Source organism: Diplotaxodon limnothrissa, linkage group LG3 (genome assembly GCF_057381915.1).
Source record: "Diplotaxodon limnothrissa isolate DT_005_m linkage group LG3, D_limnothrissa_male_GT1.1, whole genome shotgun sequence".
Taxonomy (NCBI): domain Eukaryota; kingdom Metazoa; phylum Chordata; class Actinopteri; order Cichliformes; family Cichlidae; genus Diplotaxodon; species Diplotaxodon limnothrissa.
In genome coordinates, this window is record NC_140598.1 from 28600496 (window position 1) to 28744674 (window position 144179).

The 144179-nt window shown below is 39.3% G+C and overlaps 6 protein-coding genes, 2 long non-coding RNA genes and 1 pseudogene across 10 annotated transcripts; 4 read left to right on the plus strand and 5 right to left on the minus strand.

Moving 5' to 3' along the window:
• Positions 1 to 6956: 6956 nt before the first annotated feature.
• Positions 6957 to 7182, minus strand: LOC146635229 (costars family protein ABRACL pseudogene; annotated as a pseudogene).
• Positions 7183 to 12966: 5784 nt separating this feature from the next.
• LOC146635230 (programmed cell death 1 ligand 1-like) lies at positions 12967 to 14465 on the plus strand. Its single transcript, XM_085346183.1, has 3 exons — positions 12967 to 13096; positions 13574 to 13939; positions 14178 to 14465. The coding sequence occupies exons 1-3, from the start codon at positions 13015 to 13017 to the stop codon at positions 14333 to 14335; spliced, it is 606 nt and encodes a 201-aa protein (XP_085202309.1). The 5' UTR covers positions 12967 to 13014; the 3' UTR covers positions 14336 to 14465.
• An 8337-nt stretch (positions 14466 to 22802) lies between these two features.
• Positions 22803 to 38597, minus strand: LOC146635231 (uncharacterized). Its single transcript, XM_085345278.1, has 14 exons — positions 38509 to 38597; positions 38323 to 38424; positions 37831 to 37968; positions 37622 to 37735; positions 35641 to 35719; positions 35274 to 35478; positions 33323 to 35126; positions 31304 to 31477; positions 30857 to 31030; positions 30404 to 30577; positions 29953 to 30126; positions 29130 to 29303; positions 23505 to 23551; positions 22803 to 23332 (listed from the first exon to the last, which is right to left on the minus strand). The coding sequence occupies exons 1-14, from the start codon at positions 38595 to 38597 to the stop codon at positions 22803 to 22805; spliced, it is 3978 nt and encodes a 1325-aa protein (XP_085201404.1).
• Positions 38598 to 46032: 7435 nt separating this feature from the next.
• Positions 46033 to 52786, minus strand: LOC146635232 (uncharacterized). 2 transcript variants are annotated; one of them, XR_014905077.1, is made up of 4 exons: positions 52684 to 52786; positions 51167 to 51304; positions 47115 to 47261; positions 46033 to 46399 (listed from the first exon to the last, which is right to left on the minus strand). It is a non-coding gene; the product is annotated as an uncharacterized LOC146635232 (long non-coding RNA). The 2 variants fall into 2 exon arrangements; XR_014905076.1 differs by lacking the exon at positions 52684 to 52786 and adding an exon at positions 51908 to 52138.
• Positions 52787 to 55154: 2368 nt separating this feature from the next.
• Positions 55155 to 57222, plus strand: LOC146635233 (lysozyme C-like). Its single transcript, XM_085346572.1, has 4 exons — positions 55155 to 55401; positions 56395 to 56553; positions 56786 to 56861; positions 56940 to 57222. The coding sequence occupies exons 1-4, from the start codon at positions 55272 to 55274 to the stop codon at positions 57004 to 57006; spliced, it is 432 nt and encodes a 143-aa protein (XP_085202698.1). The 5' UTR covers positions 55155 to 55271; the 3' UTR covers positions 57007 to 57222.
• Positions 57223 to 65597: 8375 nt separating this feature from the next.
• Positions 65598 to 66619, plus strand: LOC146635234 (myelin-oligodendrocyte glycoprotein-like). The gene is made up of 2 exons (XM_085350059.1): positions 65598 to 65628; positions 66273 to 66619. Exons 1-2 carry the CDS (start codon positions 65598 to 65600, stop codon positions 66617 to 66619), a joined length of 378 nt encoding a protein of 125 aa, XP_085206185.1.
• Positions 66620 to 96931: 30312 nt separating this feature from the next.
• LOC146635235 (outer mitochondrial transmembrane helix translocase-like) lies at positions 96932 to 109996 on the minus strand. Its single transcript, XM_085350060.1, has 11 exons — positions 109895 to 109996; positions 105827 to 105925; positions 105548 to 105668; positions 101792 to 101992; positions 100592 to 100698; positions 99699 to 99788; positions 99269 to 99319; positions 97687 to 97811; positions 97277 to 97375; positions 97084 to 97164; positions 96932 to 96941 (listed from the first exon to the last, which is right to left on the minus strand). Exons 1-11 carry the CDS (start codon positions 109994 to 109996, stop codon positions 96932 to 96934), a joined length of 1086 nt encoding a protein of 361 aa, XP_085206186.1.
• Positions 109997 to 124906: 14910 nt separating this feature from the next.
• LOC146635236 (uncharacterized) lies at positions 124907 to 137388 on the minus strand. Of its 2 annotated transcripts, none has more exons than XR_014905071.1 (6): positions 137326 to 137388; positions 133126 to 133240; positions 129977 to 130065; positions 126520 to 126632; positions 125424 to 125549; positions 124907 to 125315 (listed from the first exon to the last, which is right to left on the minus strand). It is a non-coding gene; the product is annotated as an uncharacterized LOC146635236 (long non-coding RNA). The 2 variants fall into 2 exon arrangements; XR_014905070.1 differs by having other exon boundaries at positions 137320 to 137384.
• Positions 137389 to 139841: 2453 nt separating this feature from the next.
• Positions 139842 to 141305, plus strand: LOC146635237 (uncharacterized). Its single transcript, XM_085350061.1, has 4 exons — positions 139842 to 140010; positions 140481 to 140822; positions 141061 to 141177; positions 141277 to 141305. Exons 1-4 carry the CDS (start codon positions 139842 to 139844, stop codon positions 141303 to 141305), a joined length of 657 nt encoding a protein of 218 aa, XP_085206187.1.
• The last annotated feature ends 2874 nt before the right edge of the window (positions 141306 to 144179 follow it).

Below are 144179 nucleotides of genomic sequence, written 5' to 3' on the forward strand. Positions count from 1 at the left end.
CAATGCAAAAAGTCAAAAATATCTAAAGCTCGCTCAGAATTGGGGATGGGATACTTGATACTGATATTGTGACACTGTGTTTAGCTGACAAAGTGCAAATTTTTCAAAACACTGGCTGCGTTCCAAACCTCCCTCTTATCTCCTCTTCCTAACCTCTTTTCCTTGATCTTGATGGGAATGTCATTGAGGTCATGTAAAGGCTGATGGGAAGATTGATACTAAGAAAAGAGAAGAGCAATGCTCTGAAATTTGGAACATCACTAACAATGTGATGCTGAATGTTGGATATGTTGAACTTACAATATGCAAAACTTGGACTACAAAATCCATATCATACAAATCCATATCTGTACTCCAGTGACTTCTAAAATGAGAATATCCTGTGAAAAATATATTTTATTAGAAAGGTTTGAATTTTAAAGTAATGTTTAGGTCCAGATTTAAATTATTTTGATATTAAAAAGCTTTTAGATTTACTATAGAGACACAGTGCCAGTTTTGTGACAGCAAGTTAGGAACAGGAGAATTTTTGAGGCTGGTCTTATTGCATATCATTTTGTAGGAGTTTCCCTTTCAGGAGGAGAATATTTAAATGAGTAGCACAAATGTGAAAGTCTATTGCACACAATTTACTGGAAATGTCATTAATTGAAAAATCATATCTTGTGCTTGTTGTGGTTGTGATAGATGCTACAAGGAGTTTTAATTTTTAGGAGGAGAGATGCAATCAGAAGAAGTGTGTAATCGATAGTTTACGTGGATGGCTCAAAACTGTGGGGACATTACCAAAAACTCTTCTCTCCTCATACTGAGTGTTTAAAGTGAGCCCCACCAATCGTTCCTAAAAAATAATGAGAATTTACTCACAAGAATCTCATATTAACTGAATATTAACTTAAGTTAATTCTCTAATTAACATATTAACTCCTTGGAGGGCATTTCTATTCGATTCAATTATTAAAGAGAGACAATCTCCTGATTTCAATCTGAAAATTTTGAACACGACAATAGCGCCAAGTCACAGTTGCCTCAAGTCGCCTGCTATTTTTGTGCAAAGCTAACTGAACAGTCTGACTTTTGGTTCTAATCAAGGTACTGAGCTTGAATCCGTTAAGTTGAAGATGAGCAGACGATAATAAAAATGAAATATCTCTTCTTCCTCCTACATTCGAAAGAAAGTGAAACATAATTAACCAGGATGACAACTGAGATCAAAATTGGGTTAAGAGATGAAAATCATCCCAGAAGTCCTTGTAAATTCTCCTTAAATACAGTAACTAAGTACTTAAACCTCTGGCATTACAGAATGCTAACATCTGAGTAGCTCATGGTTGCGAGTAATTTTAATAATTAGTATATAATAATATATATAATATTAATATAATAATTAAATAGTCTTTGTCACTTTGTTGCTGCTATTTTTCCTTCAGCATCGTTTGAAGAAAAAAAAACACAACAGCCCTTCAATATCGTACTATGTGAATGGACAACAAAGATTGAAGAAACACTTCATTTGTAGCTGGAAAAATGCAACATTTGGACAGACTTATGGGAAAATCTTCATGAGATTCAGTCCTTACGATCCTCACATAATTAACGATTATTTTCAAACAACAAATTCACAAAGTATTTTTATAACATTTCATCCCCTGTTAGAGACAGATTGCTATTCTGAAAGTGAAACTTTTACAAATACATATTCCATAAGATCTAGTTCAAACTAACTGTCAGTCAAACTCCTCTTTTCCTAAGTCCATATCTATCCTCATCCACAAACAAAGTGAGTAGGAATATGAGACAGCAGGGACTTTGAAAAAAAATAATCCTGGAGCTGGAGTCAAACGCACAAAAACTTTAAATCAGCCAACGTGACATGTGTGTTTTGAATCACACCTCGGAGTACCTGCGCTTCATAAACCCGCCACACAAGCATCCATTATCCACATACTCATACATACTGAATCAATATAAAAAAAATATAATGTATAGGCTACCACTTCTTTAAACAAAATTTAAATATATATTCTGTTTTATAAAATAATAAAATAAATCTCACCCACAGAAGGACAACACGAAGAGGGCAACAAACAAGTCAGGTAGAGTAAAGCAGCAGATATCGTTTTAGGAGAAATCACGTGGTGACACAGCTGAGTTGCGGTGGTGCCAAACTGCATGGGAAGCGCCAACTTTCGTCTTATTTGCATTTCGTGGTGAGAGGAGGAGACTGTCTTTCGTGCTGTTCGCTGGTTTACTTTTTTTGCTCGTTTATCAGCGGGAAAACACAGCAAGGGAACTAAACCGAATCAAAGGAACGAGACGAGGAAAGTGAAACTAAATACAAAGCACAACAGACAACCAACATAAAACAGGGAAACAAAACGCAAGAACACTTTTCAAAGTGACACGAACTCAACAACAACATAACACACGGGAGGAATAAAGCGAATCAAGGAATATAAACCAAGTATAACAATAGACAGAAATAGTAAAACTAAGTAAATAAAAAAACTAAGAAAGCACGTGAATATAAACATAAACCAACCACAAAATATCTGCTGAAGGAAAAGAACCTAAAACTGAAAAAAAAAAACAAAAAAGAAAAACCAACCAAATCACGAGTCCGTGAAAGCTATATAATGGTTAAAAAAAACCTCAAGCAAACAAACAAAAAAAAAATTAATGTCCAAATTTATTCTTCCTCTATAATAACTTGTTTGCGCTGATTTTCAGTTCAGATTTCAGTCCATCATGACTCAGCTCTTTCTCCATCGGTAATAATCAATAATCATATGACCCAAAACACCATGAACATATTGCAATGCAATATAATGTGTGTGATAGAAATGAAAACTATTAAATGAATTTATTATTTTGCGCCCTTTTTAATTTTAGACAAAAAGTGCAGTTTTGGACTGACAAAAATGCCCCATTTTTAGACATGGAAAAGGTTATTCTTAAAAACAGCTGCTTCTTAACAACAGAGAGCAGGATGGGGGAGATGGAGGCTGCACGCCCCGTTAAGCATTATTTCGTTTTATTTGCTTTTGCTTAATCCGAAACAAGGAACATAGGAAGCACAGGTACACGCCACACCTCTGCATGAGTCGGTCGCACAGGAGCAAGAGTCCACGCGATGGTGTGTTTCGTCTCGCACATCAGCCAGTGTGGGTACAATGACAATCTCTCGAACTCCTCCCAGACCCGTCAATAAAATCATTAAGATATTTTTTGATAAACTGCCAAAGAGCCATTTTTACCCCCCAGTTCAGACGCCTCTGCATTAGGATCTGATCCAGCAAACCCGAGGAGAGCAGCGGACACGAACCACTGTTGAACCATGTGTGAAATAAAATTAAATGAAAAAATGATTGTGAAGAAGTGACGGACATTTGATGGCAGGTCTTAGATAATCGTGAGTTATTGTGTCTGATTGTAAGATTGTAAAATTGCAAAATTGTAAAAAACACAAAACTCTGGAAGAGGCGTACACGCACTTTGGAAAAGTAAAGGCGTGTTGCATTCTCTAAAACTGTTTTGTGAACAGTTGTCCAAGTATATATTCCTTTTAAAATGTGACACATGTAATATGATCATCAAAGAACGTGATTTTTATAAAACATGTATTCTTCTGTTTTGAAAGTGTCAGATTTTCATAAAACATTTATTAGTGTAGCGGCAATCTTCGGTCCTTCGTCGCTTCTGCTGGACGTAAAGTTTCTGACTCGTGCTTGGCTGTAGGCCTTTCGGTAGCAAAAACGAGGTGAATGTAAAAAAGAAAAAAAGGAAAACGTTTATTTACTCCACACAAACCGAAAACTCCAAAACAAATGCCTCCAGTGGAGCTCCGTTTACATCTATTTTATGTCATAAACGATAAACAACTGTTGCTCCACCACATTGCGGCCTAACACACCCGCTTTGTCAGTGAGAACGTGTTGATGACACCTACCACCACTTTACAACAACCCAATAGATTAAGAAAGCAGGACAAATTTAGAGCATATGGACCATAGTATATTGTATTACAACATAAAATAATCCAGATTGTAACTAGAAACTCAGATTACAGATCATAACAAAATACTCAAATACTGTCCGATGTATTTGAGTAAAATATTGGCCTGGACTGTCTAAGCTCCAATAATTAGTATGTTGTAATTTGTTTAGACTGTGTGTAATTTTTATAGAAACCTTGTCCATTGTATGTGTAATCATGAAAACATGTAAAACTCCACAGCAGTGATACTTGTTCTTACATAGGTGCATTTATTCTTTGTTGTGGTACTTTACTGTTCAAATGAAACACGATCTGATTTCTTTTTTTTTTCTTTTTTGGTAAAGTAAAGTCACTCTCACAGCACTGATTTTAGAGGAATGTTCAACAATTGTTCCAGACTGCCTTTTCTCCAGTGAGGGTTACGGTGAAATTGAGGTTGTTATTTTCTGTGATTGCACACTGCCCATGAGAGGACCTCTCAGTAAGCTGTACACCAGACGTTTTAATTCAGTTTTATCTATATATCACCAAATTGCAACAACAGTCACCTGGACGTGAAACTGTTAGTCACACAAATGGTGAACAGAAAGTAATTTTCCAATTGTGAAATCCACATTTTTCCAAACAGTTAACACAAAGGCCTAAACAGAGGCACTCATGCTCAAAGTGACACATTGTCTTTGCAAAAGGCTCTAATAATGCCAAAACATTTAAAATATGAAACAGAATCAGAAATAGTTTGATGCTAATTTTATTGAGTCAATGACTTTTTTCCAAACTGTGACTGAATATTGAAACACTGGAAATATTACAAAAAAATACATATAAACCAAAATAAAATCTATTACAGTATAAGAAATTGCCACTTTTGATACTCAATCGCTCACCTTAGACCTCCTCAACTGATGCTGGTAAAGAACTACACAGATGTGGCATCTTTGAAGGCCTGCAGACTGATTGCGAAATGAAAGTTTGTGGTAAGGACTTCAAAAACAGGTGATTTATTGATTTCATACTGATCTTGGTAGTTTCTAATAGTTAGAAATAGGTGATTTCTGTTTGGTTACCACAGCTTAAACAATGGGGTTTGGACTGCTTGAATGAGATTAATTGTTTTGCAAAAAGGTGGGGAAAAGTTGTCAAGCCAATGAGAAAGGGTTAACACATTTCCAAGAAGTGTCTCCTGCTCTGCTCAGATAGTGATGATGAAAACTGAGGGGATCCAGTCTCTGTAGGCAGGTCAAAGCAATTAAGAAAAACTGTAACGTCTTGATGCATGCTCAATCATCCAGGTAAGTAAATCTCCAAAAGTTGATTCTGTTCATCTGGACGTAGCGTTTTCAGTGGGAGAAACATTTCGTCGCTCATCCAAGTGACTTCTTCAGTCTCAGCTGACTGCAGGTTTCCCCAATCTTATAAACAGTACATTTGCATAATGACTGAAACCAGCCCACTGAAGGAACAAAGGGCTGGGAGGTCAGACTGAAGAAGTCACTTGGATGAGTGACGAAACGTTTTTCTCACAGAAAACGTTACGTCCAGATGAACAGAATCAACTTATGTGCCACTGACATGAGTGTCATGTTACTCCATACAGAACCCCATTAAAACAAAATAATAGAAAAATAAATAACAAAATTATCTTTAAATGTCTGACTTGTGCCATTGAAACCTTCTTTTCAGTTAGTTAACCAGTTTCAGTTTCTAAAAATATCATTTGTGCAGGAATAGAAAGGTGAACCATGAGTCCTGCTTTCTTATCTAAAAATGTCCTGAAATAACATGTTGACCTTTTTTTTACTGTCTTAAAAAGAAGGTGAACATGATGAATGTAACATGATTGGCTTCCATGCTAAAGACTGAATTTACTGGAGAAAAGACTGTTTTTATGCTGACCCTATGCTCGATTAGGGCTGTCACAATGGCAGGTTTTCATGACATTACTGTAACCAAATGAGATCACTTTAAGCATATTAGCCCCACATGTTACAAGTAATGGATCACTATGGATTATTGTAGGGTCTACCTGACAATATAAAATGCATTGAGGCAACTGTTTATTGTGATTTGGTGCTGTATAAATAAAATTATATTGACTACATTGAATTAAACATTTTACAAAAAAAGAAGAAGAAGAAAACAAACAAAAACAAAAAAAAACCTCAGCAGTTTCACATTTAGGTGCTGATCCCATGATTTCAGCATGGCCCTATTGTCTTTGTGGCTGTGGATCATGTGACACTGACTCACATGGAAAGTGCAGTGTGCCGTGTAACCCAATGAAAGTAAAATGGAAAAATAAAGAAATGGATCTTTGATAATGATTTAAAGAGCAAAAGTGAGGAAGCTCAACTGCGTTCGGATCCTGGGGTTTGTTCCCAGTGTTTTGTGGACTTCTGAATCTATGTAGTATTGTGTTTTGAAAAGTGGGGTATGTTTCTAATTTTAAGTGTTTTGTTAATTTATTAAGTTCTTTCTGTGTTCAGGCTGTCCTGAAAGTGAAGTTGAGCATTGCTCATATACATATATCCTTCATGTAAGTAGGCGACATGCTCTACAGTAACCCCAAGCTTACAGCACCTGGTATTCCCAGGCAAATTCCCATCCAAGTGCTAACCAGGCTCAACCCTGCTTAGCTTTTAGGATCACATAAGTTTAGGTGTGCTCAGGGTGGTAAAGCTGTAAGCTATGTCCTGTGGGGGTCTGGGGTCATGATAATAAACTGTAGAGGCAAGTGAATGCATTAGCAAAAAGTATTATATTCCTGATCTGTGGTCCAAATCATTGAAGCATAAAATACTTAATTTGTCACACTGAAAGCAAAAAGCAAAAAAATCCTATGCAGAAATGCCAGCTGAGTCTGGCGGTGTACTGTTAAGTCAAATCCGATTGGTGATTGGAGTTCAGTTCTAAAACTGAGTGTTGTGAAGGAAAGCTGTCCTATCCCAGCACCGGCTTCTCATTCTTGGAGCCGGATGATGTCAACGTTGTTGTGGACACTTTGCAGAACCAGCTCTCCCTGGAAGGCAATCACCTTCTTCCTAGTGGCCGTCAGAGTGGCCACCAGCGCTTCATAAGATGTTGGCACAGCGCTCGTGATTAAACAAGACACAGAACTTTGTGATAAATTTAGCATTTTCACTGCCCAGTTGCTGGATCCCCAGAACCAGCAAATCAAGAGACATTTAATTTTATATTTTAATCATATATTTTTTATATTTTAATTGTTGCTGATTACTTTGACTTGTTTTTGCTTGTAATGACGTGAAGGACGACTTTCTGATGAATCGTCACCGGTGGAAAATGATGCTGCGCTCAGAGAACTCCCTTTAGAAATGCAGACACCTGCACTGTGTTACCTCTGAAAACAAAAATGCAAATAACAACAAACTATCCAAGAAAATCTTTCTGATGCATAAGGAACAAACTGTTTGAGATTATCACATTTTTTCTTCTTATTTCTTCTTAGATTCCAAATTTCTTAACATGAATCACAATTTATAACTACAGATATGCGAGGTCAGAAATTCAAAACTATTTCACAGCACACTTTTATTTTCAGAACAACTCACATGTACTTTACACACAAACTAAAATGTCATTTGCTTGAAATATAGGAAGCTTTTACTATTCATTTTTGTTTATGTAATATTCATAACTTATGGTTAGACGTCCAGTAGTAGAAGTACCTGTGCTGTGATGTTTAAATTAGATTAAAGCATTTAACTATGGTGGCCCTGAGAGGCCAAATCCACTGCAAGCTGAGAAAAGCAAAAGGTCAACAAACATATGAATCTCAGATTTAGAAAACACATTATCTGCATCTTTTTCTCCCTCGCAACACAAACAAATCCCCGGCTTCTTTTCAGTGAGCCTCTCTGCTCCTTCACATGTTTCAGTTTTTTGTCACTTGCACAGCTGTTCCACTACGTTATTGTCTCCCCTAAATAACTTCACTTGTGTCTTTATGCAGCATTTTTTTTGTTTTTCTATTTGCTTATGTTTTCTTGCGTTGCAGTGCATTTCATCTCTCAGGGCCACCATGTCAAACAGGTGTAGGTCCCAAACAGATGCTGCAGAAATGAGGGAACTAAAAGCAGCTACAACAACAATTAAGATGAGGTTTGCATTCATAAAATTGTTTTAAAAAAAAAAAGGAGCTTTTGAAGAAGTTGTGGTTTCTTATTAAAATAATAATAAACACAAAAATCGAGATTGAGCTTCTGTTTCTCTTTTTCCTTAACTAGCCTACATTTCATATAAAACCTAATCTCAGCTTTAACAAACTGGGCTTTCGGTTTTCACACGCACTCTGGATAAATAATATGACTGGTTCAGTAACATCATCGTTACAGTGCACGGGATTGGTCTGTTTCCTTTGGGCTTTTGTGTCATGAGTCGTAAAACCAAAGAAAAAATTCTGCGCAGATTAGAATCACTCTACCGTAAATACAAGAAAAGCTGCGCCGAGTGAAAAAGAAACGATCTGCATCCTCATCCAGATCTCGGTTCGGCTGTTCATGACCTGGGTTGTGGAAGGAAGGAAGTGGAAGATGCACTTTTCCCACATGAGTAGAACAAATTGGGTTCCCAGTACACACTGAGCCAATACCAATAATAACTGCCAGATGGGTCAGACGTGCACATACTCACAAGGGTCAGAAATGCAACATGACACCCACTGGAGGCTTCACCAGTAAGACCTACAGCAGATCAGAAGATGACTGAAAAGAAGAAACTCTTCAAAGCTCTGATGAAACTCTTAAAAAATATAAAATTACACATTTCTGGAGTCGTACGGTCAACAAAACGCACCACCGACGCCGGCTGCTCTGGGCGTTAGCACCACCGGAGTCCAATACGACATCATCATGGACTACAAAAGACATTTCATATGATAAAAAGGATTTTATTTCATCCGCACAATGAATCATAAATCAATTTTAATGTGGATTTTCCTGACGTGTGCTTATCCACTCTTCTCATCTGCAGCAGGGGAAAAAGCTTTTAAAGGTACAACGGAATAAGGAAGACGAGACTACAGAACAAAGCACAGCCCAAAAATGAAAATGGAGACATCCAGTACCCAGAGGTTGCCACTCCTTCCCTCTAAACTATGGACCAAGTGTCCAAACACTGCAGTGAGGTACACAATTCACATAAGAAAGTTCATAAATGGAAAAAATAAGACAGGATAAACCTTTAATTCAAATACATGAGAATCAAATGTTTTTGGATTAAAATGCAAAGACACGTGCATGAATTATTTTGTAGTCAAAGAGGCTGTCCACTTACAAAGTAGTTAATCAGTAAAACCAGGAATTAAAAACTTTTGAAGTCTAAAACCTGAGTGCACACGTAAAGTATCAGCCACTCTGTCTATCACTTTAAAGACTTTACATTATTTTAATGCAGATTAACCTCTAATAATAATAGCAGCTCTCTTCTGTCCTGAATCAGGCCTTCTAGCACTGAGAAGGATTTAAGAAGTGTACTACAACATAGGTGTACTATGTCGTCATTGACAGAGATGTAACCTCTGCAGGGTTGTGAGATGGAGGGAGGAGGACAATTAATGAATCAGGAAGTGCAGAGGATTAGTCAGGAGGAAGTAAGGGTAGCAATGAAGTGGATGAGGACTGGAAAGGTTCAGATGACATAAGTGTGGAGGTTTGAACATGTCTGGGAGAGAGGGCAGTGGACCTTTAGCAGATTATTTAAACATGATCCTGCAGAGTGAGTGAAGGCCTGAGAAATGGAGAATAGGTCTGAAGGGCAGACAGATGAAGGATGGAGACGTGTCTTTGATTCTGAAGGATTTGATGATTAAGGAAACTATATAAAAATATACGAGTGCCGTGTTGTCCAGGGAGTGGAAGGACCTATGATTCTAATCAGCATCATCACCGTGAGTTGTTTAGTACTTTTCTGTTTAATAATTTCTTATATTTTCAGACTATCTTTCTACTATATTTCGAAGTTGGATTGATCATTGGTCGGCAGTTCTGAAGGCAAAAGGGAGTGCAACTCAGTACTAGCAAAGTGTACCTAATAAAGTGGCCAATAATGTATATTACTATGGATAGATCAAAAAAATTGAACCTATAGTTGTGCTTTTATTTGTTGTTGCATTCAGTGTCTATAAAATTCATGTGTAGCAGGCTTTTATTTTAAAGAGCTGAGCACTCCTGATCCGTGTGATGTCACTGAGGAGGTTGGACTTTATGTGAAACCAGCTGTGAACAGCAGGTGTGAACAAACCTATAAAAAGTATTTACAGAAGACATTTTATAAAACTTGTATTAGTATGAAGTTTCCTCCATATCAGATGCAAAACAGCTGATGCACATTCATAAAGTGGAGTTTTTACATTTTCAGTGGTGAAGACTCAGAGTTGAAGAGTGTTGTAGCACTCCAGTGCCAGTAGAGGGCAGCAACCGAACAGTTTATTCTATTAACAATTCGTCAGAAGGTTAAGAGGGGGTCAGCTTCAGTGCACTAACTTGAAACTAAATCCAGAACTAACTTTTTTGCTAAATCAGCTTCTGATTGAAGAACAGGCTTTAAAAAACAGAAAAAAAGACTATTTGAACTATCAGCTGCTATCAGGTGCCTTCACACCTGTTACCACATCTTCTAATATAAACACACCAAATCAATAGACTTATTACAGTGTTATGAATTTAAATCCATGGAGGTTTGTGAAAGTGTGATGTGTTTTTATGTGACATCGTGATTTAAAGTTCAGTGAAGACAAACACTAATGAGCATGTGGAGTGAGCTACATACTGCAGAAACAGTTCTGGTTTAGTCTATTGTTCATGTGTCACAATACAGCATTATAGTTCAAGGCCAGTGTCATAGTAATGAATGTTAAAACAGAAGTGTTTTTGAGGTGTTTAATGTCAGCTTAATGTCAGGAAAATGCATCACCAGAGTTCATGTGAGAAAACCAAACACATTGTACATAAAGGAAGTTTATTAGTGCTGCAAATAATTTTGTTTACATAAAAAATGATTTGCATTCATTAAAATAAGTTTGACCTTGAAATGTGAATTTGTATGATACTAAGCTGTGTAACAAATCCACACGACCACATGATTACAAATGACCTGTACTGCTGCTTCACATGAAAAAAATCATGTTAATTTCTTTGTTTATTACATTGCACAGTGAAACAGACAGTGTTAAGAGCATACAGGCAAACATCACATTCATTAAAAGTACTAATTCGTTTCTAAACTTTAAATGAGCACATTAAAGATTTTCTTAAACATGGTGTCTGTTCTGACTCGCTTTACAAATTGAAGTCACTTTTTACTTTATTCTTTATGGAAACTTGCTGCTGAACACTTTAGTCATGAAGCAGATGTTTTAAATAATATTTTACTGTAATTTGTGATCCATCCTGTAGATGCAGGAAAATCTGTTCCTGAACTTCAGATTTACAGGTTTTAGATTTCTGTCCATAAAACCTGTTCCTATAAAATGTGTAGCTGTTTGATAAGCAGACGACTCTGAGCTCTGCTTGTACTTAACTTCACGAGGAGAACAAACAGAATATAAACCAGTGTGTTTACAGTGAATGTGTCAGGTCTGAGCTGCTGTGTGGACCAGTTAGAGAGCAGCAGCTGGATCCCAGTGGTTGGACTGGTGGACGACTTCAGTGAGGAGTAGATGACATTTGGCTCTGGTAGAAACTCTGCACACACAAACACACAGGAGGAGAATATAAGCACAAAGCAGAGCCTCTCTGTTCTCTTTATAAACAGCAAAGTGAAAGAAGGAGAACATGTCAGTGAACGCGTCACAGTGTTTTTTTTACACCAGTCTTATAACAAAGTAAAAATCTCTAAAATCTGTTTGTGAGACACAAACTCAGCTCTTCCATGTTTTGCTGTTGCTAATTAAACGCCCATTCTCACTCCCGAGGAGTAACATGCTGGCGTTGCCATAGTTTTGTCACGTCCCGCGGCAAAGGAGACCATCGGCGTTTTTATGGTACGCGGCGGGTTATGGCTGAAATGCAGTGCAATGACGCCCCCGCGGTGATAAACGTTCCAGCCCTGCTGACTAAAATCGCCCCTGGTTTTAGATGAGATGTTAATTTTAATTAATACCAACATTTTGCTGCATTTTTGTTATAAGAATATGAACATTCAGTGCATATTTGTACTGCGCATTGTTCTCCTGGCACGCCAGAGTGTCACGTATTTTAAAACGTTGTCAAATCTACTTAAACTGTGTCTGGTCCAGTGCAGGCCCTTCACTGTCACTGATGACACCTGGTCTAAGTCATGCTTAGAAGCTGATTGTTTATGACAGCTGATACAACGACTCAGAGATAGCATTAGCAACGGGTGGTATTGACCATACTACTACCAGAGCCTTGGGATCCATGTTTGGCTACGATCCCGCGGCTGTTACACTCCTCGCTGTGTCGAGGGTAGACAGTAGCATAACCAACTCCTCTAAACTACTGTCCTGTCGGTAGCTAGCTCTGTCCGTTAGCTCTACGGTGGTGTCTGGGATTAGCAGGTTTCTACTAAACCACTGCAGCTGAGGATAAAGTTGTTCGATCAGCAGCTCCAGTCCTTCGAGTTTACGTTTTGTGTGCGTGTGTGTGTTTTCTACAGTCATTGGTGTGGAGTGGTTGTACTCTTTAGCCTAGCCTCACTCTTCATCAGTTTCCCACTTCCGCTATTTCCGCGCGTGCACCGCCGGTGTTTACTCGACGTCCAGACAAGCGATAAAACGTGAACTGTGTGTGACGTAATCCAGGACCCAAGTGCATCACACACAAACACACCACACGTAAAAAAAAATTAAAGCCACGCCCACTAACATCAGCAGCTTCAGGCAAACGGGGCTTGACCAATCAGCACCTCATCTGATGATCAGCATGTGTGAACTTTAATAACACTACAAAATACTACCAAAGAGTCACACTCTGACTTCTACATCTTTGCCTCAGCATTACAAAGACTCCTCAAGAGGCTTTTAATCCATTCACACAATGACTCGAAGATCATTTCAAGTGTGGATTTTCCTGCTGTGTGCTTATCAACTCTTTTCACACGCAACTGCTGAAAACAAAGGTAATATCTTTAAAAAATAATTATATATATATATATATATATATATATATATATATATATATATATATATATATATATGACACTTTCACAAAGGCGTTTAAAGACAGGAAACTTCGTAACACTTTCCTGTCTGTATTGTTTTTACACATTCTTATATCTAGAGTGCATACTAAAAAACAAGTCCTCATTAAGGTTCATGAAGCTACTTCGTTTGGCCTGAAATATGTATTTTTTACATTAGTTTTACTGCAGACTTCAGGAGCTATTTTGGAGCTCAATGTCATTCATCTGTGTTCTGTACTTAGTATACAAGATTGTGGTCAGCATCAGGTCTGATGGTCAAGTTTAAAGGATTCAACCACTATAAACCAGAGACTAGTGCTCTCTTTCTCTGTGATCCTCACTGTGACTTTCTGCTGTAGAAGTGAACACTTGATCCCTTTAACCTCTCTGCTTGTATGGTGTTCCTGCTTTCAGACCAGAAAGTCATCCCAGCTGAGTCTGGAGGGAATGTCACTCTGCCATGTCAAGCTCCAGACAAGGGCATCTCCGTTATAGTTGTAGAGTGGAGCAGAGCTGATATAGAAGATGAATATGTCCTTTCCTATCGGGATGGGCAGTTTGATCCTGAGGACCAGCATCCATCTTTTAAAAACCGGGTGGATCTGCAGGACAGACAGATGAAGGATGGAGATGTGTCTTTGATTCTGAACAATGTGACGATTAATGACACTGGAACATACGAGTGTCGTGTTGTCCAGAGAAGAACAAGCCGCAGGAAGAGAGCTCATCTGAAGACTGACCCCATCAGCATCATCACCCTGAGTGTTGTTGATCCTCCAGGTGAGTGAGTAGAGTTGAGTGTGTGTGTGATCAGAGGTGAAGCTGCTTCCTGCTTGTTGATGTTTGTTTCTAAAGATGTTGTTGATGAGACTTTGTAGAAAGCAGCTGGTCTGAGTGATGTGATCAGAGTGCAGTAGATAATGTCTGACAGCAGTTTGAAGAGGAAATGGATTCTGTTCTGTTCTTCACTCATCACCTACCTGACAGCTGACACCTCACACCTGTTTCTCACCTGCAGGTCAGACAGGAGGACACACAGAGGATGGAGGGAAGGAGGATGAATTTGTTGGACTGAAAGTTGGTCTGTTAGTTTCTGCTTTGCTTCTTGTTACTGCTCTTGTTGGTTTTTTGGTGTACAGAAAACGGCAACAGAGAAATTATCCTAATGAATTGTAGCATGTTTGAAATGCCCCAGAGGTTTTTACACCTTAATGGCGGTTCAACCTCTCAGTGTTGACTGAAATTATCCATCACATTGTGTATTTGGTGTTCAGCATCTTTGTGAAAGACTTCAACCTGTTCTTTAAGGCACGCTAAAGAACTTAAACTAAGGATTTATTCATCCGAAAAGAAAATTTAAATAATTGCTTAACGTTTCTTTTTTCTTTGGTGCAAAACATCAACGATCTGTCCAGCAAACATTTTCAGATTAAAAATTTGAACATTCAATAACAGCATTATTTGTAAAATATCTGAAAAACAGTCCAAAAAAACTGTCTGCTCGATGAGCTTCATGAACACCAGCTGGAAATCCTCATATTTGAAAAAGAATGCTGTGAGGTGGAGCTGTACTTACAGTTTAAATAGTTTAAATTCAGAGTATTGAAAGTTTATTGTATGTAGCTATTATTTATAGATGTTTTCTAAGCACTACTTGTACTGTTAAAGAGCACATCAGCATCTCCTTCTTTAAGCTGCTCCTGTTCACCACAGCGGATCATCTACCTCCATCTCCTGCTGCATGCCCCCATAAACTACATCAGAGAATCTTCTCTGAGGTCTTTTCCTCCTCTCTGACAGCTCCATATTCAACATCTTTGGCGCCAGTATATTCCCATTCCCTCCTCTGCACATGTCCACTTTGAATGTAATGTTAGCAATGATGAAGATGACTCAGAATTTTGTCTGTACTCATGAGCCTTCTTTTATCAGAATCTTTCTGATCTGTTGATGCTGTTTCTACTGGAGCTCTCCCCCTTCATATCCCTGTTTTTATTCCACAAGTGTTTTTATACCACAAAAATCACATGCCTTGATATGACTGTTATTGTTGTTATATAAACCCTATATAATGAAACCTATAAATTAAAGAAAATCAATCTCCAACTTTTCTTTTCTGTTTTTGTGCTCATAAAGTGTTTACATTTAATTTGATTTAATATCTGTGTGCATAAAACACTGAATGAAAAATGAGCCAGAGAACCTGACTGAGGAAGTGGATGCTGGGTTTCCGATTCACACTCTGATTGGCTGAGAGGTATAGCCTCACCTCAAAAGAGGGTTACTCCAGGTCATTGACACTGGGATTTGAATGATGGCATCAATGAGAACCTACAAACCCTACAAAGACATGCCATTCTCATAAGCAACAGTCCTTCTGTGCAAATGTTTACTCAGTATAACTGTCTTGCCTTTTCATCATGAATCATCAAAAAGTGGATCATGAAGTGGAAACGGTGACTTATTTCCATCAAAACACATTAAGGATTAAAAAATTAAAAAAAGATACTGTAACATTTTTATATATTTCAAAAGAACGATCAAAGAAAGTGTGATGTACCATGCTCTTATGTTTTACAGATAACTTCCCTCTCAGTTCCTATTCAGGCGCTCAAAGGAAAGTAATCACTTGGAAAACCTCACTAAGGGACATTAACATCAGCGTTTAAGCTGAATTCATTTGCAGGTTTATACATGTCCCTTCTCTGTCTAGCTGAAGTAGTTTCCATGGCACTTTTAAACTTATTTCTCCATCAAAATAATTTTTAATCTCAAATATACAGAAAGAAATGGAGCCTGACTTTAGTGTTTGAGAAAGAAGTTCAACAATGACTCACTGATGGCTGAGCTTCAGACTAAATCTGTTGTCCTCTCTGATCTTTACGGGGTTTTTTAGCTGTCATTGTGCACAGAGTATAAAATAACAGTTGGTTTCAAAAATTAAAAACACTCAGCTGCTTTTGAACCACTCACTGATGCTACTTCTTCATCCAGGACTTTCAGGACTGCTCTCGAGTAAATTGTTTGTTTGACAATGGATATCTTATAGTTTTATTGGTTTTTCACTTTTTTAAAATCAAGATTTAGGCTGAGCTCATAATTTATATTTTTCAAAGATTTGTGTTGCTCAGAGGACCAGCAAGTATATTATATGATTTATAAAACATATATATATTTAAAAAAAAATATATATATATATATTTATGTTTCTGTAGACTGTCTGTAGACTGATCACAATATTATCAGCAGTCGACTTGGGGATGAGGGAGTTCTTATAATCTTTACTTTGTGAATGAACGACTAGCTTACACCATACAATAATTAAAAAAAACACTCAAAAGACACAAAGACAAAAGCTTTAGGAGAAATATGTCCGTGTAGGTTGTCAGTCATCCAAGTCATGGTAATCTAAAAAACATGGAAACTCCTCAGGACAGCTTTAGGAGAAAAAATAATTTCATGAATGGCAAAACCCAAAACATGGCAACTAGTGCTGCCAGTGATAAAAACACTGACACTGACACACTACAAAAGTGCTGATTGGCTGAGGGCAGAGAGCCTGATTCTAGAACAACTGTGATTGGCCCAGAGGTATGGCCTCAGTTCAAAAGAGGGTTACTCCAGGTCACTGACACAAAGAATTTTCATGTGCATGTTGGTGTGGATGACTACAAAACGATGCCATTCTGGGCATAATTGAACATTACATAACTGTATTAAAAATAAAATAACATAAAATAAAATTAAAAATATTACTTGCGACCTTCGAGACTTTAGACTTTACTACTGAAGAGAACCGGCTAGCAAGCTAGTATTTGAACATAATGCAGTGTATGTTTTTGAATAACATACATTTTCATAACTACAGATCAAATGGTTTTGTTTTTTTTAAAACACATTTTAAACAAAAAAGAGTTTAGAAAAAGGTGTTATTAAGACATGTTAGACACTGACATCCTACTTGTCTAAACAACCGTATACACTTTTCACTGTTTGGTGAACTTTGTAAGAAGTTCATCAGTCTCTAAACCCACTCAAAGTTGGCCTCTTCATGGTATGTGGACTATCCCAAAACTATTTTGCTAGTATACTGAGATAAATATAATACAATGTGAAACACCCTGTTTAAATTAGTAGCTGTGATGCATCTCCTTATTGGGCAATGCAGCACTCTGCTTTGTCTGACTTGATCGCCTCTAAATGTGATCATTACAAGAAAATACAGCAGCAAAGGTGGAGCCTGATGAGGGGAGAATTGCCTGAGGATGGAGCAGCAGCAGTTTAAAGTGAGATGTGCATACAACAGTATGAGACACATCTATATACTAATATGTATTTGTGCATTTTCATTTATAATAAAGAGCCCGGCACCTCTAAATGAGGCCAGATGCTCAAGTCTATTACTAACATTTTTCACTTTATAGGTGCTTCCAGTAGGTTATCCTACCAACCTCCTGTCTGTGTAAACAGGAAGTCCAATTCAATGGTCTGTGAAGCCCAACAAGATGACTGTGAGCCTACAAGAGACCTTGCTAACAGTATATTTGTTCCTTCCACAGTCAACTCTCAAGTAATTCACTGCACACACAATGCCAGGATTATATTTCACCCAAGTCTCAGTCATGTAATGTCTGCTCGTTCAGTTGGTGCCTGAAACAAAACCTCCACCTCTCCATGTGCTGGACTCCTAAGACCTTTAACTATGCACCCTGCCCACTGTCCTACATCACCTTGGAGTTTGTTCGGACTGCCATCCTATAACAGAACTGATTTGTAACACAGCATCTCCAACTTCTGAAAATCTTTCTTTGGGCTATGAGTTACATGAAACCTAACTTTAACACAAATCAATTCAATGACGAACTAGTAAAAATGTTTATATTTACATTTATAATGCAGATTCTCTGATGTAACACCCAGCATTATTAGAAGATTGAAACAGACACTGGTTCATTCAAGACAATTTCAAGCTTCACTCGGATATTTAATATGCAGGTAAAACAATACTAGCTACTTGGGATGTTTTTTTTTTTAATTTTTACTTTGAAAATTAAAAAAAATTATCAATAAAAAATTCATTTATTTACCATGTCAGCTGCTGCTCACTGGTTGTGCAGTGCAGAAATAAAGAGATTAAACTCTTCAGTTTCAAACACACGCATATCCTGTACTGAAACTTTTCTGTGCATCGTACAGCCACCGAATGATGCCCCTGCTGTTTTTAGTCTGCACCTGTGTTTCAATGTTCATCGTTTTCTGCACTGAAGAGTGTCATGTGTTGGTTAGCCACACCCAAACTGCAACATATCAAGTTTTTCATTTGAGAGCTTTTTGAAACCCACAAAACCATGTGAGAAAAGCAAGGGAGATCCTGCAGAAATCAAGAAAACAAAAACAAAATAAAAGGTTCTCACAACATGAAGACTGTTATTAGCCAAACCAGAGCACAGTGCGGTGACAACGTTCAGCTGTTTCACATGAAACTGAATAACAGGGAGTCGATGCTGTGGATTTACATGCAGAACTTAAATAAAACAGTCAAGATTATTAATTATATTAAAAAACAATGTTCAGTCTGTTTCTTTAAATGTTTCATAGAGAGAATAAAATAATGTGTACCAAGAAAAAAAGACGTTAGACACGTGCTGGCCTAATCAGGGCTGCTATTGCTCAGTTATGACTTTGCAAGTTCCATGGTAAGACAGTGTATACATGACTTTATAGTCATTGATAACTATGGCCTGTGGTGAGTGATGTTTTTGATGTGTTTTGATCCACTTAATTAATATAAATAAAGCGCGGTTTGTGTCTGTGTTTTGCTTTTTTATTTTGTTGGACAAGCAAACATGTTGGTGCTTGTATCTACTTTTGATCTGCTTCACTGTGAGCTGATGGTGACCGTTAAAAAAAAAAAAAAAAAAAAACTGAATCAAATATGATTAGACCATAGGAAAAGTCTGAGTTTAAACACATGAATATATTTTATTGATTATTTAATTGTCTGTTGCTGTCCAACATCAACCTTTGAGATTTGAAGTAAGCTTTAACTGAGGTTCATCATTATTCCACAGAGTGGCGTTGCAACACAGAGATAACTATAAAATGCAGGTTGAGGAAATAATAAACACATATTTAATATGTTTGCTGTACATGTACTTTTCTTTTTAGTCACACAATACTTAAATATTTGTTGGTCACAGACTGAATTTTGCTGACAAATATCTGTCAAATCTTGTACAGTCTTATACTTTAACCAAACACATATATAAAACACAATTTTAAACGTTTTAAAAGTGATAAAAAAATAATAAACAAAAAAAACACAGAGCATCCAGAAAGTATTCAAAGCACTTCGCTTGTTCCACATATTGTCATGTTACAGCCTTATTACAAAATGGATTCATTTAATTGTTCACAGGCGAGTATGTAAAGCCTTTGCTGTGGCACTAAAAACTGAGCTCACATGCATCCTGTTTTGGTGCATCTATTGATCATTTCTCAGATCTTTCCCAACTTGATAAGAGTCCACCTGTGGAAAATTCATTTGATTGGTGATGATTTTTTATAACTTAGGATTTGATAAGATCATATGGTTGACGGTGCATGCCAGAGCACAAACCATGCCATGAAGTCCAAGGAATTACAGTATTAATTATGTAGACTGCTGAGACAGAACTGTATCTAGGAAAAAAATCTGGGGATGAGTAAAGAAATTTCTGCAGCACTGAAAGACCCAGAGAGTACAGCAGTTGCCATCATCTGTGAATAGAAGAAGTCTGGAAGGATTCTTCCTAGAGCTGGCTGCCAAACCAATGTGAGCAATGGTAGAAGATGAGCTGAGTGTAGGTGACCAAGAATCCAATGGTCACTCTGACAGAGCTCCTGCCTTGCTCTATGGAGAGAAAAGAGATTTCCAGAAGGACAACTATTTCTGAAGCTCTCCACCAACAAGGCCTGTATGGTAGAGTGGTCAGATGGAAGCCACACCTCAGGAAAAGACACATGATAGCCTGTCTACAGTTTGTCAAAAGGGAACTGAATGACTTGCAAAAGATATCAAGGGAGTGGTTTTGGGACCAATCTGTGAATGTCCTTTTTAAAAAAAAAAAATCTATATATATCATTAATCATTTATTTATCCAGGTAAAATCTCACTGAGATTCAGTGGCTGTGCACTAATGCTCTCAATTAACCTGGTGGAACTTAAGAGGTCCGGCAAGGAATGATAGGAGAAAGGGCCTAAAAACATAGCTGTATCAAGTTTAAAGCATCACACTCAAAAATACTAGAGGCTGTAAGTGCTGCCATTTAACTGCAGGTAACAAACTGCACTCCAGGTAAAATTTAATACATCTGTCATAGATTATCACCAAACACATTTCCTTATTCATCATCCCTTATTATTACAGTACATCGCATTGCAAATATAAAACATAAGTAGTAACATCACTGACAGTTTTGTTGGGAGTGATTATGTCAAAATGTTCCTGTAGAGATGGAAATCTACCTTTTATGCCAGACTGCATGGATGAAGAAGCAGTTCATTAAATTTCCAATCTCTGTCACTATCAAATACACAAAACACCAACGATACACCACGAGCAGTGAGAGGATTCACTCTGGTTTATATCTGGTAATAAATATCTTCTCAAAAAAGCAAAGTAGTATTGCAACATGGCATTTGGGTCTTCTAACTAAAATAGGAAATTAGGAACATAACTAGTGCCATCATAGCCAGACCTGGCCCACATCTGGTTGACATACACTTTGCCATGACACCAGACAGTGAGAAGTGCCAGCTTGATGCCGGATTTGGGCCAGACCTGTTTTCTATGAAGCTGGGCAACATAAACCAAACCACAATCGGGCCAGATGTGACATGCCATCACATAAACGGTTTATCTACACCAGGCCTGGCCCATATATGGATGACATATCACTTATCATGCCAGAAGTCAGCCAGCAGTGCTGGCTTGACACCAGATCCAGGCCAGACCTGTCTGCTATGTGGGTTAATGTTAGATTTGTATTGTTGATTGTCATTTATGCTTAGAAATATTTACTTATATATGCTTAGAGTTTTGTAATTAGTTGTAGATTGGTAGAGGTTTTGATCCTTGATAGTCTGCAAACTTTGTGTGTATTAGACAGCACTTTGGGAGCATGAGAGGTCATACCGTGTCTTATTGTTTTATGGTAGGATTAATGTAGCTACGTCTGTTCTAGTCTAAGTGCTCTTTGTTTAGATGAACTGCAGGACTTCCTCACCGTGTTATCTAGGATGAACCATCTAGGGTGAGGGGGAGGCTACCCTCTTCCTGACCAAGGATGTTTAACCCTTTGATCAGCAACACACACACACACACACACACACACACACACACACACACACACACAGGCAAGGTACTCTTTGTTTGTATGTAGACGTCGTATGTTAATGAACCTATGCATATTCATGTAACCTCAATAAAAGGGCAGTGTTACAGGAGGACGGACGAGACCAACTGGAGTCAAGCGGTTGTCCGGTTCTCTCCCGTGCACGAGTAACATGAAGAACTTTGCCTATTTGTGTCTTGCTTAGCAGTGTAATTATATTGTCTTAACGTTCCAGCGAATAGGTTTATGCTACAAACCTAACAGTTAATATCCAAACATGCATATGGTAGTGTCTGGGTTATAGTAAGGGTTCATGGGCAGGTCGGCCAATGAGGATGCAGCCTTTTGTTAGCCCTGAGCCAAATATTTGAAACATGTTGCTAGCATCAAAAATCAAAAAATAACTTTTCAACAATCAGAGAAATTTCCGGTTTGAACATTTGATCTGCTGACTTTGAACTGTTTTCATTAAACATCAGATTGAAGTGATTTCAGGTCATTTCATTCTGTTTGTTGTTGTTGTTTTTTCTTTGTTTTTTTACAGTGGGAACACATTGAGGCCACCTACAGGGCAGGTGGGGGACAGCAGGGATCTGAAATCATATGAGAAGTTAGTGAGTGAGAAGTGGAAAAAATTGACTTAAGATGGCTCTAAGTGCTAAAAGTTGTTCTCAAACAGAAGATAAATCCACTGATTCTTTGTAAAGTTCATCTGATGCTCACATGAATCCTATGAAGGAAACTTTACTTCACTGAATGTTTCTTCAACGCTCATTTCAACATGTTGAAGCCATGAATGATCCACTCTCAGTCTGCACTGAGAGTGGATCATTCATGACATCTAAGGTGTGTCGTGTGACATGTTCAGTATTGTCACACATGTCTAGATTGTCCCTGATATCATAACTGCTCAAACGCTTATCTTGTTTTATCTGTTGTGGCCAGTACTATCCTCTATGCTGTTACATGCTGGGGCAGCAGATTGAGGCCAATAATGTTGTGGGGATCGCGCTGGACTCCCTTATAGTGGTGTCTGAGAGGCAGATGTTGTCCAAGATAAAGACAATGTTGGATAATACCTCCCACCCACTCCAGCACCACTGAACGACACAGGAAATCATTCTTGCCCACGGCCATCACCCTGTACAACTCCTCCATCTAACACACTTTAAACACTGCAATAGTTACATGCTGTTTGCACACGCTCTTTTCTACTCAACAGTCAGAGTGTTTCTCCAACAGGAGGACTTTCTTTACACTCACCTCATCACAGACACACTGACGAACCAGGAGATCTGAACCAAAACCCAGGATAGAGAGTTTGAGTGAATGTGGTGTTGAAGGTGTGGAGGTGGATCAGAGTGTCAGAGGAGACTCTGTAGAAGGACAGAGTGCCAGCAGGACAGTCCACATACACCGCTACTCTGTTAGAGACAGAGTAGGACGAGGAGGTGATGGGTTTTTCTGTCTTATTTTGCCTGACAGAACGAGGACGATCATCAGAGCAGATGAGACTCCAGGACTGATCATTCCATCCAAACAAACAGTCAGTACTGTCTCCTTTCCTTCTGATTTTTCTGGAACTCACTGATATCTCAACGTCTCCTGTCCACTCGACCTCCCAGTAAGAGCGACCAGTCAGACCATCTCTACACAGCAGCTGTTCATAAACATCAAATCTGTCTGGATGATCAGGATATGACTGAACCTCCTCAGCATGTGTCACCTTCCTGTTGTTGTCAGACAGTTTGAGGTTTGTGTGTACTGTGTTTGTGTCGATTGTGAGTTGACAGAAATCTGATGGAGAGAACAAACACAATCCAGCTGCAGTTATTGATCCATCATCTGTTCATTGATTGACACTTTGATGACTCCTGACACCAGAGATGTGAATGAGTGATGTGACAGTTTGAAGATGGTTGAATGTGTGCTGCTTTGTTTTCATGAATCACATTAAAAACACACTTACACTTCCTCAGACCAGGTCTCAACCATCGGACTCCAGCAGGCTCCACCCTGAAAGGAGGAGGGGGATCAGACCAGCACAGTCTCTTTCAGCATGAACACATGGACATTACATGGCTGTCATACACACACTGTTAGACACTGATAAAGGAGCAGTTCAACACTGTGGTCTTTTCCTGTTTCATATGTTAGGCTATGCCCTCTCTAATTTTGGTAATTCCACGCCAGTGGAAACTAGGGCAGGGCCATATCATACCATTCACGGTAATAGCGGTATAACGTTGGGCAACGATAAGAAAATGAAATATCGCGACAGAATATGGGTAAAACGCGCATGTGCAGTGCCTTTGTTTTCATACGCACATTTCGGAAAAAGCATGGCGGCGACAGAGAATTAGGAGAGCGAAAGCGGATCATTGAATGAAACAGATGAACCAGAATTGGTTTGTAAAAATGCTGCAACTTCAGTGGTGTGGAACTGGTTTGGCTTTCGTCCGTCAGATACACAACAAAGCACTATTTTTGGTGGAGCATGCTAGTGTAACCCGTTCAAGTGTTACACCTGTTGTTGCTGCGTTGTGTTCTGGCGTGAAAGTAAGAGGCAGGAGACAGTACTGGGTCTTTGGCTCTTTACTGCACATCTGCAACACAGAAATATGTGTCTGATCTGTGTGTGTCACGCGCCTGCCAGTACACCTCTCCCCCGGCCATGCTGAAAGGAGCTGTGACCGGGGCACAAATGCACGCGCCTACGTCACCATGCAGCGCGCACACACTCGAACGCACACAGACTCAGATCACACAGGTAGGAGACCGAGATGCAAAAATGACATATTTAATCCAAAAAAAATGTGTTTTGGGTGAAATTCACAAGTATTTAACACATATGTTACACTAGCGGGCCGTTGTTATTACCGTGTTTTTAGGAAAATATGGCACACTTAAAATCAATCCCTTGATTTTTCTGAAAATCGACAGAGCCCCTTATAATCCTGTGTGCCTTATGTATGAATTCTGGTTGTGTTTACTGACCTCGAAACGATTTTATGTCATACATGGCGCTCGAAAATCTGTCAAATATTTTAGTGCGACTTTGCTAAGCTACGAACTCGCACCGCTTGATGGATTGTCAGAGCATTACAGCAATCGTAGGCAGGAGCCTTGCGGAGTGATACGTACTGTGCTTCAACATAATATTACTGTATTGTGTGTGTGTAACCTCTTTTTAAGTTTTGTGGATATTATACATGGTTATGCTGAGGATATGTCGGCCAATTTCAACTGGAAATGCCTTGTAGTTAAACTGTCAGCAAGGAATTTGCATTTGCACTGTTATTTTTTTATATAACTTTAATGCACATAAAAAACAGCTGCTTGTTTAAGTGAAAATACATTGATGGGGTTTTGTTGCACTAATAAAGTTGTGGAGTTGTAAAGTATTTTGTCTAGCATCAATTATATCGTCAGTTATATCATTATTGCAAATTTTCAAATGTATATCGTGATAAATATTTTTGGTCATATCGCCCTGCTCTAGTGGAAACCCAAACAATGTCCATGTCACCTCTACTTGCAGCCCACATAATGATGTGATGAAATATTTTTTTTAATTATTATTCAAAAATTATAATTAACACTACATAGCATAGCATAGAATGTATGAAGCATGTAAAAATAATAATAACCACTGCAGCCAAAAAGAGTGCCTGACGAGCCCAGTCGTAAGTAAGCTATTAAGACTCGACTGTACACTGTGTTCGTGTTTTCCTCCGAAACAACAAGTTCCACTGGAGCAGCCTTTCAACGCCTCTCTCTAGACAACACAGTAAAGCTAGTTTTTATGGCTACGACCCTGACACGGAACCCTATATATTACCCAGAGGTCCCTGTACTATGGTTCGGAGCCGGGGACATGTTTTATATACGCGCAATCTCTAATAATCGGCTGTAGTTAAACCTTTACTTAAAAAGCCATCCCTAGTCTCAGCTGTCTTAGCTAATTATAGGCCAATCTCCAACTTTCCTTTCATATCAAAAATCCTTGAAAGAGTAGTTGTCAAACAGCTAACAGATCATCTGCAGAGGAATGGTTTATTTGAAGAGTTTCAGTCAGGTTTCAGAGCTCATCACAGCACAGAAACAGCTTTAGTGAAGGTTACAAATGATTTTCTTATGGCCTCTGACAGTGGACTCATCTCTGTGCTTGTCCTGCTAAACCTCAGTGCAGCATTCGATACTGTTGACCATAATATCCTATTAGAGCGATTAGAACATGCTGTAGGCATTACAGGTACTGTAATGTATCAGATCTATCTAATAGACTCCAGTTTGTGCATGTAAATGGAGAGTCCTCTTCACACACTGAGGTTATTTATGGAGTTCCACAGGGTTCAGTGCTAGGACCAATTCTGTTTACATTATACATGCTTCCCTTAGGCAGCATCATTAGAAGACATTGCATAAATTTTCACTGCTATGCAGATGACACCCAGCTTTATCTATCTATGAAGCCAGATAACACACACCAATTGACTATGTGCACGTTAGCATATGCTACTTCCGGTGCGGAAACTCCTGTGGGGAGCTTTGTTTCCGGTGTCCTATTCGCGACTGGTTTACGGTCCAAAACAAGTTAAGCAAGTGAATGAATCAAGCGGCGATTTACATTTCTATAGATGTTTTGGGCATTTACCCAATATATCTGTAAATGATGTTCATCGACTTGTGATATTTTTCCCTGCGCCTCAGGGCAAAAGAGAAAATGGATTCAAATGTTATATTTCTCAGCTGTCCCTCGTTTATCGCGGGTGTTATGTTCTAACAATAACCAGCGATAGGTGAAATCAAGTAGCCAATTTTATTTTTTGACGGTGCAAAACATTTCGTGGACATCGTGGATATACAGTACTGCACTTCAGAGTCACACTACTAGCGATCGATGCAGCGATTCTGTACTGTACAGGAGAGACGTCACGGAGGAGATTGTCTGCAGCGATCAGGATGCAGGACACAATGTGACGTAAAAAAAAGCATGCAAACTTGCACTAAAAAATCTGTGAAACAGCGAGGTGAAAGGTGAACCGCGTTATAGCGAAGGACCGCTGTAATTTTTAAGGTAAGTCACAACATACCCTTCATACATACTAATGTATAGAAACCATTACCAGCAATCATTCATTTTTTGTGTGGCTTTTTTCACGGTTTGTTAACATGCTGTGTAGGTGTGTACTTGACTAGCTGATCTCGACATAACGGGGGAAACATCTGGTTTGACTATTCTTCACCTGTAGTTTGAATGCTGAACATTTGCCTGTTTAAATCATAAGACCAGTCACTATACAGAGATGTGCTTCTGAATGTGGATGATGTGTCTTCTGCTGCAGTAATGCAGTTCTGCTTGTGTTGAGTGATGTAAACAACTGATCGATCTAAACTCTTTAAACTCAAAATTGATCATTAGATTTTTTTTTATGACACAACAGTGGTGAGTGTTCCCACCTTCTGCTCTTTGTAACTTAACGCGATCTTTCCGTTTTCAAGTTTTGGACATGATTTTGGAGTATATCTTCGGAGTAGCGATTGACCGCAAAGTAAAGCTACCGGAAATGTACAACCCCACATCCGGTCTCAAAGCAGGAAGTTAGCATTTTCTCGTGCACATGGTTAATTAGTTAAACTGCAGGAATGTCTTAAAGACATAAAGACCTGGATGGCCGCTAACTTTCTGCTTCTTAATTCAGATAAAACTGAGGTTATTGTACTCGGCCCTGAAAATCTTAGAAATATGGTATCTAACCAGATTCTTACCCTGGATGGCATTACCTTGGCCTCCAGTAACGCGGTGAGGAACCTTGGAGTTATTTTTGACCAGGACATGTCCTTCAACGCACATATTAAACAAATATGTAAGACTGCTTTCTTCCATTTGCGCAACATCTCTAAAGTTAGAATTATCCTGTCTCAGAGTGACGCTGAAAAACTAGTTCATGCATTTATTACTTCCAGGCTGGACGACTGTAATTCATTATTATCAGGACATCCAAAAAACTCCCTGAAAATCCTTCAGCTAATCCAAAATGCTGCAGCAAGAGTCCTGACAGGGACTAGAAAGAGAGAGCATATTTCTCCTGTTTTGGCTTCCCTTCATTGGCTTCTGTTAAATCCAGAATTGAATTCAAAATCCTGCTCCTCACATACAAGGTCTTAAATAATCAGGCCCCATCTTATCTTAATGTCCTTGTAGTACCATATCACCCTATTAGAGCACTTCGCTCTCGCTCTGCAGGCCTACTTGTTGTTCCTAGAGTATTTAAAAGTAGAATGGGAGGGAGGGCCTTCATTTTTCAGGCCCCTCTTCTGTGGAACCAGCTTCCAGTTTGGATTTGGGAGACAGACACTATCTCTACTTTTAAGATTATGCTTAAAACTTTCCTTTTTGCTAAAGCATATAGTTAGGGCTGGACCAGGTGACCCTGAATTCTCCCTTAGTTATGCTGCAATAGATGTAGGCTGCCGGGGATTCCCATGATGCATTGAGTTTTTTCTTTCCAGTCACCTTTCTCACTCACTATGTATTAATAGACCTCTCTGCATTGAATCATATCTGTTATTAACCTCCGTCTCTCTTCCACAGCATGTCTTTATCCTGTTTTCCTTCTCTCACCCCAACCGGTCGCAGCAGATGCCCCCGCCCCTCCCTGAGCCTGACTCTGCCAGAGGTTTCTTCCTGTTAAAAGGGAGTTTTTCTTTCCCACTGTCGCCAAAGTGCTGCTCATAGCACTTTGTCATATGATTGTTGGGGTTTTGTATTTTGTATTATTGTAGTGTCTACCTTACAATACAAAGCACCTTGAGGTGACTGTTGTTGTGATTTGGCGCTATATAAATAAAATTGAATTGAATTGTTCCCACCTTGTGTTTCCCGATTTTGTAGTTTTTCCTTTTGGCTATTTAAGGCTTATTTTCATCACTTCCTCACCTGGAATTAATTTTTAAATCCTCAGCATTTAATTCAGAGCATTTTACAATCAGGCTCCTGTGTATGTAGTCCATCTCCACCATCACTCTTTATCTCACTCACTCTGTGTTTCATAAACCTGCATAAGGTCATCAAACAAGTTAATTATCTTAATTAAATTTACAATAACACTTATCATTATCCTGTTCTTTTTAGGTTCAACTAGAGTTAGCTTTATTAACACTTTACAAATGATTCATTTTTCAACTTTTGGTCAAGCTAGGTAAACAACTTCCCCTGCTTCCAGTCATTTTACGAAGCTAGGCAGACCTCATCAGAGAAATGCTTCTGTAGGGAGATTAATCTAATTTGAATCAGGTCGAACAGAAGACGATTTTTCTTAAAAATGACTGAACTAGTATAAACATGCAGATATCTCTGCAAATTGTGAATATGTGAAGAGCAAAAGACAGTTATTGTTGGTGAAAAATGTCTCCTTGTAAACTCCCCTACATTAATATCTTAATCATTCAGATAGATTAGTGTTTCTGTTCCTGAAAATTTTTCTTCAGTGTTATTATTCATGTCACATCCATATGAAAACAAACAAAGAGTGAAGGACACAGGAAATGTTTCCAGCTCTTCCACCTCTATCAGACATTCTCTCAATACCTCAGAGTGTCCAGTCTCCAGCGTGGAGCCTTCCGTCCAGCCGACAGTAGCTTAATTCCTGACTCGCCTGGATGATTGAAGCTCAGGTCCAGCTCTCTCAGATAGGAGGGGTTGGAGCTCAGAGCTGTGGCCAGAGAAGTACAGCCTTCCTCTGTGATCAGGCAGCCTGACAGACTGCAGACACACAAAACAATCTATCTTTGAACACTTCATAGGAGGGAAGGATGTGAAAGATGAAGACTAAAACTAAATGGTGGTGGCTGTAGCTCAGGTGGCAGAGCAGGTCAGCCACTAATCAGAAGGTCGGTGGTTTGATCCCAGGCTGCCTCCTGGCTGCATGCCAAGTATCCATGGGCAAGATACTAACCCCATGTTTGCCTACTGGTGGTGGTCAGAGGGCCCGGTGGTGCCAGTGTCCGGCAGCCTCGCCTCTGCCAGTGCGCCCCAGGGTGGCTGTGGCTACAACGTAGCTTGCCATCACCAGTGTGTGAATGTGTGTGTGAATGGGTGAATGACTGAATGTAGTGTAAAGCGCTTTGGGGTCCTTAGGGACTAGAAAAGTGCTATACAAATGCAGGCCATTTACCATTTTAAAGGATCCATAATGCTCATAGAATGTCTTGACACGTGGCAGCTTGCAACAAAAAAAAAAGTCACATCTGCTGGAGCACACTGCTGTTTTTGTTTGGCTTGGTGAAGCTTTACAGACAGTTCAGAGTCTTATTAGACTCTAACAAAGGGAAACTAAAATATCTGACAATTCTATAAGAGTTAGTAATTCATTTGGTAATGCAATACTGAGTGGAAGTGATTTAATCCTGACCTGAGAGTTTCTAGTTTACAGTATGGACTTTTCACTCCAGCAGACAGAACATTCACTCCTGAGTCATGTAGGTTGTTATCACTCAGATCCAGCACTCTTAGACTGCAGGGCTGGGAGCTAAGAATTGAAGACAGACTTTCACAGCTTTTCTTTGTGAGGTTACAGCCAATCAGTCTAGAAATAAAGAGCAAAAGACCAAAAATGGGTTAAAGTGAATTGATAGAGTACTAAGGAGTTGGGAGTTTTATAATAATAATAATCTTTCATATCTAGCTGGAATTGTTATTCCTTTATTTCAAACACATCAGAACTGTGGCAATTTAATGTAATTAATAAATAAAGACAAATAATAAAATACAAATGATGAAACCGATCATTAGTAACTATGATTTAAAAAAATAATAATAATAATAATTTCATTTGATAAAAAATAAACAGTCCTTGATTTGACCTCAAAGTTTCCAGTGCACAATGTGGACTCTGTAGTCCAACAGAAAGAAGCATCACTCCTGAATCCTGCAGGTTGTTGTTGTTTGCATCCAGCTCTCTCAAACTAGACGACTGGGAGCTGAGGACTGAGGACAGAGCTTCACAGCTTCTCTCTGAGAGGTTACAGGCACTCAGTCTAAAAAATGAACACAAAAACAAAAACAATGAAATTAAAGTGTATTGGTGGTGCAATGATGACTTATTAGATTTGATAATAGTTACTATTATTTCAGGACAGGCTTGAATTATTACTTCTTTATTTTAAACACAGAAATGTGTTAATTTAGTATTTAGAACTTGTGAAAAATACAAAACTACACCAACGGATTGCTGATGGTGACCATTATTTGCTGTGCTTTTTATAAAACAGCAAATTATATAATTTGATGAAAAATAAAACATTATTTGATCTGACCTCAGAGTTTGCAGCATACAACTTGGATTTAGCAATGCAGCTAACAGAAGCTTCACTCCTGAATCCTGGAGGTTGTTGTTATTCAGGTCCAGCACTCTCATGCTAGAGAACGGAGAGCTAAGAACCGAGGACAGATATTCACAGCTTTTCTCTGAGAGGGAACAGCCACCCAGTCTTGAAAAATAAAGAAAACAAAAAGACTGGATGCAAAATGTACCAATAGTTCAGTGAAAAAATTAGTACATTTAGCCATATTCATTGTCATTTCAGAGGCAGCAAGAATTGCGATCATCTAATTTTACACATTAGAAATTTGGCAATTTACTTGAAAGAGAAATAATACAAATTACTGAATTACAAAACCAAGTAGATTAATTTGACCTTTATTAGCTGAGTTTTAATTGTTTCATTATAATTTGATGAAAAATAACTATCCTTTTATCTGACCTCAAAGTTTCCAGTGTACAGTGTGGACTCTGTAGTCCAACAGACAGAAGCTTCACCCCCGAATCCTGCAGGTTGTTGTTGCTTGCATCCAGCTCTCTCAAACTAGACGACTGGGAGCTGAGGACTGAGGACAGAGCTTCACAGCTTCTCTCTGAGAGGAAACATTCACTAAACCTGGAAAACAAACAGTTAAAAAAAACAACTTCAAACAATTTTAATGTTTAACTTAAATAACAAAAACAAAATCTATTATGCAGTACAATTCATAGTTAAGTCGGGAACAAATAGAAAAATTGCTCAGATGAAACCAATGTAACGCTCTCAAATTACAACCACAAACTTATATGTTTTTTATCAAGATTTTCTGTTATAGACCAACACAAAGTTGCACATAATTGTGAAGCGGTACGAAAATGATACATGGTTTTCAAAATTTTAAGCAAATGAAAATCTGAAACCGTTAGCATACATTTGTATACATTTGTCTTGTTCTGGCCTCCTTAGACTGGCTTCCAACTGAATTTAGAATCTATTTTAAAATCCTTTTACTGTTTTTTAAATCCTTAATTGGTCTGGAGTCTGTATATTTGTCCGATCTGCTGAAGCACTATGTCCCCCCTCGTTTACTCTTGTCAGCTGAGCAGCTGTTGCTCTCAGTTCCTAAATCATGGCTGAATCTTAGAAGAGACCAAACAGTCTCGATTATGGCCTCAAAGCTTTGGAATGATATTTGTCTTCCTATTAGGCAATCTACATCAGTGGTAGTTTTTTAAGCTGGTTAACCTCCTAAGACCCAAACTCTTTGATGCCATGCATTTTTAATTTCTATTTGCTATTTGGGCTGATTGGGACCTGATGAATGTAAGAACAAAGAATTATCTTTTTACCTGATTTTGCTCTACAAGGGCATATATATCATATCGTATATCATATATCCACATGTGAGAACATTCATTTAAAATTTCGATAGAACAGTGGCTTGTGTGTGTTTGTCTGTGAATGACTTGGCCCTCAAACAATGATCAGGTGACTCTTTCGTTTCAGTTTATTTAACTTCCACACAATATTTCCAGCTGACGTTTTCCATGACTGATCAGTTTTCCACTGAACCCACTCTCCATATTCCACAGCCCAATTGCCGGCATCACTAAAAGCGGAAATTTCATTAGTCTGATTACCTCCACCTGGACCTAAGCTTCCCTGGTACTGGCCCTTGAGCCCGCTGCACCACCTCATGCTGAAATCTGTTCCTTCTGCTCCCTGTGACTCTTCACCTGTTCCTGTTTGAAATTACAGTATTTTGCTGCAATAGGACATGGTCTCCAGCCACCAGTTTGGATATCTATGACAGTCTCTTTTATTTGTTTTTCATTTTCTCCATTCTCAGTTAGAGACTTGACGGAATTCTTCATCATTCACCCTTCTTCATAACTATCTGTGAAGCATCAGTTGATGTAATCTTTGAGTGTTTAATTCTGAGCTAAAATTCTGTTTTGTTTCCCGCGAACTCTCTGGTATCTGATGTAACCTACAGCATTTTCTTTTCTATCACTTAACTTTCCATCACTTCTGTCACTTACCTCACTTTCTCTTTGGATGTGTCCTTAAACAATTAATGGCTAAATAAAATAAAAAAACTCTCCAAAGAAGATTAATTCAAAATTCCTCCACAGTAATGTGAAAGCACCATTGCCAGTTTTCAAGAGTGCATGTTGGATTACTTTTTGCATACAGGGCCAACAAAGTTTTGATATATTTTATTAGGAAATAGAAGCCATCATAATTTAAAAAATGAATTTTGGATTTACTTGAGTAATTTTTGTCTAATATTGCAATGCGTTTAATGACGCAAAACATTTAAGTGTGAAAAATATACAAAAGAACAAACCAAAAATTTGTCTGCAACTGTTGACAATCATTCACTTCATTTTTTTAAGGTTAAGGTTGCACATGATTTTTTTTTTCTTTTCAAGTTGAATTTAAGGGATGAAGGGAAAAAAAGCTAACCACATGACTCACAGAGCTTTGTTGGAGGCTTTGACCACTGGCAGCAGCCTCAGAAGAGCCTCCTCTGAAGCAGAGTATTTCTTCAGGTCAAACACATCCAGATCTTTTTCTGATGACAGTAAGATGAAGACCAGAGCTGACCACTGAGCAGGAGACAGTTCATCTGTGGAGAGACGTCCTGAACTAAGGGACTGTTGGATCTCCTCCACTAGAGAACGATCATTCAGTTCATTCAGATAGTGGAGCAGATTGATACTCTTATCTGCACTCAGGTTCTCGCTGAGCTTCTTCTTGATGTACTGGTGTGTTTTCTGATTGGTCCGTGAGTTACTTCCTGTCTTTGGCAACAGGCCCCGTAGGAGAGTCTGATTGGTCTTAAGACAAAGACCCAGGAGGAAGCGGAGGAACAAGTCCAGCTGTCCATGTTGGCTCTGTAAGGCCTTGTCCACAGCACTCCGGTAGAAAGATTTAAAATTTCTTTTCTTCCCAAATAAATTAGACTTCTTGGAGGTTGTTTGTTGTTCTTCCAGCAGATTGATGCCAGAGTTGATGAAGGTCAGATGGACATGAAGAGCAGCCAGAAACTCCTGAACACTCAGATGGATGAAGCAGTACACCTTGTCCTGGTACAGTCCTCTCTCCTCTTTAAAGATCTGTGTGAACATTCCTGAGTACACTGAGGCTGCTCTGATATCGATGCCACAGTCTGTCAGGTCTGATTCATAGAAGATCAGGTTTCCTTTATGCAGCTGATCAAAAGCAAGTTTCCCCAGAGACTCAATCATCTTCCTGCTCTCTGGACTCCAGTGTGAATCTCTCTCAGCCCCTCCATCATACTTGACCTTCTTCACTTTGGCCTGAACCACCAGGAAGTGGATGTACATATCAGTCAGGGTCTTGGGCAGCTGTCCTCCCTCTCTGGTTTCCAGCACATCCTCCAGAACTGTAGCAGTGATCCAGCAGAAGACTGGGATGTGACACATGATGTGGAGGCTTCGTGATGTCTTGATGTGGGAGATGATCCTGCTGGCCTGCTCCTCATCTCTGAATCTCTTCCTGAAGTACTCCTCCTTCTGTGGGTCAGTGAACCCTCTGACCTCAGTCACAACGTCAACACACTGTGGAGGGATCTGATTGGCTGCTGCAGGTCGTGTGGTTATCCAGAGGTGAGCAGACGGAAGCAGTTTCCCCCTGATGAGATTTATCAGCAGCACATCCACTGAGCTGGACTTTCTAGGGTCGGTCAAGATTGTAGTTTTGTGGAAGTCCAGAGGAAGTCGACACTCATCCAGACCATCAAAGATGAACAGAACCTGGAAGTCTTCAAATCTGCAGATTTCTGCTTCTTTGGTTTCAGTAAAGAAGTGATGAACAAGTTCCACCAAGCTGAACGTTTCCTCTTTCACCACATTCAGCTCTCTGAAAGTTAATGGAAATATAAACTGGATGTCCTTGTTGGCTTTGTCTTCAGCCCAATCGAGGGTGTATTTCTGTGTTAAGACTGTTTTCCCAATGCCAGCCACTCCCTTTGTCAGCACTGTTCTGATTGGTTCATCTTTTTCAAGTGAGGCTTTAAAGATGTCTTCTTGTCTGATTGTTCTTTCTGGTCTGTCTGGTTTCCTGGATGCTTTTTCAATCTGTCTGACCTCATGTTCATCATTGACCTCTGCAGTCCCTCCCTCTGTGATGTAGAGCTCTGTGTAGATCTGATTCAGAAGGGTTGGGTTTCCTGCTTTAGCGATCCCCTCAAACACACACTGGAACTTCTTCTTCAGCTCAGATTTAAGTTTACGATGACAAACTTCAGCAAGGCTTTCTGAATAAAGAAAGAATATCAGTTCATCTTTTACATAGTCCATATCAGAATGTGGTCTTTTTAAATACATGTTGGTTCATCTCTTGAAATTTTAGTTAATGTTAATGCTATAACCAGCAGCTTAAATCTTTAGAGAAATCATTTTACTTCTCTGCAGACGGTCAGCCAGGTCCTCCTGCTTCATTCTCCTCAGGAAGTCCACTGTGATCTTCACAAATGCCTCTCTGCTGCTCCTCCTCTGCTCACCATCCTCCCTCTTACTCTCTAAGCATTCTGGGTAATCTGGACTCAGAACCTTCTGGATCTTCTGCAGCTCGTTCTTCACAAAAGTGATGATGTTGTCCTCCAACAGCTGGAACAGAATACTTTATGAATGACCTAATCAAACTGAAATCATGGAGCCACACATCAAATCTGTGTTGGACACACTGGCAATCCACTGGTCTACAAAGAACAGCATGGAGATGACTGTGAACAGAGTAGATGTAAAGGTAGTTGTTGTACATGTACAGACCATAAATATGGAGTCCAGGTGTGCTTGATGCTGCTGTGCAGGCTGACCACTGGGAACCTCTGAGCTCTCCTGGTCCACTCTGTGGAGGAGCCATGAAGATTTAATCCACAAAAAAAGCCTTCACCATAAAACAAACAAACAAAAAACACACACATCTTGACATGAATTAGATCATCTGTTGGTTGTTGGAATTTGTGGGTGAAAGATGTGGGCATAGTCATTTCTGCACAGGGCCTTATTTGCATTTGTACTTGTATGAGTTTCCCTTTCAGATAATAAAATGATGAACAAAAAAATCAAATATACAAATCATATTCAAGTGTCCTACCATTCATATCGTGATTAATGACAGTATGTTCTGTTTAGTATTGAAAAAAACTCCAAAATCTTTATTCCTTAACACTAATAACACTGATCACATTTTAAGCTGTATCATCTTACATGTTGGAGAACTCCCAACCAGTAGTCTGATAGAAATCTGAACATTATGTAGCATCTGAAATTCAACCAACTCTAGTTCAGTCTTTCTTCATAAAGATTAGAAAAACTTCCCTGTGCTTGTAAATGCCTTATCCACACCCTCATTTCCTCCTGATCAGACATTTGCAGCTGATTGTAAATGAGCCTAAAGGATGCAGCAGTGTTGCATCTAAGGTCAGTATGAAACTGTGTCACACTGAATAATGGGGAGCTGCAGTTGTAGCAGGAAGGCCTCAAAATGACTACAGCTAACAACTCCAACTAGAAATCAAAACTGGCACAAAAATCAAACACAATCAGTACAACTGAACCCTTCAAGTACCACAAACCCCACAGGCTGCAAAAGCAGAGCTGCACAGTTACAGACTCAAACAACAACACTGAGCATGAGCTACATTAGCTGCTGGCTAGCCTCATTTAGAGCTACAAGGGTCAAAAACTGAACATGACTCTGATCTGAATGCACAACATTAAAACCCCCAAATGCTTTTATCCAAAGCTCACATACACAAAGCAGCTTTACACAGGTCGTCATTACTACCACACGCTGCCCTTGACAGCAGTTTGACACGTTGGCCATCTTACTCTAGAGCTTTCTCAGTTTCCTGCCCACCTTAAAAGTTTGTCTAACTTTAAGCTGTTTATCTGCAGTGGACTCTGCAGCAGCCACCAGCTACCGTAACTCAGCAAGTCAAACAGCACAGCCTGTGTGGACAGATGGATGCTGGAAGTCTCCAAACATTTAGAACAAAAAGCTTCAAATTTCTCTTTCTGTCAACAGTTCAGTGAGCAGAAGATGAACTGATATTCAAAAGGCACAAACAAAGAGAGAAAACTTTACCTTTTTTTTTTAGCAGATTTTGCACATGTCTCAACCAACTCTGTATATTTTTATATATTTTATTTTATTGTTTACTCTATTTAATTTGTAAAATATGTATACACACACACACACACACACAGATTTAGCGATTCTTATATTTTGCTTGTTTTACGTTATTGTATTTTTGCACAACTCTGTTGCTTGTGAAGCTCGCACACAAGAATTTCACTCACATGTGCTGTACCAGTGTACCTGCACATGTGATGTGACAATAAAAGTGATTTGATTTGATTAGTTTGATTTTTATTTGATGGATTTTCCGAAACGTGGCAAAAAGTGGAGAATGACTTTACTTTTTAGAAGTTAAAATAATAGCCAGTGTTTGAGTCATTATGATGCTCTGAGTTTTATGAGTAAAAGTGAAATCTGTGCAGCAAAGTTAGTGTTACCTCCTCTAACGTCCTACAACATACAGCACAATATGACTGATGGAAGAAAACATAAGCACGAGCATTATTTCCTGTTTGCTGAAGTTCAATAGCTTAGAAACCAAAGGCTTGTTTATAAGAGACAGTTTAATTGGGATTGAGGGAATGACCTGTTTGCACTGCAGTTTATATCCAACAACATCAAGCAGTTTAATCTGTTCTCAAAGAGTTCATGTTACTAACAGCTCACCTCTCTGCAGCAGATGCCTGCTGGAGTTTAAAATTAATGGGTAGACTTTTAGACCGGTCACTTGCTAAAGACACACAGCTGGGTTCAGGTTCAGTTTTGAGTTTCTGAAGGATCCTGACAATTGAAGCACAAATCTTTAATCAAGGACTCATCACATAACATAAAATGCTGACAGAATTTTAGACATTATAATAGTGACTTTAAGTTACATCTTTCTTGATGACTGTTTTTGTTGAAATCTATTAATGACATGATTCAACACAGTGTGTGCCGGTCCAGATTCAGGTTCAGGTCCAGGTCCAGATTCAGGTTCAGGTCCAGGTCCAGATTCAGGTCTACCATTGATCCTGTGAGTGAAGAAAAAGTGTTTTTCATTTGCAGCCACAGAAGCTGATGAAGACTTAGAATACCCTCATCATGCCAAAGAGAAACTGATTTACAGGCTGACCATGAGCAGAAGGAAACTCTAAACTAGTGACGGTAAGGTAAAAACAGAGCGCCACCCAGAGGTAAACACAGTCATTTACACTGTGCAGGACTATTGATGGTCCAATGAGCAGCAGTACATGTTGGACATTTTTTATAGAATAAAGGAATTCCTCACTCAGTGACCTTCTCTGAGATGCAGTTTAGAGGCCAGGAAACAACATCAAATCAGACACCAAATTGACATCAAGGAGTTCATGTCACTAATAGCTCACCTCTCTGCAGCAGACACCTGCTGGTCTTTAAAATCAATGAAACGTTCATGAGACCAGTCACTCTCTAAGGACACACGAATGGGTGGAGGTCTAGTTTGGTTCCTGTGGATAATGATGGAGCAGTGATGTGAGTGCTGAGCTGTGACATGGAGAAAAGTCATGGACAGTTAGAGATGGTCATCTCACCTCTGAGCTTTGGTTTGGCTCTCATGTTCCCCACACAGAGTAGTTTCAGAGGGAGGGACTCCCTCCTCTCTGTCCTCACACTGATCCATGCTGCTGAATTCACATCCACATCAGCTCACACACACTTTCTACCTTCACCTGCAGAGAAAATACAAATCATTCATGTGTACATCGACTGTCAGGATCAGGTGTCTCCACTGTGTAGTACTCATTTGATATGTTTGGAAACTCACCTTAGGATTTAGTTTAAGGAAAGGCATCAGGTGTAAAACTCACAGTTAAATTAAAATTTGGTGGGTGCACTTATTTTGGCAGAAGTCAATTGATTTCAATAATAACTTAATTGCAGTGTTTAGGCTGTCATTTCTAGCATCTACATGGATGTTAACATCACCTAGTATGATTATTCTGAACTCACCACTAAATCAGATTAAAAACTGAGCATGAGCCGGGTGGATGATACATAACAAATAGTTGTTTTTACTTTCACAGTTAGGGTGCAAAAGGCAAAGATTCAAGCTTTTCGTATGCTGTATCCAAGTTTTTGTAAGGCACAGTGAATGTAAAGTGAATATGTTGATCAGTGTAGTGTAGTGAGGGTGTGCTGGGAATGCCTAGCAGCAATGTTCCCTCTAAGCTGTGCGCGTGCACAATCGCACACTGCTGACACGTGCACAGAAAATCTGCGTTGCACACAACAACAACAAAAGATCCAACCTGAATTGAAATGAAAATAAATACATAACAATTCATTTTGTGCTGTTTTGTAGTGTGAGTCAGTAAGTGACCGGTGACTGCAATTCACATTTGTATATCCGCAGCTAATCAACACCGTTGACAAGCTATTACAGCGTCCTCATGTGCCGACACTGGTATAGCTAGCAAAGCTAGCAAAGACACGCTAATGACAACCATTGGAGATGTGAGCAGGACAGACGGAAAATTTGACAGAAAAAGTGTGGACTGTAAACTATATACCAGTTTTTAAGTTGTGTAAAATGTGGCCATGTAAAACCAGAGTTATAATGAAAAAATATATGTAATATTTTTTCTTCCTGAATACTATCGTTGTTTATATTTACTGCCGGAAGAAACGTTAAATGTAACTGTTGTGTAAACTGTGTCATGGAAATAAAAGGCTGTGAGGAAGGCTACTTAGATGAAGTTTATTAGGAGACAAGTGAGGAGCGTTCAGCTCCAAGAGCTTGGGTTCTGACCAGCTTTGCCTTGCTAGCAAGTAAAAGATGTTCATCTTGTTTCTGTCGTTAACGAGAATACGTTTCTAAACTAGCGGGGCCTGTGGAAACGCAGACCCAACAGCAGCGTTTTATAAGGAAAGCTCTTGCTCCTGTGAGCAACCAAACTGAACTGAAAATTTAAATGCAATTAGTCCATTTGGAGCACAGAATGACTTAAAATCCCTGAAATGTCACCACGTTTCTGCAGTTTGTCCATTTTGTGCTCCAGATGGGTTAATTGCATTTTAAATTTTAATTGCATTAATCATGATGAAGTATTAATCTGTGTTAATGCATGAACTTTGACAGCCCTAAAAATAATGTAACTAAACACTTGAAATAAATATAGTCAAGAACACCCCATGCCCCCTTTAGGCTCAGTCCTGCTTACTGCAGATATCACCGCTACATAAAGTACCACAAGGTAGAACTTACACATTGTGCTTGGTTGATGACCAAATTTGCTGTATGTTGTATTTAAAAAGAAATGAGCTGCTATCTTGAACAAATCAGCGCTTCACTTCTGAAGGAAAAAGGGGCGGGAAGGAGAGGAGGGAGATTTCCACAAACAGAGGATGTAAATAAGAGACAAGGGAGGATAGAAGCATTCCTGATCATATTTACTCCAGCTGATGTTTCAGAAACAGCAAATACTCCAAACACTTTCAAAACAAAAGTGTCTCCAGCTGAAGCACAAAAAATGTCAGTTTAATGAAAACAAATCTTCTTTATTTTAACTGCAGCTTCTCAAAACTCTGCCCTAATGAACAAACGCATCATTTTCTCTCTCACACTGACTCACTCCTGAACAATGAGGCTTTGCAGCATAGTTGTGTCACACCTGCCCTGCAGCTAAACTGATCACATCAGTTTTACTGTAAATAGTAGTGGTCATGTGATTTAGAAGACAAGCATCTTCCTCGTCAGTGCCGTCAGTGTGGGACCAAATTCTCCATGTTATCAGATTTGTAAGCAGCAGCTGAAACTGTCACATGAATGAATGTTCATCAAACTGTTTGATTCTGGCCAATCAATAATCTATAATCATGTGGATTTGTCTTCAAACACAAGAGTGATCTAAAGTTTGTCTTGATATAATAGCTGAACATCAGGTCCAAACATCACAGAGCAGAAAAAAACAGTCAAAGTATTAAAGAAGGAACCAAAGCAAACTTACAGTTTCTTCAAACACACGCGGACAACAAGCTCCACTCCACACCTGGACACGGACACACAGGTGAGTTGCTGCCTGGAAGGAGGCGTAACATAACACCTGAACACTGTGAGAGTGCCACACCTTCATGTACTGATTTACAAATATGCCGTCTGACTGCTCAGGCGGAGTTTAAAACATGTTAAGCACCAAGGGGCTTTCTGAGCTTCCTGCTCGAAAGTCACATGTCCAAAATGAGCATTTCTCTGCAATTACGAACTCTGTGTAAACAATCTTGGTATCAAAATAAAGTTAACACTTGTGAGAGTTCATCAGAGGTGTAAATATTACAGCAGATATTATTGTGTCAAAGTTACTGAGGCTGGGATATTTGAGTATCTTGATTTTTTCCTCATCTAATTTATTTTTGGTTTTGTTTGTTTTTTTTAAAACCACTTTCAAAATATGATTCGCTTCACATTTAAGTCCAGAAATCCAGGAATCAACATATGAACATTCTCTGTGCAAATATGGATGCTGCTGAAGTGAAACAGTGGAAATTGACATCACTTTTAATGAATAACAATAATTTAATGAAATAGCCAGGCATTTTGCCATTTGGGACATTTTAGCACCATCTGTTGAAATGTCTTAGGTATTGAACAGCAGAAATGATTTTACTTTATTTACATGCTTAATATGTTTGTTTCAGCTTCTATTGGCCGATTTGCATGACTGATACCTCTTTTTAATCATTTGAGCCGAGAGAATAAACCTGGTTTGGTCTCAGCTTTTAGAAAATGTATTGCTTCGTTGGTTGGCCATGAATCTGTGTTAACGAAGCTCTTTGTGTTTGTTTATGGGCATTTAATGGAACAACAACAGCACTTTTAACTGTTTGTTGTTTTCGCTGTGTTTGCTGATCGTACAAATGGTTTAAATGCGCTTTTAGCTGAGATTCAGAGGTTTGTGTGGATACTTTCCGACACTTACATTACTGAGCTCGTGTTGCAGCTGATTAAACTGAATCTTCTCCTTTTTGAATCCGTTACTCATCTTATGAGAAATGAGAAATAAAATCAAACAAATGCCGAAGGATTAAAATGGCACAATACCATATTTTTCATTTCCCAAACTGCACACGAACAATTTGTCCCATCAACAGCAGGATTCAGCAAAACAAGACGTCCTTCAGACTTTAAAGTGTTGTCAGTTAAACGAGGAGGTGGCTGGAGAGAGAGTCCTGAGCTTCTCTGCTTAGGCTGCTGCCCCCACGACCCGGACCCAGATAACCTGAAGAAGATGTATGGATGGATAATAATGATAAAAAATAATACTAATAATGCACTGCACATGTCATTTATATGATCTTGCATTTAAACACTGATTTCAGCCACCAAGGTGTGAGTGAATAAATCCAACACAATTCCCACCCTGAGATCAAGATGTTTGGATCATTGCTTACTATGTCCACCCCCAGAAAAACGCACCCCAAGTCTTGCGATTTACCAGAGTCTGTGCAGGCTTGTCCATACCTCTTCTCTTCTTGTTTGTCTGTTTTAGGCCTTAGGTACAACAGGTTGAGCAGCAGGAGAGTGGAACATCATCGTTAATAATAACTGAGTTCAATTTATGAAGAAATCTTAGAGGGTTTTAACTTTGTTTTAAAGCTTGTGAGTGTTTGCTGTTTCCTGTGTGAGAAACCTCTGAGTCAGCTCCCCAGTCTGTGGACTTAATGGTGCTGAAACTCAGGGTGCTGCTCTATGTCCTTGGTGCTGAAAACTGAGCTTAAAAAAGACCTCCAGATGGACACGACTAATTGATTTTGTGAATTATTTTGATAAATAACCAAAAGGTGTGCCTGCAATAAGCTGGTGTTTTCCTGCTTGTCTTTTATCCTTGAAAATGTTATTTTATTTTATTTGGGACTGAGAACATGAAGATGTTTTACCTGCACTGAAATGTGTGTTTTACACTTGAAGAAAAAGGAGAGTTCAACGTTTTTAACAGGTGTTCCCAATAAAGTGGCCAGCAACATAACATAACATAACATAACATAACATAACATAATATAACATAACATAACATAACATAACATAACAACACGGTTTTTAAATGCCAGGTGACGCCACAGCTGTTACCTGTCATGCTGTGGTCTTCTGGTGAAAACGATCCCGTTGCACCTCTGACTGCTGACAGAACACCTCCAGACATAAACAATATCAATCAATACACTGATTATAGTCTCATGAATTTAAGTCCGAAAATGTTTTGGGTCTTTTGCATGTGGGCAATACTGACCATGTGCAATGGGCCACATATTTTAGAAACAATCGTTGTTGAGTCTTTTATTGAGGTCTCATAGTGACTGTTTATGGTCCAGCTCCAGGGTTTAATAGCCACCATAGTGAGTTTTCTTTTGGAGACAATTTAGCAGGGTTGAAAAAACACCTGTTTCCCTCGTTTTCAGTGACTCACACCTTTTCCCTCCATCCCACTCCCCAGGGGTCACTGGCTGGTTGCGTTTCCAGCCCTACCAGCCAGTGACAACCAATCACTTTGTCTGACTGGCTGTCGATGAAAGTTTGATATATTGATATGTTGATGACAGTGATCATCAGAACTTCTCCAGCATCTTGATCTAATAAAATTACCCAAATAAAATAATAAAATAAATAAAATAGCTTTTTAAATAATAAAATATTTTTATTTTCACACTGAACCACAACTCTGTCTTAAGATTCAAACTAGATATTCTCTTGGTGAAATTCCCAGGGTGGGGTTTTCGGGTTTTCCATTTAATGTTAAAACCTTTTGAGCTCCCAGTTTCCATGGTGCCATTTTAGTGTTTGATTTTAAAATCGTTGGTTCATTCCAATTTTCCTCATTATTCCCACGCCCCTCAAACAGGGGAAGGGAGAGGGAGAAACTAGTATTATAATATTTTAAATCTTGTCAAAGATACATTATGTGAGGATTTACAGATATCCTCACATTATAAAAAAAAATATGAAAACACTGATTGGCTGTAGCTGACAGTTTGATATGTTGATGACACTGCACATGATGTCAGTGATGACATCATCTTCTCCAACATCTTGATCTGATTAAAATGAACAAAATTAAACAGTAATATGAATTAAATATCTAAAACAGAGATTAATTCTAGGAAAGTTGTTACTGTGATCACGATACATGTGAACTTTATTCATTATATAGACACAAGTCATCAAATAACTTAAAAAAACAATACCTATACTCACACAGCACTTTTTTTCTTAATTCTTCATTTTTCAGAATTAAAACATTTGTTAGTTCACATATATGAAAAGAAGCATGGAAAAATTATCCTCTGTTCTCTGTGATCTGTAGCTTGGTTGATGAACAAATCCATGTCCATGTAGTGGACGTCCCCCTCAGTGAGAGAGGCAGATATGAGCTGAAACACAGGAATCAAACCAGGGACGCTGCTGTTATGGAGCTGAACTGGAACCATTCAGACACTGAGGCCCTCTGAACACATTTTAATTACAGCTGTGCAGAGACACACTGATGACTGACTGGAACACTATGATTCACATTTGATTAAATTACATTCACACCATCCTCACACGTGTTTATATATGGCCACTAGAGGGAGATGTTTCCGTTTAAATACGATGTTTAACTTTTAGCAATGTTTTATAAGTGAGCATACTGTGTATGAAAAACATGATGTGTTGTTCCTAATAAAATGGCAGTGTTACATTTAATATTGGATACATTTTAATTAACTTAAAAGAGATTAAAAGTCACGTGAACAGGAATATAACTATGATTGTTGAAGTGTGTCTCTGCCTCCTGATCAGGCTGTAATACGTCTAATATAAACTCTAAGGAAGAACTTATTTATTCCACTGTATAGTGAAACGTAAGATATTACATATATATATATATATATATATTTTTTTTTTTTTTTTTTTTTTACTTCACTTTATTCATGATATTTCTTTTCACAATGTCTTGATTACGAATTAAAAGCCCTCTAACTCTGGTGCAAAAATGCTTCATTTCTTAACAAGTCTTTTATTGTGAAACACTTGCAGGAACATGTTTTTTAAAAAAATAAACTGATCTTGAATTAATGAACTGTGAGAGCAGATTAATATTATCATGTGGTATGAAATTCAACTGAAATTCAACTGAAGCGCTTTCAGAAACTGAAAGAGCATCTTATAGTGACAGGTTAGAAATATGAAGAAATGTGATTGCGGTATGTTGATGACACCTCGTGTTTGCACCAAGCTCTTTCCATAGAAAACTAAATTTAACTTGAATCATGTACATAACAACAAAAACTGCAGAGAACTATGGGATTCTAGCTGTTCTGCTGAAGGTTATGAGAGGAGAGCTCTGTCAGCTATGTTCAAAAACAAACAAAAAATTAATCTGATGTTGTTTGGTTTAACGATAAAATTGTGTTTTTTATTCTTCAAACATACCAGCATCTTTGAACACATCTAACTGGATGCAGTAGAATGAGAGAAAGTGAAGACATCTGCTGGAAAATCAGCATCACCATCACTCTATTGGATTTTTCTTTTCTTTGATTGAATTTAGAATACTGACTATTTTGATTACTGAATTTTAATAATTTCTTGATTTGTAAAGCTTTCAGTTTTATGCCAAATGATGTTGGTTAAAAGTAAACAAACAACACAGTATTTACTTTGACAGGAATTTTCTTTTCTTTTTTTTTCTACATTTTCCGAGAATATCTCCTGCTGATATCAGTCCCGTTTTTTGTTGTTTATGTTTCCTGTAGCTATAGAAACCTAGAACCAGAGCAGCAAGACAGATACAAGCAGACAGGCTAACTATGAGTCCAACAGATCCATCCTCTGTGTCTCCTCCTGTCTGACCTGCAGGTGAGAAACAGGTGTGAGGTGTCAGCTGTCAGGTAGGTGATGAGTGAAGAACAGAACAGAATCCATTTGCTCTTCAAACTGCTGTCAGACATTATCTACTGCACTCTGATCACATCACTCAGACCAGCTGCTTTCTACAAAGTCTCATCAACAACATCTTTACAAACAAACATCAACAACCAGGAAGCAGCTTCACCTCTGATCACACACACACTCAACTCTACTCACTCACCTGGAGGATCAACAACACTCAGTGTAAAGGATGCAAATGGGTTCGTTCTTCAATAGGGCAACCCGTCCGCGGTTTGGTCTTCCATTGATGACACGACATTCGTATGTTCCAGTGTCATTAATCGTCACATTGTTCAGAATCAAAGACACGTCTCCACCCTTCATCTGTCTGTCCTGCAGATCCACCCGGTTCTTAAATGATAGATGCTGCTCTTCTGGATCAAACTGTTCATCTCGGTACAAGAGGACATGTTCCATCTCCAGATCGGCTCTGCTCCACTCTGTAACTATGATGTTGTCATTCGGAGCTCGACATGTCAGAGTGACGTCCTGTCCAGACTCAGCTGTGATAGTTTTCTGCTCTGAAAGAGGAAACAATTCAGAGCAGAGAGGTTATTGAATTATTTGTATTATTTTAATGTATTGCATTATTGATCTTTTGTGGTTACCTTATTGCTATGCTGAGTGACTGTGCATTTTCACTAATCAAGAATCCTAATTATTAATGACTTTACTAGGAGGCTTTGTCTTTTACACATGGGATCAGTTAATGAGTGTGCCTATGATACTGAGTTATCCAGAGGCAATAAGGTGGAGTTGCCGGGCCTCCAGAGGTGGAGGTAGGTGAAAATAAAAGAGGGAGAAAATATGAAGTGTTCATTGTGATTGTCACCATGAGGGCAAATGCTGCCAATGCATTACACTGCAACTGCAACCCCACCTCCACCCGTCAGCACATCTGAATATTATGACAATATCTACAAAAAATAGGATTGTTATTATGCAGGCAGCTGCTGTATCATAGCTTAAATTTATACTGTAACCAAAAAGATTTGTAGCTGTATACTGACAATTGGAACTACAACACATCACACTGACACACACATTACAGTTCTTTTTCTCTGTGGTTCAAATTGCAGACCAAGCACTTATGTTCACACAAACAACAACTCGTGATGCCCTCAAAGACATAAACAAATTGAATATGAAATATGAAAATAAACATTTGAGAAGTAACATTTAAACAACGCGGACACTGTTTATTTCTCTTAATAAAAACATCCTTATAAAGCTCACCTGCAGAGACAAACATGAAGACACCGACAAACAGCAAAGCCGATGCAGTTACAGCAGACATTTCCATGTTGTCCAGGTCTGCTGATCCGACACGTTGATTTTCATCCGACACGTTGATTTTCATAAAATCTGAACCTTTGGTATCTCCTGTGACAGAATAATAGAACCTGACTTTAAAATCTGACTACATGAAATTAAATTTAAGGATTAAATAAAACTTTGTCTTTCAGACACTCATCCAAACTCAACACTTCTCAAAGTCTCTGAAGGAAGTCACATCAGAGTGACGAGGCTGGACAGCAGGAAGATCAGAAAGTGCGTCATCATTAAAGAGCAGAACAGGTTCAGTTCTTGAATGATCTCCACAGAACAAAACAAACATATTTACAGTGAGAGACAAAGAATAGCAGAAACAGACATGACTGTAATCAGAGTAGAGGCGAGTAACTGAGTACAATTCCACTTGGTTGAGGTGATTTTTTTTTTTTATGTTTGTGTTAATCGACTGAAGCTCACAGACTTCAGTCAACCTGTCAGTTTACCTAAAAGACTGAAAGGCGTTAATTTTAAACACTTACTGTTGTTCTGAAGAATCTCTGACACCTTCAAACACTCTTCTGATCATCAGGATGGAAAAAAATCCACACAAAGATTTCTTCAAAAAGTGTCTGAGGTCACCTTGTTAAAGTGTTCTATATACCAAACAGCCTAATGTGAATGTTTGACAGTTATATTTCAATAACAGACAAAAACAAAAAGATATTTAAAGATAGTACAACATGTGATGGAACAGCCAAAGAGAGAGGAGGTGGAACCAAGAGGAACCACTAAATTTTCACTTCCTTTCTCTGTGCTGGCAGTGAGTCAACATAAATTTAAAAAAGAAACTGTGGTCATCAAACAAACACTTTAGATGGAATAAGTTGGATGTGTTGGACAGATTGTGGTGGAGGAATCTGAAGTACCCACAGGAACATGCAGGCACTGAAAGGTGGTGGATTCAAACACAGGATCTTCTTGGTTTGAAAAGTGTTCTGCCAACAATGATAATAATAAAAACATAAATAATAATTATTTCCTTCCTTTGCCTTTGAATATAACTGTTGTGGAGGCTCTTATTATTAACAGTCTGTCATCTATATTTTATTTATTGATTTTTATTTATGTATATATTTTATTTATACATTTATTTAGATTCTTACATTATTTTTTGTCATTATTCTCATGATTGGTTATATTTTTAAGGATCATGACATATGAAAACAGAGATAACTACTTCTGGTTTGAAGACTGTAATCTCTAAATTTACTTCAATGCTCACTATTAGATTCGTCTGTGTTCCAGTCGTAACCTTACCAGTGTGACAACACTGCCACCATGAGGTCAAATTGAAACATTGTACTGAATCATTAACTTAAATATTCTCATAAATACATTAGAAAAGAAAAGCAAATTATATGTTATATTAGAAACAATGGAAACCTGAAAAAGAAATTAAAAGCTTAAAGTGATTTCCTTTAAGAACACACCGGGGATGTAAGAGAACGGTAAGTGTGGTTTTTCACCTGATACACATGCTGTCATTTGTGACCTGTATCATTACATTTCTATCAAACACAGCTTATACAGAGTAATACTGATAAAAGAACAAAGCTGGTTGTGGATCAACTCAGAAGAATTTTATTCTGATGTTTGAAACCCATCTGCTGCGACCGGTTGGGGTGAGAGAAGGAAAACAGGATAAAGACATGCTGTGGAAGAGAGACAGAGGTTAATAACAGATATGATTCAATGCAGAGAGGTCTGTTAACACATAGTGAGTGAGAAAGGTGACTGGAAAGGAAAAACTCAATGCATCAAGGCAATCCCCTGGCAGCCTACGTCTATTGCAGCATAACTAAGGGAGGATTCAGGGTCACCTGGTCCAACCCTAACTGTATGCTTTAGCAAAAAGGAAAGTTTTAAGCCTAATCTTAAAAGTAGAGATCGTGTCTGTCTCCCGAATCCAAACTGGAAGCTGGTTCCACAGAAGAGGGCCTGAAAACTGAAGGCTCTCCCTCCCATTCTACTTTTAAATACTCTAGGAACAACAAGTAGGCCTGCAGAGCGAGAGCGAAGTGCTCTAATAGGGTGATATGGTACTACAAGGTCATTAAGATAAGATGGGACCTGATTATTTAAGACCTTGTATGTGAGGAGCAGGATTTTGAATTCAATTCTGGATTTAACAGGAAGCCAATGAAGGGAAGCCAAAACAGGAGAAATATGCTCTCTCTTTCTAGTCCCTGTCAGGACTCTTGCTGCAGCATTTTGGATTAGCTGAAGGCTTTTCAGGGAGTTTTTAGGACATCCTGATAATAATGAATTACAGTAGTCCAGCCTGGAAGTAATAAATACATGAACTAGTTTTTCAGCGTCACTCTGAGACAGGATATTTCTAACTTTAGAGATGTTGCGCAAATGGAAGAAAGCAGTCTTACATATTTGTTTAATATGTGCGTTGAAGGACATATCCTGGTCAAAAATGACTCCAAGGTTCCTCACAGCGTTACTGGAGGCCAAGGTAATGCCATCCAGAGTAAGAATCTGGTTAGATACCATATTTCTAAGATTTTCAGGGCCGAGTACAATAACCTCAGTTTTATCTGAATTAAGAAGCAGAAAGTTAGCGGCCATCCAGGTCTTTATGTCTTTAAGACATTCCTGCAGTTTAACTAATGGTGTGTGTTATCTGGCTTCATGGACAGATAGAGTTGTGTGTCATCTTCATAGCAGTGAAAATTTATGCTATGTCTTCTAATGATACGGTCTAAGGCAGGGGTGGGCAATTCCAGGCCCCTAGGGCCCGTGTCCTGCAGGTTTTAGATATGTCCTTGATCAAACACAGCTGATTTAAATGGTTAATTAGCTCCTCAACATGTCCTGAAGTTCTCCAGAGGCCTGGTAACTAACTAATCATGTGATTCAGGTGTGTTGACCCAAGGTGAGATCTAAAACTTACAGGACACTGGCCCTCGGGGCCTGGAATTGCCCACACCTGGCTTAAGGGAATGTATGTTCCATAGAATGTAAATAGAATGGGTCCTAGCACTGAACCCTGTGGAACTCCATAATTGACCTTAGTGTGTGAAGAGGTCTCTCCATTTACATGTACAAATTGGAGTCTATTAGATAGATGTGATACAAACCACTGCAGCGCAGTATGTGAAACTGGAGCAAGTAATTATTGAAGTTAACTCAGAAAGATCGATTGGAGAAAAAGAGTCTAAATGAATATCAGTGGTACTAAAAGTAGCTGTAGAAAATGTTACATCTGTGAGATGTAGCAGAGAAAACAGAAAACCACCAGACTGTGGAGAACACAGATGTCATGGATTTGGTTGAGTTACGCACTGATGAGCAGAGAGAGGAGGAAACTTTTTTTTTCTCATGTCCTACACAGAGACATGTGTGCTGGGCTAGAGTGCTGGTAATCTTGTAATATCACCAGTGATACTGACAGTACATTTACAGCACTTAACTGAAATTGTCCTCACTTTATAATACAATCAGATATTTCTTTGTTTTTCAGTTTTCTTCTTCGGCTCCATTGTAGTTTAGATTAGACAATGTGTGCCCCTTGCAATTTATTGTAAAGCTTACTTACTACTTACTTTATGATCTTATTTTATTGTAAATAAAGTTACTCAGCAGCATATAGGTTATTCCAAACATCAAGCAACATTATAATGATACACACATAAATAAATAATTATAATTCAATAATATTGTTGATATGAGTGAGAAGAATGCATGACATTTACATTATAGATGATAAAACATTTTTATTAATACTTAAGTAAGATTCTAACTTTTAATGTAGCAGCTTTTCATATCATAGATGTCTATGAGCTCATTTACCTATAATCTGCACCGATTTTCTACACTTACTCCTGTTGACCCTCTTTGTTCTTTGTGGTCTCCTTGAAAAAAACCGTGATTCCACACCAACCAGGAAGTTTTGTGATAAAGAAACAACAGGTTTTCATAGATAATCATTACAGTGTACTTACAGAGGAGCCACAGAAGAGAGATGTTCTTCATTCTCCTCTCGATGTCAGATCGACAATTTGACCAGTTCAGTCACTTAGGTCAAAACCTCCTCCTCTTCCCCTGTGACAGGATGGTTTTTGGGGAAAGCAATGGGTTCTCTATTTAAATGCAACAAAGAAGAGAGAAAAAGCTTTCAAATGGTCAAAGTGAACAACACTTACTATAAAGCATCAAAATTAGCTGACATAAAGGGGAACATGGGTACCTCTGTGAGGCCTTCACTGAATGTTAAAACAAACATTGTGAGTGGCTGAAGTCAGTCAGGAAGCCACAGGCAATAATAAAAAGTGTTGGGAAGGTTACTTTTAAAATGTATTCCAATACAGAATACAGAATACATGCCCCAAAATGTATTCTGTAACATATTCCGTTACGTTACTCAATGACAGTAACGGATTCTGAATACTTTGGATTACTTAATATATTATCGTGCTTTTTACAACAACGTGAATGTACTATTGCTGTGTGATTTATTACTATTACTGAAGGTCCGCGACTCCGAACTGTAGTAAAGGGACCTCTGACTAATACGGCGGGGTCCCTGTCGGCTCGTAGCCGAAAAATAGCTTTACTTTGTTGTGTGGGTCAACTTTTCTTGCGAGAGACAGAGAGAGGCTTTGAAAGACTGCTCCAACGGAACTTATTGTTTTCGGAGGAAAACACGAACACAGCGTACAGTCGAGTCTTAATAGCTTACTTACAACTGGGCTCGTCAGGCACTCTTCTTGGCTGCAGTGGTTATTATTATATTTACATGCTTCCAGCTCCCGTTTTTCCTCGATGACAACTCGTACCTTTCCACTCCCCTTTTTCTCCCTCCTCGCGCTCACAGACACATAACGTGTATGGCAGTCCATTCTCCCTGCAACACGGACTACACTGCCCATGATGCTACATTCTTTAGAGCTATGCTTGTAGCATTCTGCCTGTTAGCTTAGCACAACAACAACGAAAAGGCGCTTTCTCACCCAGGAAACACACAGTCGCAGAGAGAGAGAGAGCGTCGCCCTGTAACCATGGCAACCGTAACGCTGCCGCCTGGAACAACAGAACGTAGCTGTCAAACAAAACCCAAACAGTCCTGACCCGCGACAATATGAAACAGGAAAGTACCGCAGTGTAATCCATTTATTTCAACAAAGTAACTGTATTCTGAATACCACCTTTTTAAAAGGTAACTGTAACGGAATACAGTTACTCATATTTTGTATTTTAAATACGTAACGGCGGTACATGTATTCCGTTACTCCCCAACAAATACACTTAAATGACAACATGTCAATACTGTGTGATGCCTTCAGTGACAGCACGTCGTTGAGATTTTTCCTCAAACTTTTCGTATTGAACCTAAATCACAGTTACTGATTTTGTTTAACGGAACTTGTTATCTTCCGATCGTTGATCGTGTTACATATTCGTAGAAACAGTTCGCATCATCCTGTAGCCGATAGGGCAGAAAAACTTCCTGTGGGTTTACCTGTCACTGACTTCCTGACATCGCAGGTGCTTCTTCTTCTCATGCCCCCCTCTCCCCACCCCCTGCTAATTAAATCATGAAACTGATCAGTGATCAGCTGATCGGATTTTCTCTCATTTGTTTATCGCCCACTTTGCTCCACAAAGAGGAAACCAGCGGGAACTGTGCAGGGGAGGGTCTAGCAAAGTAGAGTAGAGTAGAGTATGTGGCACTCATAGGAATCTTTGTATGCAGGAAGAGGAATGTCATATAAGGCATGAAACATCCTCTTTTTACCCATCAGCCTTCAAAGGCCTGTTGAGATTTTATGACCAGCCGTTGCTTTAACATAAACCATACTTATCACAGATAGAATGGATTCACATTAAGCAGAAAGTGCAGCAGATTTGAGTGCAGCCACTTTGTGTTTATCATATTCAGTGTGCTGTTTATTTTAAGTGCGGGTCAATTTGAGCAAATATGTTGAAACATGTTTTGTCCCAGTCTCTGCGTGTGTTAGGTAACTGAACTTTGATCAACAGTTTTGTTTGTTTTTTTAGATAAATTTGAACTTGCTATAACTGGGAAAACAATATTAATGTTTCAATGATCCTGCAGCACATTTCACCCTTAAAACATCCCAAAATGATTCGTATATCATCTGTCCTAGATCTCAACTAACCCAAACTGGATGCTGTAAAATGAGTGACATAAAGCTCAACAATGTAGCAAACATGGTAAATCTCTCAAAAGAGAGGTGATACAGAGGCTGAGGCATTGACCTGGATCTGTTTCCTAATATGGTTTAGGTAAAGATTGCAGTCATCCTCTGCCTTTACCAAAGTTTGGGGACACTCTGATAGGGCTTCAATCTGGGACTTTCTCGGATGAGAGGTGAAATGTCTCCAAGAAACTTAAAGAAGTTCAGACGCTTTTCTTTCCAAGTTCCTTAAATTAGCTGGGCATGAAGTTGTGCTGAAACATAAGTAAAAAAACTAAAATACATTAATGTATGCCAATCTAATTACATATTAGAAATTATAGAAACAATATAAAACAGTTGATACATGGTCATACCATGTAAGACCAAAACATAAGTGATATAGCTCATTTTGTGGCATAACACACATTAACAAAAATAGGAACAAAGCTAACGCAATCTAAAACTGATTACTAATCAAACACTGATTTTCATTTTTAATGAGAATACCAACTGTGAGTGGTCATCTTTACCATGCTTATACTTTACTACTACAAATTTACACTAAACCCCAAAACCAAATACATAAAGTATAAACTATGCACCTATCTATCCTCAATAGTCCTAGATTCATCTTTTTTTTCCCCCAAGGATGTAGTTTTGTTGCAGTTGGAGTCTAACAACTTTTTTTGATTTTGCTTGCAAAGTGTGCCAGCATTACAAGTTGACCATCACCTCAAGGAGCAAAGTGGGCTGGCACATGCACAGACAGACCCCAGGTGGTGCTCAAGCACAAACCCTGTTGGCCTCTTATTCCATGAGTCACCTTTTCTGTGAGCCTGTTTTTATCATTTTTTTTATTTTTGTCACGGGGTGCCGAGGCAGGCCGTGTGGATTAATAACGGACCCAAGATGCAGACTGCTTAATTGGAGGGTGAGCTTTATTAACAACAGGTGAAGTACAACAAAAAAGGGTGGTGAGAAACAGAACAGTAAAAACTCTAAACTGGGAAAACTAAAACTAAACACAAAGCCAGAACACGAACGAGGGTACCTTGCAGTGAGAATGACCAGGAAGCCGGAGGAATAAACACAGAATGACGGCGGGGAATAACGCAGACGAACCAGCAACTAACAGAGGCTGACACGAGGTTAAAATACACAGAAGGATAATGAGGGGATGAAAGGAGGGCACAGCTAGGAGTAATCTGACCTGACGAGACAGGGGAAAAGTAAATTGAACACACTGAGAACAGACACGGACCTTCAAAGTAAAAGAGGAAACACATACACGTAATGACATAACACACCAACTTAACACAGACTGGGGGACTCAGAACATGGGAACATGAACCATGAACAGAAGAGTACAAACACCCAAGGTAACCAAAACCACAGAATACTAATAAACTAAACATAAACACGGAGTCACAGACTGACAATTTTATAACATCACATGTTGATTTTAAAGTGGCCCATGGCATCATTTTTCTAATGAAAAGCATGTAATACCTGGCCATTATTGTTAGAATTCTGCTACACCTTACAAACCCCTTTCCTATTCTTGCTGTCACAATGAGCTGCCAGTAGTGCGCCCCGTGGAGCAGCATCTCAAATATGAGTAATTTGGACTTTTCCATTTAGTGTTTCTTTGGGCTCAGTGCCATCATTGGGTTTTATTTATTGTTTGTTAACTTTCCTGAACTTTGGAATACATTTCATCTCGTTCAGTGTGTTTTATTTGTCTCTCTGGATTGTGTAATCATGAACCCAGCTTTTTCATGTAACCCATCATTTATTGCACATTTGGATCCTCTGATCTGAACCCAGACAGTCACAGCTTTTTCAGCTGAGCTATTTCAGCAATAAGGAGATTCAGCAGCAACTGTGAAACAGCACAGACATCATCATGAGGAGTGTGTTTGTTTTCTTGCTTTTGATAACTGTGGCCAGTGCTAAAGTCTTTGAGCGCTGTGACTGGGCCCGTAAGCTGAAGGCAAACGGGATGGATGGCTATGGTGGTGTCAGCCTGGCTAACTGTGAGTACAGCCTTTTACTTAAACAATCTAAGGTGATCAACCCTGGATGGTCACCAAAATAAGCAGTTCACCATTGAAGTGACTGGGATAAGAGTCAGGAGTAGGTTCATCTCTACCCATTTATTTGGATATTTGGCACAAGTAACTGGAGATTATATATCAGAACAAAGCTACCGTAGCTTTTTCCCTGAGTGGTTCTCTGGCATCAGTAAGAGTTCAATGAACTATCAATTAATGTCATGTATGGTGCTGATTGTCATGAAGTCAGGTTGAAAGAAAATATAACAGTAACAATTTCTGAGTTTTTGGTAAGACCCTGAAGAGAAATGTCTCTGTTTTGCAATCCAAGTTTGTTTATTTATTAAATGATCAGAGCAAAAAGTTGTACATGGTTTCATGAGCAAAAGTGATTGAATGTGAGATAGAAACAGAGACCATAAGTCATCTTTCTGATCAGCTTCATCAATTCTTACATACTTCTTACAAATCTTTCCTCCACTAACCATCATGATGCAACTTTTTATCCCACTGCTTTTTAGAGTTAACGTCGGCGTTATAGACGTATCTCACAGCTCAGGTAGAGCCAAGACAGAGGAAGGTTTCTTTATTACAAAATATTCCACTCTGTAAACTTGCAGTCTGTGTTACAGCTCACTTGCATGGTGTGCAAAAGATTCCAGAGTAAGCGAGTCAGTGAGTTGGGGTGAAGGTGTTTTGTTCTTGCTTTTGACATCTATGTGATCTGAACCAATGAATCATTTTTGATGCATGTCAATTAGGAATATGATTAAAATAAAAAATTACATACTCTGATTATCTGTGATTAGGGTTAATCACAGATGACCCTAAGAAATCAGAGGGTTAAAATATGACGAGAAGGGACTCTAACAAAGTGTCAGCATGTGAGAAGTAGTTAGTTCAGGACGTGCAAAGGACTCTTGTCCTTTATCTTTCAGGCAATCTGCATTTCCATCTCTTCTGTTCTGTCTGCAGGGGTTTGCCTGACCAAACATGAGTCAAACTATAACACAAAGGCAACAAATCGTAACACTGATGGATCCACTGACTTCGGCATCTTTCAGATAAATAGCCGCTGGTGGTGCAATGACCGCCGCATTCGTTCAGCAAATGGATGCAACATTGACTGCAACGGTCAGTGATGATCTGAGGTTAAGTCTTCAGCAGTAAATCATCTTCAGTGGCTTAATACATTTCTTGATTTATTCTAAAACTGATTTATTTACTTTCTTTTCTCAATCTGTAATATTGATTTTGTGTATATATATATAAGTGTTTTTGATAAAAGCACTTTCACTCACTTTTCCCAGATGTTGTCCTTATTATTCCACAGTGTTAACTTTTTTCTTTCCCCCTTCGGCCACAGTGCTTTTGACAGATGATGTCACCCCTGCGATCAATTGTGCCAAACGTATCGTTAGGGAACAAGGCATCACAGCCTGGTAAGAACAGATCATTATGTGATTGGGATGCACTGATAGTTCTGTGTTCATTGGACTGACCTTTGAATCTGGTTTTAGGGTTGCCTGGCGCACTCGCTGTCAGGGCCAGGATCTCAGGCCCTATTTGTCCGGATGTGGTCTTTAATCAACACATAAACAGAAGGGTGTCATCGACATAGTAAATTGTCTCCATCCTCCTCTGTTTCTACTTTTAAAGGAAAACATATTGGGTGATCCAAATGATTAAAATCAGTTAAAATCTCTACTCTTTCAATGTTTTTCATTCCTCATTTAAAAAATTAAGAAAATGTGGTCTCATGTGTTCTAAATAAATCAGTAAATATGGAATGCTTTGTGTCTTTGATTAGACCTTTTCTTAAGTAAAAACAGACAAGAAATTCTATTTCAGCCCAAACAACGTGTTTTGTTTGTTCAACTGTATTTTTTTTTTACTGTAAATTCACCATTGCTTGCATTTCTATTCTTACCTAACCCTTCCCTTGTGTGTATTTGGGTCCTCTTATCTAGTTAGAACTTCTCCAAACTTTGGGGATCTTTCTCAGCTGGATCGATATGCTTTGTTTGTACAGCTCTATTTTTTAACCATAAGCTCAATACTGCTTGCTTTTCCACTTTGATGCAAAAGCAAGCCTGGGCAGCAGCTGAGCATTTTTGCCAATAAAAAGGGAAAGCAGCAGCAGCTTTAGACACATTTGGACAAGCAAAAATACCATCATGAGGAGCCTGTTGGTTTTTGCTCTTCCTGGCTGCAGCCAACGGCAAAATCTTCGAGTGCTGTGAATGGGCCTGCACGCTCAGGGCTAATGGGATAGATGGCTACTATGGAGTCAGCCTTGCCGAATGTGAGTACTATACTGTCAGCTTAAGAAAATACAAGATAAGATTCAACTTCTACTACGCTACCAGTGAAATGTTTTATTTAATAGTAAGGTTACTGTTATCCATGTAACGACAACGCATATCTTCAGACATATTGATCTGTGTTTTAACTAGGGAAACCCTGTTAAATCTGGGATTCTGACTAAGCATTAATATGTGACTGGATTTGTTTCAGTGCCTGAGCTTTTTGGTTGGATATAAATCCATCTCTTCTGCTCTGTCTGGTTTGACTCATCCAATGGGAGTCAAACTATAACACCATGGCCAAAAACACCAACAGTGACAGATCAACTGACTTTGGGAGCTTTCAAATTAACAGCTACTTGTGGTGCAATGACTAAATCATCAACTCGCAAAATGGTTGCAACATTAACTTTAGTGGTCAGTAATGCGCCTCAATAGGTTTTTCTCCCAGGGCATCTTGTGGCCTGAGTCCCTGTGAGGTTTAAATCATCATAGGTTCTAATGCTTGCCTTTTACTTTGGGGAAAAGCAAAATTTAATATAGGGGTGAAAACAATAGTTTGGAATGTGTGCCATAACCGTCTTTGGATTAGGAGAACTTCAGAAATTTAATGAAACAAATATTACATTTTCTGCTTGCCTAGAGTAAAAAGTGCGAGTTTGCTTTTACCATTTTAAGGTAATTTTCAGCTGCATATTATTCACTAATTATCGAACGACTACTCTTAAAACATGATGTGCTACATTGGGGATAGAAATGTGACCGTATTCTGTTGGCCCTCTAGTCTTACAACCACTTCTGGTTTGTGCTCAGTTTTATTTGTTTTGAAATTTACAGCTTTGCCCAGATTACTTTAAATTGCAGTCACAAGAACAGTAACAACAATTAAATTAAAATGAGAAGAATGCATGTTCGGCATTAGTGGCAAGTTGCAGATTCATTTGTTGGTTAGGTAGAGAATATAAATTAAGCAATAAAAGGACATTTATAAGTCTGGTTTCCATTTCTCATAGCATCATCATCAGTGCAGCATTCACTTTACTGCAAGAAAATGAATCTTGTCTTATTATGACACATGTTGACTAAAATGTTAACTGTAATCATCGTGGTCTAACCACACATTAGGTCTCAACACACACACAGAGCAGCAAGCACATAAACAGAGAGAGGTGTGTGTGTGGGGGGGGGGCATGGTGGAGATACACCGTGGAGACGCAGACTGAAGGACCATGACATCATCAGTTACGACCCCAACCTTAACCTGTGGAATTAAAATATGTGATTTTGTTGTATTCGATTGTTCTCCCAAGTCCAACAATCAGAGAAAAAGAAAATGATCACAACAATTATTATGACTGGAACAGTTAAAAAAGGGTTCTCAAATGGGTAGGATGGCCAGTGATGACTTCACAGTTTGTGTCATGCAGAAAATTTTATCAGTAGGCTCTTAAAAGGATATCATTGTACAGTAAAAATATAGATGGACAGCCTACGGGTCTAAAAAATAAATTCATGCTAAACACCTCAAACCTGCATGCTTTCTAAGGTTAACAGGTCACGGGTTGTCTGAGTGCAAAAAATAAAATAAAATAAATAAATACCAATTTGAGAAAACCATAGTACTGCTAAACTGATCTATAACCTCAATAAATATTTTCTCAATTGGCTTATTGGCCTGTGCTGGTTTCGTAATTTGGTAAACTATGGTCTTCTGGTGTAAAGTATATAATATAGCTTTCAATGCTTTGCAAAAAACTAAACTTTGCACTTTAGAGTCCATCCAATCAATCTGCTTTGTTTACCTGTCTGGGTTTGGTAACCATGAACCCATCATTGCGTGTTAGTTCTTTTTTTTTTTTACGTAACTCTGTTCAGGTCCTCTTATCTGAACATAGGCAGTTAAAAAGTAGGAAATTCAGCAACAGCTCTGGAAAAATTCAAACCAGCAGAGACATCATCATGAAGAGTCTATTGTTATTGCTCCTGGTTAGCTGTAGCCAAGTTGAAGGATAGTGGAATGGACGGCTACTATGGTGTCAGCCTGTCAGACTGCCTGGTCTTAGAGCTTAATGACTTCATACCCACTAAGATGATGTGTTTGGGGTTAGGAGAATCTCTAGGTTCACTTTACATAAAATTTACCTGTATATCTTTGTGTTGGAATTAAAAATGTTCTAATAATAACACATATTAGACATGCAAGAATGTTGCTTTCTGGGTTAAATTTAGTTCAATGCCTCTTGAATCCGCTTCTTCAGCTGCAATTTGGGTTAAAATTATGATTAGATTATTATTATGATGTAAGAAACTTCATTTGAAAGCAAAAAAGTTCTAGTTGATGAACTTCGTACACGTGATGTATGCTGCTTGCAAAAAATGAAATTATGTCTTTTTTTCTAAATTAGCATTAAGTCAGCACTTTCATTGCATTATAATATTATATCCTTTGGTGCTAGTTGGAAGTCAGCTTGGAAAAATCATGGAAAACAGGAACGTTTTCAGTATTTTTTTAAGAACTAAATACAAATGTCTGACTTTATAATCCTGAAATGTTGACTAGTGGTTTGCAATACTATAGATGAAAATAAAGGGCCAGTATTGCCAATATTGATACTTATAATTTATATAGATAAGTATTGAGATATGTATGATTTAATGAGATAAATCATCATCAATCTGGCACACTGAGAACATTCTACTAATGTTACTAACTGTTAATTCCATAATATACTTACAACAACAAAACATGCATTTCATCTTTTTTGTGAATTTTGAAACTGTAGGTTTAGAAGACCTGGGATATAAATGTGTCTGTAAAGCACGTTGGGTCAACTTCTGTTGTTTACATGTGATATATATTCACCTGAAATTTAACACATAACAGTATATTCAGACAGTTTACAGTTTGTTTGAGGCATATTTTTTCAATTTCTAATAAAATTATTTATTTAACACAATACAATTCGACACAATTCAGTACAGTCAATATGTTACCTAACTATCTTAATCTAATCTATAGGAAACTGGCCTGTTAAAGTAACAAATGTGATGGTTAATAACACTTTAACCGTAGCTAATGCTGCAGATCAAACATTAGTCATGGCACAAATATTACTTTCACTTTACTTTCACACTATATGAGCTACCTGAGTATTTTTTGCCATTCTATGTCTTTCATGTCTTTATCTTGGTGTTGCCAGAGTAGAGAATTTCCTTCCAATACACAAAATTTTTGCAGTGTTTTAAATTGCACGTGTAAAGTAGCTGAACTTGTGAAAGAGAAACAAACTAAAGTATTGACCCTATCACTCTAGTATTGATTCAATAATAAACCTAGTGTTGTGTCAATACTATTGATATTTGGATAGATCCGAATATCAATAGTTTGAGTTTTGGTAGCTACCTGGGTTATTTGCCACTTCAGTATCTAAGAACAGCAACAACACACAGAAAACAATCAAGAATTTGCAGGATGTCATTGATGATGATTCTGTAATCTGTAGTGAAGTACATTTTAAAAGTAACCCTAACCTCACCAGACTGTTATGAACTTCCTTCATACACCCCTCTGGTACCTAACTCCCATTTACTTTTTATCCCTCAGCCACAATAGGCTGATTTTCAAATATATACGATAGGTGCATCTACTAAAACTATCAGACGACTTTGAATCTCAGTGACCTCAACCTCAACAGATCAACCTCAACACAAATGCTCAGGATCTGGGAATTTGTAATCTCCTTGATTGATTGTAATAGGATTATCAACATGAAACAATATTCCATGCATTTCTTGTTCCTTTAAGCTTTCGTCTCATTGTGACTTTTTTTCATCCTTGTATGTTTACGGAGTGACTTAGCAGCAGATCTGTTGAAAATATAAGATTATATTAAACTGTATTGCTGTATTCTTCACTAGTGTTTAAAGACCGATGAATGGCAGTGACTGCAAATATAGTTCTTGCATATTCAAATGATTCAGAACTGATAGACACTAAGAGAAAAGTTACTGTTACACTGCTGTTATGTATTAGTTATATGCATGCCAAAAAAATAAATAAAAAATAAATCACATGACTAAGTAATAAGTAAAGAGGTTGAGAGAAAAAAAAATAATATTGTTGAATAACTTTTGTACAGCCTTCATGGAACAACACAGTAAGAACGCATTGATCCGGTGGTAGTCTTTCTGGAATTTGTAGTTTCATTACAGCAGACCCATTTCTGCAGCATCCGTCATCACAATGTTAAATAGTCATTATGGTACAATATTCTTTTCTTCCCATTTCCTTATGAGTTCTCCTTCACATCCTTCCTTCACCTCATAATTGTTTTTTTTTTCATTGACACTGTGGGAGACTTAAAAGCCTGTGAGCAGAAGAGACTCAGCTTGATGAGTATTGAGTTAAATCGGGCTCTCTGAAATTTGTTTAATAATCCCAGGAGTGTCAGAATGGTGATCGATGATTCATTTAAGGTGACACATTCAAACATTTATCATCTCACACACATGAGCACACATGTAAAGAGCCTTTGTTTGGCTTGCATGCAGCTGAAGTCACAAGTTTTATATTTCATCAGCCAACACCACCTACCAGTCTATCACAGTCTCTGCTTCTTTGTCATGAGTAGAACCTGGAAGGGGTGGGGACAGCAGGCGTTACACCTGAATTTAAAACATCTTATATTATATTTAGATTTTATTCCAACTATAGTAACAATACTTATAAATAACCACACTTAAAAAAATTCAAAAGTCAATAAGGTTGGGGTTCATCCACTGAATCTAAACTGGTAAGTTACGGGGATATTTTGCATCTTATTCTTCTTACTTCTACGTGACTTGGTAAAATGGAGAGCAGTGATATTGAGGGAGAGGAATCAAAGAGAGTGTCTGATAGAGCAGAGGAGTGAGAAGCCAAGATGTACAATTTTGTTCTTTCCAGAGTCCAGAGGATTGTTGAGGACAGGAGGGCAGACACATGATTGTCCAATATGAACTGTGGAGCAGGCCAACATCGAGAGACCAGGTGTGTAAAACGTGAATTGCGAAAACTGAGTCTAAGGTGTGGATAACTGAAGATGCAGAAAATTTACATTAACCACACAACTTCCTTGTCATTGGGATTTATGTCTGGTTTCTTTTCTGTTCTGATCATTATCTGTAATCACATGAGACTGTTCTGACTCAAATCATGCTAATCAAGTTCAAGAGAGACGAGCAAACCACCTGAGCTCACCTGCAGGTAAAATTGTGTTTGAAAATCCCAAAGAAACCCTAAGGGCTGATCTCTTCAGAATTCAAATACTAAGACACACATTTCTGACAATTTTCTTTATATTTGCTATAAACATTACCATAAATCAGGCGCTGTGTCAGTGATCAGTTTAACAAAGTCCTGCCTGCAGAGCACAAGTTTGTCAAAAAACAGTTTAAGTAGTAGTAGTGCCATTTTGGGGAGCATTTCAAGATGCTATACATCAATACAACTGTTATATCCCAAATTGTATTAATATGTGTGCAATAAGACCATATTATCTACATAAATTGCAAAAAGCTGCAATAAACTACAAAGAAATTAAAAATCATTTCTTTTTTTAACACATATTTCCAGTGATGGTAATAATGGAATTACTAACAGCATTACTTTTTTCAGTAACCAGTAATCTAACGAATAACTATTTCTATCATTACAATGCAGTTAATGTTACTAACAAGAAAATGCGGTGCGGTCACGTTACTATTTTTCAACAAACAGACGGTTGAAGCTGTCTTCAGCTTACCGCATCTTATATCAGTTGCATGGAAGTAGCTGTAAGTAATCTGGGCACTACAGCTTTAAGCAGCTGCGCGCTCCCACGGGCGGCAATCGCATTCTCTAATGTGGAGCCATTACCTCTGAAATAAACAGCATCACTGAGAGTGTGCTCAGTAATAAAATAATTAGTCAGAATCAGTTCCGAATGTGAATTTTAATGTGAATTTAAATGTTTAGCCACTCCGCTAAATCATCAGATTACTGAATTTCTGCAGCATTCATCTATTTTCTTATTTTAGTTTTACACCTAATATTTATATAAGTTATATTTTTTATTACCTTAACAAATTTTTAAGCATTTCCTCTTTTATCATCATCACCATCTGATTAGGTCTCTGATTGCAATAGACTGCATTCATAGGGATCATTTTTCACAGAAAGACTCAGATGATTCATGACATGTCAGAAGAATTATTTGAACAATTTATGTAAAGAGCCTCATATAGTTTGCATCCAGCCATGTTCTGCATTACTTCAAATATTGGCTGATAGTTTGACACTGTTTTTATTTTTGTATCAACATTTGTGTGTCAAATCTGTAAGCACTATTCTGATGTTTTTGTGATTGGCATCTTAAAAATACAGTGCATTCTGGATCTACCTTCTTTGTTGTCATTTATTTTTGTTACAATGTATTTTAGAAACTTTCACATCTATAAATAGGTTGTAAGGTATATATAGTCCCCACGTTAGATGGGCTCACTCAAAATACTTTACTAACAAGTAGCAAATGGTTTGTAACTTCCTAAACAAGTTTATTAAGATATTTAAGAGTATATAGATAATCTATTGAAAAAGAAGTTGATCGATAGTGAGTTACAGCTTTGGCAGCCTTTAAGTGACAGTTATAAATGTATTGTAAGACATCTGTTAAGCTATAGCAGCTGACTGATGTAACCCTGACATTCAGTGTTTATAAAACATCTAGTATGAAACTAGTATGTGCAGTACATGTAGAGTTTATAGTATTACATAGATTATGTTAAGCATCTACTTACCTGTTACCAATGATTTTGTAAACCATTGAACATCCTGAAACGACTGGTTTGCAACTGATGCAGAGTAGCATCTATAAATGATTAATGAGTTTTAGAAAAGGAAAACAGAATTAATAAAAAGTGTTATACATTAGCTTATTCATCTTGAATAAAGTGTTTAAAACAGTGCTTGTAAACTATTAACTGATTATGAGAAATACTTTGTAGATGTTGTAGAGATAATTAAGTAACCATTAACTAATGCTTAATAGTGTGCACTTATTATAAAGTGTTACTCAAAAACTTGAAACAAGCCTAAATAATAATGAATCCATTAATTATAAGAGATCTATACCAATTATGGTTTTGTAATCCTCAGGACATTTCTTTTTCAACTGAGACTTCTCCTATAGATCTCAAAAATGAAAAGAGAAGGTTCAAGCTTAGTCAAAGAGCATGAGCTTGATATAAGACCTGGTTTCTACAGACGGATACAATGAAAAGGTCAAAGTTTCTTATTGCTCCATACAATAATCTTTGAACTGTGACGTGCTGCTCAGATGTAACAGGCACTGTTTGATTGTGAAATAGCCTCTATACGATTGGTCAAAATGCTCTGTTTCATTTAGTTATATTTTGATACTTATAATTTTACACACACACAAAAAAAAAAAAAACTCTCTTGATTCATGCTCAATCATCCAGATAAGGAAATCACAGAATGTTGATGATGTTCCTCTGGAAGAAGCCCACTGGGAAAACCTAGGAAAATACTTCCCACAGGCAGTTAGGTTTACGACCCAGCTGTGGAACGGGGTGGGGCCTGTCCCCTCAGGTCCACCCACTTCACATATATTGAGAGGTTTTCAGGAATGCATTTTATTATATCGTATGTTATGTCAGATTGTTTTTGTAAGACCATAAATGGGTTTAGATATTATTATTATTATTATTATTATTATTAATAATAATAATAATAATAATATATACCACTGAATTGTGATTCGAAGACTAAAAGGGCGATTTTCTGTCTACACGCAAAACATGTTTAAAAACAGCCACACAGTCTTTTCAGCAATGCTGTGGACTCTTGCCTCAGCTTCTGAAGGTAAGGTGAAATCAAACTAGTGAACTATGTGAACTGAGTTATTTCATAATGAAAGAGTAATCTGTTTTTGGTTTTAACAGACTGTCGAGCAGCTGGGTGCAGATAGATGTTGTTTGTCCTAGCTTAGAATAGAGCTCTGCCTCATGGCAGTTTGCTTAAAACTTGTTTCCAGTTTTGTCTTATCTTTCCAACTTTACTATCAGACATGTGACTGCTCACATTTTTTTTTTTTTCTGAGTTTGAAATTCTCATGTTGTGCCTGTTTCCAATCAAACTGTGTGGTTTTTATCGGTACCTAGATCTCTCTAAAACAGATCTCAGTGAGAAGACCTGTTTAAAAAAGGATTTGATAATAACTTGAGTGGCTGTGGCTACAATGTAGCTGCTATCGCCTGTGGGTGAATGACTGAATGTAGTGTAAAGCACTTTGGGGTCCTTAGGGACTGAGTAAAGCGCTATACAAATGCAGGCCATTTACCATTTAAGAACTGCTTGAAGATGTATCTGGTGCTTTCCAACACTAACCCACATCTTTGCTATCATAACAAGTAGTTCCACTGTGCATCAGTGCAATGGCACTAGAAATGAGATGATGTACTTTGAACATTCATTTTCTCCATTCTGTGTCTTTTTCCTTCTTTCAGACCAGAATAATATCACAGCTGAGTTTGGACAGAACGTTACTCTAACATGTCAAGCTCCAAACAACGACATGATAGGTGTAATGTGGAGGAGAGCTGACCTGGGGGAAAAATATGTCTATTTGAACCGCGAAGGGCAACCTCAGCCACAAGAGCAGCATCCATCTTTTATGAACCGGGTGGATCTTAAGGACACACAGATGAAGGATGGAGACGTGTCTTTGATTCTGAAGAATGTGACACTTAATGATGCTGGAACATACGAGTGTCGTGTCTTCATCGATGAAACACACCCGTGGAAATCCATCAGCATCATCTACCTGATTGTTATTGATCCTCCAGGTGAGTGAGTAGAGTTGAGTGTGTGTGTGATCAGAGGTGAAGTTGTTGATGAATAAACAAAGCTGTTTCTCACCCGCAGATACACCAGGAGGACTCTTTCAAGATCGATCTGTTGGAGTGGAAGTTGGTCTGAAAATTTTTGTGATAATGATTGTTGGAGTGATTATTTTTGTGGTTTGTTTTGGGATCAATGGAAAGCGACAAAAGGCAGAAAAATGTCTGGACTTGAAAACGAAATATAAATGTTTAATTGGAGCTCTAGAAAAAGGAGAGGCTGCTGTACCCACTTTTCATACTAGTCAATTTGGTAATTAATTTCTATGTATATGTTTATATTTGTCATTGGTGTTTTAAATTGTGGCAGTGTGTGGAATGTGGGTCAGTTGTGCAAATATTGAACGCAATTATCATGAAAAATATCAACAAATACATTTAAAATATAAACAGATGAAGATAAAACTCAATTTAAACATGTTTACAAAGGTGAAAAAGCAAAATTAATAAATAATTTTCAAAAAGTAGTGTGATGTGTGTATTTTTGTCTCTGACTGCATTGTTTTTTGTATATGAAAATGATGAGATAAGTTACTTTTTATCTGATTGCTCAGCTGTGACCCAAGGCCCAAACCTTTAATCCCATTAAAGTATCTCAGGGCAGATTAGCTCATGCTGTGCTTTATTTGCATGTGAAGCCTGATCAGTTTATCTAGTTTGAAATTTTCAGTTTATTATAGAAGCGATAATCACTACACAGGGTCAAAGGCACAGAGACAAACTGCAACACTAAAATGTTAAAAACCCTCACTCAGCAGATCTCTAGACACTAAGTAATAAACAAAGTCATAAATCAGGCTTCATATTCATTATCAGATGAACAACGCCCTTCCCGTAAATCACGGGTTTGTCGAGCTGATAGTAAATCTAAACAAATCTAAACATTAACTTTCTTAACTTGTCCGGGACGTGCAGGCCAAGTTTTTCTGTTTGAAGTCTCAAATGCAGTCATGTGTTGTTTGACAAAGTGTGTTTAAGAAGAAGCAAATTATTAGGCTGATGGCAAACATGCAAAGAAAAGCAGAAAAACAAAAAAACAAAAGAAGAAGCTAAAACTACAAGACACGGGTGCACTAAATCACAAGAGATTAGACAAAGGAAGCAAAACTAAAAGCAAAGCACAAAAAAAGAAAAGTACACACAGAACAAGGAAAATAACAAGAGCTCACCTCTGGTATAGCCGAAGGCAATGAGACAAATCTGGTGGCTTGGTCAAAGGCTGCTGGCAATGCAGCAACAGAGGTGGAGGGACTCAGAACTAGATGGTGCAGAACTCCTGGACTTAGGTGTATGTACAGGTGATAAAGGGGAGACTGGATAGGGTTCAGGTCATGTGCGTCATTTGGAAGGTCTGCATACACACACAATAACAGTTTTTGGGGTGGTCTGCAAAGGTGCACAACAAAGTGATTCAGATAGAATCGACCCAGAAACACCATTAACAGTTTCTGTTCATAAAAACAGAAAAATGTAATCTCTGACTGGGCAGACTGAGAAACACAGGCAGTCACGACACACGCTAGCTTAGGAGCACAACAAAAGGTTTGAGATGGAGATAATTTAGGGAGCATTAGTAACATAGGCAAACTCTGATAGGTACATACAATCTCTGCATGTCATTGGCAAACTGACCTATACACGCCATGAGCAAACTGAGAGATAAGCACAGTGGATGATGTCAGAATAAAGAATACAAAAAGCCACAGATATACTCAGCTCAGAAAAAGGTTTTCTGTTAATAAAAATAAAACCATGTAAATAGAAATAAAACCGTGAAAGTCTAAAGAAAAGAGAAAGGAAGTGCACAATTAATTCATTACAAATTTTATCTGTTAATTTTTAAGACAAATGACTGACGGTGTGTTTCGTTAAGAGGAAAAACAGGAACTGAGTCAGACATCAGTCACTTGTCACAAGATATGATATCTATGGCAACTGTACTGGGGGGAAACAACAACATAAAATACAACTTAGTGTACCACAAGTTTTTGCCCAGATTTAAAAGTTGGGATTGTTTGTGTTTTACTTTTTTTCACTTAAAAAAAATGCAAACACACTAGTTTTTGTCTCCATGGCTGTGCTGCTGTAGCTCTGGTGGCAGAGTGGGTCACCTACTGAGCGGAAGGTTGGTGGTTTGATCCCAGTCTGCTCCAGTCTGCATCCCAAATATCCTTGGACAACATACTAACTCCATGTTGCTTTCCGATGCATCGGAGTGTGAATGTGTGTGAATGTTAGATAGAAGCACTAAAAAGCTTAGATAAAGTGCTTGTGTGAATGGCTGTAACTATGTGAATGAATGAGTATTGTAAAGTGCTTTGACTGCTCAGACAAATAAAATTGTTGTTTTGTTTTGTCGGTCATGGCTTTGGTAAGTAATCAATAATCTAATCTGATAAGATCTGCTTCAAAATGTCTTTGGCTCCTTCTGACTGTAAACCACGAATCTAACAAGAAGAGTTCAGGGTTCCCTTTCTGTATACAGTGGGGCAAAAAAGTATTTAGTCAGCCACCGATTGTGCAAGTTCCCCCACTTAAAATGATGACAGAGGTCAGTAATTTGCACCAGAGGTACACTTCAACTGTGAGAGACAGAATGTGAAAAAAAAAAGACCCAGCCTCGTTTCATCTTCAAAGTTCTCACTGATGGAAGGAGGTTTTGGCTCAAAATCTCACGATACATGGCCCCATTCATTCTGTCCTTAACACGGATCAGTCGTCCTGTCCCCTTGGCAGAAAAACAGCCCCATAGCATGATGTTTCCACCCCCATGCTTCACAGTAGGTATGGTGTTCTTGGGATGCAACTCAGTATTCTTCTTCCTCCAAACACGACGAGTTGAGTTTATACCAAAAAGTTCTACTTTGGTTTCATCTGACCACATGACATTCTCCCAATCCTCTGCTGTATCATCCATGTGCTCTCTGGCAAACTTCAGACGGGCCTGGACATGCACTGGCTTCAGCAGCGGAACACGTCTGGCACTGCGGGATTTGATTCCCTGCCGTTGTAGTGTGTTACTGATGGTGACCTTTGTTACTTTGGTCCCAGCTCTCTGCAGGTCATTCACCAGGTCCCCCCGTGTGGTTCTGGGATCTTTGCTCACCGTTCTCATGATCATTTTGTCCCCACGGGATGAGATCTTGCGTGGAGCCCCAGATCGAGGGAGATTATCAGTGGTCTTGTATGTCTTCCATTTTCTGATGATTACTCCCACAGTTGATTTTTTCACACCAAGCTGCTTGCCTATTGTAGATTCACTCTTCCCAGTCTGGTGCAGGTCTACAATACTTTTCCTGGTGTCCTTCGAAAGCTCTTTGGTCTTGGCCATGGCGGAGTTTGGAGTCTGACTGTTTGAGGCTGTGGACAGGTGTCTTTTATACAGATGATGAGTTCAAACAGGTGCCATTCATACAGGTAACGAGTGGGGGACAGAAAAGCTTCTTACAGAAGACGTTACAGGTCTGTGAGAGCCAGAGATTTTCCTTGTTTGAGGTGACCAAATACTTATTTTCCACCCTGATTTACGAATAAATTCTTTACAAATCCTACCATGTGGATTCATGGATTTTTTTTCACATTCTGTCTCTCACAGTTGAAGTGTACCTCTGGTGCAAATTACTGACCTCTGTCATCATTTTAAGTGGGGGAACTTGCACAATCGGTGGCTGACTAAATACTTTTTTGCCCCACTGTATCATCACACTAATCAAAGAGAAGTTGCACTTTGACCTTTTCACTCTCTGTTTTTTATTCTTTTCATTCTTTCAGACCAAATCATCAGAGCTGGAAACAACACCACTCTGATATGTTGAGCTTCAAACACCTCCATCATAGCCGTGGAGCAGCCGTGACATGAAAGTAGAATATGTCTTTTTAAGCTGAGACGACCACTTTGACCCTCACAACCAGCATCCATCTTTTAAGGACAGGGTGGATCTGCAGGACAGAAAGATGAAGGATGGAGACGTGTCTTTGACTCTGAAGGAAGTGACGGTTTAAGACACAGGGACATACAAGTGTCGTGTCTTCATGGAGGAAACACGTCTGTGGAAATCCATCAGCACCATCAGCATTAGTGTTGCTAATCCTTCAGGTGAGTGAGTAGAGCTTATTGTGTCTGTCATCAAAGGAGAAGCCAGCTGTTGATGTTGTTTTCTAATGATGATCTTATTGAGACTTTGTAGAAATCAGCTGACACCTCACACCTGTTTCTAACCTGCAAGTCCAGCAGGAGCGAGGGTCAATCTGTTTGAGTCATTGTTGGTCTGTCAATTACAGCTGTAGTGATTTTTGTGGCTTTTGTTATCTATAAAAATCGAGAAAAAACTGGAAAAAAAAAACCTCCCACTCAATCTTGCCATAACCAGACACGGCTGTTTTTCTGTAGGAGTAAAGAAGCTAATGTAACATCATCATTAGTGTAATATATCCCATATTGAGAGGAAGGGATGACTTCAATATAATATTCAATAGCCCTCGACATTTAACTCTAACTAATGAGATCAACTATCAATCCTGTTTTTGTAGCAGCCAGAGCGGTTTGGGCTACAACATGCATTTACTGCATTCAGTGACTTCCCACTATGAGCCCTTTACTCTCATACTGTGCAGCCAGAAACTGGCACAGGGTTCCTACTTTTAAAATAATAAATTAAATTAAAATGTGGGAAACTCCAAAGTAAATGCTAGAAAACAGAAAAAAACATCCATTAAGTACAGTCTCTTAATAGTTCTCAGGACTCAGAACGTGAGTGTTGATCAGTGCAAAAGTTGGTGTTTTGTTTTTTTGTTTTTTTTAATTATTATTATTATTATTTTTAAAAAGAGGGGATAAATTATTCTTTTGTTCATTTATTCATTTATTTATTTATTGATACTTGGAAAAAAACTGAAGAGATTGCTATGCTGGACCTTTTGCTGAAGTGGGTGGGCCTAGAGAGCCAGGGCCCACCTGTGTAAGGTGGAGTATCACGGCACAGCTGTGTATAAATTCAGAGACGCAAAGTGGAAATGCTGTTGGTGGTTCTGTGTGTATTCAGAAAGGTGCAGTTATAACTACTTGCACTATCACAAGTTTTTGCTTCAGTAAAATCTGTATCAGGTTTACAGGATCAAAACAGGAGACAGTGCCTGTAAAAATTGTTGGATTGATTCAGAGAGTGCCTCTGTGCACCTCATTTCATAACGAAAGGGCAACTTTCTGGGTGCCCACAGAAAATGCTGAACATCAAACGCACAGTCTCTGTGGCTGTGCTTCTAGGCCTTATCTCAGCATCTCAGGGTAAGATTATTCCTGTATTATTCACAATCAAACAGCTTCTAATTGTTCTCACTGAACAGCTGCTGCTAAAAGCTGCAGAGTCTCTGAAGCACAATTATTGTACTTGTATTGCGTTTTCACTTAACTGTGATTTAATTTATCATGTTCTTTAAGATCAGTTAGATTTGAGAAATGATTAATGGACTTTGTAACAGCTCACATTTAGGTTTCAAACTTTCTTTATTATTATTATTATTATTATTTGTATCCAATTGTTATTTTTTAATGTAACCAAAAGGAAATCAGAGATATCAGATATATTTTTGTTGAAACTTCACTGTATATTTCTACAGTATTGCACTTTGGTTTTAGGAGGCTGTCCTGCAGCCTGCTACAGCTTAGAGAGCAGCTCGGTCTGAGGACAGTTTGACTTTTTAATTGCTTCTTTATGTCTTTGGTTCCAAATAGTGAGCCAATAAAGCAACAGAGCAGAGCTTAGCAGTGTCTCTGTTGCTCACCTCACTGCTCAGTGGAGGAGAAGTGACAAGCTGCACTTTGACCTTTCTATCTGCTTTTTGTTGTTTTCATACTTTCAGACCACAAAAACATCATAGCTCAATCTGGACAGAATGTCACTCTGACATGTGAAGCTTCAAACACCTCCATCGTAGCTGTAGAAGGGAGCAGATCCGACCTGAAGACAGAATATGTCTTTTTAAGCTGGGACGGGCACTTTGACCCTCACAACCAGCATCAATCTTTTAAGAACCGGGTGGATCTGCAGGACAGACAGATGAAGGATGGAGACGTGTCTTTGATTCTGAACAATGTGACAGTTAAAAACGCTAGAACATACAAGTGTCGTGTCTTCATCGATCAAAGACGCCTGTGGAAATCCATCATTATCACCAGCCTTAGTGTTGATCCTCCAGGTGAGTGAGTAGAGTTAAGTGTGTGATCAGAGGTGAAAATGCTTCCTGGTTGTAGATCTTGTTCATGAGACTTTGTAGAAATCATCTGACACCTCACACATATTTCTGACCTGCAGGTCCACCAGGAGCACTCCATGTGGGTCGATCTGTTGGAGTGATCGTTGGTCTGGCAGTTTCAGCTGTGATGATTTTTGTGGCCTTTGTCATCTATAAAAATCCAGAAAAAAGAGAAAAGATTTTTCGTAAACAGACACGGCTGTGTTTCTGTAGAAATAAAGACTTTAATGTGACATCTGCAGTTATTTAAAATCCCCCTTCCCCTTTCCCCTGAACAACCCCTAAACAATCCCCCTCCTTGAATTGCCACCTTATCGTGGTGGAGGGGTTTGTGAGCTCAGACGATCCTGGGAGCTGAGTTGTCTGGAGCGTTCAGCTCCTGGTAGGGTCTCCCATGACAAACAGGTCCCAGGTGATGAGCCAGACTGAGAGCAATTCATGTGCACTGCAGCACTGATCAGTATTTACACACTGTAAATATTTTTAATAAAACTGTGAAAAAGTCTTACATGTGTTTGTTGGTCTTTTTAACTCTCCATTATGACACTAAAAATCATATCACCAATATTTAATAATTAAAGATTTCAGACTTTTTATTGTCATTATGCAACAACATTACAGTAATTAACTCTTTATCTAGAGTTTAGAACAACGAAACTAAAGTTAATATTAATGTTTAACTCACACGGCTCCTGCCGAGCACGTACTTGTTAGAGAAAAAAACAATCAAGTGTTATCAAGAGGAAGTGTTTTTCCAAAGAGAGCTGAGATCATTCCTGGCATAATAAAATATTCCCAGGAACGCCTTTCTAACATGAAATAAGCTCATAGTGCTAAACTTGATCTGCCTAAGTGCAGAGTTTGTATATGGAAATATGATCAGATCAGCAAACTTGGTTCTCTGACGTAAAGTGATGAAGTGATCAGAATAATTTATGGTTTTAACTGAAATGTGCTGAAAAGAAGAAGAAAACCTTGAGCAGAGATCTGGAATACAAGGAGTCAAATTTTGACCTGTTTGACTGCAGCTCACTGCAGCATTGATCAGTATTTATACACTGTAAATGCTTCTTCTGTTTTGTGCTTTTTATTTTACACAAATGTGCAGAAAGCATTGTGCGCAGGATAGAAACATGTCTGTTTTTTCTCTTTTTTCCTGACAGTAAAGCCTCTTCTCAGTCATTCAGACATCTTTCTGCTGCCATCTACTGGCTTTTACCTTTCTGTGACTGATGCCTTTATACACCATGCAAATATCAATCAGCCACTATATTAGGAACACCTTACTGGTACTGGGTTGCACCTAGCTCAGCACCTTTTCATCTGGGAAGAGAGATCAGAACTAAAGGAGAAAAATGTTTGAAAATGACGCACTGAACCAGAGAATTGCTAAAAGACACATAGACACAACCTAGTTCAACTTCATCAAAGTTGCTAAGCTAAATCAAAACTATCAGCAAAGCCTCAGTACTGATGAAAACATAAATGGGCTCCTGAAAGACAGAAAAAAAAATCCACTGCAGCTGGCGCAGTACTGCACATTTACAAATGAGAGAGACCGGGGAGGTCTGCTCTCCAGCAATAATAACTGAATGACTGAATAACCCAAATAGAAAAGACCTTTATTATCATTGTACATGTACAACAAAATTCTAGGTGTTCCACAGCAAGTGTGGAATAAAATAACATATTAAACATAAAGAATAAATAAAATTATAAAATCAGGAAGAATATATACATAAATATATACACAAATAGGAGAAAGGCATACATTAGAGAACAAAATAGTTGAAAAGTGCTTGAAAGCATTGCAAAGATCTGTGCTCAGGTCACTTCTGTCATCATAAGTCCAAACAGTGTCATTGTATGTACTAGTGGTCAGTTTTGGTATTACAACAATTGATATCGCCTGCGGCACTGACTTACCAGGACACCTCTCTTCTTGATCTCCTCTTGGGTGTAATGGCTCCCAAAATAATGGTTTTACATTAGAGTAATTTAATAATATGACACACTACTGTACTAAAGTCATCAATAATAATTTTACAATTTTATTGCCACTCATTTCATTACAAAGGCACTTCAATTATCTGCACAATGAATGAATTAAAAATATATCAGATGTGTGTTTTTCTTCCTGCTACAATCAGCTGTCAATTTGTGTGCAGGGAGGAGGAAAATGGTGGTGAGGTCGACAACTGTTGATGAGTGGAGATGTTACTTTTGTTTTTGTACCACGAGAGGCTGAGAGTGTGATGGGAAAGTTGTTCTGCTTCAAGCACAGAAAAAAAGAAATCGCCATCGAGACTTTAACTCTGTGCAAACATCTGCATGAAGAGCACGCTAACACGAAACTAGCCAAGGACTAAATTCTTACATACTGGATTTCCTTGAAATAAATCTCTTTGTACACACACACACACACACACACACACACACACACACACACACACACACACACACACTTTCTTTCAACCACTGAATGATTTTCCTTCTGTCTTTACTCTGTGGTTGAGGTTCAGCCGCTTGCCTGTTCTTTGTTATCTGCTCTGAACAGAGGTGTGTATCAGTTAGAAACATTGTTCAAAGTTTCCATCGCTGCTCTTTCTGAAACCCACAGAACCACACGACAGGAACAACATGTGACAGCAAAGTTTATTGATGCTGCAGAGGAAGCAGGACAACACTGTAGAATCAACTGCACGGTGCCACACAAAGCAAAGTTACAGAGGGCATTCAAAACAATGCATTACATTTATATTTTAGTTACTTTTAGTTACACTACATACAGACAGACCTGTATAGCCACTGAGAGTGTAAATTATAGTGAGAGGACACTGCACAATATAGACAAGTAAATATTATAAGTCAAATTCCTCAGGTCTGAGGGGCTGTGTGGACCAGTTAGAGACCAGCAGCTGGTCATTGGTTGGACTGGTGGACTACAGCTATATAAATAAACTTGCCTTGCCTTACAGTGAAGAATAGACAACGTCTGAACACAGACACACACACAGTTGAAATGGTGTGAGAATAGAGAATAAAAGGCTTTTCTAAAACTCATCTGATATGTTTATGTAAAGTAAACTGACAGAATGGGGAGAGGATTTAAAGCACTTTAGTGATAAATTTAAATTTGTTGTTGAGGGTTCGGTGAGATAGTGACATCGTCTCTCTGAAGATCAAACTGGTTACAGGAGAAACAAACTGCAGATAAAGCTTCATATGTGTGAGTTCAGTTTGAAGTTAAATTGATCAGCTCCAAATTTGGGAGGAATTTAAAGAAGTTTCAATATTAAGCCTGAAGTATGATGTAAATGTGAAGGATTAAATAATAAATAAAAAATGTAAAGTATGATATTGCACAGCATCTGCACCCGATAATGTTTTTGACATTAAAGTGATTTCAAATTTCCCCCTATCACACACCAAACTATGAGGTCAAGTTTAACCCATTAACAGCCAATATGCCGCACAAAAAATGTTAACTACAAAATGCGAAATAAACTCAGTAAATTACTGAGAGAGGACAAATCTCCCTATGTTCATACAGTTTACAAGATGTTCACAGCTTACAGGTGGAGGATGCTGCTGATGTGATTTCATCTTTATAAAAGTGATTTTTACAATTGACCTGCTGAGTTTGTTTGTTGCATAAATGATATTCAACTATTTATAAAAAGGAACAGAAGCCAAGGAAAAAACTTCATAATCTTTATGCTCGCTTCTATTAAACAAAAGAGACAAACCCTACATCACATTAAAAAGATGAGAGCCTCATTAATGCAGAGGATACATGAACCACCAGGCAGAGCTGTTATGATGTCACAGGAGTTTAAAATATGTCTGTGTGGAAAAAGAAACTTAGAGAAACATCCAGTTACTTCCATGAAAATAGTAGTTACTGGATGTACCTCCAGTTCTATGAATAGTTGTGTTGTCTCCTAAAGTGTGGACAGACTGTTGTGGACATGTTCCCCTCATGAATACAAGGAACAGTAATGTAATAAAGTCGGATAAAATCAGATATAAGTCATAAGCTTTAGTTTTACTTTCATTCTTGGGGCTAATTCTGCTGATCCTGATACTTTTGTACTTTGACTTATGTAACATTTTAAAATCAGACCTGACATACCAGTGAAAGGGTTTGGACACATTTCCCATGAGATCATTTCAGTAAATATTATGATGACACAAATGTATAAAATACATCTCTTTTCTTCTTTTCTTTTCTTCTGTCCTGCACAGTAAACATTTAGTCAGATCGCAAAACTCTCGATGACAGTAAAGCATTACTGTAGAATGTAACAGTTACAATTCATAACATGATACCAGTGATATTCTGAAAGTGAATAAAGAGCAGCTGTACCTGTTTGTCCATAAATGATGTCTTCAGGTCTCAGGGCTGAGTGGACGGGAACAGGATCACTCTCTGTACAATGAAACACACACAGAGGAAATCACTGCAAATGCTACAAGTTATAAAAGTGTTTTTAAAAAAGACAACAACTTATCACTGCTTCTTATACAATGAAAATATTTCCTAAAATTTTCACCAATTCTTTTTTGTGTGGATAAGACCACACTCGTTATATTTGTTCATTTATTTTAAACAATATGAGAAGAAAAAACATTTTATCAGAAGGTACAAAACAGACCCACACTTTGTCACACTGTATATATTGTGTTGACAGATTCCTGTTTGTCTTCATTTATCAGCTCAGTGGAAACAGCAGGGGGGGCTGCTGTGGTTTTCCATGCAGTGTTTTTAAAGGACAGTTTGAGGTGCTGAGGTGTGGTTCATTTAAATTTTACTTCAAACATTGTTTTCATGCAGAGTTCTAATGTTATCTTGTCTTTTAATTCATCAAAAGTAGAATAAAGAGTTCTGTTTTTATGTTTTATACAAATGTTCATCATCCAGTGATGACAAATTTACTGCATTGAGGTTGGTTCATGACATCTGCCGTGCATAAATACATCCTGATCACAGGCATAACAACAACTCAAAGTGAGATGCTGTGGCCTATCATAAACTCTGATGATCTTCTTCAGCTGTTCTATCACAGGCATAAAACAGATTTACTCATAAATACAAATATAATGTCTGTACGTGTGGAACAAAGAACAGCCCAATAACCAGGGATCCTGAGACTGACTGGACCAGGATGTTATGCAAACTATAAAATGATTCAAACCATATCAGTAAAATACAAAACTGTGACATATATGTGAGCAGAACTGATCTTGATTCTGTTTGCACACTAACAATCCTGCAGTACAACCTGAGCAGATGAAGTATTTTTATCTGACAGAGGAAACATGACGACCACAGAGCTGTTAGTTTCTGTTAACAGACTAACCACAGGCTGAAAAACACATGCAAAGAACAGCATTCATTAACATCACCTACAAACTCACAACATACAACTCTGTTCTGTCAGCCGAGCATAAAACAGCTTTTCTCTCTCCTGTCTCACAACTTTCAGCTTTCTCAGGCTCTCTGCTCTCTGTTGGTCTCTTCATCTCTCCTGGATTTAGTTGGCACAAAAACTCCAGAGAGCACAAGTTCTAGAAGACAGAACTACAAGGTTTAAAGATATTTAAGACTTTAATGCTGAAATGAAAATCAATTTTTAAAAAAAGATCTGTCCATTTACAGCAGGAGAGTGATTATTATGAACAATCACTGAATGTCAACTGGGAAAAAGTTTTAAATGTTATTTTGTCAAAGACTGAAACAGTGCTGCTACTATAGCTACATATTATACTGCACCACTCAGAAACCTTTAAAATAAAATGTGCACAGATTTTGTTAAAGTTGCCAAATTCAAAACTGTCAGAGATTATCAGTAGATGCAGCTAATCTATCAGTATGAGAAGCCTACATGATATTCTTCCTGAGATAAAAACATTTTCAGACAGCATTACATCTGAATCTAAGGTCAAGGTCACCAATGTTTGAACTTGTATGAGATTTTTTGTACGTAGTGAGTTGTTGTATTCATAAAGTTGTGTGACACATTGTCTCCAAAAGTTGATTCTGTTCATCTGGACGTAGCGTTTTGTGGGAGAAACGTTTCGTCACTCATCCAAGTGACTTCTTCAGTCTCAGCTGACTGCAGGTTTCCCCAACCTTATAAACAGTACATTTGCATAATGACTCATAATGAATCAAAGACCATTGATCAACTGTCTGTATGATCAACTCGGTCACCTATAACATCTCCAAGTTTCTGGTTTCGATCCTCAACCCGCTGGTGGGCAGCTCTGAGCACCACATCCAGAACACGTTGGACTGAGAAGGTGAGAGATGTCATTATGGAGGCAGATGAAACCATGGTCTCGTACGACGTTGCATCTCTCTTCACTTGCATCCCAGTCACGGAAGCGTTGGAGGTAGTCCGTAAGAGATTACAGGATGACACCAACCTCAGAAACAGGACCACTCTCAGCATCGACCAAGTGTGTTTGCTTTTGGAACTGTGTCTCCATTCCACCTCTGTCACATACAAGGGTGGCCAATTTGTACATGGAAGAAGTGGAAAAGAGCGAACACCATCCCCACTGACACAGCGGCCAGGGAGGCAGAAGAACAGCACATCAAGAAGGCCCTGAGTAAATGTGGTTATCCCAGCTGGACTTTTGTCAAAGCTGGAAAGGCACCTAAAGAAAGCTCCAGCTAATCCAGGAGAGACGGACAACTGCTGCACAAGCGAAAATCTGTAGTGATCCCGTATCTGTCAGGAGTATCGGAGCAGTTGAGACGCATTTTTTTCTAAACACCGAGTCTCTGTGGCTTTTAAACCCTAAAACACGCTTCGCCAAAAATTGGTCCACCCCAAGGATCGGGTCCCCCGACACAAACAGAGTAACATAGTGCACACTGTTAAGTGCCAGGAGGATTGCCAGGATTTATACATCAGGGAAACCAAACAGGCCAGTGGACACTCTCTCAATGATGAGGATGTACACATCCTGGACAGGGAGGAACGCTGGTGTGAGCGCGGAGTCAAGGAGGCTATTTACATGAAAAGGGAAAGACCATCTCTGAATCGAGATTTTGCATGTTAATGATTAAGGACCTGACTTCATTATGCAAATGTACTGTTTATAAGATTGGGGAAACCTGCAGTCAGCTGAGACTGAAGAAGTCACTTGGATGAGTGACGAAAGATTTCTCCCACAAAACGCCACGTCCAGATGAACAGAATCAACTTTTGGAGATTTACTTACCTGGATGATTGAAAATGCATCAAAACAATATTTAAATATAGAAATATCAAGACATGTGACACATTAGTTTAAGCTCAGTGAGTTCACAGAGTTCGTTTAGCTTTTAGTTTTATAATTCCTCTAAATATTAACATGAAACCTAAACACACAGCGCATTAAAAACTACCTCTGCTTCCTCTGATTGGCTGTTGTTGATGACTTGAGATTTTCTGTGACTGTACGTGATGTCATCTCTAACTTCTCCATCAGCTGAAATGAGCCAGAATGAACAGCAAATTGATTTACTGTTTCATTCTGTGAGAAAAATATTAGTGAGTACCACATCAAAATAATTTACTGTGAAAAACAATGTCTGAGTCTCACCTTCAGTTTTCCTGTGAACACATCGTCTCCCTAACAGAACCAGTAACACCAGTAAGAACCCACAGATCGATTTAAGAAATGACAACACAGAGAGAGCAGTGGAGGACAGTGATGGAGGAGGTGTGGATGTAGGTGGAGGTGTGGTGGTGTGTTTCTCTAAAATAAAGCAAACACAGTCATTAAGTTGTCGTCACATAGGGATGGGTACCGGTGTCCGGTGCCATGATGGCACCGGTTCTGACATAAACGGTAGTAACCAGACCGAAAAGCAGCGCACATTTCGGTGCTTTATTTCGGTGCTTTTTTTCCCTGAGCTGTGATACACTTCTAGCCAATCATTTTACGTTTCCGAGGATAGTAGGCGGGTCCAGGTACGTACGTTCTGTTAGAGCAGAGCTACAGATTAAAAATGCCCAAGGCGAAGCGGTCAAAAGTCTGGCTGTACTTCACAGCAAAATATGCAAACTCAGCAGCAACAAGTGCTTTAAGCTGATACTGTGATACTGTCAAAGGAGGTAACACCTCAAGGCTAAAATGACCAAAGAAAAAGAGGGAAACAGCTAAACATGAGAGGTTTTTGGACAAAGTTTGTATTTTTTCCATTGTTTAAGCACTGCTTCCAGCTAAGAGTGATACCATATATGCCCCATAGCTGCAGAAAAGGCTAACATTGTTATCTTTTTACATAAAACCAGCTGAATATGAGAGGTTTTTGGACCAATTTTGTGTTCTCCATTCTTTAAGCACCGGTTTGAGCACCGTTTGAGCACCGGCACCGTTTCAAAAGTACCGATTTGGCACCGGTATCGGATAAAACCTAAACGATACCCATCCCTATCGTCACATTGTGAATGTTGAAAGCTGCAGAAACACAGACAGGTGAGTGTGTCACCTGTGACAGTGATCCAGCTGGATGGAGACTCTCCATGACCGCTGATGTCACACTTGTAGAGGCCTTCATCAGACCTGGAAACATGCTGGATGGTCATGTGACCTGTAGGCTGCTTCCTGATGAGGGAGCCATCTTTATAGAAAGCAGCTGGGAGGTTGGAGGGAGTGGTCTTTGTTTTACAGAGCAGAGTGACGTCATCTCCCTCCATCACAGGGAGGACAGGACTCTGCAGGATCACTGATCCACCTCAACACAGAGACAAACTACAGCATTTCATCCATTTACACACAGCTTCATCAACACTAACTCCACACACTCAGCTTACCAGTGACTGTCAGGTTAACCATGTTACTGATGGGACCCTCTCTGGACTCACACCAGTAAACTCCACTGTCCCATGGGAAAACAGTGATGTCACATGAAGAACCAGACCATCTTCCCCACCCATCTCCACACTGAGTGATCTTATTTTTGGTCCTCAGAGTCCATCCAGCAGAGCTGTCGTCCTCCTCACAGCTCAGAGACACAAAGTCTTCTTCAAAGAACTGAGAGCTGCTGGGACTCACAGTCAGACGAGCTGTGAGGGTTAAAATGCAACATCAATGATTTCTTGTCTACCTTTTCCTTAATCCTTTATTTCTTCAGTTTTATATGTGACCTTCATTGTGAAACATGAACCCAATCAGGTCATATCAGTGAGCATTTCTCAGGTTTAAACTGTGACAGAAGAAGGTTACTGACCTTGGTTTGTTGTGCAGCTCAGCAGTGAGATCAGAACTAAAGAGAAATGACACTCAGGTTGATATGAAGTCAACATAAAGAACAAACAGCTGGCAAACACACAAACTTGTCTCTCTCTGATATACAGTGGCTTGCAAAAGTAAGTTCGGCCCCCTTGAACTTTTCCTCATTTTGTCACAGGAGGCTCTCTGTGTATCCCAGGCCAACATGAAGAAACGGTTTGCAGTGGAAAGGCAATTTCAGCCTGGGGACAAAGTTCTTGTGTTGCTGCCTGTGCCTAATTCTGCCCTCATGGCTCGTTTCTCAGGACCCAATGTAATAGTGAAGAAAATGTCTGACACCAACTAACATGCTGAAACCACACCATACCAGAGACCGCTGGGACAGCTGTCCACGGTTCTGTCCCTGCTACCCTGCTAAGTGTAGAGGTCATACAAGTGTAGGGGGGGGCGGCCGTGGCTCAGGGGGTTGGGATGCGTATCTGTAACCGGAAGGTCACCGGTTCGATCCCCGGGCTCTCTGTCCTGGTCGTTGTGTCCTTGGGCAAGACACTTTACCCTACCGCCTACTGGTGGTGGCCAGAGGGGCCGATGGCGCGATATGGCAGCCTCGCTTCTGTCAGTCTGCCCCAGGGCAGCTGTGGCTACACCTGTAGCTGCCTCCACCAGTGTGTGAATGTGAGAGTGAATGAATACTGGCATTGTAAAGCGCTATATAGATCCAATCCATTATTATTATTAGAGGTGTATATATACATATATATACACCTCTACATTTGTATTGTACTACACTGTATATGTGTATATATATATATATACACATATATATATACACACATATACAGTGGCTTGCAAAAGTATTCGGCTCCCTTGAACTTTCCCACATTTTGTCACATTACAGCCACAAACATGAATAAATTTTATTGGAATTCCACGTGAAAGACCAACACAAAGTGGTGTACACGTGAGACGTGGAACGGAAATCATACATGATACCAAACATTTTTTACAAATAAATAACTGCAAAGTGGGGTGTGCGTAATTATTCAGCCCCCTGAGTCAACATATTTTTTCTCTGTATTAACAAAGTAATATATATATATATATATATATATATATATATATATATATATATATATATTAGGGGTGCAACGATATTCGTATCGATATTGAACCGTTCGATACAGTGCTTTCGGTTCGGTACGCATATGTATCGAACAATACAACATTTGTAATTTATTTTATCAATTTTCCTTCTGACGATGCTGTCTGTGTTGAGCGCTCAGTGAATCTGTGTTCGACTACTCCGCCTAGGCTGCACTGTCGAGCGCAGATCCCCTGAGCGCTCAACACAGACAGCATCGTCAGAAGGAAGAGCGCAGGGCAAGCTAGCGAGACAGAAGTTAAGCTCTCCTTGCAACAGGCAAATTGACCCTCATTCAGATCTGGCGTTTGGAATTATTTTGGTTTTCATGTGACGTATGACCCTGAAGGTAAGCGAGTCATGGACTAAAGTAAAACAGTATGTTGGATGTGCCATGCAATGCTCAATTACATTGGTGTGAACTAGTGTGTTAGCGCAGTTAGCTCGTTAACGTGTTGGCCGTCTAGCCCCATGCACGGAGCGATCGGCGGTAGCTCGTTAACGGAGATTTGCCGTGTTGTGGCGTTAAGGTCATTTCAACGAGATTAACCTGAAAGCACTAGTGGGAACACAACGAATATGACTGCACATTTACGCCGACATCATCCTAGTGCAAAGACAAAAACAACAAGCATGCTACTAACTTTAGCCGAGTCATTTAGACAGCTGTTAGCACATGATTCTCCTTATGCTGCTGAGAATATAGCCCAGAAGAAGCGGATAGTATAGCTTTTATTTTGGAAAGAGCCATTTCTCTGTAATAAACTCTCTTTTCCAAAGATGAGTGATTCCTCAATCAGATACAGGGCTTGCAATATCGCTAGCCCGACGTCCCGGAGCTAGCGATTTTTTCAGTCGGGCTACCAAAATCTATCTCTGCCCTGCCCGTCGGGCTATTGTAGGAAAAATATATGTCAGTGCTTTTGCATTCTTTCAGAAATGTAGCTGGGTAATTATGTCATTGGCATCGGTGAGCCACTGTCAATATGTGACATATTGAAGTCACGTTTGAATTTGCGCTTGTTTTTTTGCTTTCACTTTGCAATCGTGCGAACTGTGTATAGAGAGCGACAGCACTGATCTGTGAGTGATGATAATTTGTGCACCAATTCCTCTGACATCGTCTTATTAATCGTTAGCTTACTATGCAAACATGACAAGTGAAATCTCCCGCAGCAAGCTTAAACATGTGGGAGGTTGATCGCGCAGAGAATCGCTGAGCTTATGTGAGTACGTGTGTAAAAGCATTTCAGTTCTGCTGAGCCAAATAAGACAGGTCAGGGTGAAGAAGTGACAGCCAAATAAAAGCTTACCACAAAACGGAGAAGTTATGACAAATCAGACTATAAGGCAAAAAGAAAGTGCAGCTTTATGGTTTCATGGACAAAATAATTTCTGTGGCTGCAATATGACGAGCTAAATAACCAGGGCTGCACATAAGTGGTCCGCAGGTGCGCATTCGCTGTCAAAATAAAAAACACGCACAAGGGTTAGGGTTAAATTTAAAAACTGTACTTTTGAGTTAAAATATATATTTATAATTTTAATAAATGACAAATTAAAAATCCATGAACATTTTTTTTGTATCGAAAAAATATCGAACCGTGACACCAAAGTATCGAACCGAACCGAACCGTGAATTTTGTGTATCGTTGCACCCCTAATATATATATATATACATATATATATACATATATATATATATATATATATATACATATATATACATATATATATATATATATACATATATATATATATATATATATATATATATATATATATATATATACATATATATATATATATATATATATACATATATATATACATATATATATATATATATATATACATATATATATATATATATATATACATATATATATATATATATATATATACATATATATACACATATATATACATATATATATATATATATATATACATATATATACACATATATATACATATATATATATATATATACATATATATATATATATATATATATATATATATATACATATATATATATATATATATATATACATATATATATATATATATATATACATATATATATATATATATATATACATATATATATATATATATATATATACATATATATATATATATATATATACATATATATATACATATATATATATATATATATGTATATATGTATATATATATATATATATATATGTATATATATATATATATATATATATATATATATATATATATCCGGGCCATCAACACCTACGCCCTGCCCGTGATCAGGTACCCTGCTGGGGTAATAGGCTGGCCAAAGGAGGAGATAGAAGCCACTGACATCAAGACAAGAAAGCTCCTTACCATGCATGGAGGGTTTCACCCCAAGTCCAGCACCCTGAGACTGTACGCTAAGCGGAAGGAAGGGGGCCGGGGACTGGTGAGTGTCAGCACCACAGTCCAGGATGAGACAAGAATACATTGGGAAGATGGCCCCAACTGACCGAGTGCTCAGTGAATACCTCAGGCAGCAGAAACCCAAGAAAGAGGAGGGAGACGAGGAACCATCATGGAAGGACAGGCCCCTGCACGGTATGTACCACCGGCAGATAGAGGAGGTGGCTGATATCCAGAAATCCTACCAGTGGCTGGACAAAGCTGGACTGAAAGACAGCACAGAGGCACTAATCATGGCAGCACAAGAACAAGCTCTGAGCACAAGATCCATAGAGGCTGGGGTCTATCACACCAGGCAAGACCCCAGGTGCAGGCTGTGTAAAGATGCCCCAGAGACAATCCAGCACATAACAGCAGGGTGCAAGATGCTAGCAGGCAAGGCATACATGGAACGCCATAACCAGGTGGCCGGCATAGTGTACAGGAACATCTGTGCCGAGTATAACCTGGAAGTCCCGAGGTCAAAATGGGAGATGCCCCCAAGGGTGGTGAAGAATGACCGAGCTAAGATCCTGTGGGACTTCCAGATACAGACGGACAAAATGGTGGTGGCTAACCAACCGGACATAGTGGTGGTAGACAAACAGAAGAAGACGGCCGTAGTGATCGATGTAGCGGTTCCGAATGACAGCAATATCAGGAAGAAGGAACACAAGAAGCTGGAGAAATACCAAGGGCTCAGAGAAGAGCTTGAGAGGATGTGGAGGGTGAAGGTAACGGTGGTCCCCGTGGTAATCGGAGCACTAGGTGCGGTGACTCCCAAGCTAGGCGAGTGGCTCCAGCAGATCCCGGGAATAACATCGGAGATCTCTGTCCAGAAGAGCGCAGTCCTGGGAACAGCTAAGATACTGCGCAGGACCCTCAAGCTCCCAGGCCTCTGGTAGAGGACCCGAGCTTGAAGGATAAACCGCCCGCAGGGGCGTGCTGGGTGTTTTATATACATATATCTGTGACACCTGCACTGTTAGTCATGAATTACAAATGTTTGTATTCTTTGTTTTTTAATATTTCTGACCACATCAGAAATATTAAAAAACAAAGAATACAAAGATTAAATATACCCAACAAAGTTTTGACTCTTTAATGCTCCTCTTTATCCTAAAATCAGCACTTACATTCATCATGACATTTGGAAAATACTTACATCTCTTCACCCAGATTTTGTTATGTTACATTTTTCATTCATCCATTCTGTTTCAGTCATCTGAGGGAGTGGGTATGGATGGACCTCATCTGAGCTACCAAAGGGCCCTGGGCAGGTCTTTTGCAGAGCTAACACAGAGACAGACGACCATTCACACACAGAGATTCTACTTACAGAGCAGACACAGCACAGATGTTTCCTTCATCGTCCTTCTCACTCATTTGAGCTTTTTTTCATTTCTGTCACTGACACCAAGTAAAGCCCGCCCTCTTCCTCTGAGCACCAGCTTTCTATTGGTTCAAACACTGTGGTTTAACTTTTGTCTTTCTCTAAAGAAGTGAACTAAATCAAATTATTCAAATTATTCAAATACTCAATACTCAATAAGTAACCTGAAGGTAGATAGGCACAGTATTTTTCCCTAAACACTGTGGCTTAAAGCTGTCACGCAAACACACAAGACCAGGAAATCATGAGAGTGAAGAGCTAAAAACATGTTTAAGAAATTAGCGTTTTAAAATAATCTGATTATGTCTCATATCTGTGAACGTTAAAGTCCAACATTGTGTATATATGACCACTAGAGGGAGATGTTGGACTTTAAAGTAAAGACTAACATGGATATAAGCAGCTCATCAATGAGGTTTCATTAATTTGTAGTAATAATAATATTAAATGAATTTTTAATGAAATTGCTGTATTTTATTTGTGAATACAGATTACCTTCATTTGTATATGTGACTGTAGGTGTCTTATTTGTGTATAAGTCAACATGGAGAGAAACAAACTGTGTTCCTCCAGGCTGTAAAACCTTGAAACTGATGAAGGTAAAAACAAAAACCTTGATTTAGTTTAGTTTAATCTTTAAACCTTTACAGCCACAGAAAACAAACGATTAAAGACTGAATTCAAGAAAAAAAAACATTCACTACTGCTGTTTGCAAAACTTTATTAGCAATAACCAAAGTTACAGAGACAATAAATTAATAATATCTGACCTGGACTTGAAATCTTTATACTGCGGTAACAGACTGAAGCGTCTCCTTCATGGAAGGAAAAGTTCAAAGCTTCACAGATCAGAGAGGAAACCTCTGACTCTGCAGCTACATGGAAATAATTACCTTCACTTTGGTTTCATAACACTGTCCATCATAACATTTATTCAGCTGTAGCTGACCAGTGAGTCCTGAACAATGTCAGGCAGATTATTGATCGTCTATAATCGACAGTAATTCGTCTTTTCTTCATCACACACAGTGTTTGTGTTGTCAGTCGGTTCAGTATGTGTGACAGTAATTATACTGTAACAGCTGATCTCTACATGAGGATTAATTTGTGTTTCAAATCTCACAGAAAAAGTTTGATCTTACAGCCAAACCTGAAGTTATTCTGATACTGCAACATACGAGACACTGAACTCATAAATACTGTGTAAAATCAAACTGTGAACAACATGAGATCTTTTGTGTGAAATTAGTTCACTCTGAAATATTTGTGTGGAGAAACACAAAAAAGCATCTCTAAATTTTGTTTGATGTGTTTTGTTTGATAATAGGAACTCCCAGATGTTCATCATATAAGTGAGGAAGAAATATAAAGAACTTTTCAAAGATTTGCTTTGAACTTTTACACTGAGATGAACAGCTAACCTGGAAAGCTGAATAAATGGAGCCACTGTTTCTAATGTTAGACTGTAATATAGTAAATTGAAGGTGATATAATAGTCTAATGAGGTTTGATAATAATCACAGAAATGCAAAATCAAATTGAAATCTAGACATGTTTGTCATCTGACAGAGTAAAATTGAGCATCCTCTGTTGGTGTTTGTTAGGATAATTATTGATTTTCAAAGAAAACATTGAAAAGAACAGCAGGATTCTCAAATTTGAACAGCAGAAACTGACAGACTGACAATCAGTCCAACAGATACAGCCTCTGTGCGTCCTCCTGCCTCCTTCCTTTTTTTAACAATTCAGTTATAAAACACCTTTCTGATGTTTTCTATAGATCAGAAAAACAACAACAACAACAACAAAATGAAGAAAAACAGCAACTGGAAGACCAACTTTCAGTCCAACAGATCCATCCGTCTTCCCTCCAGCCTCCTTCCCTCCATCCTCCTTCCCTCCATCCTCCTTCCCTCCATCCTCTGTGAGTCCTCCTGTCTGACCTGCAGGTGAGAAACAGGTGTGAGGTGTCAGCTGTCAGGTAGGTGATGAGTGAAGAACAGAACAGAATCCATTTCCTCTTCAAACTGCTGTCAGACATTATCTACTGCACTCTGATCACATCACTCAGACCAGCTGCTTTCTACAAAGTCTCATCAACAACATCTTTAGAAACAAACATCAACAACCAGGAAGCAGCTTCACCTCTGATCACACACACACTCAACTCTGCTCACTCACCTGGAGGATCAACAACAGTCAGTGTGATGCTGAGGGCATTTTTTGTTCCACTCATGAGGACACGACACTCACCAGGAGTGAGCCGGTGTGTACCTGGATGGCCATCCCCGGACACAAAGAACCACCAACGCACCGATGTCTGAGGGTGTCTGCCACTGGCAGGGGTGTATTTACTGTTAAGCTGGGCATAAACTGTGTGATTTTTGGTCCTTTTTGAGGTGATTTTTCAGGTATGCAACCATTTTGGGAGATCGGTCCAAGTTTCGTCCTAATCATGTATCGTGCATTGTGTAGTATGTAGCCATGGCGGAGTTTGGAGTCTGACTGTTTGAGGCTGTGGACAGGTGTCTTTTATACAGATGATGAGTTCAAACAGGTGCCATTCATACAGGTAACGAGTGGGGGACAGAAAAGCTTCTTACAGAAGACGTTACAGGTCTGTGAGAGCCAGAGATTTTCCTTGTTTGAGGTGACCAAATACTTATTTTCCACCCTAATTTACGAATAAATTCTTTACAAATCCTACCATGTGGATTCATGGATTTGTTTTTCACATTCTGTCTCTCACAGTTGAAGTGTACCTCTGGTGCAAATTACTGACCTCTGTCATCATTTTAGGTGGGGGAACTTGCACAATCGGTGGCTGACTAAATACTTTTTTGCCCCACTGTAGCTATGATGATGTTTGCTAGTTCACCTTACATGCATTAATGTAATAACGTGGTTAGCCTACTCTACGTAAATTACACACGAACAACATTAAGCTACTCACGCAGAGAAGAACGGCTGCTGCTGCCATCATCATCCTCATCATTTCTGCTACACTGGCAGGGCTAGGGGCCAGGACTCTCCTCTTCGGGTTTTTGGGGATGTTGCTCCGGGTCCGATAACAGGCACCACACCCGCAGTAGATGTGTTGTTTTGGTAGCTCTCGTGACTTTAATAGCAACGCCATAAACGACACTGGGACAGCTCGATCTTAACGTGGCCGCTCCGTTTATTGCCAAGCTGCAACATACAATACATGGCACAACCGCCAGAGGGTGCTGCCTTAACTATTGGATAAATCCTTACCATAACATCCCCCTTTCTGAGTACGTTATAACCATAATGTTTCCTGTGCTAATCCACATTTATGTCAACACTACATTCATTGCAACTTAACTTGTAGCTGAATATTTCAATGCTGTTACATTAACTTTTATTCTGTAACGGACATTTATTGTTTCCACTTTATAACAATTATTTTATTTAACTGTGTGAACTTATCCAACTATGAAGGTGGGGTAGACTTCCCAATCCTTCCGCTGAGTGAGGGGATTATTCTGCCCCTGGCTGGTCACTCAGGTGCTCGAGAGTACCTACTACCTACTTCAAAGTCTTTAAGGTACCTCGGTGGGTTTCTGTCTCTGGTGGGATATCTTTTTTCAGTAATCCGGTCATTCGGTGGTGTAAGACACTGCTGTGCCTGGTTCGAAACCGGGCTGCTGCTGTCTTCTGGTATGACAGGGATTTGCTGTTCTGTCGGTTCCGTCTTGGTCTCTTTTAGTGTGATGAGATGGCTCCTGTTTCGACGTAGAAGTCCTCTCGGGGTCTTAACAAGGTAAGAACGCGGCGTCGCTGCTCTGCCTGATATAGTTCCATTTGTTTTCATGTCTGTGATCCAGACTTGATCTCCTGGGTGTAATCCTGTGAGGTCTTGTGCTCTGTGTCTGTTATTGAACCATTTCCACTGTTTTTCTCTCTCCTTCCCTTCTTTCTCTCTCAGTTTAGTGATGTTTGTCCAGCCTGGGTTGAGGCAGGATGGAAGTATGGGAACTGTGGTACGAAGTTTCCTCCCCATTAGAAGCTCTGGCGCGATATGCCATGAGAGCAAGATATGGGTCTCCTTCTTTCTGTAGAAGGCTCTTTACCGTTCTCACTGCTCTTTCAGCCTCACCATTGCTCTGAGGGAATCTCGGGCTGGAAGTGGTGTGGGCAACGCCCCACTCTGAAGCAAACTTTTGGAAGTATTCTGAGGAGAATTGTGGACCATTATCGGACCTTAACTCTGTTGGAATGCCGTGGCGTGCGAATATGGACTTTAAGTGGTCAATCACTGCTGCTGATGTGGTAGAGGACAGCTTAGCTATTTCTATGTATCGTGAGAAATAGTCCACTGCAACCAAATACTGGCTGTTACTCCACTCAAAAAGATCAGCACCAACTAACTCCCACGGCCGTGTAGGAAACTCAGTTGGCATGAGTGTTTCTCTGGGTTGCTGTCTCACCTTTGCACACGTCTCACATTCTGCTACCAGCTGTTGTAGTTGAGAGCTCAGTCCTGGCCACCATACCGACTGCTTGGCTCGTTCCCTGGACTTTACAATGCCCTGGTGACCTGTGTGCAGTCGTGTCAAAACATCTTTTTGTAATATCTTTGGAATAACTATACGCATATCTTTTAGGAGAAGGTCATTTTCAACAGTCAGGTCCCCTGCATGCTGGTGGTATGGGAAACATGGACCTGGTATTTTGAGTTTGTCCGGCCAGCCATTCTTGCAGTAGAGTTTGATTTGTTTTAGTGTTTCGTCTTTGTCTTGCTGCTCTCTTATTTGTTGTAGTCTCTCCTCTGTTGCAGGAAGACCTGAAATCACCTGATGTGCATACAGGTTCATTTCGTCTCTTAATGTCTCGTCACAAACAGTTTTTTCTGGTGCTCTGGACAGCACGTCTGCAGTTGCGATGTGTTTGCCTGGGACATGTGAGATGGTGAAAGAGTACCGCATTAATCTCATTCTCAGTCTTTGTACTCGTGGTGGCAGTTCGTCTAAGTTCTTGGAGCCCAAAAGTGGTACTAAAGGCTTGTGATCTGTCTCAACATGGAACTCAATGCCTATAAGAAAATCAGAGAATCGCTCACATGCCCAGGTTATGGCTAACGCTTCCTTCTCTATTTGAGCATACCTTTGTTCTGTGGGGGTTAATGCTCTTGAAGCGAAGGCCACTGGCTTGGTTGCGTCATCCTCTTGTTTCTGAAGTAGCACCGCTCCTAGTCCATAGGAGGATGCATCAGCTGATACTGTCGTTTGTGCTTTGGGGTTGTAGAGTGCTAAGTTCGGTGGTTTACTCAGTTCTGCCTTAATGTTGTCAAACGCTGTTTGTTGAGCCTCACTCCAACACCACATGTTTTTGGTACTGAGTAGTTCTCTCAACGGCTGTGTTTTCTCTGCCAAGTGAGGAAGATACTTGCCCAGATGATTAACCATTCCGAGGAATCGTCTCACTCCACCCACGTCCGTGGGTGCTTCCATGTTGCTGACTGCTTTCACTTTCTCTGGGTTTGCTTTGACTCCTGCAGCATCGATGATCTGTCCAAGGAACTTGATTGATGTCTTTGCAAACTCACATTTCTCGCTTTTCAGTGTCACGCCTGCTTTTGTGAGCCGTTCCAGGACTGCGAACAGTCTCTTGTCGTGCTGGGTTTGTGTGTCAGCATAAACCAGAACGTCATCCATCTGGCAGACGACTCCTTCCAGCCCCTCCAAAAGCTGAGACATTCGTTTTTGGAAGTGTTCGGGGGCCGAAGATATGCCAAAACAAAGTCTATTAAAACAGAACCTTCCGAATGGCGTGATGAAGGTTGTGAGAAGAGCTGACTGTTTGGACAAAGGTATTTGCCAAAACCCTGAATTAGCGTCGAGTTTCGAGAACACTTTCCCGCCCTCTAGTTGACCTAGAGTGTGCTCAACTGATGGCAACATGTGTCTTTCTCTTTTCACTGAGTTATTCAGTTTGGTCAAGTCCACGCACACGCGCACTTCTTCTCTGTTTGGTTTAGGTACTGGAACCATTTCTGCACACCAGTCAGTAGGCTGCTCTACTCTGGAGATTACACCTAGCTCTTCCATACGAGCAAGCTCTCTTTTGACTTTGGGCAACAGGGGAAGCGGGACTCTTCTTGGGGTTGACAGGGTGAATGGTTTAGCGTCTGCTTTAAGCTCAATTTTGTATTCCCCCTCCATTCGGCCTAACCCACTGAATAGTTTTGGAAACTGCTGCTTTACTGCCTCTACCGAAGTGAGTGACACTGCTTCCACTCTGGCCACTAACCCAAGTGCTACACTTGCTATGCGGCTAAGTAACCCTTCCGTCAGGTCTGCTACTACATACACAGGCTGTACTGTAGTTTTGCTCAGAGTGCTCAGGTTAGCAGTAAATGTCCCTCTAACTGCTAGTGGAGACATTCCCGCCCCATACAGTTTCAGATCTGTGGGTTGCAGCTGTGGTTTTTGTGCTAGAGTGTTGTACTCTTTTTTGGGCAAGACGGTTACGTCCGCTCCTGTGTCAATTTTGAGCCAGCAGTCTACATTGTTAACTTTTATTTTAGTCAACCACGCATCCTCTGTTCTATCTGAGGCTACTGTTCCCAGAAATGCTATTTCTCTTTCTTCTCTGTTACCACCCGCTGCACGTATTTCTCCCACTGCCCCAGACCTACATACTCTTGCGTAGTGACCTTTCTCTTTGCACTGATTGCAGAGTACCTCTCTGGCTGGGCACTGGTGTTTGCTGTGAAAGGGTGTCTTTCCACATCGGTTGCATTGGCTTTTCACATTCCTCTCTGTGGTTTGTGGCACAGTCTTTCTTGGTTTAAAGTGTTTTATTTTTGCTTTAACAATGTCCACGTTGCAAAGATTCTCCTGCTTGAAGTTGTTTTTAAGAAGATCCTGCTGCTTCTTAACAAGCTCACTTTGGCGAATCCGTATCACTGCTTTTTCTAATGTGAGCTCCGCATCCATTTGCAGTTGCTCCGAGAGCCTCTTGTCTCTTATTCCGACAACGAGTCTGTCTCTTATCATTTCACTGTGCAGCGCCCCGTAGCCACAATGCTCAGCCAAGGCATATAGGGATGTAATAAACCCGTCTGCAGGCTCTCCTGCTTCTTGCTGCCTTTGGTTGAACTTTGCACGTTCAAAGATAACATTTCTTCTGACTACAAAGTGTGTCTCGAGTTTGTCTTTGAGAGTGTGGTACTCACTCGCCTCCTCTTCGGTCAGGTTCAACGAGGTGATCACGTCTTCAGCTTCATCGCCCATTGTATATATCAGAGTGTTAACCTGGTTTTCGTCCGATTGTAGCTCGAGTCCGGATGCTATCCTGAACCTCTCAAAGCGTCGGATCCATTTCGGCCACTCTTCTGGCTTTGAAAAGTCGAACTTCGGCGGCGGTGATACTTGAAAAGCTGCTGGTGCGGCTGCCATGCTGCTAGTCGCGAGATGCTAGTTAGCGTTTGCTAATTTGTTAGCTTAGCTCTTACTGTGGCTGTTATTGCAACCTTGCAGGGCGAGTTCTCTCCGGTGAGGAAGTTTCCGTGTTCCGTTATATTCTTCTTCTCTCCCGAGCACTTCTGACACCATGTTTTGGTAGCTCTCGTGACTTTAATAGCAACGCCATAAACGACACTGGGACAGCTCGATCTTAACGTGGCCGCTCCGTTTATTGCCAAGCTGCAACATACAATACATGGCACAACCGCCAGAGGGTGCTGCCTTAACTATTGGATAAATCCTTACCATAACAGATGTTAGGTCTCACAGCAAGCTATCAAATACGGCGCATTTCTCTGCTTTTAAAAAAAAACGCTATGCGTCTCCAGGTGTTTAATCGGATTCTTGGTGTTACCTCCTTTGACAGTATCACAGTATCAGCTTAAAGCACTTGTTGCAGGCTGCTGAGTTTGCATATTTTGCTGTGAAGTACAGCCAGATTTTTGACCGCTTCGCCTTGGTCATTTTTAATCTGTAGCTCTGCTCTTAAAGAACGTACGTACCTGGACCCGCCTACTTTCACAGGGTGGGAAACCAGAAATACCGATTGTTTCTCTTTCTCTTCTCACTTTGTGTGAAGTTTATGTTAAACATATGTTACACACAGGTGTGTTAACAATATATTAAAGAGTACAATATTTCTTATTTCTTTTCATTTTTTTTATTTTCGTTTGTTTGCTGTTTTTCTGAGTCCACGGACTAAAATCATTACAAGTATATTTAGTGCATATTTAATCACACAAAATCAGCAGTGCAAATGCTCACAAATCGTTCACGCAAAGTTCAACATCCATTCATTGTCACAGAGCAGCATTAGTGACTTTAATGACATTAATGACTTTACTTCATCACGATGGTTCAAACAATAACTTAGTGCTAACATATAAACAACAGTTATAATTTTGAGCAGCAGTGAACAGAAAAGTCTAAGTTTAGGATTTTTGTAAGTGTTATTTCTTCCTATTTATTTTGCAGGGTGGGATTGTTCAGTACACATTTGTTTGCATTGTTTAATTCATGTTTGCTTTAGTTCACAGGGAGCTTTAACGATCACTCTAATTACATGAGCATCAGGGTATATCATGGCATAACAATAAAACAACTGTTTTCATTTCATTGTGGAGATGTTGGACATTTATCATGTATCAGCTGGTCAACATCAAATATCAGCTTGGTGACTCAACTCAACTCAGTTTGCCTTAACTAAGTATGAGCATGTTCACCTAAAAGTGTTGGCAATGGCAACATCTGATTCACAGTTCCATTGGTCAGTGCACCAAAAACTGAGTAGATGATTTTACATATGGACTACTACAAAGCCATGAAAGCTTCACACACATGAGTCAGGATGCAAGTAAAAGCTGCTGCAGACAAATCAGTGAGAGAGAAAAAACTGCACTCTAGTTTAGTGTTAAAAAATGCTCACAGACAGCTGCATGCTTGAGCTAAATAGGCTATAGTAGCTCTGTTTCCCTTCCTCTGATGTGTTCTCATGCAGTTCCTGCTCTGAAAATTAAAAACGTCCGTGTCTCTGTGTAACTGCTTAAAAGTGATCATCGATTTAATTCAGCTTCTCCATTTTCCATTTAGCTGTTGTACACAGGGTTTAGCACATTAATCGTTTGTATAGGTTTACCCTATATTTTTAACAATGTCTCATAATAAGATGACAGATTTTCAAGCAGGTGAAGTGCCTCTATGCACTTGATTAGTTTAGTTATTTGCATCATGTACTTCATCTCATATGTCATGTTACTACCATCAAGTCTGCATCAAGCTACCATAAGCTTGATGCAGACTACTTTTAGCAATTATCCACCTCACCTCATAACCGACTTCACCTGAACTCAACCAACTTTGACTGATTCCTTCGCTACCCTTTTTATTGTCAGCAAGCAATCATTCATGAATATGCAATTACAAATACACGTGGCATTCTTAAGCAGCATATCTGAACAACAACTACAGTGTCCGTATCCTGTGAGTGTAGGTGCATGTGTGTGTGTTTCCAGCCATACTATACATAGACATATGACCTCTCAATGAACTTAAACTGTATGCAGAGAAGCAGAAGTAAACGTCTTGCTAAACTATAAAAACAAGAACTTGAAATGGGTCATTTAAAGGTGTGAAGTCTTACAGTTTGAGATAACGAACAAGACAGTCTGGTTTCTACAGCTATAATGGAAATTATAACGTCCAGGCTGCTTCCACTCATCTCATGGTACACAAGTGTACACAGACTCTTATCAGACCTAATAAGGATAAGATATTTTATCAGCACACAAATGATTATATATCTAAGCATAAATGATTATATGTTTCTAAGCACAAAAGACAATTCCAACACTTATTGTGTGCAATTGATGTACATATTTTTTTTCAAGTTAATTCAGCAGATTATTTTTTTCAGTGTGCCTAAAAATTAAATAAATAATTACTATGATTAGAAATATGATTATGTACAACATCAGCATGCCATATCTTCCCGCAGTGTTGGACTGGAGGTCATCCTGATTAATCTGACGAATAGGGTCATCTGAAAAACTGAGAGAGAAATCAAACATTCAGCAAAGATTAGCAAATGGCAACAAAAATTTGGTATAAATGATGTATATGCTTTGAAATATTATGTAGGTAAAAAATTATTATATCCAACATTGTGCTGTGGCCACCAGGAATCTTGGACTTCTTCATCTTTCTTGTAGCGTTCTGGAGGTCATCCTGACTAATTGGACGGATGCGGTCAATTGAAAGGCTGAGAGAAAGAAATCAGCAAACAGCAAGTGAACTTCTGAACTCAAATACCAAATCTACATCACTCAGTTCAATCATAAAAACTGCCTCCTCACTGGGAAAGTAACAGGTGTGTCAGAGTCACAAGAAAAAGAAAAAAACATTTCAACTAACTGGCAAGTGTGTGCGTGATTTGTCCTAATGAACAAGTCAACTAATATCATCAGCTCTGAATGTTTATTTTATTAATAATTGATAATACCTATGTGCATTTTAAAATATGAAACGTCCTGTCACTTCACCCACTCTAACTTGGAAATACCAAACACCTACGTGTCAGAATCCATGATTTCTCGGACACACAGCAGTGCTGCCTCACGACAAATCTCTTTGAGGTCACTTCCTGAGAACCCCTCAGTTTCCCCAGCGATGTGGCTGAAGTTGATCAGTGGATCCACCTACAAATGAGGAATCAATCAACTTCCAAAAATCTGATCAAGCAGTGTGAGCTTGAATTGATTGTCAGAAGAGTGTGACAAAGTGAATTTTACATGACAGCTCCTGTCCTATATTTGAAATAGCTCTGCATAAGTGTAGCAGAAGAATCGGAAGAACTAGTTTAATTTCATTTCCCTCCACCACTGAACTTACACCATCATTTTCTTTTCCTTAATTACTATTATTTCTCTTTCCCTGTTCTTCTCCTTTTTCATAGATGTCATTTTTCCTTCCTTCGTTATATTCCTCTCCTTTTCCTAGCTTCTTTTTCCAGTATTCTCTCCTTTTTCCTTATCCTCCCTGCTACCCTGTTTTAGTCCTTTTCTTTAGTCTCTTCTCCCTTTCATTATTTCTTTTTCCAATATTTCCCTCTGTATCCCTTTATTTTTCCATTGTTGCTTCCTTAATGCGTCCTTGTTTTCTTCAATTCCCCCTTTCTTTTCCTCCCTTGTATCCCTATAATACCTGATTTTCCATTTCTTGACCCCTTTTCATTTTCCCCTCAATGCCTTATTATTATTTTTTTCAATTCAATTCAATTTATTTATACAGTGCCAATTCACAACAACAGGGAGGAGGAAAACACGATGAAACACATGCTGTGGAACAGAGCCAGAAACTAATAACAAGTATGATTCAATGCAGAGAGGTCCACGCATAGTGAGTGAAAAAGGTGATTGAAGAAGAAACACTCAATGCATCATGGGGATCCCTGGCAGCCTACGTCTATTGCAGCATAACTAAGGGAGGATTCAAGGTCAACTGGTCCAGCCCTAACTATATGCTTTAGCAAAAAGGAAACTTTTAGACCTAATCTTAAAAGTAGTAGTAGTGTCTCTGTGTCATCTGCATAGCAGATAGGCATATGCTATGCCTTCTGATGATACTGCCTAAGGGAAGCATGTATAATGTAAACAGAATTGGTCCTAGCACTGAACCCTGAGGAACTCCATAATTAACCTCAGTGTGTGAAGAGGACTCTCTATTTACATGAAAAAAATTGGAGTCTATTAGATAGATATGATACAAACCACTGCAGCGCAGTACCTGTAATACCTACAGCATGTTCTAATACCGAATTTCCCAGAGGAACCCACCCGAGGGATTAATAAAGTTTTATCTTATCTTAATTGCTTTAATAGGATATTATGGTCAACAGTATCGAATGCTGCACTAAGGTCTAGCAGGACAAGCACAGAGATGAGTCCACTGTCAAAAGCCATAAGAAGATCATTTGTAACCTTCACTAAAGCTGTTTCTTTTTCTTCACTCTTACTTCACTCTTTACTGTTTTCTTCAACTTCCTGTGCTAACTGTATTAAAAGAGCAGAAGAAGAACCATGTTGGTAAAATAATGTAAGATCATAAGGATTAATATCTCAGTCACATGACTTTTTCCCTTCTGCTGTGAACCTACCTTCTCATTTTCCAGGATCAGTCTGAGTATCTGCTTGCGCTGCTCAAAGTTCTGCACGAAAAAAAAAACACACTGTCAGACAATTTCTGTTGCTGTCATTTTAATGATATATCATTAGACAAGCACAAAAGTTCTTGGGAAAAAAATGTAGCAATGCTTTTCTTTGGGTTTGATGTCTTCTCTACCTTATCACTTCTAATGTGGTGATATTATCTGAGTGGTGACAGCTGCCATTCAGGAGAATACTTGAGAGTCCTGTGCTTTAACAGCAGGCAAAAATAGAAATGACTGTGTGATGATGTTGCCATGCCAGGCAAAGCGATCAATTCAGAGGGTACACTGCTGTGTCAGTTTCCATGTTTGTTTGTTTTTCTTTCTTTCTTTCTTTTGTTTTTAAAAAACAGTCAGACTTATTTTGAAAAGGACATACAGGCAGCTTGATGTGGATCTTGGTGGGCATCCTCCTCAAGATGGCAGGGTCTATGTCCTCAGGACGATTGGTGGCTCCCATAATGATCACCTGACAAAGTAAACTTTTAATCAGATTTACATACAGACCGAAACTGCGAAGAAACATTTTATTGATCATCTGATCGTTTATGTTCAGGATTCACATATATTGCATAGATTATGGAGAGAAATTGGGTTCAAAAGGGTTGCAAATAGGGGTGGTTTTAAAAATAAAATCCCAATTCTAATCGATTTTAGGTCTTTAGGGTCTTTCTGTGTGGAGTCAGTTGACATCTGGGATAGGCTCCAAAGCCCCCCGCAACCCTGAAAAAGATAAGTGGAAGCAAATAGATGGATGGATAATTGATTTTAATTTGAATAATCCAATACTGATTCATTAAATCCTAAAATAAATTTTTAAATATAAATGTATTTTAGCAGAATCTCAGCTTAAAGCTCACAAAACTATTTTAACAACCTCCAAACTGTTAAAAGAGCAAACGATTAAAGAGCAGGTAAATGGATTGATTCTCTAAAAAGATGTAAACATAAAACACAAATCATTTACTCGTACACGCCGTTGGCATGAAAGCAAACATCTTATTCTGAAACTGCAAAAAGTTGATGCAAATTTAACTGAACTAGGAGCAAAAATGGCTAAAAACTACAGTTTTGTTTTATGGCCTATGGAAGTGAGTCCTCAAACGTTACACAGAAATTTCTGTAAACATTTGTGAATCAATTTATGATTGTGGATCACCCTGTATGCATTTGCAACCCTTTTGAGACAAATTCCCCTCCATAATACGTCCACAGCTCAGTGAATCTCTTGAGACTCCATATTGAACCTAAACATTTCAGACGTGTGCATACCTGGCACTGGTGGTCTGTTTCGAGTCCATCCCACAAACTCATAAACTGAGCCTTCATCATAGCTGTGACTTCATGATCTCTGCTGGATCGACTCCTCAGAAAGGAATCTGTTCATACACACAGTTTTATCATCTCAGTTATGATTTCATTGTTTGAAAATGTTTTGCCTCTTTTTTTGCTTCTATGGTATTTGTCAAAATGTATACAGTTAAGACCAAATATTAAAATACATTCACGTCTCTCTTTGAACCGTTTGTGCAGACCAAATTCACTGAAAGCAGAATCAGTTTCTTTATATGTTTAATTTATGTTTAAGAAAATTCTAAATTTTAAGGTAGTACATGGAAAATATCGCCACTAAATGTTAGCAGGTTGTAGTCAAGTGAATTTTGTTTTCTTTCCCTTCCCAATTAAATTGTATAATCCTACAGTGTCATGGTCCTGGCTCATTTGAACCAGTGTTTTGTGTTTTTGTATTTTCGTGTTATTTTGTGTTATAGTTTATGGTTAAGTTTCTTTAGTTAGTCTTGAGTTAATTCCTATATTGCCAAGGTTTTTCTGTTTAGCTCCTTCATTATATATTATTTATTTATTTGTCTTTGCCCTCTGTGCCGCTCTCCATCTCTGTCTGTCTTTATATATGTTGTGTGAGTCTCTAGGAGCAACTTGTGTTCCATTCTATGTTTCCCCAGCCAGTCCAGTCTCCTCTCACTCGTGTCCCATCGCTCCCTCTCGTCTGCCTCTCCTCTCCATCATGTTCCTCTATTTCCTGTTTTATTGTGAAGGCCCTATGTCCCTGTAGCTGTGTCCCAAAACCTAGGCCGCATCCTCCTGAGGCCGCATTTGAAGGCTGATTACTTCACAGCCAGCGATGAAGCCTGTCCCAATTCAAAGGCCACTCCAAATCCAGCCAACAAATACATCCTTCATTTCCCTGGATTTGAAGGATGGGTTATTTTCGTTTCAGCTAATAAAGCTGTATATAATAAAGCTGTTTTGAGTTAACATCCTGCCTACGGGCCTGCATTTGGATCCTTTCCTTCCTGCACTACACAGTCGATTCATGACATAAAGTGGGCATTGTAAGCAAAGCACACAGTTTAACAAAAAACAAAAACTATTTTTCAAACTTAATTTGTCAAAATGATTTCCACTTTAACAGAGAGAGATAAACTGTATGTGTGTGTGTGTCTTTCTCACCTATCTCGTCGATGAAGATGATTGTTGGGCCCAGTTTGGAGGCCAGTGAGAACACAGCAGCAGTCAGTTTCTGGGACTCTCCGTACCATTTATCTGTCAGCGTGCTCGGCTTCAAGTTGATGAAAGCAAAGCCCGCCTCTTTTGCTGTCGCCTTGGCAATGAGTGTTTTACCACATCCTGGGGGTCCATACAGCAGCACACCTGTTGTGAAGACAATGGGAATATACACTGGTTAAAATATTGTTTGTCACTTCTTCCCATTTTTCATTTTTTATTATTTCTGATTTTTCTTTCCTTCTTCCTTCCTTAACATTTTCCCTGCACTACTTCCTTCTTTTTTCCCCCCTTAAATCTTAAATATTATTCAGAGTCAGTTGCTAAAGACCCCAAAGAAATATGATTGGCTACCCCTATTTATTTTAAAGCTTACTTTATTTTATATTATTTTGCTGATTGTTAAAAAGCAAACTACTACAATAAAAATACAAAACATCCCTTTTCCCATAATAAATCAGTAATGACTGGGCAGATGAGGCACATGAGCTTGAAATTATATATTTTTATGAGTTTTCTATACTGATTTTACTTCTGGTTAAATTTTCTAAATACACGTGTACCTTACTCTTTCTACTAAACTTCTTTTTGACCCCTTCCTAGCGTCCTTCTTTTCCCTCTGTTTCCAACCTTTCTTTCTTCAATTCAATTCAATTAAATTTTATTTATATAGCGCCAAATCACAACAAAAGTCACCTGAAGGCGCTTTATATTGTACAGTAGATACAGAGAAAAGCCCAACAATCATATGACCCCCTATGAGCAGCACTTTGGCAACAGTGGGAAGGAAAAACTCCCTTTTAACAGGAAGAAACCTCCGGCAGAACCATGCTCAGGGAGGGGCGGGGCCATCTGCTGCGACCGGTTGGGGTGAGAGAAGGAAGACAGGATAAAGACATGCTGTGGAAGAGAGACAGAGGTTAATAACAGATATGATTCAGTGCAGAGAGGTCTATTAACACATAGTGAGTGAGAAAGGTGACTGGAAAGGAAAAACTCAATGCATCATGGGAATCTGGGAATCCCCCAGCAGCCTACGTCTATTGGAGCATAACTAAGGGAGGATTCAGGATCACCTGGTCCAGCCCTAACTATATGCTTTAGCAAAAAGGAAAGTTTTAAGCCTAATCTTAAAAGTAGAGATAGTGTCTGTCTCCCGAATCCAAACTGGAAGCTGGTTCCACAGAAGAGGGGCCTGAAAACTGAAGGCTCTGCCTCCCATTCTACTTTTAAATACTCTAGGAACAACAAGTAGGCCTGCAGAGCGAGAGCGAAGTGCTCTAATAGGGTCCGATCTGAACCGTGAGATTTCTGATCCGTTGCACCACTATAGACCATGCAACAAAGTTTTCCAGCTGTGGGAAAGAGTGTGCACTGCAAGATCCATTTTCATTAACCGCTTCAATTAAATGCGGCCAATGAGGTATGCAATTTGTTGGTAGAAAAATAAGATGTCTGTTTGTGACAAAACTGTCGAGTTTATGTTAGTCACGTGTAATATGTTGACATTTTGTAAAGGTCAAATTGTGAATGTTTTTATGTTGTTGAATAATAAAATTTATTGTTCATGCTCTATGAGAACAATTTACTGTGGAAATTGACTATTTTATGTTGTTTGTACAGTTTTCACAGCATCGTTGGTGGGACCTTTGTGCAATAAAATCAGTGCAGTGAAAATCAAGAACGCCTTGTGTCCGTTTTTCAACTTGGAGGGATAATATTCTTTTAACTCTGTATTCTGGCACTCCTGCTGCCCTCTTCTTGTTAGACCTGTCAGCAGCCTTTGACACGGTTGACCATGATATCCTGCTATTAATTATATGCTGGGCTAAAAGGGTCTGCTCTCCAGTGGTTTTTGTCCTATTTATCAGGAAGGCGTTTTTATGTCAACATAGGCCCCATAGCTCCAAAATAGCCCCTCTTAATTATGGTGTACGTCTAGGCTCGATTTTGGGTCCTGCCTTGTTTGTGCTGTATATGTTGCCACTGGGGTCTATTTTCTCATAGTACAACCTTTCATTCCACTGTTTTGCAGATGGCTTGCAGATCTATCTACCTTTAAAAGCAGGGACAGACCAACTTCACCTACTATTACGTTGCCTTGATGACATCAAACAATGGATGTCTTTAAAATTTTTAATATTAAATGAAAACAAAACAGAAGTTGTCATTTTTGGTAACTTCATTATTAATAATCACATTGATTATGTGGGCCTATTTTCCTCCTATTGTAAGACAAATGTAAAAAACCTCACCTTGATGGTTCCTTCAAACTGTGTAGGCAGGTGAGCGCAGTAGTCCAATCCAGCTTTTTTCATCTAAGACAACTAGCCAAGACAACTTCCTTCCTTCCGTAAAAACCTTCCAGCTAATGTCTTTGAACGTGTTATTCATCTCTTTATTGCTTGAATACTGGGCTACTGCAATTCTTTGTACTTTGGTCTGGACCAGGCCTCTATTTATCGTCTCTAGCTGGTCCAAAATGCAGCTGCTCGTCTGCTAACTGGCATTAAACGGAAGGAGCATATAACCCCAGTTTTATAGTTCTATACTGGCTCCCTGTTTCTTACAGGATATCAATTTAAACTTTTTCTTTTTGTTTTTAAGGCACTTAACAGCCAAAACCCCTTCTTACCTGTCTGAGCTTCTATTTATTTATGCTCCAGAGAAAACCATGAGATCCAGTTCAAAACTAATGTTATCCATTCCACGGAGTCTCATGTTAACATTATTTATTTATTTTATTTATTATTTATTCTGACCTTTCTCTGTGGCAGGTCCTAGACTTTGGAATAGTCTTCCCTTATATATTAGATCTGCACAAACACTTGATCTCTTTAAATCGTTACTGAAGACACATTTTTATGGTCTGGTTTTTAACACACTTTGACCCAAGCATTTTGGTTTTAACAGTCTTAGTTATTGTTTTAGTTGTTTTTATTGACTTATTGTATTTATTTGTTTTACTGGCATTTTACATTGTTAAGCACTTTGTGCCACACGGACTGTTGGAAATGTGCTATATAAATAAACTTGACTCCTAAATATCATGTTTAACCTGAGTAGCGTAATACCGCGGGGGGTCTGAAAATAATGTGCCGGGAGTTCGCTGTTCTCGTCGGTTCTAGTGAGCCTTGACCACCCAGTCAGCTGTCGCTTTTCTACTCTGTCTGAGCACTGAAAACGCTTTATTTATACAACAAATTCATTCACCCATTCGCCCCCATTTACACTCCGATGGATGCATCGGAGAGCAACAGTATCTTGCCCAAGGCAAGACTGGAACAGATTGAACACCAACCTTCTGGTTAGTGGCTGACCTGCCATACCACCTGAGCTACAGCCACCCCAGTCCAGTCTGTCACCACCCTCTTATGTCCACCCTTGGAAAGAACATGTCTGCTACATCTTCAGAACAAAAGTAAACTTATAATCTGGATCTTGGAACTAAAGTAAAAGAGTGCAGATGACAATATAATCAAAATGGAAATTACAGCAAACAACAAATGTTTATTGTTTATATCTAGTACAGACGTAATGCAATGATTAAAAGCTGTGTATCCTATGTAGATTTTGATTAAAGTTTCTGTGGGTGCCCTGATTAAGGCAATTTTGTATCCCATCTAAGACCCATTAGAATCAGGCAAAGGCTGATGCTGATAGGAATCCTGAACAACAACAAAAAAGTGAATGATTGCTGACCTTTGGGCGGCTGCAGCAGCCCGGATTCCCTGAACAGATGTCTGTTCTGAACGGGGAAGATAATTTTCTCCTTTAGCTCGTTGATCACCTCCTCCAGACCTGCAATATCCCTCCATGTGATCTGCACACAGGAAGAAATCTGGATGAATATTGCCTGCTAGCACTGATGGAGGAAAAAAAAACCACTTCCTGTTTGTGCCAGTACTGGTTACTGTCAGTTCTCTGTTGTTTATATGTACAGCTTCAGTTTAAACAACACACAGCGTAAAGTGAGATTACCTGCATGGCCTGCAGGTCAACCCGGTGAGCGTCAATGCGCTGTTCATATGCAGAGAGTTTAACATTTTTAGCTTTATTCTGACCTGTCCTCGTCGTTTCCTGAAAGACGCAAAACCAGAAACAAATCAAAGACTCAGCCTGTGCTCTATCTCAGCATCATACTGTCCTCATCAGCAGGAGACTTTTTTTAAATAAAACATACAGGATGAAATGTGTATGTGTAGGTTCTCAGTCATCTGGGTCATGGCAATCTAAGGAGCTTGGAAAGAAAAGTAGCTGGTTTCCCAGTTGCTTTACTTTCAATCTCCTTAGGATACAGGATGAAAGTTAAAATACACCAAAAAACGGATCATGACGGACCAGTACAGTGTCCACATCACTACAGTCATAGCATCAATTCGACAGACTCTCAGTGCAGGACTCACAAAGTCCCCGTGAATTTTTGTACCCACTCTTCCTTAACCTCTGATGCTTTCATCAAGGTGAAAGAAAAGAGGTTTGGAAAAGGTGATAGGAGAGATTTCTGGAACCTAAATAGTTTTGGCGACATCCTGTTAAAAATGTTCATCCTACTGTAAAACCTTCCTAGCAGATCTGATTATGAGCAACTTCAATCCATTCTTTTTAGATATTTGTGCTCAGACTGAGTGATTCAGAGTGGTGCTGACATGAACTGTGTTTATGATTGTCTTCTTTATTGTTTGCACAAAAGCTTGTTCTGTGTAGTTATTTATGGAACGCCAGGACTGCCATAATGAATTAATTAAATACACCATTAAATAATTAATTAAATGTGGCAATAATTAATTTAAATTGGAATTAATTAATTAAATAAATAGTTATGACACATGTAATTAATTAATTATTGACACATTTAATTAATTATTTATGTATTTCACATTTTAATTAATTATTGACACATTTAATTAATTATTGACACATTTAATTAATTATTTAATGATATATTTATTTATTTCATTTTGGTATTCCTGACGCCTGGCTCTCATCTTGAAATAATTTTATCTGTCAGCCTCACCCATCAAACTCAGGGGGCGGGGTTAACGCTGATCGAGTCAAAACCATTGCTTTGGCCTGGTGGCCATTGTTTCTAGCACACAACAACCGGCATGTGGAAGCTAACAGAACTGAGCTTTGAAAAACCCTGTTTGTGTGTCACCAAATACCGTTTTAATATTTTTTTAGCCGAGAATGTAGTGGTTTAATCTTCATGTGTCTGGTCGGTTTGTCAAGATACAGCCTCTTTGCAAAAGTGTTTCGATGATTTCGGAGATGTCTGCCCAGTCTCACGGCAAAGCGTGGGATAGACCCGCTCGCCTCGTAAGCAATCCCACCGACAAAGCGCAGGCCCCGGTACACAGCTGTAGTAACCCCCGCTGACTTCTTTTACTGAGGTTATATTTATCAGTGTTTTATTTCCTGATGTTCTTATGTGTCCTACGTGTTTCAGTCGCCAATTCTGAATTATAACTAACATTAAAAACATGTTTAAGGAGGAGAGAGAGCAAATAAATCTGTTTAACATCTGATCTTTGGGTTTTTGTTCAGTAATCAGCGTGACCTGTGTATAAACGCATAAAAGAGATAACGTTGGTGTTTCCGTCATGTAGTAACTGCTGGCTTTAACTGTACAAAGGTTGTTCCACACTATGAAACACATACAGACTTCATGATGTTCGGCTAATATTTTTATTGTGAATATTAATCATGCTGACCTCGCTCTGTACACCACGCAGCGAGGTCAGCATATCCACGATATCCTCAGCTCCATGAGTTAACACAAAGTTTCCCAGCTGACTATCTAACTGCCAACTATTCCAGAGACGTGAAAATATACAGCATAAAGAAAAGTGTAAGAGACTCAGCAGCAGATTAGAATAACAGTTATAGATTTAATAAATCACCAAATGAATCCAAGAAACGAGCAAACCTGTTCCGACAATTTGAGTTTGTATTCCCTCAGCTGCAGACTCGCTGCTGTTTAAATGTTTGAAAAGGAAGATTAGATATAAAAAACGTCAAACATAGACTCAGTCTGCCTTCACATTTGATATGAGGCCAGCACGTATAGTGGCCTCAGCAGGCTATTACTGAAATACACGTGCTATATCATAAACTATGATATAAACAGGGAGGTCCTATTAACATGTTTAGTTTTAAAGGACACCTTCCTGCCTTTAGTCTCATTCATGAGCAGTATTAGTTTTCTTCTAACATCCAGAAGTCTGCACAATGTGTTTCATAGTTTGTAACAAGCCTTTGACAGGTAAACATAACATGACCGAAAAAGCAAAAAAAAAAAAAAAAAAAAAAAGAGAGAGAGAGAGAGAGTGTTGACATAAGAAGAGAAAATTCTCTCAATTATGGAGACAGGCAAATGGTTCATTTATGTTTGATGTGTGTTTATTCCTCCCTAAATATCGTCGGTGAAGTTCGCCATGCACGTCAGATTTTCCTGCGCATTTTTATACCTCTGCCAACAGAGAGAGAAAAAAAATCACATTCTAACAGACAGCTGGTGCTTAGAATACAGTTGAATAACTATTAAAAAACAGATGATATTTAGATGATAGTTCAGTCTAACACATGTGCCAGTGAACCATTAAACGTCTGTGAAACTATGCAGTTATGAAACGTAACTTTAACCTCAGCCAAACCGATTTGCTCAGTTGTAAATAAAACAGCGAAGTAAACGTGACCCGACAGACAGAACCTGAGTGAATGAAGTCCAGCGTTTAACCACTGAGAGCTAAAACTCAGCTGAGGTTTCAAAGCTGTGTGCCGGTGATTGGACATCAGCCGCTGATAAAGCTGTTCGCCTATAAAGTGCTCTGTAAGGAAACGAGCTCCAGCAGCTCTGCGCTCGGGGAAAACACTATATTTACTTATCTTGTGCAGAAAAATGCGCTGACATTGCGTTATATCGAGCACCGGCTGCCCAGTTAAACTGTGACTATCACCAGGTAACTAGGCGTGTTTCTTGAATTAGCAGCAGGTGTTAAACAGCTGACAGATGAGGAGGAGGATGCGTGCAGGTAAACTGAGGGTCTGTTGAGCTGATCGCTGGTTTCGTGAGAAAAATGTCAGCTCGTTCTTTATGTTACAGAAGCACAGAGACACAAGACCAGGCGGAAAGAGACGATCGTTCGGTGAAAATGAGAATCTGCGAATGCAACATGTGGAACACGGAGAGTGGAATATGTAAACAAACCGGTTAACGTAACCCCCTGGGTGCACTCTGCATGCTAATTGTTAGCAGAGCTAGTGAAATCTCTGAAAACATCTGAGCACTTTTGCAAGCATGTTCTATGTTGACAACCTGACCAGACACACGTCGCGACATTCGCGGCTAAAACACTGTTAAAAGTGTAGCTGGTGACAGAAAAACGGGGTATTTTAAAACTACACCACCACCATTGCTGCCTGTGATTTGATCTGCATTCTGGGATACCTGGCTGCCCCAAGTCTACACAAGCAATCGATTATCTAGGATCGACCTGTTTTGACTTACTTTGCACGGCAACCAATCAAATGTTAGAGAAGCTGCATGGGCAGCGTTAACCCCGCCCCCTGAGTTTGATGGGTGAGGCTGACAGATAAAATTATTTCATGACGAGAGCCAGGCGCCAGGACTGCCAAAATGAAATAAATAAATATATCATTAAATAATTAATTAAATGTGTCAATAATTAATTAATTACACGTGTCATAACTATTTATTTAATTAATTAATTCCAATTTTAATTAATTATTGCCACATTTAATTAATTATTTAATGGTGTATTTAATTAATTCATTATGGCAGTCCTGGCGTTCCATAGTTATTACTCAAGATGTTTTTAAAGTATAATTCTAAAAATGTCATTATCTTTACAAATCAAAAGAAAGGCATTAAATATTAAATATTCACTGAAATGATCAGTTAATACCTGCACATCAGCAAATCTGTATTTAAACATGAAAAAGAATCAGAAATCATTTGCATTAAGGTGAGACACAAAAATGTCTGAAGACAAAACCTGTTGCAGTAAATCTTGGTTACCCTCTCACCTGCCTGTGAGGGTTCTCCCACTGCTTCATGATATATGAGCATATGAGATGGCTTAGGCCTAAGCCCACATAAAGAACGATGTCTCCACGGTTTGGTGCCATTGTCACTTCAAAGATTCTGAGACAAAAACAGGTTTACACAGATATTAATGTAAAAAATGCTATCAGGAAGGTGAATACAAACGGCAGGAATGAGACAGCTCACCACCTGACCTTCACTTTCTCACTCACTGCTTGTTATTACTGTGTGGAAAACAAATACTTTATGAAGGACAGAAGTCTAAAAAATGCCCATTCATCTAGAGTTTACAAAGTTCAGGAAGAAACTGAGAGAAATTTTTTTGAGATCAGCAGTTTACATGGATGACTCAAAACTGTGGGCACTGTAGCGGCAACCTTCGGTCCTTCTGCAGGACGTAAAGTTTCTGACTCGTGCTCTTGTTAAGTCGCTTGGATGCCTTCCGGTAGCAAAAACGAGGCGAAGGAAAAAAGGGGCAAAACATTTATTTTCCATACAAATCGAAAGGTACAAAACAAATGCCTCGGGTGGGAGCTCCGTTTACATTCCCTTTATGTTACAACAAAAAAACATTAAAACAGCGACGGTCAGAAAACCATTGCTCCACGTCCTGCTTGCTTACCTAACCTTTTACCCACATCCCTCCGCACGCGGGCCAAATACACACCCCTTTACGACATCTACCAACACTTTACAACAACAACAGACTAACAAAGAAGGATTAATTTATGGAGCACAGCCTATATAACATATATATAACATAAAATGATCAAGATTATAATAGAAACTTAAAGATCATGACAAATACTTAAATATGCCATGATGTAACTGAGTAAAATATTGGCCTGGACTTGGCTCCAACAGGCACATTGCTAAAAATTCTGGTTCTGTCCAAAAACTCTTCACTTGTTCCTCACGCTGAGTGTTTACAAGTGAGCCACAACAATTGTTTCTAAAAATAACAGGATTTTATTGAAACAGAACACATTAACTGAATATTAACTTAAGTTAATATGTAAATTACCAGATATTAACTCCTTGGAGGACATATCTATTCAAACAAAACACTTCAATATCTTACTCTGTGTATCTGTGTATGGACAACAAAGACCGAATAAACACTTCATTTATAGCTGGAAATACACTGTGAGGCCAAAAAAAAAGTCTGTACCAAAAAAACAGGTCACACAGTCTAATATTTCGTTGGACTGCCTTTAGCTTTGATTACAGCACAAATTCAGTGCTGACATTGTTTCGATAAGCTTCTTCAGTGTCACAAGATTTATTTCCATCCAGTGTTGCATTAATTTGTCACCAAGAACTTGCATTGTTGATGGTAGAGTCTGAGCGCTGTGCCAAGCCTTTTCCAGCACATCCCAAAGATTCTCAATGGGGTTAAGGTCTGGGCTCTGTGGTGGCCAATTCGTGTGTGAAAATGATGTCTCATGCTCCCAGAACCACTGTTTCACAATTTGAGCCCGATGTATCGTGGCATTGTCATCTTGGAATATGCCCATGCTATCAGGGAAGAAAAAAACTATTGATGGAATAACCTGGTCATTCAGTATAGTCAGGTAGTCAGCTGACCTCGTTCTTGGATCACATACTGTTACTGAACCTAGACCTGACCAACTACAGCAACCCCAGATCTTAGCACTGCATAGGGCTGGGCTATATCATACCGTTCACGGTAATACCGATGTAATGTTGGGCAACGATAGGAAAATGAAATATGGCAATAGAATATGGGTAAAACGTGCATGCACAGTGCCTTTGTTTACATACGCACATGGCGGTGACGCAGAATGAGAAGAGCGAAAGTGGATCGTTGAATGAAACGGATGAACCAGAATGGGTTTGTAAAAATGTTGCAACTTCAGTGGTGTGGAACTAGTTTAGCTTTCGTCCGTCAGATACAAAACAAAGCACTATTTTTGGTAGAGCATGCTAGCGGGCCCTCGTTATTGCCGTGTTTTTTGGAAAATACGGCACACTTAAAATCAATCCTTTGATTTTTCTGAAAATCGACAGAGCCCCTTATAATCTAATGGGCCTTATGTATGAATTCTGGTTGTGTTTACTGACCTCGAAACGATTTTATGTACACGGCGCTCGAAAATCTGTCAAATGTTTCAGTACGACTTTGCTAAGCTATGAAGCCGCACCGCTTGATGGATTGTCGGAGCATTACGGCTATCGTAGGCTGGAGCCTCGCGGAGTGATACATACGGTGCTTCAACATAATATTACCGTATTGTGTGTGTGTAACCTCTTTTTAAGTTTTGTGGATATTATACATGGTTATGCTGAGGACATGTCGGCCAATTTCCACTGGAAATGCCTTTTGGTTAAACTGACAGCAAGGAATTTGCATTTGCACCGTTAAATTTTCTATATAACTTTAATGCACATTAAAAAAAAAGCTGCTTGTTTAAGTGAAAATACATTGATGGTTTTTTTTTGCAATAATAAAGTTGAGGAGTTGTAAAGTATTTTGTCTAGTGTCAATTATATTGTCAGTTATATCGTTATCGCAGATTTTCAAATGTATATCGTGACGTGATGGTCATATCGCCCTGCTCTAGCACTGCCCCCATACGCTTGTACAGTAGGCATTAGGCATGATGGGTGCATCACTTCTCTGCCTCTCTTCTTACCCTGATGCGCCGATCACTCTGGAAAAGAGTAAATCTTGACTCATCAGACCACATGACCTTCTTCCATTGCTCCAGAGTCCAATTTTAATGCTTCTACACAGCTGTTCAGTCCCAACCCCGTCAGTTCCCTCTACATTGTGCATGTGGAAATGCTCTTACTTTCACTTTTAATCAGCTCTACTGTTGTTTTTCTTTTCCTTATTTTTCTTCAATTTGATTTTACTAAATGTTTAAGTGATCGCTGATCACAAGCATTCAGGATTTTTTTCTGGCCACACTTCTTCCTTGAAATCGATGGGTCCCCACTATCCTTCCACATTTTAATAATGCTTTGGACAGTTCTTAACCCAATTTTAGTAGTTTCTGCAATCTCCTTAGATGTTTTCTCTGCTTGATGCATGCCAATGATTTGACCCTTCTCAAACATACTAACAGCTTTTCCACAACCACGAGATGTGTCTTTCGACATGGTTGTTTATGAAATGAGAAGCAAGTCAAGGAACCAGTTGGAGTTAAATAACTTGTTGCCAGCTCAAAGATAATCGCCCAGGCAGTAATTAACCAATATCAGGCTCGTACCTATTTGGTTAGTTAAATCCAGTTGGCGTCTTTTTTTGGCCAGGCATTGTATTTTACTGTGAATGATGCAACATTGGGACAGACTTATGTGAACATCATGAGATTCAGAGTCCTTATAATACTCATATAATTAACAATTAATTTCAAACAAAAAAATCTAAAACTATTAGCATTTTCTGAACATTTGATTCAATGTTAGTGACAGATTGCTATGCTGAAAGTGAACCAAAAATAGCCACAAGGCTAAGAGCTTCACAACTGTCATTACAAAACAGACACTTAGCGTCTTTAGTAGCCCTTTAGGGACATTTTTCACAGGACGCTCTTAAAATGACCGGCACAAAACAAGGCAACACGCCGTGGCGATGTGAGATTCGCGTTTTGTAGTCTAACTGTAAGGTTGTCCGTAGGTTATCCTCTTTTCCCAAGTCCTTAGCTATTTCCACTCAGCTGGATTGAAACGCACCAAAACTTTAAATCAACCAGCGAGACCTGGGTGTTTTGACACACCTCGGAGCACCATCGCTTCATAAACCCGACACACAAGGATCGCATCCCAGTATTATCCACTACAGGGCACACTCCACATACTCGGACATACTGATATATATATATATATATATATATATATATATATATATATATATATATATATATATATATATATATATATATATATATATATATACATATATACATATAAACCTAAAAGTTGCAAATATATATTGTGTTTTATAAAATTAAATCTCACCTACAGAGGCAAAGCACGAAGACGTCAACAAACAGCAGTCTCCAGCAGAGTCAAGCAGCAGAGATCGTTTAGGAGAAATCACGTGACCGATGCAGCTGAGGTGTGGTACGGCGGTGACTTGCCAAACTAGGAAGCGGCAACGTTCATCTTATTTGCATTCATGCGGTTCGCCGGTTTACTTTTTTTTTTTAATGATGATTTGGATTTCTTAACATCATTTTGACCTCAGTTGTCATCCTCGTTAATTATGTTCCAGTTCCTTTCTGAAGGACTCTAGGTTTAAAATGTGTTTCTTGTATTTTTATTTGCAGGTAAAACGTATTCTGTCCTCAGATAGAGGTATACAAGCACTGTCACACTTAAGTTTTTCAATTATAGATTCATCTATTGCATTCTTGTATTGTTATGTGTGGTGGTTGCGCTTGCTCATATGAAACCTCATACGGTCACTACAGTCGTTACAGTGCCAAAAAAGACTAACAATGAATTTAATATTTTAAAAAAAATGTCTTATTTGGACTTATCTGTCATGTTGGAGCAGTAGCGGTTTTTGGGCGACGTGGGTGGTTGCACAGGGCGGCATCGTGGTGGTGGCGGTATCACGGGTATCGGCAAAAAAAAAAAAAAGAATAGTTGCTCGTAGGCTACTCATGCCAGCGCATTTGGGGAATGGCATAGGCACCGATCGGTTTTCTATCGCCCATTTGCTGGGAGTAAGAGCGCCCTCCGTTTGTGAGGTGCGCCTGCTTGAAAAGCTCAAACACACACAACAGGTGCCGAGAGGAGACAAGTGGGAGCGCAGTTGCTAATAATCACGGGGTAAAGACACATGGCATGTAGAATTAAACTCAAGCACACAAGACAGAATCAAACAGGAACAAGGGAAACTCAGAAGCAGAACAACACATACAGGAACAACAAAACAAGAACAACAACATAAGCCACATATCAAAATCCAAAAAAGTCCACAACAGAAACAAAATGCTGGAATAAAGGCACAGGGAATAGGAAAAGGCATAGTTCTACACATTTCAGGATGTTCAAACTCAATACGTCCAATTTATCGTCTCTGAAGGAAGTCACGTTAGAGTCACGTGTGTTTACGCTGCTGTAGGGTGACCATAAATAAGTGCGTCATAACTAAAGCGGTGAAATCTGAAGCAGGTCTGAGTGTTTAACAGGTTCAGTTCTTGAATGATCTCCACAGAACAACACAAACATCTCATCATCAACCATCAGCTACATACTAAAGACCATCATCAGCCAAAGGACTTCAAAATGACGTCACTGTATAAGATGTATATTGTACCATGGAGGAGGCAGCATTTAGCTGTAGCCTCCATAAAGCCACAGCTGTTCTGGAGAACTTTGTCCACCTTTGATTGTCTTTAAGTTGTGTTGGAGCCACAGAGCAAATCTTTGTTCTTTATGGAGAACCAGTGAGGCTGTTTGGACTTTCCTATAAAACATTAGTGCAGGAGTCTCTCAGTACATCTGTTTACAGTGAGGACGAATAAGCAGCAGAAACAGTGGAAACATAGATGACTGTAAACAGAGTACAGGAGAGTAACTGAGTGTAACCGGTGTGATTCTGCGTTGTGTCTGATAAAAAAAGGTAAAAGAAAGAAAGAAAGGCCTCCAAGTAAATAATTTGCCCACTCCAGCTCCTACGACCAAATACAAACAGTGGGGAAGAGGGTTAGCTCAACCCACCACAACTTCCAAGCTAGCAAGGAGTATATATTCATGCTAGCATTTATGGCGCCTAAAACACATTTATGATACACACATACTACACACTTATAACATCTAACAAAAAAACAGGCATAATGATGACAATAATTGAACTAAAATCACAATCAGAAACATCCGAGTGGCTAAATATGAATTATATGTGTGTTTTAAAGTGTTGGGAAAGAAATTACACCAACCTCTCCCACAAGGGAATTGTAGAAAAGGGGAGAGGCAAAGGGGTACACTGTAATTATAGGGTTGCACCAAAGAAGAAGAAGAAAAGAATGAGGAGGGGCTCTAACTGATAATGAACATAACTACAGGCTTGGAGGTCCTAAAAGTCAGGTATAAAAGGAGCAGTTTGGGGGTTTAGAACACATTTTGTGTAATTATAACAATGAGATTTATGACCCTGTTACATGAGTACACTTCCTGTTTGTGATTGAGGTGATTTTCTTCTTTATATTTATATAAGAACGGAGCCTCGGCCAGACTGGGGACTGGAGCAGGGGCCAGCCGGGCCTCTGCCATCCCCACCCGAGTAACTGGTACGGGTGCAAGAGAAAGCTAGACCCGAGCCGCACGCGAAGCAGGAGTTGGAGGTGGAGAGCGGAGCTCATCAGTTGTAACAGTCACTGGGAAAGCCAGGTTAGTGGAGTCAAACACAGTATTAGCAAACAAAGATTTAAGGCCTGCTATATTTAGTAACTCTGCTGGCTTTGTGCTGTCCAGGTTATTGTTAATAGTCTTTGGAGAAGTGAGTTGAGGAGCAGTCACTGGTGCTGGAGAGTTCACACAAAGAGTGTCTGAATAAACTGGGTGTGAAGCCACACTAAACTCTATCTTACAAAGCACAGCCAGAGAGTTAGGACACACAGGGACCAGGACAACTGGCTGAAAAGTATGGTGCACAGAGTCAAACTGACATGACCGGGGAACGGAAAAGTTCACCTTGTCAACCAACTCTGCAGTGCCCAAACCAAATTCTTTTGCCAGTCTATGTATAGCAGACAAAATCTTGTTGCTCATAACCTTAGCAGGCACCGAATGTACAGTTTGAAACAGTCCACTAGGAAAAACAGAAACAGTCTCAGAATAGACAGACTCTGGGCTTGTAATCTTTATAGAAGCTGGAGTCTTAACACAGGCAGCCTCAGTATCAACTGGTTGAGAGGCTGCACCATACACAGGTTAGGCAACATCAACAATACTCTCCTGTGGTATAGCCTGAAAAGCATTAATAGAGTCTGGCTGGAAAATTAAACAGTCCATGGGAACAGGATGGCTAGCAGGCTAAGTACCAGGAACTACATAGTCCACATATGTGAAAACATGAAAGTCACTTCGAAGATCCGAAGTGATAATTTCGCTAGCTTGTTGGTCAGCCTCACACACACACCAGATTCACTGACATCTGTATAGTGCTCAGAAACATTTAGGATAGAAAACACTGGGTTCAGCAACGAGATCCTGACCCACACTGTCTAGCGCAGAAATGCAATGTTTCTGAATATTCCAAGTTTAAATGGAAACAAAACAGTCCGTAGAGGGATTGTCGCTGGAGGGAAGCATAATATCTGTCAGCAGCGAAATACAAACTGGCTCAGTGTTAACTGGCTCAAGCAAAATACTAGGTGTATACTCCGCTGGATCAGAGGCACAGAACTCACTCTGGGCTACATTAGGAGCGAAAACTGAGGAATCGAGTGACGTGAACATTTAGTGTGTGAATCAGTTAATTTTGGCAGAATGTAATCCACAGAGGAAAACACGGCTTTACTCATGACGGGTGTGTTATCATGATGTCCGGTATCCGAATGCACCAAAGCTGAACAGTCACTCTCCCATTAAGGACAAAGTCCATCCTACCTGACAAACCATCCTACCCGTTGTGTCTGCGCATACGCACAACACGAAATTAAGTGGTGAACCGTCCTACTTTTGTGAATATTAGCTAGAAAAATACTCTGACGTGTAACATTAAGTGCCAAACAATCCTACCTTTGTGGATGTGACCTACAAACATATTCTGATGGGCAAAGTTAAGTGGCAAACTGTCAGAGGTGTGGACTCGAGTCACATGACTTGGACTCGAGTCAGACTCGAGTCATTAATTTTATGACTTTAGACTTGACTTGAAAAAATGTTGTAAGACTTGTGACTTGACTTGGACTTTTACACCAATGACTTGGGACTTGAATTGGACTTGAACCGGTTTACTTGAAAAGACTTGATATTTTACCCCAAATATAAAATTTAACATGCATATTATATAGAGATTGAAAATGTGACGTCATTCACGGGTAGAACCGCAAAGGATTCTGGGAACTCGTGGCAAGCGGTACTAGCGCATGCAGGCTTTCAATTAAAATCAGTTACACAGCGATAAAAAGAAACACAAAAATGTCAAGAAGCTGTTGTATTATTAACTGCAATAGCTGGTCGCATGACAGCCACGGGAAGCCGACGGGTAAAGAGATCGGTTGTTATCGGATTACGTCGTTGAAGAGAAATTGTTCGAGCCATGTTTCCGAAGTAACAAAGACGCGACGGGTGGCCTGGATTGCAGCCATTCAAAGATCAAATATAACATCCCAGAACCCTCCAGCTCACAGGTTAGTCTGCTCCAAGCATTTACACGAAGGTCAGTCTGCTGTTGTAGTTAATGCGTCATTTTTCTTAACATAATTGGTGATATAGGTTACAAGCAAGTCTGGCGCTGAACAGAAATTGTCGCGCTATGGTCCTTTATTTATTGTGCATAAATAGTGAATTGTCCTGACACAATATTGTGTTTCGCCTCTGTTATTATGGTACATTGACAAAAACATATACTTTTATTCACAGGATAAAACAGGTTTTTTGTATCACTAATTGTCCAGTACGATTACAGCATACAGTATTATTGTCACTGCTACATTTCTGTGATGGGTACTGTTAGGTATTTTAGTACCATGGGAGCATTTACTGGATATTGTTTTATAGTGACATTATACAGGAAAACTCTGTCATTCAATAAGGCCCCTTTGTTTTAGTTATTTTTCTCTTTGACCCAAGAATTGATGTGTGAGAATCACAGGCTGGTACAAGGTTGAAATACCACAGAGATCACTCCCTCAGCTACATTAGTTTCTTAATCTTTTAGACGCCTGTTGAAGGCCAAATGGTTTGTTTCAGATTTCACTAATGAAAGAACTCTTCGTTTTGTGCCTTGAAAATATGTCGCTGAGATAATCACAATTGTAGCTGAACTAATAAACTACACAAAGGATGCTTCTTCACCCAAGGGCAGGAAGACGCTGCCTTATCTTGGTCTGTACTGGTTTAAACTGATAAATCTGCTGTCTCATGAATTTTACCCTCTATATAAACTGTTGTACTTGTGAATAAAGTTGAGTCACTTTGGGAAGACAATCTGAAGCAGTCTCTGTTTTCTTGTTCTCCCAAGCTGCTCCCGAGCTCGTACTAACACGCTGAATGGCATGCTTGAATATTACTTGAGAATATATTTGACTGTGTTACAGACTAAGGGACATTCTCTGCTGATAGACGTCCACGCCTCGAAGGAAGTCGATCCACGGATTAGGCCCTGGAAACCGTTTCCTTCAGGTACCAGAAATTATTTCCACTACTAATTAATTACCGTTGAGCTCAAAGGTCCTATTAATAAACGGTTAACGAATGTGTATTTATGACGACGATTTGTGAGACTGGTAAACTTATGATACGTACGATGGTCTTTCGTTCTACACGGTGCATTTCAAGGTCCTGCACCCATCCGTCGGTAAACTGTACCTGGGCTTGTTGCAGTGACCTGAAGTTACTAAACTTCATGAGTGTATGCACTCACTCCAAGAACCGTATGATTATAAATATGCATATAAATATGCTACGATGAGATAGCTGACTTCATCTAACTAGCAAATGTTGTCCAGGCTACGTTGGTGATGCAGTTTTTTTTAATATGTATGATATTTTTGTCATGCGATTTTAAAGCTGGTCCTACAACCGCATCCAAGAATAACATGCAGCTTATCTCAGAACTGTCGGTGAAAATTATTCTTGGAGCTAAGTTTAATTGAGCTGCATTTTAAAGAGGTGCAATTTCACAATTTGTGTATATTTTCTAAGTTCACTATTTTGTCATGTGTTGAGAAAAACACAGATTTTAAAATTACATGGTCTAATATTTACATTTAGCATATAACTGCAACATTATTTTTTCGTTGTTTTTTTTTTAAAGACTCGAAAGGACTTGAAATTCAAAGTTTCAGACTTGTGACTTGACTCGGACTTTTACACCAGTGACTTGAGACTCGACTCTGACTTGCCTGACATTACTTGAGACTTGACTTGAGACTTGAGGATAAAGACTTGAGACTTACTTGAGACTTGCAAAACAATGACTTGGTCCCACCTCTGCAAACTGTCATACCTACTTAAATTTGTGCTGGAATTATTCTGTGACAGCAGAAATGTGCATAAACTTATGGTAGGAAACCATCCTCTGTAGGCGAGTGGCTAAAACCTCCTGGTATTCGGGGTCTGGCAGTGCTACCCACCCTTGGCAAAGATTTTCCACCGTATAAACTAGGTCTGCTCAGCGGAGGGGTTGTGAGCTGCTGGGCCCATGTCTGGTCGCGTCGTTCTGTCATGTTACGGCTTTGTGAAGGCAGGAAAAAGGACTCAAACGCAAAACTCAGAGCAGGACACGAACTCAAAAAGCACATCTTTATTGCTGAAAGGGAAAGATGGTTCAAAGGTACAAAACTAAACTGAAAAAAAAAAGCTAAACTAACCTTAGGGGGAGGCACGCTATGAAACGCAGCCTAGAGGGACGACGCGACATGGAACAGAGGAAGATTCTGACATAAATATACAGAAGATAATGAGGGACATGGGAACACACGGGGAGCACAGCTGAGGAAACTTAAACTTAAACTGAAAATACTGACCCAAGACACGGACCTTGAACGTAACACAGGAAAAACACAGAGGCAGACAGGAGGGGGAGAGAGAGCACGGCTAGAACACAGACATAATGGGCTGGGGAAACATGGAATAAAGCTTAAGGGAAAACAACGCACGGGAACTCAAAACTATAAGAACACAGATACACAGAGGGAGGCACAGGAGCAAAGACATGAGGAAATCTAACCACCAAAAGCTAAACATAACAACCTAGGGACTAGGACTAAACTCTAAACTAACAAGACGGACTCAAACAAAATGACAAAACACAAGAAACTGAAACCAGACTTATTTTACAGTACTAAAAAAATCGTTTTTTATTTGTATTTATTTGTTTAAAAAAGTAAGTGTACTTGTTGTGCAGCATGACCTCTGACTTCACAAATCTCCAGATGTTGCTGTGTCAGTCTGAGATGTAGAAACATCTGTGCGGGTGGAGCCAAATTTCACTTTTATTAGGATGCCTCATCAACGAGCTGCACTCAAACACAGGACTGAGACTGACAGTGATGACAGGACCAGAGCAGATGGACTTAAACAGAAAGCAACGCAGAAACTCTTCATTTCTGAAACTTTAATAGAAACACAGCACATAAGGAAACGCCACGTAGACAAAGCACCTGGCCACCTACACATTACACCTACAGGAGGCTTTACACTGATCTCTCTCTTTGCAGCTAAAACAGCTTCCACTATGTTTGAAATGTTGCTAAAGAATTTAATATTTTGTCTGTGTGAGTTTTTTGCCCATTCATCCAGAAGAGTATTTATGAGGTCACATACTTTCTGTCTTTATTCCAGTTCATCACAAGGTTTGATGGGACTGAGGGAGAGCACACATCAATGAAAGCAGAGCTGTGAGGAACACTAGAGTCTACTGCAGATGGTCAGACAGACAGAGATGAAGATGACTTCATGGTTTCTTAAAACAAAAAGGCATCATGTAAACAGTTTGTGACATCTACAGCAGCTGCATGATGCTATCATGACAATCAGGAGCAAAATCTCTGAGAAATGTTTTCAGAGTATATTTGAGTCTATGAAATGAAGAACTGGGGCACAAAGAGGGGGTCCACCTCAATACTGGTAAGGTGTTCCTAATAAAGTGGCCGCCTGTGCGCACTTCCATAGTTAAATCAAAAACTTGAACAAATATATGTGGTTATGTTTGTATATATCGTGGCATTCAGTGTCAGTGAAAACATGTGTGACTGGGCTCTTAATTTAAAGAGCTGAGCACTCCTGATACTGTGTGACGTCACAGCAGGATGGATGAGGTTCCTGCCTGGATGTAACACCACCTGTGCGAACAAACCTGTAAAAAGTATTTCACAAATACATGTTGTGAAGTTTATATCTGTTAGTGTGACTTTTCCTCTGTGTCAGATACAAAACAGCTTCTGCACAAAGTGCAGACATTGAGTCTATGTTACTGACATTTAAAGAGGCTGTTGTTGCACTTAGGTGCCAGTAGATGGCAGCACCACAGCACAGTTTAATCTTGGTACAGTCACACAGCAATAAGCTGCTGTTCACCTGAGACTCAATTATCCTGTTAAATCAGCTTCACATTTAAAAGCAGATTTCTGTCAAATGATCACGACCTTCCACTGAAGGAACTTTACTTTGAAGAGGCGTCTGTGATGTTTTACTGTCACTTATCTTAAGGAGATAATTTCTGCGGTATGCTTATAAAAAATCTAACATGTTGTACATAAACACAGCTTATTAGTTGAGTTTAATTTCACAAATCAATCAATAAATAATAATTACTCTGTATCCTGTTTTCTTCTACTGTTACTACACATTTGCTCTTTGTTCTTTACCAACTCACATTTTCTATCAGATGTTCTTGTGAAACCAACAGAATTACAAGGGAAGAAAAAGAAGCAGAGACACCAGATCGCTGCTGCGGTGATAGCAGCAGGTTCCACACCACCTGCTGGTTGTCCGCCTCAGTGAGGTGACTCTTGCTTCTTTTAAATCTCCAAAGAGCCACAAAACCAATTTATGAGTGTCACATACTCATAAATTAAACGTAATATTCTTCAGGATCACAGAAACGTCTCCATCCTTCATCTCCGGGTCCCTCAGCTTCACTCGGCCATAAAAAGATGGATGTTGGTAGTTTTCATAGGAGCGTTTGTTCCTGTAGAACGGGGGTGGCCAACTCCAGGCCTCGAGAGCCGGTGTCCTGCAGGTTTTAGATGGGTCCTTGATCCAGCAGTTGATTCAAATGGCTAAATGACCTCCTCAACATGTCTTGAAGTTTTCCAGAGGCCTGATAATGAACTAATCATTTGATTCAGGTGTGCTGACACAGGGTTAGATCTAAAACCTGCAGGGCACCGGCTCTCGAGGCCTGGAGTTGGCCACCCCTGCTGTAGAAGTAGACGTAGCCGTCTGTGTTCAGGTCAGCTCTGCTCCACTTCAGCACTGAGATTATTTCATCTGTGGAAATCTGACACTGGAGAGTGACGTCATCTCCAAACTTCACCTGAACATCCTGCTGAAGAGCTGAAGCAAAAACAAAGAAGTGATATTTTTGACATTTAACACACCTCAGTGACCTGAACTCACAGGAAAATTTAACATAAATCACGTAGTCTCAGGTGATAAAACACCAGAAACATTTTTAGACAATTGCTCCTACTCATGCTGCGCGACGTCATGCCAGCGCATACTGGGGATGGCACAGGCACTGGTCGGTTTTCTATCACTCTTTTGCTGGGAGTAAGGGCGCCCTCCGTTTGCGAGGTGCGCCTGCTGCTTGCCCAGCCCTATTCTCAAGCATCTGTTGGAAAGTCCCAAGAAATTAGTCTGGTCAAGCAAGAATTAGTCTTTCTAATTAACACTGAGCTGATAAGTTGCCAAAAAAAAATACTGCCTACTGGAATATAATGAACTAAAGTTAAAGACAACATCTTTCCTTATATATTTTGTATTGTGTGTGTAATTTAATTAAATAACATGTATAAATGGCCCATAATGTTTTAGAAATGTGCAAATAAAAACAGCAAAACTTTGTTTGTCTGAAATGAGTATTTATTTATTTTCTGTAGATGTACCACTATTGTTATCTGAAATTTGCTGACGTACCATGGGTGGCAGCCCCAATCAGAGTTTGGAGGAACAGACACATTTATTTAAGGTTTAGAGTTCACTCATTTATAGAAATCCTCAATCTACAATCACTGGACCAGATTCTACATATACCATGCACACACACACATTACAACACATGTGATAATAACATTTCAGCTTTTTACAAAATCCCAACATGCTCACCTATCAGACCTTCATTTTTTGGGGTCGTGCGTTCAGTGAAGTTAAAGACAACACTGCCTAAATCCAAATTCACACCACATCGCCTGCAGTGTGAACGTAGCATAAGATTCATGTGTGAAAGTGTTCCTGCTGCTTTAAGTCTTGGCTCACATCAACTTTATCTGCTTTGAAGAAAACTCAAGTGTGTCTGGGTTCACCACAACTCATGTTTTCCATCAGACATCTTAGTGAAACCCACAGAAGCACACGAGAAGATCAAGTGAGACCAAAGCCACCTTCGGCAGATATAACACCACATTTTGTGGTGGTTTAATAGCCCTCCACCACAGGGAGCTTTAACACAATCAGATGTGTCTGTGATGCATTTATTGTCAGTTTTCTTTTAAAGACAGTTTCATCAGTATGCAGAAACTCCAACACACTGTACATGAAGACCGTTTATTAATGGAGTTTCCCTCATATCACCAAATCTTGATATGCATCTATTAAAATAAGAGTTAGAATAGATTATAACAAAGTCAAAGTCTCTTTGCAAAGTTGTATCCTGTGTTTTTTCCCCTTCAAGCAAACTTGTTAAACATTTTATAAAACGGGGTTAAATTTTCACATCATGTTTTATAATGAACAATGATCCATCGTGTAGATACAGAAAAAGCTGAGTGCAGCTGTACCTGAAATTTATTTTGTCCATTAAATGAGTTGCAATCAAATCAGTTCTGCTGTCAACAGACAAACTTCACAGTAACTAAGATTCATGTGTGAAATCGTTCCTGCTGTCTGTGGCTCACATGAACTTTATCTGCTTTGAAGAAAACTGAAGTGTTTTGGGTTCATCACAACAACTCAGGTTGTCCATCAGACATATTTGTGAAACAAACAGAAGCACACAAGAAGATCAAGTGAGACCAAAGTTTATTGAAACTGCAGAGAAACCAGATCACTGCTGTGGAGACGACAGCACTTAGAAACAAAACACAAATAACAGTAAAATTACTGAACACATGGAAACACGACACAATCAATAACTTTAGTCAATCCAGCTTCATCAGAGCTTATTGGAAATTATCCAGTTTAATGTCTCATTGTACTCTGAAATGAAAGCACAGTACAAATAAGCAATTGGAGTTAAAAAAGAAATCAGAATCAATTTAAAGACAAATGTATTCTCAACTTCTCAAAGTAGCCACCTTTGGCAGATATAACAGCTGAACACAGCCGTGGCGTTCTTTCTACAATGTTTGACACTTGTAGGTTGCTTTGCTTTCACTCTTCGGTGCAGTTCATCCCAAACCAGCTTGATGGGGTTTAAGTCTGGAGACCGTGCTGACCACTCCATATTTTCAAGCTTACCAGAGGGTACTGCATGGCGCTGCAGAATGCTGTGTAACCATTCTTTCGCCTACTCGATGGCGTACACAGATCCTGCGTGATGAACCGAAGATTTCAGATTATAATTCATCAGACTACAAGACCTACATCTAAGTGTTATGATGGTCTGTCTCTCCTCCATTGTTAATTACTTTTTCTCACCATGTTCTGTAGCAACAAGGACAATGCTGTTCCCCTGATGCTCACGAGGCCATGGTACACCAGTGTTCCAGCACTGCTTTTATGCAGACAGAAGGGGCTGTGGGTAATCCAGAAACATTGGACCACCTGTAAGAATTTATTATAATTATTGAGGTTAATTGAAATGATTCATCTTAAAGTAAAAGTACAAGGAAGCAACCGAAATGGCAAAATAAACACGGAGAAAAACACAGACATACACACATTTTATTAGTCATTTAAGCTTTATTTATATTAAGATTAAGATTATATTTTATTTTCAGATACTAAAAATAAACATCAGTGTCAGTCTCCATTCTGTCAAGCTGACAAACAAAGCAGAATTAAAGTCAAGTCCTCAAACTTTCCTATCCTGAAGTCCTGATCCCAAACACACTTCCAGTGTGTATAGTACCAAATCATAACAACAATTGCATCAGTGGGCTTTATATGGCTATAATAAGGTAAAGACTACCATAATATCACCATGGTAACTTGTGCTGTGAACATAACCTATTCTGGAGCCAATTAGAAATCTGCAGGTATGAAATCACCACCTTGTGCTATCCTCGCCCACTTATCAACCAGTCAACATCCACTTCTAGCACCACGCAGTCAGGATTGTGGAGGACTGCATGGGGACACGTCTCACATAAGTGACCCGACCCAACCTTGGATGGAGACATTTGCTCACACAGAAAGATGTAAGGCAAAAGAAGTGAGTATTATTAGGGTGACAGCTGCACATTAGAGCTCTGAAACTTTAAACACTTTGTCCCACAGCCTGACAAAGGAGACGTGGAAATCTCTGCAGTTTGTCCCAAAAGGAAATTAAATCGATCGATTAAAAAGCTGTTTCTTGATCTTTCATCTGGATGACAACCTGCCCTACAGCACAAGTTACCATGGCGACTCACCACAATAAGAAGGGAACCACCTTCGTGGTACAGAAAACCCAGACCTGCATGTACACCCTTAGTCCTACAGAGCAAATCATGTCTTCTCCTCCATCATCAGTTATCAGGAGAGCAGACAGTCAAAGTCCAAGAATTCAAACAAACACAGAGATTCTACTTACAGAGCAGACACAGCACAGATGTTTCCTTCATCATCCTTCTCACTCATTTGAGCTTTTTTTCATTTCTGTCACTGACACCAAGTAAAGCCCGCCCTCTTCCTCTGAGCACCTTTCTGTTGGTACAAAAACAGTATATATATATATTTAACAGGTGTTTTATTTGAATTAAAACCTAGGAGAAGTGAAAAAGTTTATATTTTCCAACAGAAAGTTCTTACTTTCTGGGACAGTGACTCAAACTTACAAGTAGAGTACAGATCAACATAGTCAGTCATGTACGGCATGTGCAGAACAACTCAGTTTACTTGGTGAGTTGCATGTCTGCAGAACGCAAATATGTGAAGATTTACAATAAACCAAGCTGTGGATGATATCTTTGCTGAAGGAAAATACAGAAAACAGCATTGCAATGTGAATGAGCCAGTTTCTGACGAGGAGGATGATAGAGAGCATCAACACAGACACATCTGATGAGGAGGTCACAGGTGCTGAAGCTGCTTCTGCTGAAATATACAAATCCAAAAGTGCAGCACCTCCTGGCTCACATGGCATTAACCTGGGCTCACCAGGTTTGCTGTGACAAGAATATGTGTCTTTTTATGCCATTGACAAGAACGACATTATTGCTGTGACAAATCTTGAAAGAAAAGAAGTTGATGGCGACATTTGGAATGACACTGATAAAGAATACGTGGATTCCCATCTTCTTGTATCTGTAGTGTACAGATCCGAATAAAAGACCACTGATAGTCTCTGGGATTCGTTAATTGGATTAAAGCATTCTGCAGTTTACACTCAGGATTAAACAAAATACTACATAACAAATATCTATAAAATACCTGGAATATTCTCAAACATTTCCAACATCCCCACATTGAAAACAATAACCAACAATAATCCTATAAAGATAAATGAAATTCCCACACTTTCTACTCATACCTTACCTCCTCCTCTAAGAAACCAATAAACTGTTTGTAGGCCCCGGGGCATCATTTTCCCCGATATTTCACAATATCGGAACCAGGAAGCAGCAGGTGAGCAACACGATCATTTATAATTGCTAACATGAAAATTATACAACTTAGACGAGTTTGTAGAATTTTGATATAGATCTCTCTGTGCTTTTTTTATTGTAGACCAACACCGTAGTGATGAGGCGCAGATACCAAAGAAGACAAGTACGACTAGAACTTACACACACCGACCACCACGTACACACTCAGCTGAAAACCTGTGAATAAAGGTTTTCCTATAAACCTGTAAATAAAGGTTTCAACAGTCCTCCAATTACTGTCTGTTTACGTCACTGCCCAATAAGCCTGCAGAATATATTAAAGATGTAAAAAGAGTCCGCCCGTTCCAAGCTCTTAGCTCTGATCTTCAGAGGTGACAGCGTAGTCCATTTCCATGGAAAATGCTCCTTCTGGTAATACATGGCCAGCAATCCAGGCCAATCTGATATATAAATCATGGCAGCTTGTGATGCAAAAAACAGCTATTCCTCATATCTACAGATTTACACAGGTGAGCCTGTGATTGGCATCCTTGAGAAAAATCAGGGAAAACATCTAGTCCTGGAACATCTGGAAATGTCATCCCACATATTGAATGGAATAGTACGTTGTTCATGATAGGGAAACATAGTACTGGCAAGTGTGATTACTGTGGGGTGGAGGAAACTGTAGAACATGTCATGTTGCAGTGTCAGAGGTATCAGGTTGAGAGGAGACATTTGATTCAAAATCTTAGTAACCTAAAAATCAAACTGGATCTGGTTGAGTTGTTGCGGCAGGACTCGGGAAGTAAAAGTTATCAGGCCTTATTTCAGTTTTTAAGAGAGGGGAACCTGTTTGGCAGGATTTGAGAATTTTTTTTTTTTTTTTTGGGCGTCGTTCCACCATACTCCAGTTGGTGGCGGTAATGCACCTTTCACTTGTTTGCCAACCGCCAATATAACTGTAAGAAAGAAAGAAAGAAAGCAGGAGGCGGCAAAACAAGGAAGTGCCTGTGCTTCAGAAGTGCCGGTCAACAGCGGTATCGAGCCTGCTTTCTCTACACATTTATAACACTTATCTTCAGCTTCACAGAAGATACCAGTACGAGATGGGGGGTTCCGGAAAGCTGTACTTTTTCCTCGGTGTTCTCCATGTCTGCTACGCCTCGTCTGCAGGTGAGATTTCAGCCTTGAAGGCTAGCTTAGCCTAGCCGACACTACGCTCTTGAATCTATGAATCAGAAATTCAATTGGCTCTTGACGTTGGTTCTTTATTTTATAAAACGGGAGTCTGCGATCCGGGTCCGGAACCACCAGATGTCCCATAAGGACCCGGACCTACAGCCGTAACAAGAAACCAGAGTGTGGCAGCTTTTCTTGTTTTACAGTATTAGCAGTGGCTTGACAAACGCAAAGCAAATTATTCTGTGCAAAAAGGAAAACGGACAGTAATAATAGAGCACTTATGGTCTGAAATCCTGGGCCCCTCCCGAGAGTGACTGCAGTTAGTTCAAGTCCAGTCTTTGACTGTTTGCAGATTGTTGCCTCCTTTCAGGCGAGATGAGCCCTCTTGATCAATTTATTTGGTATAATTTTAGTATTTGGTGTCACTGTATCACTTTTACCCAGATACTAACATGTTTAGTAAAGCTGAGGACAATGAAACGTGTTACAGCAGTGAAAAATGTTTTGGAAATTTGAGGGTTTAGGTTTCTTTTGTAGATTTCATTTGTAAGAGTCTTCACAGTCCATCCAATATTAAGGATTACTTGTGTTGTAAAATAAAAATTGTAACCGCAGTTGAGCATTTGAGTCTGTGAACCACAAAGTTAGATTCATCAGAGAGAAGTCGCTCGCTCTTTGCACACCGCTGACATAAAGACAACTCGGCTCATTTCTGCTCCGTTTCAGTAAAATCTGAGTGTTTAGAGGCATAAATCCGTATTATGCCTCTAAACACTCAGTGTGAGGACTGAGTTGAGCCAAAGCAATAGCAGCTTTAAAATGCTTGTGCAAAGAACCATTACTCTATCTGGTAATGTTCCTCCCTCCTTTTAGGGATAAGGAGCAAGACAATTTTTGGAGGGGGGGCTAAGTTTATACAATTTGCAATGAGTTGTGCGCCACAGGCTTTCAAATTCATATTTATGTGACTAGTTTAAATATTCTCCTCCTGAAACTCTTACAAACGCCATAAAACCAGCTGAAACAATACAACAGTCAAACTGACGCTGAGTACATCCAGCAGCTTTTTAATCTCAGACAAGGCTGTGTGCTGCTGTAGCTGTTAGTGAATCTGGCCCCAAATCTTCCTTTAAGAATTCAAGTTAGAATCAAATGCCTGACATCACACTACAATCTGACGCCACAGCTTTTGGCCATCACAGGAAAAGGAAACACGAGTTCTGTCCATCGTCTGTGACTCTGAAATCTGAACCATGAGACAAACAAGAGCATCTCTACCTCTCAGCTCGGACTCTCTCTCTTCTCTCTGATGATGATGATTCGTCCATGACGGACGTCCTCAGTTCTTCCTGCAGATCCACCACCGTCTACACAACAAAGCACATACAGATGACGTCAGTGCAGCAGGCACAGTCCTACTGATACTGCTGCTGTTGTTTTAATTATAACACAAAAATCAGTCACATTATTCAATCTGGCCTAATCAAAGTTCAGCACGCTGTTCAGGTGTGAGTCCTCTTATTGGAGCACACCGGCTGATGTTTGAGTGAAAGGGAATTTTCCTTTCTTTAGTTTAATATTAGAAAATGTTTGTTACCTCAATAGTAGCATCACACACCATCTTATACTTACTGGTTATCTATTAGTCAGTAAAAATGTTTGCTGTATGTTAAGATTAAGACTAAGATTATAATTTCTTTTTTATACATTAAAAAAACTTCAATGTCAGTCGGCCTTCATCCTGTCAAGCTGACAAATAACCCAGAGTTGAGTCGATTTTTTCCTCTGAACTCAGTAGTCCTGCAGGCCTGAAGCAGGATTTGCTCTAACCTCAGAGTTAACTACAAAAGGTCATTCACTGCTTACCAGCATATATTCAAATCATTTGTCGTTTGATAACTTCAAACAGCTACAACAGCGGTTTCCTAAAGGCATTCTTTAAGGCTTTGTAAAGTAAGACCCTAAAATAGTATCATCAACACGGTAACTTGTGCTGTTAACTGTCCTAGAATCAGTTACGTTCTAGATTATAGATCAACAGGGATTGAAATCATCGCCTCCTGACCAATCAGTTCTCCAAAAGTTAGCGCCACTATTCCTGGAAGATCCCTTGGACCACTTTGTAGACCACTGTGTATGAACCTCTGACATCTCCGCGTTTTCTTCATAGTTCAATTTTACCTTTTTATTTTTTTTAATTCTCTTTTTGATGGCTGCAAACAAACGTCCTCCTGCCCCGAAACAATCTACCTTACAAAACTCATATACCGTATTTTTCAGACTTTAAGGTGCATTTGAAAACCTTTCATGTTCTCAAAAATCGACAGTGCACCTTATAATCCGGTGCGTCTTATGTATGAATTCTAGTTGTGCTTACTGATGTCGAATCAATTTTATGGTAAGCTAAGAAGCCACATTCAGCAGTATAACTGCCACACAATACAAAACAATAACTACACAACACACTAACTATAGCCTCCAAACACGCTAAACGTCACTAATGTCTCACATATGAAAACTCGCTCTCTCTCTCTTTCTTTTGCTCGCCCGCTTTCCGTCACGGGTGTCACTCCTAAAAACTTCCCCTCCTCTCTAAACAACCAAGTACCATGTGTTGCCATATCATTTTTTGATTGACTGACATGGTAAACTAACACCAATAGGGAAGGGGTGTTTTTTTTTTTTTTTCTTTCTTTTTCACTTGCAAGCCGAGAGTGTTTGCTAGCGCTGTCCATAGAAAATGCCATTTTTACCGTTCTTCCCGAAGTAAACACCACTGTTTTCTTCAGAAAAAAACATTGTGTGTATTTTTTATCATAACTCCGGTTTTACGTGGCCCATCGACACAGTTAAAAAAACTGGTATATAGTTTGAAGTCCGCACTTTCGACCCAAGTTGAAATGGAGACTCTGAGCTGCTGCATCTTGTAGCCGTGTAGTCTTAAATTGGTCATGTGATTTTGACCCGTTGACCCCAAAGGTTTAACCTGTCCTACCACACAAGTTACCATGGCGATTTAAGGAGAGAACCACTGTCATAGTTAAAGATGGGTGACCAGCATCTAAACTAGGGCTGCAAGATATTAGGAAAACCTGCGATAACTGTGATCAATATTGTGATAACGATATGACTTGCGATAAAATAAATAAAAAAAACAAAACAAAAAAAACTCCCAGAATACATAATTTCAGTTTTACTGCAACAGTTTTATTTAAAGAAAGCTGCTGTATTAGCAGTGTAACAACAAAGTGCACTTTAACATTGAAACACTGTTCCCAAAATCTTTTTTCCTGAGGCTTGAATTCTGAAAGACATCCTTCCCGGTCTCTATAATTAGTTTTAGATAAACATAACTTAAATTATATTGTGAGAGTCTGGAAAATACACAGTCTCTAGACACCATGTGTTCAGTTCAAAGTCTTCGGTGAGGAAGTGCACTGTGAAGCTCATATATGGTTCCGTTGTACGACTTGACCATAGGTCTGTAGTGCCTGCGTAGTTTTCAGCTTGGCTCAGTTCAAACATGACAGTCTTGCGGCATGTTTCGTACATTTGTGGAATGGCGACATGGGAAAAGTAGTTTGGTGAGGGGATGCGGTATCTCCGGTCCACTTTATGTATCAGACTGGTGAAGCCCTCTCTACTAACTGTATTTATAGGCATCATGTCTTAAGCCAGAAAATGTGTAATGGCCTCTGTTATTGCTTTGTACCACTTTGACGTTTTCTCATAGAGTTCCACTTGAAAAACTCTGATACAGAGACGGCTGTCGGACTGCTGTGCTCTTTGTCTTAACATTAGCAACCTTTGTTTGGCTAGCCCTGTCTTTCTGGAACTTTTCAAACTGTTCTCTGTGGTTTTATTTGAAGATGATGGTGGAGATTAGTCGTGTTTCCTCTGGTGGTTGCCACGAGTGTTCGGCAAGTTTTGCAGAGTACCTGTGTTTGGAGAACGTCATCTTTATCAAATCCAATGTACCTCCAAATAAGCGAGGTACAATTTTTTTTTTTTACCCACGAGTTCATAGTCAGTAGCGTTCTCGTCATGTATCTCGCTCTCAGCCATTACAACTCTGACTCTTTGCTGCTGCGTTGTTCGCTCCCCACCTACGTAGGAGGCGGGCCTCTAATCCATTTGATTGATTAACGCTGTGAAGGGCTCCATTCGACTGGTCAAATCTGTAAAGGAGTTTCTTTGATTGGTAAATTCTTTAAAGCACGTGTGTAAACATTTTAAAGTACCCAATTATCGCAGTTTTCGCCATCTTTTGCAATGGGCCCATCGCCCATATGACAATAAATTTATTGTGCAGGCCTAATCTACACTTTCTGTCCTAAGAAAATCATGTCTTCTCCTCCATCATCAGTTATCGGGAGAGCAGACAGTCAAAGTACAAGAATTCAAACAAACTCAGAGATTCTACTTACAGAGCAGACACAGCACAGATGTTTCCTTCATCGTCCTTCTCACTCATTTCAGCTTTTTTCCCCCCCAATCTCACACCATGTAAAGCCCGTCCTCTTCCTCTGAGCACAAGCCGTTCTGTTGGTACAAAAACAGTGTTGGTAAGGTAAACTATATCAAATATATATCACACAGCAATACTTTTTAATTTCCTTAAAACACTGAATTAAACACTTAATGACAAAAAAGGTTCTTATTTTTAAAAAGAATGTTATTGGTTTGACAACAGTGACTATGGCTTATTAAAAACAAAATCATCTGATACATCTAGTAATCTTCCCCAGTAAACATTGTCGTTATTTAACAATCAGGTGGCATTTTTTGTTAACATCTACTAGTGGCTGAAAAAAGTGGAAAGAAGCAGTGACACGGACATGTTAGTCTTCGCCAGCGTCAGTTTGTCGTACCTCTTAAACATTACCTGGTCGCTTTTATTAGAATTTGAAACGAGAGGAAAGTTTCTGCTCAATTTTTGTTTCATACTCTCATATTATCCATTCTAATAAAACAAAATACTTTCTTCAGTGTGAATTAATAGGTTACAAACCTGGATTCTGGCTTTGGAAAGCTGTAATTTGGGCAGGGTCTTCTAATTATAGACCATAATGTTTTTAATACTATCGTTTCTATTTATTACAAGCAGGTACAAGCACCTGCCGATATATCAAGAAAACAACACCTGATCTTTCATTGCTGTTTTTCCTCTGGGTTATCAAGACCTGTTTACTTAAACATCGAGATTCAAACTATAGTTAAATCAATTTTCTTATTGTAATGGAAAGATAACACTGCAAGTCACATACATAAATTTAGATTTTAACTTTAGACATAAAGTTAAAAGACAAGACCAAGTTCTATTTATTTATTTAGATTTTAACTTTATGTCTAAAGTTAAAATCTAAATAAATAAATTAACAGAACTTGGTCTTGTCTTTTGTCTCCCAAACCCCATGTAGGACATCTGAAACAAACATGTGATCAGTAAAAAACAAAACCGCCCACAGCGCATAAGAAGGTGTGCCCCAACGAAACGCCCGGCTAATGATCGAGTTGAGTTGTTGCACTCTCAGATTGTTTGTTGGTCTAATCGCACCATCCTTGGATATTTATTACACTGATCTTTAGATCCTCTGAATCCCACCACACAATGGGGGATATCTCTCTCTTATTCGGCCTGATTGTCGGTGTCTTACTTCCCTTGTTTACAGGTGAGATCCGTTAAAGCAGCTTTTGCGAGCTTATCCGTCAACTGCATCTGAGATTGTGTCTGTTACAGTTTTCATGGTCTGACTTTTGATTAAACCGCCTTTACTGTAACCCAGCAACGATGGGGGGCACAATCCAGTGTACTCTTCGCTGGCAGCTCATACTGGTGTGTTAGCATTAGCATCAAGTTTCTGGCAACATGGCCGAGCCGGTAACCGATAACCCGGCAGCAGCTAGCTCAGGCTACAGCTAACTCGCACTGAACAAAGCGGAGACCAACACGGACATAAACACGAAGCAATCGCGATCCGTATAGATGGTAGCTACAGCTAATTAGCGGTTAACCGTCTAGAGACTGGGCTCAATACATTCACGAGCCGTAATCGGGGATCAAGACTAGTATTAATACCGACAGTCTTGCTCCGGCTAACTGAAGCCAGCGAGTTAGCACGGGCTAGAGCTAACTGGCGCTACATGGATGTAGCTGCTGTCAGGGCCATCACTGTTTGGTCTTACTAGTCATCCTCTGCTACATTTGTCGTAGTCCAAGATCGATTCGAGTATTAATACCACCCTCTGTAATCGGAGACGTACGCTGGTATTTAAACCAAGTAAAAACGGCCCCCACAGAAGCAATTGGTTAGCTAAGGCGCCAATTAGCTGTAGCCGGTGCTAAACCGCTGGCTAAATTCGCCGTAATCTTAGACCGACACTTTAAACACATTAAAACGCAATGATGAACCCGACAGCAGCTAGATCCAGGTAGCTACAAGTAACTAGCACTTAACCGTCTCACTACCTTGACTCACAGGATCGGAGATGATCCCTACAGCTACTGTTAGTATCCATTTAGACATTGGCCACAATGGAGTCTTCCAGAAAGTTAAACAAGAAAGAAACCCGAGGAAATTAACAAGTCGTTTAATGTAATTTATGGCAAACTGGCATATTTGTGAGGGCTTTAAAACGAGATCACGTAAAATAAATAATGAAATAATCTTTTTTTCTTTCACTTAAGCTTGAAATTGCAGGATTTGCATCAAAAAGGAACAAATTAAAACAGTAGAAGTGACAAATGTAAAGGATCTAGATAAATATAATGAAGCTGTTGTTGCCATTTGATAAACCCCTTTAACAGTGTTTTCACTGATGGTTGGGAGTGGCACACTTATTGACTAGTATCAATATATGATCATGGAGTCAAAGTTCATTTCCCCTCAAAATGAGACTCCCAAGCACAAACAGAATCACTCAAATCTGTCATACATGTTGCCTCCTATCAGGCGAGATCAGTATTACCACAGAATATGAAAATGACAACATCATCAACAAAGTGGTGGTAGATCATGTAAATGTTAATTGTAACTGCATTTTCCATTTTGTGCCATAAGCTGCTGATACAGTTTGAGGTTTTTTTTAAGTTTGTTAAACTCACAACTGAACATCACACTGCTGGAATAAAAAAAAAAAAATTCTATTAACTGATCCAGTGTAAGCTCAGGTTTCACGCATGTGTTTCTCTCTGAAAACAACACGGTAGTTCAGATCAGTGAATAAAGCAAAACCAATATGCTTTGGATGTCAGGAAATAGTCTAACACACTAAAAACTGCTTTTACTCAGATATTTGATTTTATTCGTTATAGATTAGGCAGGAAGAAGTCACTGTTTGTGCAAAGCTTACATAAATGAATTCAGCAGAGCTTTCAGTTGTGCTTTACATCGCCAAAGTTACTGAGGGAGATGAACTGTGGTTTGTGTCGACTCAGTGTGAGGACTCTGCAGCGGCAGCTTTGAGTCATATAAGTAAATTACAGGTTAGACACTTGATCCTGTTAGCTTGAAAAAAAGCTGAATGCTGGTGTAGATGTTACTCAACCCAACGTTTTTTAAAAATTCAAATCTTATTTTTCACACGTTATTCTCGTTGTTTGCTGTCGCAGTTTAAACACAGTGGTCGTTTAGAGTCTCCGAGCAACGCTTTTCCTTAGCAATCCTCCCAAACACTACCTTGACTACAAAAATTACGTTTTTATTTAAAAAACGAAACAACATCAGAAGAAACAGCCGTTAAGAAAGGGGACGCGCCCTTCCCGTGTCGCTAACACGGCCTGCTAGCTGTGGGGTAGGGTTAGCTCAGTAACATGAGGGTTTATGCTTAAAACAGCCATTATAACTAAAGTAACACACAACAGGCTGGCACAGGAAGACTAAAACATGACTTTTAACGTGTTTCAGCTCCGTGATCAAAATTACACCCACAAAAAACCCTGTTTGTACTGTGAATAAGCTTTAACACGCCAGTAAACTGTTCTGAAACACGGAAAATACAGTTGGAAAAAGACTAATATTCTTTTAGAATCTCCACAAAGATTACAAATATGTAACTAGAGCACTAAAGAAGGAACACTTTTAATCTAAGGTCACACCTTATTTAAAATACTTTAGGTATTAAAGCTCTACAAGTCGATTAAATGTTACTGAGGATCAGGACAAAGGTAGCTGATCGTAAACGACACGGAGCTGCTGCCGCGAGCACTCGCCATCTTGTTCTCTCAGCGAGGATTCAAATCCAAAACCAGGCCTGAAACACAAGCTCCTTTTTACTGTGTGTATCTGTACAATAACTATATAAATATATATTATTTGTCTTTGAATCTATAAAAACGTGTTTTGGCTTTAAAATCGTGAGCATTTTCTGTGTGACTCGGAGGTCATCAAATATTTGTAAGCTGAGTAAGCGCAGACTGTATGTGCGTTTGTTCGGACTACATGAAAGACGAATCCCTGTGTCTGTCTCGGGTTTAGCTGCTTAGTACTGTATCATTTGTTCTCTAAATTGTGTTTTCAGCACAGATCGGTCCGCGAATGCTACTGCAACAAAACATCGTTATAATAACACAGAGCTTCTAATACATGTATGTCATATGTTTATAAAAGAATAAAGCTTACACTTACAGCAGGCACACGGTAGTCTGTCCATCTGAGCCTGCGTTGTGTCGGGCGCGAACAGGATGTAGTCCGTTGGTCTCTAGTACCGTAGGCGCCTGCGACTCACACAGTAGACTCACACAGCGACACTTTTGTAGTGGGTGGGGAAAAGTGACGTGTAAAGAGGGTGGAAAAACCAGCCTTACTTCTCCACCATTAGACCATTTGACCTTAGAACTGAAGAAGCTTCTCGGATGAGAGGCGAAACGTCTTCAAGTTACGCATCATTACACATTTACAGATCTGAGTATTCACACGCGCGTGTCCGCGTTCACAGCAAAATCTACAATCAGCTCTTCCAATAAACTGTTATGTAATATGTGTGTGATAGAATTTAGAAATCACGTCAGTGTAAATTACTAGTCTATATCATGATGTCTGGCGTCCACAGGTGAGATCTATCTCTTACATTGCTGCTGGATTGAATTGCCGTTATGGTTTTATTAAACACACGCAAGCGGGACGTAAACTTAATTAGCGAAGCTCGCCGAAACAAACTACGCCGAGCACAAGTTAGCTCGCCAGTTGCGAAGTAGAAGCGGCTATATGTGGTGTGAGTTTTCTGTGTGTTTTGCTTAGTCTTAGTATTTGTGTGTAGTTGAAGTAATTACTGTTAGAGTCACCGTGACTTACTGGACATCGTTTTTCGACTGAAACTTCAGAAAACGGAAGACATTCGCTTCGCTCAAAGCACGGCTACTTGCCGCGCTAACGACAGCAAAGCGACACGTCACGCTAACGTTAGCATGTCGGTTATACGGATTACTTTGACATCATGACAGATTTTAATCCAGGAAACCTGAAGTTGGAATCAATATAATGCCATTAACATGTGCAGTGCTCTGGTACGGGAGAACATGTTCGGATAAGAAGCTCAAAACAGGCGTTTCGACACGGTGTCGCATTTTCGTAGCACACCTATGCTAGCGATCGGCAAGGAGAAAAAGTCCTACCGTGACGCTTAATGTTCGCGGCGGATAAAAGGTCGGCTGGCTTCACCGCGGCGCACAAATCACTCAGGAGAACAACCAAGCCACTAAAGAAGTGTATTAAAACTCGAGGAGGCACACTCACAACTGGAGCACTGTTTGCTCATATTGTGTGTGGTTGATTTAAACGTCAGAGCCTCGTTAACTGCTGTCATTTTTGCACTGCATCAAGTACCTGCTGAGAACATCACTGTAGTGAAGTTTATCTGAGTCGTCCCCATCCAGAAACCCTGGATTACAGCCAAGGTCAGGGATAAACGAAAACAGGGTCTGCTGAGATTTGGGCTTCGTTTTGTCTCTTCTTATATGAAGTAATCAAACTTTAACATTTCCACAGCAATTTGTGATGTCTTCTGTATAAAAGCTTCAGTCATTTTTGGAGGTTATTTAGTAGGAACAAAAACAATGCAGTCAAAACATCAAGGATCAAACAGATTCAGGTTCCCTTCAGCTCTTTATAAGTTATAACTTCACCCTCCTTCACAGCTGGCTCGCGGGCCGACAACAGCAGAGCCAGAGTTGCCCACAGACGAACAGACCAAACTGCAGGGCCAGGAGTGGAGCACACACAGCCCTCACACCTTTTTTGTGCTCGCCACGTTGCTTGTGTTGTGAATGCAGAATACGACATCACTGAGTTTGCTGGTTGCTGCTTATAGACTTCATTTTTGTCTTTGCATCTGAAGGTGTAGATGCTCTACAGTGTCGTTCCATAGTTTTATAAAAGGCTTCTAATTATAATTAGTAATTACTTTCAGACACGGCTGATTATTTGATTAGTACTTTGAACATTACTGTGTGATGTGGTTAATGAACCATAGTCACGGTGGAGGCATGGCTGAACAGCAATGCTTTTATTCCTTGTCCTGGATCGCCATCTTGTGGCAGATTTGGGAATTGTTTAGGAAGTATTTTCCTATTTTTGTACATTGAGGTGTCGCAGCTTCTTAGTATGTTTTTCCTGTCGATGTTTGTTATTAGTTTTTTTAAACACGTACTATCACGTTGAACATAAAGTAAAGTTAACCTCTTGCAGCCTCTTCTGCAGCACAATCCAGCGTTACACAAACGTGCAGCACTGTGTACAGTCCGCCCTACAGGGCCGACTCCACAGCACACAAACCAGGCTGTGGCCCCGCCGTCTTTACTCTCTTCACCAGCTCTATAACCAGGGCTGAAACACGACCTCCCCACGCTGTGTGTCCATGTTTACCACAACACGCAGAGACTCTAACATGTACCGAACGTGCTGCTTTGCTTTGTATTATCCATTAACAAGTTTGAGGAAAAAACATCAGCGTGGAGTCATGGATAGCCTTGGACCTTGAAATATAATTTGGACTTTAATGTGGAAATTTTGATGTTGTTCTCAAAAAAGTCTTTCTTGTATTAATGTTGCCCTGAGAGTCTTTGATAGGAGTGACAGAGAGTCACTGGAGAACTGTTACATTACAGTGCATCAACTACACATGCTTCCCAGGCCATGGATTCAAAATGTCAAAGAAGTATCAGAATGACTTCTCGGACCGCTGCCTCAGGTCCACAGGCAGCCTGTATGAGGTTCAGTGGGCCTGCTGTGTGAAGTGTAGTCAGCCCTGTCACCTGCATCTATCTGACACTGATGGTGAAATCAGGAAGGATGTTTGTGGACAGTCTTACTGCAGTGAGGATGCATTTATGATCAGGCACAGTGTTTGTACAGAGCCCGGCTCTACAATGACCTGGACACAGAGAAACATTAATGCAGAGGTTTGACGAGCTAGAGTCCACAATTTTAACATTTCAAATTGAACTATTTAAAAAAAATTTATATAATAAAAATCACTTTTTTAAAATGCATTTTTTTTTTTTAATTTCAAACATAATTAGAAGAGAATGAATACTGTTCAAAGTTATGTTTGCAAAAAAATGAATGTCTGCTTCTTTTCCTCTAATCTGTGAAAAACACATTTTTATTTTATTTAATGACACAACCTGGCCTAACAGGTCTGATGATCGTGTTTGATTGATTCAAACATGATAAAATGGAAACCAGGGATCTCTCACTGATCTTCACTCTGCTTGGCTGCTGTACAAGAGACTAGTTGCATTTTAACCTTTAACCTCTCTGATCTGTGCTGTTTCTTCTTTCAGTCCAGAAAGAAATCCCAGCTGTGTCTGGACAGAACATCACTGTGACGTGTCGAGCTCCAAACAACAACACAATCACAGCTGTAGAGTGTAGCAGACCTGACCTGGGAAATAAATATGTGTTTTTGTATCGGCAAAAGCGCATTGATACCACCAACCAGCATCCATCTTTTAAGAACCGGGTGGATCTGCAGGACAGAGAGATGAAGGATGGAGACCTGTCTCTGAGGATGACGAATATGACAATCAATGACACTGGAACATACGAGTGTCATGTCTCCATGAAAGAAACACGCTTGTGGGAATCTTTCTGCAACTTCACACTGAGAGTTGTTGATCCTCCAGGTGAGTGAGTAGAGCTGAGTGTGTGTGTGATCAGAGGTGAAGCTGCTTCCTGCTTGTTGATGTTTGTTTCTAAAGATGTTGTTGATGAGACTTTGTAGAAAGCAGCTGGTCTGAGTGATGTGATCAGAGTGCAGTAGATAATGTCTGACAGCAGTTTGAAGAGGAAATGGATTCTGTTCTGTTCTTCACTCATCACCTACCTGACAGCTGACACCTCACACCTGTTTCTCACCTGCAGGTCAACCAGGAGGAGACACAGAGGATGGAGAGAAGGAGGCTGGAGGGAAGGAGGATGGATCTGTTGGAATGAAAGTTGCTGTTGGGGCTATTGTTGCTGCTGTTGTTGTTGTTGTTGGTGGTTTTCTGATTTACAGAAAAGTTAAACCAAACAAACAGGGTTCATACCAGCCTCCAGTTAAAATTCAGCATGTTTGAAATGTTTCGGTTTTTCCAGCTGATCAGAGTCTCCCAGAGAACAGTTGAGGATATCCTGAAGTTAATTTTCATGTCCTCGCTTTTCTACTCTGAGCAGTCAAAGCGCTTTATACAACAAATTCATTTACACGAGCACTTCTTCCAGTCTCTTAAGTGCTCAATCTAACATTCATACACATTCACACTCCAATGGATGCATCGGAGAGCAACACAGGGTTAGTATCTTGCCCAAGGATATTTGGCATGCAGACTGGAGCAGCCTGGGATCGAACCACCGACCTTCTGGTTAGCGGCCACCTGATCTACAGCCTGCCTTCCTGTATGGAAATTCAAGTGTGCCAGGACTCACAGGTGATTGGCTGGCCAGGGACCTATGCCCGCCCAACTGCATGCAGATCGGAGTGTGCCAGTCCACACACGCCATTGGCTGCTGCGGGATCCTCGAATGCAGCGGACCAATGACGCGGCTGCCTGCGTTTACCTAGGAATACAAAAGGCTGAGGATTCTTCGCTCGTGGGGGACTCTTTGATTTGAGCAGACTGTGCAGGCTGTCCCTCCTGCCTCTGGCCTCGGTTTTTGAGAGAGTGTTCTTGTGTTATTTTTTTCAATCATGTAAGACAAACGAGCTGAACTGTAACACCAGCAAGTGCCAAAAGACAATTTTCACAGATTTCTTCAAATTGTTTTCTTTGGTGCAAAAAACAGACTGTGTGGATTTTTCCATATTACTAACATGCCAATTTGTTTGTTGTGATTTATTATCAGCCAGACTCATATTTTCTTTAAATGACAAATTTATTTAAGACGGAGTGATTTATCTAAGTCTGGGATGGTACGTGTTAACAGCCGCTCATAGATCCTACCTGCCGGATCTTCTTTTCATTGATATTGCTATTATGACTGATGAAGCCGAGCTGGTGAGTTTCTGTGTTAACTAAGTAACATGTTGTTACAGGAAAAATGATTCTATGTTTCTTTACCTTCTTTTAAATGTGCAAAGATGCCCTTTGTCTATGGTTAGATTAGTTTAGAATTATCCTTTTAGACTTTCCCAGCAAAGACATACTGTTTTGGGACATATTGTTTTAGATTGTTTTATCTCTCACAGCTTTCTCCCAGCTCTCTGCTGACGAGACTAGCGCCACATATGGAGTTGTTTATTTTATCTGTTTATTATTTTCTTATCGTGTTCTCACTGTCTCTGTGATTTGTGCCTATAAAAAGTGCCAAGCCTCTGTTCACGATGTGAGTTGTTCTTAACAGCTTACCCGTGCGCACGTTAAAGCATAAAAAGTAACTTTGTCTCATTGTGTCTTTATTTCTCCTGGGTCTTTTACAGAGTTTTCCCCCAACACATGTTAAAGCTATAAATATGACTATTACTAAACTGTACTGTCATTAATAGTGTTGCTTTGTTAATGTTGTGTGGTTGTTTTATTTTGTGTCTTTCAGTTGATTACCTGGCTTCTGTAAAGGCACGGTTACTGTACTGGTGTTAGTTTATGCTTGTGCAATAAAACTTATAAAAGGCAGCAATCAGAGTACGACACAGTTTCATCAGTTAAAACACACCCTTACGGTGGGAGTTTACTAATTTAAAGGTAGTTAGCTTAGTAAAAACCGTACACAGACAAACAGTCCAGCAAACATTTTCACATTTTATTTTTACATTTCCAATAATTAATGATTATTTTTTTTAAAGTTGTATAAAAATGATCCAAATTAGAAGTTTTGTCTTTAACTCCTCAACGTCTGACCAACAATCATGCTGAGCTTTGTATTTATCTGTAACGGAACTTTTCCCAAACAAAGAGTTTGTGCTTCAAATGTTTCTACTGTAAATAAAGTTCCTGTTGATATGATTGTTGTTGTAAATAAATCTGAAGCTGGAATCAAAGTAATCCATGTTTTGTTTTCTTGCAGATTTCAGACAATTTTACAAAAAATATTAAGAATAAATCCCATAAACTGTCAAAGTTTATAAACAAAACAGCTGTTATAAATGTTGTAAAACACATGTTTTAATTTGTTAGGCTGGTCGTTTATGACTACAGAGAGAAAGAACAAAGGATTTAACTGATGTGATATAAATCATGCTCTGATGTGCAGACATGGAAACACAGAAAACCTCATTCACATGTTTCACACATCACACTGATTTTGATGTTTTCTTTCCACTAATGTGACAAAAACGTCCTTCATGCATCTCCAGCTGGTTTCTTGACCATGACGATGAGTTCACTGTACTCAGGTCGCCTCCACAGTCTCCACATCTCAAACAAATGTGTTGGAACGAGATATTCACATCATGTTCATGTTGTGCTCTAATTGGCTCTCAGGTCAGCTGTTACACCATCTCTAAATGACCTCCACCTCCTGCCACTGGATGTGGTGAAAGGTGGAGTATTCAGAGGATTACAGTCAAAGTAAATCAGTATGAGGTCAACATGGCGAGAAACACTTTGGTGTTTAAAGTGACAGATCTTTGACACTAGGAGGAGAATATAAAGGGACAAATGGTTCACGTGGCTCTACAAAGGCCTTTATATACACTTCATATCCAGTTATAATTTAAAGCAAAATTCTTCTGAGTTAACATCCTGTAGATTTGGGACTAATCCTCTTTCTCCATGGATCCAGTGCTGGTGACTAATCTAGAACTGGTTCTGTGTTCCCATCAGGAAAAGTGTGTTTCTGCTGAGAGGTGGAGTTCACCTTATTGCCAGTAGAGGGCAGCATCAGAGCTCGGTTTGATCACAGCACTGAGCTGCTGGTCCATCTTTATAGAAACTTGCTCCTGAGCACTTCAGTCGTGACTCTCACCTCTGCTGGTCTGAACTTATTGAACCAGCGACGTCTCCAGACTGTCTAACACTGAATGACGTCACAGATGTTTACGACCTCAGCACACACTGCACAGG

Excerpts from the sequence above, each read along its gene's own strand:
- LOC146635230 (XM_085346183.1), top strand. The coding sequence starts at position 13,015 with ATGACTCGAAGATCATTTCAAGTGTGGATTTTCCTGCTGTGTGCTTAT. Across the intron at positions 13,097-13,573 it reads CGCAACTGCTGAAAACAAAG|ACCAGAAAGTCATCCCAGCT; the intron begins GTAATATCTTTA and ends TCCTGCTTTCAG. Across the intron at positions 13,940-14,177 it reads GAGTGTTGTTGATCCTCCAG|GTCAGACAGGAGGACACACA; the intron begins GTGAGTGAGTAG and ends TCTCACCTGCAG.
- LOC146635231 (XM_085345278.1), bottom strand. The coding sequence starts at position 38,597 with ATGGATCAGTGTGAGGACAGAGAGGAGGGAGTCCCTCCCTCTGAAACT. Across the intron at positions 30,578-30,856 it reads TGTATGCTGCAAACTCTGAG|ACTGAGTGCCTGTAACCTCT; the intron begins GTCAGATCAAAT and ends TTCATTTTTTAG. Across the intron at positions 29,304-29,952 it reads TGTAAACTAGAAACTCTCAG|TCTGTCAGGCTGCCTGATCA; the intron begins GTCAGGATTAAA and ends GTGTGTCTGCAG.
- LOC146635233 (XM_085346572.1), top strand. The coding sequence starts at position 55,272 with ATGAGGAGTGTGTTTGTTTTCTTGCTTTTGATAACTGTGGCCAGTGCT. Across the intron at positions 55,402-56,394 it reads TGGTGTCAGCCTGGCTAACT|GGGTTTGCCTGACCAAACAT; the intron begins GTGAGTACAGCC and ends TTCTGTCTGCAG. Across the intron at positions 56,554-56,785 it reads ATGCAACATTGACTGCAACG|TGCTTTTGACAGATGATGTC; the intron begins GTCAGTGATGAT and ends CTTCGGCCACAG.
- LOC146635234 (XM_085350059.1), top strand. The coding sequence starts at position 65,598 with ATGCTGTGGACTCTTGCCTCAGCTTCTGAAG. Across the intron at positions 65,629-66,272 it reads TCTTGCCTCAGCTTCTGAAG|ACCAGAATAATATCACAGCT; the intron begins GTAAGGTGAAAT and ends TCCTTCTTTCAG.
- LOC146635235 (XM_085350060.1), bottom strand. The coding sequence starts at position 109,996 with ATGGCACCAAACCGTGGAGACATCGTTCTTTATGTGGGCTTAGGCCTA. Across the intron at positions 105,926-109,894 it reads GGGAGAACCCTCACAGGCAG|GAAACGACGAGGACAGGTCA; the intron begins GTGAGAGGGTAA and ends TGCGTCTTTCAG. Across the intron at positions 97,812-99,268 it reads TGATCCTGGAAAATGAGAAG|GTGGATCCACTGATCAACTT; the intron begins GTAGGTTCACAG and ends CCTCATTTGTAG.
- LOC146635237 (XM_085350061.1), top strand. The coding sequence starts at position 139,842 with ATGTCAAAGAAGTATCAGAATGACTTCTCGGACCGCTGCCTCAGGTCC. Across the intron at positions 140,011-140,480 it reads TTGTGGACAGTCTTACTGCA|TCCAGAAAGAAATCCCAGCT; the intron begins GTGAGGATGCAT and ends TTCTTCTTTCAG. Across the intron at positions 140,823-141,060 it reads GAGAGTTGTTGATCCTCCAG|GTCAACCAGGAGGAGACACA; the intron begins GTGAGTGAGTAG and ends TCTCACCTGCAG.